Source organism: Dendrobates tinctorius, unplaced genomic scaffold (genome assembly GCF_039654945.1).
Source record: "Dendrobates tinctorius isolate UK_male_01 unplaced genomic scaffold, ASM3965494v1 ptg000064l, whole genome shotgun sequence".
Taxonomy (NCBI): domain Eukaryota; kingdom Metazoa; phylum Chordata; class Amphibia; order Anura; family Dendrobatidae; genus Dendrobates; species Dendrobates tinctorius.
This window is the reverse complement of record NW_027361732.1, coordinates 65777734-65921912: the sequence shown is the minus strand read 5'-3', so window position 1 is coordinate 65921912 and position 144179 is coordinate 65777734.

Below are 144179 nucleotides of genomic sequence, written 5' to 3'. Positions count from 1 at the left end.
TGTGTTGATGGCCATTGCAGATGCCCAATGCAAATTCATAGCTGTGGATATTGGTGCCTATGGCCGCTCAAATGATTCGCAGGTTTTTAAAATGTCAGCAATTGGGGGGTCGTTTATACGGAGACACATTCGAGTTTCCACCTCCAAGACCACTCCCTGGATCCGCTGGGCCATCAATGCCATTTGTGTGTGTTGGAGATGAAGCCTTATATATGCATATATATTGTCTACACTCCTTTACATTCCATCAGTCATTTTTTTTCCTAGCAGGAAAGGTCCCATTTATATACAACTCTGTATATAGACCCCTATGGTATGTTTATAAGTTTGTTCATCTGTGTCACGGTTCATACTGATTCATATATGGACTCTACTTATTTCAGGGATGTGATTGTGTTGTTTCGCATTGTTTTGAAATATTTTTAATCATCTTGGATGTTTTTTGTCTGTCCTTAATAAAGTATTTTGATATTTTTTCTCATCCAGGAGTGCGCTATGTTCATGCATTGACTTTTTCTCCCCGTTTTTGATGCATTTCTTACCTGTGTATGTTGCAGCACCCGCACTTATGCCATTTATGCCCATTTATGTAGTGCTCCCTATTTCTTAGTTGCATATGTTTTATTAACCATGAGAATGTCAAATAATGTAGTGTTGTAAATTTGGGTAGGTGCATTGTTGCCTTGTGTTTATGGTGTTTTTCAAAACCTAAATGATAGAAAACTGTTGTTTTAGGTCTTACTGAGCGATATAGGTGAACATAGGTTTTATGTGAAGTCTTAGCTCCCACATGAATACAGTGGCTTGCAAAAATATTCAGTCCCTTGGCTTTTTACCTATTTTGTTACATTACAATCTGTGTTTAAATATTTTTGTAATCTGATTAGTGTGTGATGCATCAGCACTAAATAGTCTAAATTAGTGAAGTGAGAAACATTATAGGCACAAATTTAATTTATGGGATCAAATAACTAAAATTGTCATTATTTTTTAGTATTTAAATTCCTCACTTATATAGCACCATTCATTCCATAGCGCTTTATAGACATTATGGGTATTGCCTCCATTGGGGCTCACAATTCAAATTCCCTATCAGTTTGTCTTTTGGAATGTGGGAGGAAACCTATGAAAACACTGGGTTAACATGGCAAGTGCATATGTATTCATATGAAGCCCCGAAAATATTCTGGTGTAAGTAATTACTTTCATAGGTCACATGCTTAGTGAGAGGAAGTTCACTTGTATGTAATCTATGGGTCACATGGTCTGTCAGTATATACACACCTTTTCTGAAAGGCCACAGAGGCTGCAACACCATTACGTAAGGGTACCGTTACACTAAGCGATGCACCAGCGATCCCGACAACTATATGGATCGCTAAGTGGTCGCTAGTGAGCTGCCACACAGGCAGATCTCACCAACGACATAGCAGCGGTCAGGGGTCGCTACTTATCTGTCAGATGCAGTGATCCTGACGTCCTCCTGCCCGCGTCCACGCGTCGCTCGTCGGTGCCACAGGAAGCCCAGCAGGAAGCGCTCGATGAGAAATGGTCCAGGACGTTCTCGCGTGATCAGCGATAGCCAGCGGGGGAGCTGGTCGGAGGTAAGTATCACACGTAGCGATATCGCTAGCAATATCGCTGCTACGTCACAAAACCAGTGACGTTACAGCGATATTGCTAGCGATATCGCTATGTATAACGGGCCCTTAAGAGGCACCACTAACCAAACAACACCTTGAGGATCAAGGAGATCTCCAAACAAGTCAGGGACAAAGTTGTTGAGAAATAGTCAGGGTTGGGTTATAAGAAGAAAAATATGCCAATATCTGATCCCCTGGGCTACCATCAAATCCATTATCATCAAATGGAAAGAACATGGTGCCACAACAAATCTGACGAAAGGGCCACTTATCAAAACCCTCAGCCCGAGCAAGGATGAGGTCATTAATCAGACAGCCTTCACAGAGGCAATAAGGTAACTTTGAATGAGCTGCAGAGTTCCCAAGCAGAGACTGGTGTATCAGTCCAATCGGCCACTATAAGCCGTACACTCCATAGAGGTGGCCTTTATGGAAGGGTGGGCAGAAAAAAGCCTTTACTTACAGACAAAAATTGTAAGGCTCGAATTGAGTTTGACAAAAGACATGTTTTAGACTCCTCACATGTATGGAGATAGGTGCTGTTGTTAGAAGACACAAAAATTGAACCTTTTGACCAAAGTTAATGCCATGTCTGGCGCCAAAATAACACAGCTGATCACCCCAAGAACACCATCCCCACAGTGAAATGTGGTGGCAGCCTCATGCTGTGGGGATGTTTTTCAGCTGCAGGAACAGGGAAGATGGTCTGAGTCGAGGGGAATATGGATGGTACAAAATACAGGGATATTCTTAAACAATACGTGTTTCTGTCCATCAGTGATTTGAGACTGGGATGGAGGTTCACCTTCCAACAAGACAATAACCCAAAGCATGCTGCTAAAGCAACACTCAAATGGTTTAATGGGAAGCGTATAAATATTTTGACATGGCCTAGTCAAAACCCAGACCTTAATCTCATTGAGAATATGTGGTTAGAATTGAAGATTGCTATTCAATAGAGGAAACAATGTAACTTGAAGGAGTTGGAGCAGTTTTGTCTTGAGGAATGGACAAAAATCTGAGGGACAAGATGTGGAAAGCTCATAGAGACTAATCCAAAGCGACAACTGTAAATAGTTATTAGTTATGTACACTGAAGTTTTCAGTTATTTTGTCCTATTTTTGTTTGCTTCACAATAAAAAGAAAACCAGGCATGTTCTTTACATGAATTGATGCAAACCCTCAAAGAAAAAAAAAAATCAGTGAAATTCCAGGTTGTGAGGTAGCAAAACACGAAAAATGCCAGGAGGGTGAGGGTGAAGATTTTCTCAATTCTGCAATAGTGGTTAAAGGGTTTTACCTATCGTAGATTGGGGACTTACAAGGCATGATTATGCTAGCTAAACTACACTCACTGGCCACTTTATTAGGTACACCTGTCCAACTGTGTGTTAAGACTTAATTTCTAATCAGCCAATCACATGGCGGCAACTCAGTGCATTTAGGCATGTAGACATGGTCAAGACAATCTCCTGCAGTTCAAACCGAGCATCAGTATGGGGAAGAAAGGTGATTTGAGTGCCTTTGAACGTGGCATGATTGTTGGTGCCAGAAGGGCTGGTCTGAGTATTTCAGAAACTGCTGATCTACTGGGATTTTCACGCACAACCATCTCTAGGGTTTACAGAGAATGGTCCGAAAAAGAAAAAAAATCCAGTGAGCGGCAGTTCTGTGGCCGGAAATGCCTTGTTGATGCCAGAGGTCAGAGGAGAATGGGCATACTGGTTCGAGCTGATAGAAAGGCAACAGTGACTCAAATTGCCACCCGTTACAACCAAGGTAGGCAGAAGAGCATCTCTGAATGCACAGTGCGTCGAACTTTGAGGCAGATGGGCTACAGCAGCAGAAGACCACACTGGGTACCACTCCTCTCAGCTAAGAACAGGCATCTGATGGCTACTTTCAGCAGGATAATGCGCCATGTCATAAAGCTCGATTCATCTCAGATTGGTTTCTTGAACATGACAATGAGTTCACTGTACTCAAATGGCCTCCTCAGTCACCAGATCTCAATCCAATAGAGCATCTTTGGGATGTGGTGGAACGGGAGATTCGCATCAGGGATGTGCAGCCGACAAATCTGCGCCAACTGTGTGATGCCATCATGTCAATATGGTCCAAAATCTCTGAGGAATGCTTCCAGCACCTTGTTGAATCTCTGCCACGAAGAATTGAGGCAGTTCTGAAGGCAAAAGGGGGTCCAACCCGTTACTAGCATGGTGTACCTAATAAAGTGGCCAGTGAGTGTAGATGAGCAACTACAATAAGGCCCATCAACAGTGTTTAACCCTTTAGCACAAAAATTATGTATATGTACATTAACCCCTTTCTGCCATTAGATGGACTGTTCCATCCATATGCCCTTTGACTTAACTCCCATGAACGGAATAGTACGTCATATGCAATCAGCCGCGCTCACGGCCCGAGTGTTAGCTGATTCTTACTGCTGACACCCGGCACTAAGTGCCAGGAGCGGTCATGGACCACTCCCAACACTTTAACCCCAAACATGAGCGCAGCGTTCCAGAAGCAGGCAGAGGGGCTGTCAGCTGTGACAGCCCCTCTGCCTTTGAATCGTCATACCTTGGGGTCCCAATCGCTGACATAGAGACCCGATGTCGACATCCGGGTCTCCAGGCCTGAGAGACTTCCTGTCATGCGCAGTGATGACAAGGAAGTCTCTCAGGTCAGTGTATTGAAGCTGCAGCGCTAACAGCTTCTATAGCATTCATATCTGAATGTCATATAAGCGATCAGCCTGCACAAAATGAGTGTCCCATAGTGGGACAAAGTGTAAAAGTAAGAATTCAATTAAAAAAGTTTTTAAAATGATTATAAAAATATTTAAAAAATAATAATGAAAAAAATCAATATTTATTCCAGCAATAAATATTTAAATTACCGTAAAAAAAATCTAAACAATAAAATTACAATTATTTGGTATCATCGCGTCTGTAACGACTGGACCTATAAAACTAGTTAACCCCTTTAGTGAAAACCATTAAAAAAAACAAGCCAAAAAAAATGCTTTATCATCATAACGCCAAACAAAATGTGGAATAACACGTGATCAAAATGACGGATATAAATAAACATGGTACCACTGAAAAAGTCATCTTGTCCCGCAAAAAACAAGCCCCCATACAGCTCCATCACCAGAAAAATAAAGAAGTTATAACTCTCAGAATAAAGCGATGCAAAAATAATTATTTTTATATAAAATATTTTTTATTGTATTAAAGCGACAAAACATAAAAAATGACATAAATGAGGTATCACTGTAATCGTACTGACCCGAATAATAAAACTGCTTTACCAATTTTATCACACACGGAAAGGTGTAAAGGCCCCCCCCAAAGAAATTCATGAATTGCTGGTTTTTGTTCATTCTGTCTCCCAAAAATCAGAATAAAAAGCGATCAAAAAATGTCATGTGTCCGTAAATGGTACCATTAAAAACGTCAACTCGTGCCGCAAAAAACAAGACCTCACATGACAAATGTGGTGATGCAAAAACTATTTTTTTAAATAAAAATCGTCTTTTAGTGTGTGACAGCTGCCAAACATAAAAACCCGCTATAAAAACCCGCTTTAAATAGTAAATCAAACACGCCTTCATCACCTCTTAGCTAGGGAAAAACAATAAAATTAAATAAATTATTTCCATTTTCCCATTAGGGTTTGGGTTGGGGCTGGGGTTAGGGTTGGGATTAGGGTTGGGATTAGGGTTAGGGGTGTGTTAGGGTTAGGTTTGTGGCTAGGGTTATGGATAGAGTTGGCATTAGGGTTAGGGGTGTGTTGGTGTTTGGTTTGGAGTTAGAATTGGGGGTTTCCACTGTTTAGGCACATCAGGGGCTCTCCAAACGCGACATGGCGTCTGATCTCAATTCCAGCCAATTCTGCGTTGAAAAAGTCAAACGGTGCTCCTTTCCTTCTGAGATCTGCCATGCGCCAAAACAGTGGTTCCCCTCACATATTGGGTGCCAGCATACTCAGGACAAATTGCACAACAACTTTTGGGGTCCATTTTCTCCTGCTACCCTTGGGAAAATAAAAAATTTGGGGCGAAAAGATAATTTTAGTGAAAAAATATGATTTTTTATTTTTATTGCTCTACATTATAAACTTCTGTGAAGAACTTGGGGGTTCAAAGTGCTCACCACACATCTAGATAAGTTCCTTAGGGGGTCTACTTTCCAAAATGGTGTCACTTGTGGGGGGTTTCCACTGTTTAGGCACATCAGCGGCTCTCGAAACACAATATGGTGTCCGACCTCAATTCCAGCCAACTTGGCATTCTGCCATGCACCCAAACAGTGGTTTACCTGCATATATGGGGTATCAGTGCACTCAGGACAAATTGTACAACAAGTTTTGGGGTCCAATTTAGCCTGTTACCTTTGATAAAATAAAACAAATTAGATCTGAAGTAAATTTTTTGTGAAAAAAAGTTGAATGTTCATTTTTTTAAACACTCCAAAAGTTCCTGTGAAGCACCTGAAGGGTTAATAAACTTCTTGAATGTGGTTTTGAGTACCTTGAGGGGTGCAGTTTTTAGAATTGATTAACTTTTGACTTCAAATGTGATGTGGTCCCTAAAAAAATGGTGTTGTAAAAATGAGAAATCACTGGTCAAATTTTAACCCTTATAACTTCCTAACAAAAATACATTTTGGATCCAAAATTGTGCTAATGTAAAGCAGACATGTGGAAAATGTTACTTATTAAGTATTTTGTGTAACATATCTCTGTGATTTAAAGGCATGAAATTTCAAAGTTGGAAAATTGCAAAATTTTCAAACTTTTAGCCAAATTTCCATTATTTTCACAAATAAACGCAAGTAATATCAAATAAATTTAATGACTATCATGAAGTACAATATATCATGAGAAAGCAATGTCAGAATCACCAGGATCCATGGAAGCGTTCCAGAGCGTTCTCATAAAGGGACAATGGTCAGAATTGTAAAAATTGGCCTGGTCATTAACATGCAAACCATTAAGGGGTTAATGCTGAGTACACTGTATGTACATTGGTCTAAAGAACTAAGCTTTCTCCATACATGATAGATGCTAGGTATGTCAAATAAACAACATCTTTCTCAACAGAAATGACCATTTAGATGACTGATGAAGACCCCTTGTCGGGAACACTGCACTGCACTTGCTCACTGAACCAGTGTGCGTGTCCTGAGTAGAACAACCTGTGCTCAGAGATACCTGTGGAGCAGGCAGCAACAGAGAAGATGCGTGCTTCAGACCCACAGGACCTGAAGCATGTGACTGCTGGGGGCGTGGCCTAAACTCCCAAGAGTTAGGAGCTGCAGAAAAACTCCTAGAATGGTAACTACGGAATAAAGTTACTAATAGGCATAGACAGGGAAATAAACCAGATCAGGCCGGTGTCAAAGCACGAGATAGCACGACAATTACCAAAGGGCAAGGCAGAACGGATAGTCAAGACGTAGCCAAGAAGTCAGAAACCAGAGAAGCAGATATACAGTACAGAATCAACAGGCAAACTCACAAGGGGGACAGAACCAGATCAGAACCATATAAGCAAGCTATAAGACAACGAACAGGCACACAGGGGTCACAACACTCGGCCAAAGGCAAAAGTATAACTGACAGGGATTGGAGTATCTCAGGGTAATACAAAGCTCTGCCTGAACCAAAGAGAGGCCACAATAATTAACCCCAGGTGTGCAAGTCAAAGCCTGCACTGAGCTCAAGGCTCAAGACATTAACCCCTGACGTGCAGGTCAAAACCTGCACTGGGATCATGACAGTACCCCCCTCTCAACGGGGGGCCTCTTGACCCCCTGGCTTCCCCGGGTACTTAGCATGGAAAGCCCGAACCAGGCGATCTGCAGGAACAGAGTGAGCAGGGACCCACGAGCGATCCTCCGGTCCATATCCCTTCCAGTGGACCAGATACTGCAAAGAGCAGCGCACCCGCCGAGAGTCCACAATATGTCCAACCTCATACTCCAAGTGACCCTCCACCAACACTGGAGGAACCACAGACTCGGAGTCCTCCTTGACAGACCCCACGGGTTTCAACAGAGATTTATGGAACACATTGGATATCTTTAAGGAGGCGGGGAGACGCAACCTATATGCTACCGGGTTGACTATCTCCATAACCTCGTATGGACCAATGAACTTTGGTCCCAATTTAGCTGACGGTACCTTCAAGTTGATGTTACGTGTGGAAAGCCAAACCTTCTCCCCCACCTGAAACATGTGTCCCGGGGCACTCTTTTTGTCAGCAAAATATTTGTACCTCCCCTGGGCCCGAGAGATATTACGCTGGACTTCAGCCCAGAGGTTTTTTTACCGTTGGACAGACCCCTCTGCCCCTGGACAACCAGAATCCACCCGTGAAAACTCCTCAAAATTAGGATTAAACCCATAATTGATTAGGAATGGGGACATGTTAGTGGACTGACTCACCCGGTTGTTAAAAGTGAATTCTGTCAACGGTAACGCATCACACCAATCCTCCTGTCTGGCGGAGGTCAGACACCTGAGAATTTGTTCCAGGGATTGATTGGTGCGTTCCGTCTGACCATTACTCTCCGGGTGATATGCCAACGAGAAGGAGAGTGAGATGCCCAATTTCATACAGAATGCCCTCCAAAATTTGGCCACAAACTGCACACCTCTGTCAGATGCAACATTCAGGGGTACCCCATGCAATCGGACCACATGCTGCACGAACAACCTTGACAATGTTTCTGCTGAGGATAGTGCTGCCAAGGGAATGAAATGGGCCTGTTTTGAAAACCTATCCACCACCACCCAGATCATGGTATTGCCCCTGGAAGGTGGAAGACCGGTAATAATATCCATGGAGAGATTAGTCCATGGCCTATCAGGAACCGGTAAAGGTATGAGTTCCCCAGCCAACCGGTTATGCGAGCTTTTGGAAAGGGCACAAACTTCACAAGCAGCAACGAATTTCTTGACATCGGACCCCAGTGAGGGCCACCAAAAAATCCTGGCTACTGCCTCTCTAGTGGCCATGATTCCGGGATGAGCACTAAGCCTAGACTCATGAAACTCCTGCAGTCTCAAAATTTCTTGTTCAAACTCTGATGAGACCCCTGCCACTACCACCCCTGGGGGAAGAATGGAGGACGGCGGCTCGGGGGGAGACACCGGGTCAAAACTTCTGGACAGGGCATCTGCTTTAACATTTTTTGACCCTGGTCGAAAAGTAATGGAGAATTGAAAGCGTGAAAAAAAAAATGACCAACGGGCTTGTCTAGGAGTAAGCCTCTTAGCAGATTCAAGGTATGCCAAATTTTTGTGATCCATGATAACAGTGATAGGGTGAGCCACCCCTTCCAAAAAGTGCCTCCATTCTTCGAATAAGAGTCAGTGATAAGCGGTCATAGAGGAGCGCTTAGGAAACAACCCAGGGGCAGACAAAAATGTCAGGTCTCCACCACAGCTCCAGCCGAAAACCTCCAATGGAGGATAGGAGCAATGAGAAAATGGAAACGGTCTTAGGAGTGCAGGAAAGAGACTCAGACAAGTGATGGGGTTAAACCACAACGCATTTCGACGGAGAATCCGTCTTCATCAGGTGGAAGTTTATTAATGACATAGGGGATGGGGTATTTAAATGGGAGGCAGCCAATCACAACAGTCAAAACAGTCACATGTTATGATAGACACATGCTACGACAAGATGACATCATATATTATAAAAAAAAAATAAAATAAAAACAACTTACATAAAACGTGAGATAAAACAGCATTAGGTAAACAAGTTTTAAATGTATAAAATGTGCAAAAAGGAGCAATAAAATAATATAGATAAAAATGAATAAAATTATTAACAGGTTAGTAGACCAGTAAAAAGACCAATAAAAAAGCGAGAACCCATATTAATAATAAAAGCATGTAAACAATAGCATCTAGGTAAAACGCACTGATGCTAAAAAGGCAAATAAAGTTATCTGGTCACTTTATCTATAGTTAAATTCAGGCCTTCAGGGGCAAGTGTGCCAAGCTTGAATATCCAGAAGCTTTCTCTATTGATTAAACTGTTGAAGCGATCAGCCACGGTATCAGGTATGTGGTCAATAATCATTAGTTTCAAAGTTTTTGGATTTTTTTGATGCACAGGTAAAAAATGTTTAGAAAGGCTGTGCAGGAGAAAGCCATTTCAGATATTCTGTCGATGCTTGTTCAATCTAGTATGCATCGTTTGTATGGTTCGACATACGTACTGTAGGCCGCAACCACATTCAATCAAGTATACCACAAAAATAGATTGACAGTTAACATGAAAATTAATTTTATATGAGGTACCTGTAGTGTTGGATTTAAATTCATGTACCCCATTTAAAATGGAGGTGCAGCAAAGACATTTGGGGGCTCTACATGCATAGCAACCAGGGTTGAGAGAAATTGGGAGAGAGGATAGGGAGCCTGAACTCAAGGTGGTGTTGCTTGGTGCAACAAGGTTCCGTAACGTGCGGTTTCTGAGGAATAGCGTTCTAGGTCGGGGGGGAATATGCTTGGTCAAAACTGGGTCCCCTTTCAGGATGAACCAGTACTTGGTAAGGAGCTTCTTAATCAACCCATAGGATTGGTTGAAAGTGGTAACGAAACGCCATCTACCCAGCTCTGTACCAGAAGAACAAGCAGTTTTATTACACAAAATCTTGCTTATACAGTCTTTCTGTGTGAAAGTTTTGGCTCTCAGGAATGCATCCTGGACCAATTTTTTAGGGTACCCTTTCTGCTGAAACCGCTGTTTCAGATCTTTTGCTTCCTCAATGAAGTCATTATCCTCTGTACAATTTTTTTCGTATATGCCAATATTGCCCTTATGGAATGTTCTGAATCCACTTGGGTAGATGACCACTGCTGAAACTAAGGTAGCTGTTCACTTCTACTTCTTTAAAATGTGTGGTGGTGAAAAACCGTCCCAATTTATCAACATGTACCAACAGGTCCAGGAATTTGATGGACGTAGTGGAGGTATTAGCTGTGAAGCGGAGGCCCCAGGCATTCAAATTTAGATTGCGGATGAATTCAAGTGCTTCCTCCTCTGTGCCAGTCCAGATGATGAACAGATCATCTATAAAGCGTCTATAAAAGGCTATTTTGCCCAATGCCAGGTCGGACTGCGCGATGAAGAGAGATTCAAATGCCCCCATGAAGAGATTTGCACACTGAAGGCCTGAATTTAACTATAGATAAAGTGACCAGATAACTTTATTTGCCTTTTTAGCATTAGTGCGTTTTACCTAGATGCTTTTGTTTACATGCTTTTATTATTAATATGGGTTCTCGCTTTTTTTTTGGTCTTTTTACTGGTCTACTAATCTGTTAATAATTTTATTCATTTTTATCTATATTATTTTATTGCTCCTTTTTGCACATTTTATACATTTAAAACTTGTTTACCTAATGCTGTTTTATCTCACGTTTTATGTAAGTTGTTTTTATTTCATTTTTTTTATATAATATATGATGTCATCTTGTCGTAGCATGTGACTATCATAACATGTGACTGTTTTGACTGTTGTGATTGGCTGCCTCCCATTTAAATACCCCATCCCCTATGTCATTAATAAACTTCCACCTGATGAAGACGGATTCTCCGTCGAAACGCGTTGTGGTTTAACCCCATCTCTTGTCTGAGTCTCTTTCCTGCGCTCCTAAGACCGTTTCCATTTTCTCATCATTCCATTCTTCGAATGCCAGCTTGACCGCAAGAAGTTCTCTATTGCCTACATCATAATTTCTCTCGGCGGATGAGAACTTCTTGTAGAAGAAGGGACAGGGTTTGAGATTAGTAAGGGTGGCCGGACCTTGGGACAACACTGCCCCCATCCCTACTTCAGAAGCATCCACCTCCACAATAAATGGTTTGGACGGGTCTGGCTGGACCAACACCGGGGCGGACATGAAACATTTCTTAAGAGCTGAGATGGACTCCTTAGCGAGTTGCGACCAATTTTTTACATCAGCCCCCTTCTGGGTAAGATCTGTGAGTGGTTTAACCACTTGAAAGAAACCTTTAATGAATCTCCGGTAATAGTTTGCAAATCCCAAGAAGCGCTGGAGCCCCTTGAGATCATGAGGCTGAACCCAGTCTGCGATCGCCAGCACTTTCTTAGGGTCCATACGAAACCCCTCACAAGATAAAATCAGCCCCAAAAAAGACAGTTCCTGTACAAAAAACGAACATTTTTCCAATTTAGCAAACAGGTGGTTCTCCCTGAGTCTCTGGAGAACTGTCTGTAGATGTTGCAAGTGAGACTGACTGTCCGGGGAATACACCAAAATGTCATCCAAATAAATGACAACAAAATGGCCTATCAGAAAACACAACATTGATAAAGTTCTGGAAAATAGCGGGGGCATTAATTAACCCAAAGGGCATAATCAGGTTTTCAAAGAGTCCCTCAGATGTGAGGAATGCAGTTTTCCACTCGTCCCCTTCCCGAACCCTTATCAGGTTGTAGGTCCCCCGGAGATCTAATTTGGAGAACCATTGGGCCCCAGATAACTGGATACATAAGTCTGGGATGAGGGGAAGTGGATAAGTGTTCCTAACCGTTATCTTGTTAAGTTCCTGAAAGTCGAGGCACGGCTGCAAACCACCATCTTTCTTCTTCACAAAGAAGAATCCTGCTGCCACGGGTGACACAGAAGGCCTGAAATGCCCTTTGCGGAGACTCTCAGCTATGTACTCCTTCATGGCTTGGCGCTCAGGCCTGGACAAATTGAACAATCGAGCCTTAGGTAACTTGGCTCCGGGTACTAAATCAATGGCACAATCATAGGGTCTATGTGGTGGCAGCGCCTCAGCCTCACTTTCGGAAAATACGTCTTCGAAATCCTTCAGGTACTCTGGAATTCCTTCCAGACCGACAGATGGCACAGATACGGTTTTAACAGAGTTAACAAAAGGCCCCAGGTTACAACACTTATCTTTACATCCCCATTGAGTGATCTCCCCCGTCACCCAATCAATGGTAGGATTATGGCATTGTAGCCAAGGCATCCCCAGTACCAGTCCTGCAGGCAAGTTATCTAACACAAGACAAGTTAATTTTTCCACATGAGTGGAACCCACTTTCAGAGAAAAAAGTTCAGACCTGAAACAGATACCGTCCTGGGTAAGAGAGGACAAGTTAATTGCCACAAGTTTAACAGGATACTGAAGCCTGACTGTCCCTATCTTATTAAGAGTCAAAATCCGGGCATCAATCAAGTTAACAGCAGAGCCACAGTCAACAAATGCGGAAGTCTGAACAGGACCATCACCAAGTTCCAGTTCCACCCGAAGCACAATTTGTGCAAGTGAGGAAAAAGGTACCTGAAGGTCTGGGTAGCCTCCTCGACTACTACCCAGACCTAGTCGTTTCCCGCCACCTTGGAGGATGATGGACAGGAGGGGCAGTCCTTCTTCCAATGTCCAGATTCCCCACAAAAGAAGCACAACTGCTTCTCCGGGCGGCATCTTCTTTCCTTCTCATCACAGGTGACAGCGCTCAGCTCCATAGCCACAGGAGGAGTCTGGGTGTCAACTCCACTGGAGAATAAAGTTGTTTCAAGTTGCATAACACCTCTTGCCCGCAGTCTGCGAACCATGCGAACTGCTTGGGTCATGGCATCCTCCAGGGAGTCAGGTGGAGGATGGAGTGCCAGGGCATCCTTCAGACGTTCACACAGGCCTCTACGGAACAGCCCCCAAAGGGCGGCATCACTTCAAGAAACCTCAGCTGCCCAACGCCTAAATTCAGAACAGAACCACTCGGCCGAGTGTTTCCTGTTATGAATGAGTCACGGTAGGAGGCAAAAACAGAAATACTAGCTAAGTCCAGAAAACCAGAGAAGTTGGCAGCTATCAGATTGCAGACCCCTGAACCTATCAACAACAACTAGCAGTAGCCGTGGGGGGTTCCTATGGTGCCCTAGACCCCTCGATCACAGCTGGAGAACTAAATAGCCTAAAGACAGAAAGGGAAATCTAAACTGCCCCAGAGCAGACCGCAAAGCAATAGGCAGCCCCCAACATATAATGACGGTGAAGCAAGATGAAAAAACACTCACACAGATAGAAAGAGGCTGAGCAAATGATGGGGCCCAAGCTAACTAAATAGGACAGGATAGAAAAGCTGCTGTCTGCAATCCGCCAAAACCCTATCAAAACAAGGGCCAACAGGCTGATAGGGAAAAAAGCCCTGAAGATGCTAGGCTTCAAAAAGACTATATAAGTACTCAGGTATTTTCTGAAGACAGAGCAAAAAGGAATTCAGCACACCCCAGCAGGGAATGGCAGAAATCCAGAAAAACAAGGCAAAACAAAACCAAAACACAAATGCAAAAAGCAGAGCAGAAAACTTAGCTTTTGAGGAGCTGAAATCAGACTGGTCTCCTAGAATCCCTCAGAGAGATCACCAGCAAGGCAGAAGGGCGTCGGCTGCCTTATATCCAGTCAGCAATTCCCGTCACCCAGTCATCATCATCCAGCTCAGGTGCTTGGTAATCAGCCTCACTACCTTCCTTCACCAGAAGAGGGAGTTCATCAGACCTCAATGGTGAAGGGGAAAATGAACTCACAACAGTTTCTCCTGACAGACACTCATCACCTTGTCCTCAGCCAAACACACTCTATCTGGCTCATCGTAAGTAAGCCCTAAGGCCTCAAAAAACGCATCCATAGTCATTCTCTCTGGGGTAGAAGAGGAAAGAGAAAATGCCCAGGCTTGTGGGGACCCCCTAAGGAGGGACATACACTGTGTTCCAAATTATTATGCAAAACTTATTTCCTCATATTTTCTCTAAATTACCTATATGAATTGCAGTCATTGTTATTTTCCAGTCATCTAATATTCTAGTATAATTGCAATGTTTTTGAACAAACTGCCTATGAAAACAGTATATTTTTAAAAATAAGAAACACTCAAAATGCATGTTCCAAATTATTATGCACAGCAGAGTTTTCAACCTTTTTATTTTTATTTTGAACAAAAAAATGGTCAATTGTGAAATTATAAGCATTATCAGCTTATTACAAAATGAAATCAGTTTTCAAGTCAAAACTTTATTCTAGGTGATGTTACATTTGCACATAGGACCCCTTGTTCGAAAGAAGCTTTTGAACTCTCTCGTCCATTGAATTTGTCAGTTTTTGGATGGTTTGTGCTTCAATTGTTTTGCATGTGGACAGAATACCCTCCCAGAGCTATTGCTTAGATGTGAACTGCCTCCCACCATCATAGACACTCCTTTTGATGATGCTCCAGAGGTTCTCAATGGGGTTGAAGTCAGGGGAAGATGGTGGCCACATCATAAGTTTGTCCTCTTTTATGCCCATAGCAGCCAGAGATGCAGATGTGTTATTTGCAGCATGAGACGGTGCATTATCATGCATGAAAATGATCTTGCTGTGGAAAGCACGGTTCTTCCTCATGAACCATGGCAGGAAGTGCTGTTTTAGAAACTCCACATAGATTATGGAGTTCATCTTTACCCCTTCAGGGATCCTAAAGGGGCCGACAATCTCTCTCCCCATGATTCCAGCCCAAAACATAACTCCACCTCCTCCTTGTTGGCGCCTTAGCTGTGTTTTCATGGGGTGTCCATCAACCAGCCATCCTCCACTCCATCCATCTGGAGCATCGAGCATTGTACGGCACTCATCGGTGATCAAAACAGTTTGGAAGTCAGTCTTCATGTATCGTTTGGCCCACTGGAGCCGTTTCTGCTTGTGTGCAGTGGATAGAGGTGGTCGACAGGATGGCTTACGCACAGCTGCAAACCTCTGAAGGACCCTGCATCTTGTTGTTCGGGGGACGTAGGAGGCACCAGCAGCTTCAAAAACTTGTCTGCTGCTATGACAAGGCATTTTTGCAGCTGCTTTTTTAACCTGACGCAATTGCCTGTTGGAAAGAGTCCTCAATTTTTCCTTATCAGCACGCACACGTGTGTGCTGGGAATCAGCTACATACTTCTTGATTGTGCGATGATCACGATGAAGTGTCTTGGCAATGTTGATTGTAGTCATGCCTTGACCTAAATACTCCACAATTTGTTGCTTCTCAGCAGCCGACACATCCTTTTTCTTTCCCATTTTGGCAAAAAATGTAGGCTGCTTAATAATGTGGAACAGCCTTCTTAAGTAGTCTTGTCTTTATTTGGACACACCTGCCAAACTAATTTGCACAGGTATCTGCAATTGCTTTCAGTGATATAAAGAGCCTTGACACACATCACCATCAATGAGTTTAAATGACAAACAAAAAAATTCTAACCTTATCACTCCTAAACTCTTTTTGCATAATAATTTGGGACACAGTGTAACTACCCCCACCCTCTGTTTCTCATCCCCTGAGGAGTGGGGTCTCAAGGAGAAAAAGAGCTTACAGCCCTCTTTAAAGGCTCTAAATTCATTTTTGTCACCAGCAAACACATCTGGTAACTTAACCGGGGATTCGGGTGGGACTAAAATGACATCTCCCTCTGAACCGAGTCCGCAACCTGCCATTGGGACTGGGCCAGAGCTTGGTGTTCCAAACTTAGCTTATGCAGCGACTGAGTGAAGCATTTCACCTGCTCAGATAAGGCATGCATTGGGTCCATGCTGCCGAAGTGAGGAGAAAAAAAAACGTTCACGGTCAGTTATAATGTCGGGAACACCGCACTGCACTTGCTCACTGAGCCAGTGCGCGTGTCCTGAGTAAGACAACCTGTGCTCAGAGATACCTGTGGAGCTGGCAGTAGCAGAGAAGATGCCTGATTCAGACCCACAGGACCTGAAGCATGTGACTGCTGGGGGCGTGGCCTAAACTCCCGAGAGTTAGGAGCTGCAGGAAAACTCCTAGAATGGTAACTACGGAACAAAGTTACTAATAGGCATAGACAGGGAAATTAACCAGATCAGGCCAGGGTCAAACCACGAGATAGCACGACAATTACCAAAGGGCAAGACAGAACGGATAGTCAAGACGTAGCCAAGAAGTCAGAAACCAGAGAAGCAGATAAACAGTACAGAATCAACAGGCAAACTCACAACAGGGGACAGAACCGGATCAGAACCATATAAGCAAGCTATAAGACAACGAACAGGCACACAGGGGTCACAACACTCAGCCAAAGGCAAAAGTATAACTGACAGGGATTGAAGTATCTCAGAGCAATAAAAAGCTCTGCCTGAACCAAAGAGAGGCCACAATAATTAACCCCAGGTGTGCAAGTCAAAGCCTGCACTGAGCTCAAGACATTAACCCCTGACGTACAGGCCAAAACCTGCACTGGGATCATGACACCCCTGTTGTTGCCAATCTGGCACTCCTATGAAACTCGGGCTATGGCTTTTCACATGAGACCTCAATATTCACTATACATTGTTATTACTGGCGAACTGCATTATATACAGTCATGGCCGAATGTGTTGGCACCATTGAAATTGTTTCAGAATATGGATTATTTCTCCCAGAAAATGATTGCAATTACAGGTTTTGTTATGCAGTAGATGTTTATTTCCTTTATGAGTGTTGGAACAATACAAAACAAAGAGTAAAAAAGTCAAATTGGACATAATTTCACAAAAAGACCCCGAAATTAGCCTTGACAAAATTGTTGGCACCCTTAACTTAATATTTGGTTGCACACTCTTTGGAATAAATAACTTCAATCAATTGCTTCCTTAAGGCCTCTTTCACACATCAGGTTTTCGCCGTCAGGCGCGATCCGGCGGTTTTGACAGAAACCGGATCCGGCGAAATGCAATGCCGGATCCGGTTTCCCCCCCATTGACTTGCATTTGCGCCGGATAGCGCCGGATGGCCATGCGTTTCATCCGGTTTTCACCGGATCCGGCAATGTGTCGCAATGTGTCGCGATCCGGCGTCTGGAAAAAACGTCTACTGTAACGTTTTTTGTCTCCGGCCAAAAAGCCGGACACGCCGGATCCGGCGCGTCCGGCTTTTTCACACAATGAAAGCCTATGAGCGCCGCAATGCGCCGGATCCGGCGAAAGCTTGATCCGGCGGCCGGATCCGGTTTTTTGGTCTGAGCATGCTCAGTAGCTCTGCCCACAAGACATATATAAAAGCAAGACAGTGGGACCCACAGCCACACCCAACATGCCACCCAAGACAGCAACCAGGCGCAGGAGAAGGCAGGAGACATCTGCAGCAGCACCATCACCACCACCCCAATTGGAGCAGCATGCTGAACAACGGGAGGGGAGTCCAGCAGCAGATGAGAGACGGTAATTATCAAATCACCCATTCCTCCAAACTAGGGCTATTGAATATCAAGATATTCATTGGCCCTTTGTTTCTCTTTATTCAACAGCCGCCCAATAGATGCAGCAGCAGCAGCAGCAGCAATGGCAGCAGCTGGAACACCACCCACAGGCATGGAGTGTGGCCACCAGGAAGACAGCACATCATCTTCTGGGAGCCCTCCCTCGCATCGTCAGCGTTTGACGGTAAGTTTTTATTTCCAAAATCCATCTTCTCTGTAATATATGTCTATTCATGGCCTTTTATTTCAAAACAGGAATCACAAGATGAAGAGGAGCTCCCAGAAGAAGAAGGAAGGGGTGGACAGACACCTGGAGTGGGCTCACAATTGGTAAGTTTTTTGCATCAAACGCAGAAACACAACATCATACTACACACAACACATAGAAAACAATGTTCTGCAGACCACACACAGCAAACAAATGCCTACATCCAAAGACATAACTTTTTTTGTTTTCTTCTCTAGTCTTCCCAATCTGGTGCTTGGCCAAGAGGTCCTCGCAGTGCCTCCCAGGGTCGTCGGTGACAGCAACGCGGCGGTCACCAGCGTGTAAGTATAAATATTTTTGCTTTGTTTTTTTGCACTTTTTATTTCATTTCTTTTGTGGAGGCTAATTATGTTATTTTTGTCTTTTTCTTTAACAGCCTTCACAGTGTGCTCCCGACTCTGACGTTGAGGATGGAGGGATTGATGTGGACCGCCTCATCGATCTCGTCAGAGAAAGGGAGCCGCTCTGGAATATGGCTGACCGCCGCCACGCTGACCTGATCGTTACCCGACGACTCTGGGAGGAAATCTGTTCGCTCCTTGTGGGCCGCTGGGAGGACCTCGATGTTCGGGCCCAGATTACAGAGCGTAAGTATATACAGTACCGGTTGCTTGATTTAAACCAGTGTTTCCCGAACTCCAGTCCTCGTGGTCCCCACGGATCATGTGTTCAGGATTTCTATTTACTATGGAAATCCTGAAAACATGACCCCTGGGGACCATGAGGACTGGAGTTTGGGAAACACTGATGTTGTATACTAACCACTCCTTTCTCGTTTCAGGGAACAGAATTGTGAATCGGTGGCGGTCTGTGAGGGATCGTTTCAAGAAGGAGTTCAATAAAGAGATGCGGGCCCCGAGTGGATCTGGAGGACGCAGGAGCAAGTACAAGTACGCAGAAGCCCTGTCGTTCCTCCGGGAAACAATGGTCACCAGAAGGTAAATATTACACACCACATGTGAAAAAAAATGTTAGATGTAAATTTTTTTTTCAGCCAGGGCCATACCATGTCAGTATTTTAATTGTTTTTTTTTCTCTTTATTCCACAGCACGGTGAGCAGCACTCGGGAGCCGGCACGATTGGACCCTTCTGAGGCGATCCCTGAGGAGACCGGCACCGAGGGACACTTCGACCGCCCCGGTACATCTGCACCTTCCCAGCCTTCCCACACATTCGACCCATCTGTCCCATCCACCAGCACAGGAGCATCGTGGCCGCCTACATTACATGAAGCTGCTGGTGAGGAGATCGCTTTCCCTTTACCCCACCCTTCTGCCCCTGCCACCTCTAGTACACCTGCGGGTACTGGGCGGCAGCGGCAGAGGGGTCAGGAAAAGACTTATGCGCCAGAGTTCTTGCATCTGAATGCATCTTTCCAGAACTGTCTAAAAGTCTTGTCAGAGCAAATCTCCGCAGGCTATCAGCAGATCAACTCCAGCATTCTGGAGGTGAAGACACTTCTGCAAACCATGCATTCAGAAGCAAGATCTTCGCCAAACCACACCTTTTTCAGGTCTGTTGTGGAGCGCATGGAAACGCTCTCTCCTGCCCAGCAGATGCATGTAATGCATTCATGCCACGCTGCTCTCCAGCAAGTTACCTCCCAACCTCCTCCTCCTCCCACCACAGTAGTTCCTCCACCTGCACCCCCTCCAGCCACTTTCCATCCTCCCCCTCCTATTACATCTACACCCCCTCCAGCCACTTTCCATCCTCCCCCTCCTATTACATCTACACCCCCTCCAGCCACTTTCCATCCTCCCCCTCCTATTACATCTACACCCCCTCCAGCCACTTTCCATCCTCCCCCTCCTATTACATACCATCCACCTCCAGCCACTTTCCATCCTCCCCCTCCTATTACATACCATCCACCTCCCCAGCACCATCCACCTCCCCAGCACCATCCACCTCCCCAGCACCATCCACCTCCCCAGCACCATCCACCTCCCCAGCACCAGCAACCTCCCCAGCACCAGCAACCTCACCAGTACCAGCAACCTCCACAGTACCTGCAAACTCCCCAGTACCAGCAACCTCCCCAGTACCAGACATCTCCCCACTTCCAGCAACCTGCCCCGTACCAGACATCTCCCCACTTCCAGCAACCTGCCCCGTACCAGACATCTCCCCACTTCCAGCAACCTGCCCCGTACCAGACATCTCCCCACTTCCAGCAACCTGCCCCGTACCAAACTCCTTCCCCATACAACTTGCCATCAACATCATCTGCTCCTACAGTCCCTGCCCAACCCTCCACTCCACCACACACCACCTCTTCTGCTTCCCACATGTCCACCCATTCTGTAGTTTTTTCCACACCTTCACCTCTAACTGTTCCTTCCCCACCACGATCCCAGTCCTCTCTCCACACTCCCAGTGTCGAAGTGTCCCGCAGCCCCTACAGCAGTATTTCCACCACACACTACACCGAATTATAATGTGTGTATTTAAATAAAAATGACCAGTTTTATGGTTTCAGTTTTATAGTTTCAAATTTTTATTAAACATGTTTATTAAAATTTTAAAAAAGTTTACTAAAAAAAACATTTTTCAATAAAAGTTAAATTATTTTACACTGGTTGTCTGTCATTTCTTTCTGCGGCGAAAAAGGTTAAATACAGGGTATTTAAAAGGTGAAATGGTATTCAAAACTAGGTATATAACTGTGGGTAAATTTTAGCTTTTTGCCACAGTTGTGTTCCTGGTTGTGTTTGAAGCAAAGTATTTCACCTAAAAAGTTGTGTTTATTGTTGGTGATTTCCTAACAATGTACACAACTTTTGTTAAAAGGTGAAATACTTTGCATAAAACACAACCAGGTACACACCTGTGGCCTAAAGCTAAAAATAGAGACCATGACAAGATAGCCAACTTTGGTTGGCAAAGGTATATACTGTTGGTACAGAAGGTACACAAGTTTGGTTAGGGCACAAATCTTTCACACTCTGTCATCCTGCCAGTGTACTCTGCCTTGAGGTGACATAAAGTATAGTGCAAAATTGTCCCTCATTACTGAAACCGTCACAGAACTTCTAGTGGTAATGTCATGGTAATCTTGCAAGGTGGTTTCTTCAGAGGTGTCCTCAATGGAAATGGGTTCCTTGCAGATAACAAAATTGTGGAGTACCACGCACGCTTTGATCACCTCGTCCACAGTTTCTGTCTTGAGGTTGATCGCAGTCAATAGGACCCGCCATTTGGCTGTCAGAATACCAAAGGTACATTCAACCATTCTTCTTGCTGTTGTGAGGCGGTAATTGAAAATGCGTTTTGGTCTTGTCAATCCTCTGCTAGAGTACGGTTTCAAAAGGTGTTCTGACAGCTGGAAGGCTTCATCCCCTACACGGATAAATGGCATAGGTGGACCAGATGTTTGCGGCAGCGGTCTAGGTGGTGGGAACTGGAAGGTGTTTCCATACAGTTTACGCCCCATGGCAGACAGTTTGAAAACTTGAGAGTCATTGGAGCGGCCATAGGCCCCAATATCAACCGCAATAAATTTGTATTCCGCGTCAGCGATGGCCATGAGGACAATTGAAAAATATTTCTTGTAATTGAAATATTCCGATCCCGATCCAGCTGGCTTTACAATGCGGATATGTTTCCCGTCCACAGCGCCCAAGCAGTTGGGAAACTGACATATCTGTTGAAACTTGTCAGCAATTTCAATCCACCTCTCTGTTGTGGGCTCTGGTAAAAACTCTTCAGCTAAGGAGTCCCACAGTGCACGGCATGTGTACTTCACTATTCCAGATATGGTGGAAATCCCGAGTCTGTACTGGAAATGCAGGGACGAAAGGGATTCTCCAGTTGCAAGAAATCTGTGGGGAATTAAAAAACAATCAATTAGTTTTAAATCACAGCATTACATACCAAAACTGACCTATAACACTTGGAGATACAAATTACCACCAACAAGATTGCAGTGAAAGTGTGCTCTGATGCGATCATATCCAATAAATGTGGCTTACCTTAAAGTCACCATCAGACGCTCTGCGGGTGAAACTGAGAAGCGGCAATAGGTGTCCGCTTTTCTTATGAGGTGTGCAATGCGCTCCACCAAGTAATCAAAATTCTCCATTTTCATCCTAACATATCCAAAAAATTTATCCGGGTTTCGTCGAAGGTCCATGCATAGTGTAGAATAGACCCCACGCGTCATTCTCTTGGCTGTGATGGGGTGGATCCACAAACGTCGTCTACGATGCCTGATGCGCTGCTGTCTCGCTCTCTCCTTCTCCAGAACAATCACCCTCAAACGATTTGCCTCCGCTGTAAAATCCGCCAAATTCTTCAAAATATTTCCAATGACAACATCCATCTTCGCCAATACTTGCTCTTCTCTCCAACCTGCACTTTCTCCTCTACAACCTGTCAAAGAAAGGCTGTAGGAACATGCTATATATAGTTTTCCAGTAGCCAATCCCGTTCGGAAGGCCACAAGGGTCAATTTTAAAAACCGGATCCGGTGTAATCCGTCGAAAAACGGATAGAAAAACGGATGAACCGGATGAGACGGATCCGGTTTTGTCTGTCAAGAAAAAGACGGATCCGGCAGAAAACCGGATCCGTCACATCAGGTTTTACTAAACATTTGCCGGATCCGGCGTTCCGGCACGACGCCGAATCGCGCCTGATGCCGAAAACCTGATGTGTGAAAGTAGCCTAAGCCATCAACAAGCTTCTTACACCTCTCAACTGGAGTTTTGGACCACTCTCCTTTTGCAAACTGCTCCAGGTCTCTCGTATTTGGGTGCTTTCTCCTAAGAGCATTTTTAAGATTTCTCCACAAGTGTTCATTGGAATTTAGATCCGGACTTATTGAAGAACTCTCCAGCGCTTTGCTACCATCCATTTCTGCGTGCTTCTTGAAGTTTGTTTGGAGTCATTGACCTGCTGGAAGACATGTCTTAGTACGCAAACCCCGATTTCTGACACTGGACACTACATTGCGACCAAAAATCCTTTATTAATCTTCAGATGTCATGATGTCTTGCACACAGTCAATATAGAAACTTGGCACACACTATATATATAATTTCCAGTGAAAAGGTAGTTTTTAATGTACAGTACATGCAGTATAGACGTTTCGGTCACATTGACCTTCATCACAGTACTATGTATTGTACTGCTGTCATTTGCATTATGCTCAAAAGAAGGAGAGCCAAAAAAAGTAAGTGGTCCCCCCGGGAGTAGGGACAAAAGGCACAATTATGCAGAGTCGGTCCGGTCAGTGTGCAGCATATGGGGCAATGACATGGCGTCCACTGCTTCTTTTGAGTATAATGCAAATGACTGCAGTACAATACATAGTACTGTGATGAAGGTCAATGTGACCGAAACGTCTATACTGTATGTACTGTACATTAAAAACTACCTTTTCACTGGAAATTATATTTAGTGTGTGCCAAGTTTCTATATTCATATGATTACGGACTGGGATCCTACTTGCTGCACCACCACTTATATAGCTGTGCTAAACGGTTTTTGTATTGCACACAGTCAAGACATCAATTGCCAGAGGCAGCAAAACAACTCCAAAACATATTTTAACCGCCATAAAAAATATAAAAAAATCTTTTAAAAAATTCACACATTTATTTTTTATAATTCTAATTGTATAATTTAGATGTCAATAGTTTGTATTTTTCCTGATGAACTTTAACTAGTGTTGAGCGATACCGTTCGATACCCAAAAATATCGTATCGGATGGTATCGCCCGATACGAAAAAAATATCGGGTATCGCCAATTCCGATACCGGAAGTCCCATTCAAGTCAATGGGACTTCCGGTATCAGAATTTAAAAAAGCCCTTTATTTCCTTGTTGGCTAATTCTACGTAATTGAAAACAAATAAGAGTCATGTAGAATATATTGTGGGAGGTGGAGGAGACATTAAAGGCATAGTGGTTTATTCAAATCACATGGCATAGCATTAATTCCAATTTTTTTTCAAGACGTTCGGAGTTAAAAAGATATTGACTATGTTAACTTTGTTATATTATGTCAGATATGTATGTTTCACAACTTCCATGCTCTTCACCTTCTTTTGTACTTCTCCCACACTTTCTCCTTCATGATCCGCAGCAGTAGCATTTTTTTCATCAACTTTTTCTTCACCTTATTCATCTTCTTCACCTTCTTCCCATTAATTTTTTTTTTCCATTCTTCATATTCTTCTTATTCAGCTATTATTAATTTTCATATGCTATTTCTTCATCTTCTTCCTATTCTTCTTTTTCTTCATTTTCTTATGGTGACAGGCATTCCTGTAGTACTTATCTATGAAAGTTATAAGATTACACCTTACGTTCTGCCTGTCACAAAAGATTTACAACAGGATTTGTCCGCGTTCAGTTTGGCCTGCAGCAGCAGGCATTTTCCAGTGGCACCACGAGGAGGAACGGACTCACCCCCATTTACTGCTTAGTCTTCTTCTGCTTATAATTTTGATTTCTTCTATGCTGATTTTTAGTCTTATGCTTAATGTTCTTCTGCTTTCTGTTCTTCTGCTTTTGCTTCTTCTGCTTCTTGTTCTTCTGTCTTTTGTTCTGTATCTTGGTGGTTGTCTTCATGTTCTTTGTTTTCTTGGTCTTATTATTTAGGGTCATATTTCTGGTCTTTTTTGGTGTGGTCTTGAGGGTCGTCGTCATCAGGGTCGTCGTCATGGAGATCAATAAGGATTACCAAAGACAATTTCAAAAAGCTTGATCTTGGAAATGTAGCAGAAGGTAAAAGAAGGCTGAGAAACTGGCGAGAACCAGCTGACAGTACTGGAACCCCTAGTGGCAGCAGAAGGAACAATAGCCAATGGCACTACTGAGGAACAGCTGACGGTGCTGGACCCCGGGTACTATCCAGGAGGTACCTGTGCTAGAAACCACTACCAAGGACCAGCTGACGTTGCTGGACCTCGGATACCGAGATGGAGGCACCTAGGCCAAAGGCTCTGGCGAGAGCCAGCAGACAGTGCTGGCACCCGGATGGGAAGCAGAAGGAACAAGAGCCAATGGCACTACTGAGGACCAACTGACGGTGCTGGACCACGGTTACTAAGCAGAAGGTACCTGTGCTAAAAAGCACTACCAAGGACCAGCTGACGGTGCTGGACCTCGGATACCGAGATGGAGGCACCTAGGTCAAAGGCTCTGGCGAGAACCAGCTGACAGTGCTGGCACCCGGATGGGTAGCAGAAGGAACAAGAGCCAATGGCACTACCGAGGACCAACTGACGGTGCTGGACCACGGTTACTAAGCAGAAGGTACCTGTGCTAAAAAGCACTACCAAGGACCAGCTGACGGTGCTGGACCTCGGATACCAAGATGGAGGCACCTAGGCCAAAGGCTCTGGCGAGAACCAGCTGACAGTGCTGGAACCCGGGTGGGTAGCAGAAGGTACCCATCCAAAGCAAAGTAGCCAGGCCGCAAGCCGGCCGCAGTTACCGAAACCCACAGTCCTACAGGGGGTCCATGTCGCATTGGCACTACGGATCCAGCCTTCAGTGCCAGTTCCCGCAGCCCACATAGGAGTCACCTAAACTGCAGGCACCGTAGAGTCGGCTAACCCGGCCGCAAGATGACAGGACAACGGATTGGTGGCATAGTGACCTTGACACTACCCGGAAACAGCTGGCATGCTGGAACCAGGCTGGGCAACAGGGAGTACCCGTGCCAAAGACACTGCCGAGCACCAACTGGCGTTGTTGGAACCCAGGGACAATCATGGTGCAGGCCGAGGCCTACTAGGAGCCAGGTGTAAATCGGAGGTATTTTGACTTTGGAGGGAGCAGGACACTTTGCCCTCCACACAGCAGGGGATCAGCAGACGTTACCGACCCCCACTTTCACATGAACGAGTGTTTTTTTCTGTGTGGACAGCACTTCCGAGCACCAACTGGCGTTGTAGGAGCCCAGGGACAATCATGGTGCAGGCCGAGGCCTACTAGGAGCCACGTGTAAATCGGAGGTATTTTGACTTTGGAGGGAGCAGGACACTTTGCCCTCCACACAGCAGGGGATCAGCAGACGTTACCGAACCCCACTTTCACATGAACAAGTGTATTTTTCTGTGTGGACAGCACTTCCGAGCACCAACTGGCGTTGTTGGAGCCCAGGGACAATTATGGTGTAGGCCGAGGCCTACTTGGTGGCAGTTTCAGATTGTTTGTAGGCTACAACAGACTGTCAACGTGCTCCAAATAGGCATCTGTCTCCACTCTGTTTCCAGGATTTCACGTGACCACCAACACCGCCAGTTTATGCGTACAGCAGCCGTCTGCCCAATCCACACGTGTTCCTGTGTTACTGGGGTTCTGTAATGTCAGCAGATCCCCTGATGTGTGTCTGCCAATGTCTCCTGCTCTGTCCACATTCCCACCACTTGCAGTGGGAAGGTGGACAGCGCAGGAGACAGTGCCGGACACACATTGGGGGATCTGCTCACGTAACAGAACACCAGGAACACAGGAACAAGGGTGGAATGCGTGGACGGCAACTGTGAGCAGGAACTGGCGGTGTTGGAGGTCAGGGGAAATACTAGAGACAGAGTGGAGACAGAGGCCAAATCAGAGAATGTTTAAATCTGAAGTAGTTACAATTTGGAGGCAGCAGCAGTTTGCCCTCCACACAGCAGGGGGTCAGCTGACGTTACCGAACCCCACTTACACAAGAGCGAGTGTTTTGTCTGTGTGGACAGCACTTCTGAGCACCAACTGGCGGTGTCGGAGCCCAGGGAAAATCAGGTAGTAGGCCAAGGCCTACTTCGAGCCAGGTGTAAATATGAGGTTGTTTGACTGTGGAGGGAGCAGGACACTTTGCCATACACACAGCAGGGGATCAGCTGACGTTACCGAACCCCACTTACACAAGAGCGAGTGTTTTGTCTGTGCGGACAGCACTTCTGAGCACCAACTGGCGGTGTCAGAGCCCAGGGAAAATCAGGTAGTAGGCCGAGGCCTACTTGGAGCCAGGTGTAAATCTGATGTTGTTTGACTGTGGAGGGAGCAGGACAGTTTGCCATACACACAGCAGGGGATCAGCTGACGTTACCGAACCCCACTTACACATGAGCGAGTATTTGTCTGTGCGGACAGCACTTCTGAGCACCAACTGGCGGTGTCGGAGCCCAGGGAAAATCAGGTAGTAGGCTGAGGCCTACTTGGTGGCAGTTTTCGATTGTTTCTAGACTACTACTAACTGTCAACGTACTCCAATTAGGCCTCTGTGTTCACTCTGTCTCGAGTATTTCCTCTGGCTTCCAACCACGCCAGTTGCTGCTCTGAAATGCCGTCTGCACAACCCACACTTGTTCCTGTGTTACTGGGGTTCTGTAACAGCAGCTTCTCCCTAGAGGTGAGTCAGGCAATGTCTCCTGCTCTGTCCACTTTTCCACTACAAGTAGTGGGAATGTAGACAAAGCAGGAGACATTGCCGGACTCACCTCTGGAGATGAGCAGATGTTACAGGACCCAGGTAACACAGGAACAAGTGTTGATTGTGCAGACGGCACTTGAGAGCAGAAACAGGCGGTGTTGTAGGCCGGAGGAAATACTCAAAACAGAGTGGAGACAGAGGGCAAATCAGAGAACATATTAAATCAAATCAGAGGTAGTCAGAAGTTGTAGGCAGCAGGAGAGTTTGCCGTACACACAGCAGGGGATCAGCTGACGTTACCGAACCCCACTTACACATGAGCGAGTGTTTTGTCTGTGTGGACAGCACTTCTGAGCAACAACGGGCGTTGCTGTAGCCCAGGAAATAAAGTTCAGGTCATAGAAACATGAACACAACAGGAGACCTGGATCCTGTTGCCAGCCAATTATTTATTCTGGAAGAGGACTGGCAAATTCAGGTGAGATCCAGGCCTTGTTCATTTTCAGAAAAGTAAGCCGGTCAACATTATCGGCGGATAGTCGCGTGCGACGGTCTGTTACCACACCACCTGCAGCACTAAAGACACGTTCCGATAATACACTGGCAGCAGGGCATGCCAGCACCTCCAATGCATACTGGCTAAGCTCTGGCCATGTATCCAGCTTAGAGACCCAATACTTGAACGGGGAAGAGCCGTCTGGGAGTACACTGACAGGGCAAGACAAGTAGTCTGTCACCATCTGACGGAAATGTTGCCTCCTGCTGACTGGAGCCGTCTGTGATGGTGTAGCCGTTTGTGGCGGTCCCACAAAACTTTTCCACATTTGGGCCATACTGGCCTTGCCTTGTCCTGCGGCACTGCCTCTGCTACCTCTTTGTGCAGAGCTTCCTCCACTGCCTCTACCCACGTGGCTGCTTTGAAAAGCACTACCAGCAACACTTGCGGGGGAAATGGAGAACATGATGGCCTGCACAAGTGTTTCTTGGTACTCCCGCATTTTACGCTCCCGGTTCAACTGTGGTATGAGGCTTTGTAAGTTGTCCTGGTAGCGAGGATCTAGGAGGGTGTACACCCAATAATCAGCCGTGTGGAGAATGTTGGCGATGCGGCGGTCATTTAACAAGCACTGCAGCATGAAATCAACCATGTGCTGCAGACTGCCAACTGGACCGGAAACGCTGTCTCCAGCTTGAGGCAGCATCTCAGCCTGCTCAGCATCACCCCACCCTCGCTGTACACACTGACTACTAGAGCCTTGTGTACCTCCCTCCTCTGGAGAGATGTGTTCCTCCTCCTCCATTGACTCCTCGTCATCCTCCTCACTAAGTGTCCCCTGCCTGGGCCTTTGTGTGGAAGCACGTTGCACAGACTTGCCAGAAGCAGATTGCATTTCTGACTCCTCATCCTCGACCTCTTCAAAAATCTCCTCACTTAGTGCTTGTAAGGTTTTTTGAAGCAGACAGATAAGGGGGACAGTCATGCTGACTAGTGCATCATCTGCACTGGCCATCCGCGTGGAGTCATCGAAGGCACGCAAAACTTGGCAGATGTCCCTCATAGTGGCCCACTCAGTGGTGGTGAAGTGTGTCCGGTGCACAGTGCGACTTGTTTGCGCCTGATGCAGCTGGTACTCCATTACTGCTGCCTGCTGCTCACACAACCGCTCCAACATATGTAAAGTTGAATTCCACCTGGTGGGGAGGTCACATATGATGCGATGTTCTGGCAGGCGGAATCGGCGTTGCAGAGATGCAATGCGCGATCTTGCCATGCTGGAACGCCGCAAGTGAGCACACTCTAGGCGAACCTTGTGCAGCAGTGCATCAAGATCCAGATAGTCCCTCAGAAAGCTCTGCATGACCAAATTCAGCCGTGTGCCAGACATGGTATGTGAGTGAGGTTGCCTAGGCCCAGAGCTGCCACTAGATTTCGGCCATTGTCACTCACTACCAAACCTGGCTGGAGATTCGCTGGCACAAACCACACATCGCTCTCCTGCTTGATGGCATTCCAGAGCTCCTGTGCTGTGTGGCTCCGATTCCCCAAAGAAATTAATTTAAGGATGGCCTGTTGACGTTTGGCCACACCTGTGCTCATATCTGGCCTAACAGGCTCATGCAGTGCTGATTCCGAGGAACTAGAGTAGGAGGAGGACTCAATATGTACAGACTGCATTCCTGCAATCCTTGGAGTTGGCAGAATACGTACAGAGCCACTCTCCAGATCTGTACCCGGCTCCACAACATTGACCCAATGGGCTGTGAGGGAGAGGTATCATCCCTGTCCATGGCTACTGGTCCACGCATTGGTGGTCAGGTGGACCTTGCTACTGAAGGCGTTTAGTAGCGCATTTTTAATTTTTCCCTCCACATGCTTTTGCAGGGCAGGGACGGCTTGCCTGCTGAAATAAAAGCGGCTGGGCACATTGTATTGTGGAACTGCCAATGACACCAAGCTCTGGAAGGTGTCAGTTTCCACCAGCCTGAATGACAGCATCTCAAGGGCCAGTAGTTTGGCAATGCCGGCATTCAGAGCCAGTGCTCGGGGATGGTTTGCCGAGTATGGCCGCTTTTTCTCCCATGCCTGTGCTACCGATTGCTGGTGAGTGGCCTGGGAGTGTGCTGATGACTGAGATCGTGGTTCAGTGGGTGGAATTTCACTGGTTCTCTGGACAACAGTGGCAGAGGTTCTTCCATGGCGTTCCAGTGAGGAAACCGAAGCAGCTGTGTGTGAGCTGGACGAAGAGGCCCCAACACGAGCTGAAGAGGTGGTAGGTGCTGCTGAAGGTTGGCCTACATCTTCAGTGTGTCTGTGTAACTCCACCTCGTGCTTGGTACACACATGTTTCCACATATTTGTGGTATTGAGGTTGCTCACATTTTTCCCTCGTTTCACTTTCTGATGACACAGCTTGCATTTGACAAAGCAAATGTCATCTGCAACTGTGTCAAAAAAAGACCACGCACTGCAAGTCCTGGGAGCGCCCGTTTTCTGTTTTGGAAGAGGATTGCTCCTCACGGGTGCCAAAGTGGAGGCTACAGGCAACCAAGTCTGCCCCCGCCCTCTCCCTCCTCTTTTGGCCGTTCGGGGAATCTCTTCCTCAGAGCTTCTCCCACCACCTTCCTGTGGCTGACGCCATAATGGGTCAAGGACCTCATAATCTCCACTCCCCTCTTCAAGCATCGGCTGGTCCTGGGTTGTCTCGCCAGCACCGTACGCACCAGAAATTGGCAACTGAGTCTCATCATCATCAGATGAGTACTGAGGTGTGCTGACAATAGGCACTGGCCCACCCGCCTCTTCAGATTCAGAGGGACAAAGCAGTTGCGCATCACTTCATACTCCCTCTTCTTCACGCTCTAGAATGCTGCTGGGCTGGCCACCTCTTTCCAAGCCAACAGATTCTGAGAACAGAAGTAAAGATTGAGATGGCTCCTGTCCAGGGCTCTCAGACTGCCTGGACAATTTGGCAGGTGGTGAAGAGACAGATGGTTGCTCTTCAGTGCTCTGGCCCTGGGAGGATGCGGAAGTCATTGAAGTGGATGCGTTAGCTGCCATCCATCCGACAACGGCTTCAATTTGTTCGTCACGCAGCAGTGGGGTACGGCGAGGTCCTACAAAGCTGCGCATGAAGGACTGTTGCCTGGTAAAAGTGGGGGATGCCGGGTCACTGGTGGCCACAGCAGACACCGAATCCCCACGTCGTTTCCCTGCTGAATCCCCCCGTCCTCTCCCTGCTGAAACTCCACGGCCACGACCACGTGCCTTACTCCCTGCCTTCTTCATCTTGGTAGACTGATAAAGATAGGCAGAAAAGTAAAAAAGGGGGGCTTAGTGTTCTTATTCCTGAACACCTGCTAACCAGTATAAGAAACACTAATTTTGCTAAGAGTGTGTGTACTACACTTTAATATGATCTAATGTGGCCTACACAACTCTAAAGTGGAGTGTTTGGTGAACTTTATTTCCTTTTTTTTTGGGGGGGAAAAATAAAAGGATGTGACCAAAGTTTGAAAGCTATAGTATCACAAACTTTTTGGAGCGACTACAATGCAGGAAGCTAACCTACAATGCAATTGATGAGGCTCCAAAAAATAGGGTGATACTAGTCTGGTTGGCCCTGAAGGGCACAAGCCAGCAAAAAGGCTCCTCTATCTAATCCTATATAGTGTTTGCAACCAACCAATGACAATGGATGCGGATGGAAGCACACTAATAATATGGTAGCAAAAATCTGGACAAATTAGCTGCAAAAAAAGGACTATGTATGAGGCAGTGATGCACGCTGAGCGGACTACAACCAGCGGTGGCTGTAGAACACACTGCAACGTGAGCTGCACTCACACACAGAGAGACCTATCAGACAGCCAACAACAGTGCAGAGAAATGGGCTATAGCACTGAAAGGCTGCTGAAAGGCTCCGCTGTCCACTCCTTTAGTGTTTGCAACCAACGTATATGGATACGTATGGAAGCACACTATACAGGAGAAAAAAAAGCAGCAATAAAAGTAAAATGTGTATGAGGCAGAGACACACGCTGGGCGGCCTACAAGCAGACGTGCCTGCAGGACACAATACACAGCGTGGGTCTGCGCTCACACAGCCCTTGCAGACAGCTATTAAAACAGCACTGCTGGGCTACAAAAATGCTACAGTGGTGGATTATGTAGCCTGGGTAGAGCAATAGATATGTTTGATGATCGCTATTTCTAACTGTACCTCACAGTCTTCAACAGCAGCCTGTCCCTAACTGAATTCACAGCAGAGTGAACCCAAAATGGCGGCTGCTGCAGTTTTTATAGTGCATCATGACATCATTTCAGCAGCCAATCACAGCCATGCCAGTTGTTAACATGCCTACATGCCTAACAGGATGTGCCCACACTTCTGAGGATCCCCATTGGCTGAATCAAATCGAGCGGGCTCCTAGCATTATGGGAACTTCCGATTCCGGTATTCGATATGAAAAAAGTATCGGAACTAAGTATCGGAATTCCGATACAGCGAATATCAGCCGATACCCGATACCTGCGGTATCGGAATGCTCAACACTAGTCATTAGCCATTCAGGTTGATCGGCGTTTACGTGAACGCAGGACTGCACGAGAGGTGTTGCCACCTGTTGAACAAGTGTCTGAACCTATGCAATGTGATAGAGTTTTGTCCAGGGAGCAACGTCAGGAGTTCAGGAGGCGTAATAAGCTGTGTTTTTTTTGTGGAGATGCCTCGCATATTATTTCTGTCTGTCCTAAACGAGAGAAACGTTTTTCACACACGTTTTCTGTGGGTGGTGTTCAACCTAAGTTTCTTCTGGCAATTACTCTGATCTGCTCCCTGTCCACATTTTCCGCCAAGGCTTTTGTGGATTCGGGAGCAGCCCTGAACCTAATGGACTTGTATTTTGCTAAACGTTGTGGATTTCCTATGACACCTCTGCGGACGCCTATCCCTTTGAGGCGGATTGATGCTACTCCTTTGGCGAAAAATAAACCTCAGTTTTGGACCCCGGTGGTAATGCGGGTCGCCCCAGACCATCAAGAAAATTGCAGATTTTTGGTGTTGCATAATTTGCATGATACCATTGTTCTGGGGTTTCCCTGGTTGCAAATTCATAATCCAGTTTTGGATTGGAAATCTGTGTCTGTGGTGAGTTGGGGTTGTCGGTGTGACCTTAGTGAGGCTTCGGTTTTTTCCACCTCACCTCAGTCGCATGATGTTCCTGACTATTTGGCGGATTTTTATGATGTATTTAGTGAGAATGAGTCTGCGTCTTTGCCTCCTCATAGGAGTTATGACTGTGCAATTGAACTGAGCCCGGGGTGTAAATTTCCCAAGGGTCGGCTCTTCAATTTATCTGTACCCGAGCACGAGGCTATGCGATCCTATATTTAGGAGGCGTTGGAGTAGGGTCATATTAGACCATCCTCTTCACCCTTAGGTGCTGGGTTTTTTTTCGTGGCCAAAAAGGATGGTTCATTAAGGCCTTGTATTGATTATCGTGCCCTCAACAAAATTACTATTAAATATCAGTATCTGTTACCCCTGATTTCGGATCTATTCTCCAGAGTTAAAGGTGTGTGGGGATGTGACTCACTAAGGTGCAGCGGGAGACAATCAGGAGACCGGTTCTTCCAAAGTTCATGAGGTTTATTTCTGTCATAAACCATAAAACAGCGTATCACCAAAAATATCCTCTAGTTTAGGCAAACAAAACATAAACCTTCGTGGTTGCAGACTCAGACTGCGAGTCTTAGCACATGCTGGGAGGTGTAGTCCTCCCCACATACAGCTCCCTGGTTCAGGAGCAGGTCACATTATAAGGCTGTAGCCACACCCACGTTCCCAGCAGCTGACAGGTCACATGACTGTGACCTCACCACAGGTCCTTCAAACAAAAACAATAACAATATCTGGTATGCTTTACTTCTGCCTTACATTATGGAGATAAGCCATTTATGAGACACATATCTCCCATCAATTACACGACCCTTAGCCCTGCCACATACCTCCCCCCTCTGCCTAAAGCCGTGGGGCTTGGCACTTTCACCTACCAGGCAAGGGATTCTGGAGAGGGCATCGGCATTCCCATGTAGCTTCCCGGCCCTATGCTCTACATGGAAGCTGAAGTCTTGTAGGGCTAAGAACCAGCGGGTGACCCTAGCATTCTTGCCCTTGGTTTCCCTCATCCACCTGAGTGGGGCATGGTCGGATATTAACCTAAACTTCCGTCCCACCAGGTAGTACCGTAATGTGTCCACTGCCCATTTTATGGCCAAACACTCCTTCTCTACAACTGAGTAATTTCTCTCACAAGAAGTCAACTTCCTACTCAAGTAGAGAACAGGATGCTCCTCCCCACGTATCTCTTGGGAAAGGACAGCTCCTACCCCGACATCTGAGGCATCTGTCTGGAGGACAAATTCACTTTTAAAGTCTGGGGCCACCAAAACGGGCTGCTTACAAAGAGCTCCCTTCATTTCTTGGAAGGCTGACTCTGCTTCTTCGGACCAGCTGACCATCACTGACTTTGTCCCTTTAAGCAGATCAGTTAGAGGTGCAGCCATTGTGGCGAAGTTTGGGATAAACCTCCTGTAATATCCCACAATCCCCAGGAAGGCTTTAACTTGCTTCTTTGACAGAGGTCTCGGCCATGTTTGAATTGCCTCCACTTTATTGATTTGGGGTTTGATCTCGCCACGCCCCACTAAATATCCGAGGTATTTGGCTTCTTCTCTCCCCAAGGCACACTTCTTCGGGTTTATTGTAAACCCCGCCTCTCTTAGAGCGTCAAACACTGCTTGGACCTTTTCCAGGTGAGTCTCCCAGTCCGGGGTAAAGATGACGATATCTTCCAGGTATGCGGCAGCGTATAGCTTATGAGGTGCAAGGATTCTATCCATCGCCCTCTGGAAGGTTGCTGGAGCTCCCTGTAGGCCAAACGGCATCCGGACATACTGGAAGCACCCGTCTGGTGTGGAGAATGCCATCTTCTCCGTGGCTTCCTGTGCCATGGGGATCTGCCAATATCCCTTGGTTAGATCCAAAGTGGTTATGTACCTGGCAGGTCCAAGTCTCTCGATGAGCTCATCAACGCGTGGCATGGGATAAGCGTCGAACTTGGAGACCTCATTCAGCTTCCGGTAATCGTTGCAGAACCTCCATTCACCATCAGGCTTTGGGACCAGGACAATCGGGCTCGACCAGCCGCTCTTGGATTCCTCAATGACCCCGAGCTTCAACATACGCTGCACCTCCTTGGAGATTACCTCTCGCCGGGCCTCAGGAATACGATATGGTTTCAAGTTCACCCGCACATTTGGCTTGGTCAGAATTTCGTGCTCCACCACCTTCGTGCACCCCGGCAACTCTGAGAACAGGTCGCGGTTTTTCTGGAGTAACTCCCGGCACTGCTGCTTCTGGGCCTTCGATAGAGTCTCCGCTATGGTAACGGCTCCAACCTCCCCTTCTAGGTCGCCCAGCAAGCACGGAGTTACCGCTGGCTCTCTATCTTGCCACGGCTTGATAAGGTTAACATGGTAAACCTGGTATGGCTTCCGTCTTCCGGGTTGTTGAAACTTGTAGTTTACGTCTCCCAGTTTCTCCACCACCTCATATGGCCCTTGCCACTTGGCCAAGAACTTACTTTCCACCGTCGGGATTAGCACGAGAACTCGGTCTCCCGGATTGAACTGCCTCACTCTGGCTGACCGGTTGTAGACCCTGGCCTGAGCCTCTTGTGCCTGGTGGAGATGTTCTTTAACAATGGGCATCACCTTCGCAACCCTCTGCTGCATCAGTGCCACATGCTCAATGACGCTTCTGTGGGGCGTGACTTCGGCTTTCCAGGTTTCCTTGGCTATATCTAGGAGACCTCGCGGATGCCGGCCGTACAGAAGCTCGAAGGGGGAGAACCCCGTGGAGGCCTGGGGAACTTCACGGATAGAAAACAGTAAATACGGTAAGAGACAATCCCAGTCTCTACCATCTTCCTCTATGACTTTTCTCAGCATGCTCTTCAGGGTCTTGTTAAACCTCTCAACAAGGCCATCTGACTGCGGATGGTACACTGAAGTCCTCAGCTGGGAAATTTGCAAGACTCTGCACAATTCTCTCATCACCTTGCTCATAAAAGGTGTCCCCTGGTCGGTCAGGATCTCCTTCGGCAAACCCGTCCGGGAAAACACATGGACCAGCTCACGGGCTATACTCTTCGCATAGGAGTTTCTCAGGGGAATGGCCTCAGGATAGCGTGTGGCATAGTCCAGGATGACTAATATATACTGATGGCCCCGAGCTGATTTAACTAAGGGACCGACCAAGTCCATGGCAATTCTCTCAAATGGCACCTCAATAATGGGCAGTGGCACAAGAGGGTTCCGAAAATGAGATGTGGGGGCAGTTAACTGACATGTCGGGCAGGACCTGCAATAGTTTACTATTTCCCGGTGACACCCAGGCCAATAGAACCTCTGTACAATCCGTTCCTGGGTTTTTTCCACCCCCAGGTGTCCCCCCAAGATGTGTGAATGGGCCATGTCCAACACTTTTCGTCTATAGGGGCCTGGTACTATTAACTGCTCTGCCACCTCCTCCCTTATTTTCGTGACCTGGTACAACAATTCCCCACTCAACATAAAATGGGGAAACCTTGTGTCTGCTCCCGGCTCTTGTGCAACCCCATTAATGACGGTGACATTGTTAAAGGCTTCCCTCAGTGTGGGGTCCCTATGTTGGGCAGTCCCAAAATTCTCCCCGGCCACCCCTAACTCCGTGATGTCAGGTACAGGGGACCCTTCCTCTTCATCCCCAACAAGGACACATAAAGGAAACTCGTCTGCCTCTGGTGGTGGCGATACCTCAGTGGGGTGTATTGGTTCCCTGCTCTTGCTAGCACACTCAGAACCCATCCCCCACAGATCCCAAAACAGACAGAAATCCCGGCCAACAATTATGGGATGCAACAAGTCTCGAACAACGCCTACTTCATGCGACTCGGTGCCATGCGCCGTTTCAATCTTCACCCTAGCCATAGGGTAGTCCTTTGCATCGCCATGTATGCACCGAACACCAATCTTTTTACCCGGGAGTATGTTTAGAGGAAAACTGGCCCTCACAAGGGTCACCAAGCTCCCGGAGTCCAGAAGCGCCATTACTGCTCGACCGTTCACCTTCACGGGACACGCTTGTGGCCCCTTGTTAGGTAGCAAGTTCACACTGCAAGCTGGATATGCGTAGTATGAACTACGGCGTCCCATGCTGCAGTCCATCTGCTCGGTGGTCTGGGGACAACGGGCCGCTATATGTCCTGGCCCATGACACTTCCAGCAAATAACACCCGAGGGGACCTTGGGCACCGCCTCCCCCGCCCCTTTTGACCTTGGATGCACCACCCCTTTTTGTGACTCCGCCCCCTGCTGGGACCCCCAATATGGAATGGGCTGCTTCCCCAAGGAACCTTCCATCCCCTGGTATCTCTCGACCAGCCCAACCAGTTCATCAGCATTTTGGGGATCACCCTGGGCAACCCAAGTCTGTAGAGGTCTCGGCAGAGAATGCACAAACCGATCCATCACAACTCGCTCTACCACCTGTGCAGGGGAAGCCGACTCTGGCTGCAGCCATTTCTGGACCAGGTGCAACAGGTCAAACATTTGGGAGCGCGGGGGTTTGTCCCGGTGATAGGCCCAGCGCTGAACTCGCTGTGCCCTGGTAGTCATTGTTACCCCCAAGCGTGCGAGAATTTCCGCTTTTAATTTGGGATACTCTCTGGCATCTTGTACCGTCAGGTCAAAGTACGCCTTCTGGGGCTCCCCCGTTAGGTAAGGGGCCAGTACCTCCGCCCACCGCTCTGGCTGAAGTTTTTCCCTCTCAGCCACCCTCTCAAACACCGTCAGGAAGGCCTCCACATCATCCTCAGGGGTCATTTTTTGTAACGCGCGTCTTACCGCCTTCTTGACGTCGGTGGCATCAGCCCGACCTGGGGTTGGGGCGCTCGTCCTGCCCTCCTGGATGGCGGTTGCCAGAAGCTGCATCTGCTGCCGTTGTTCCTGCTGGCTCTGCTGGAACTGCTGCCGCTGCTCCTGCTGGCTTTGCTGGATCTGCTGTAACAACAGCTTGTTGGTTTCCTGCTGCAGTGCCTGGGACTGGACCAGGTGTTTCATGAGGTCCTCCATGATTCCAGGCAATGCTTGTTGCCCCGCTGCAAACTTCACCCAGGACATGCAGCAACTGTCTCAAGTCTCTGCTGGGACCGCTGCCCGCACGTGTACCACCAATTGTGGGGATGTGACTCACTAAGGTGCAGCGGGAGACAATCAGGAGACCGGTTCTTCCAAAGTTCATGAGGTTTATTTCTGTCATAAACCATAAAACAGCGTATCACCAAAAATAGCCTCTAGCTTAGGCAAACAAAACATAAACCTTCGTGGTTGCAGACTCAGACCGCAAGTCTTAGCACATGCTGGGAGGTGTAGTCCTCCCCACATACAGCTCCCTGGTTCAGGAGCAGGTCACATTATAAGGCTGTAGCCACACCCACGTTCCCAGCAGCTGACTGGTCACATGACTGTGACCTCACCACAGGTCCTTCAAACAAAAACAATAGCAATATCTGGTATGCTTTACTTCTGCCTTACATTATGGAGATAAGCCATTTATGAGACACATATCTCCCATCAATTACACGACCCTTAGCCCTGCCACAGGTGCTTGCTGGTTTACCAAGCTTGACCTCAGGGGGGTGTATAATCTTATCCGCATTAAGCATGGGGATGAATGGAAGACGGCGTTCAATACTCCGGAGGGACATTTTGAGTACCTGGTGATGCCTTTTGGGCTCACTAATGCCCCTTCTGTCTTCCAGTGCTTCATGAACGATATTTTCCGAGACTTTGTGGATAAATTTTTGATTATCTATCTGGATGATATTTTGATCTTCTCCAAGGATTGGGATTCTCATGTGGAACATGGTCGGACTGTGTTCCGGATCTTGAGGGAGAATTCCCTGTATGTCAAAGGATCGAAATGCCTTTTTGGGGTACAGAGGATTTCTTTTTAGGGATTTATTTTGTCTCCGTCAACTATTGAAATGGACCCGGCCAAGGTACAGGCCATTTATGATTGGGTTCAGCCCACTTCTTTGAAGGCCCTCCAGAAGTTTTTGGGTTTTGCTAATTTTTATCGGAAATTTATGGCAAAATTTTCTAGTATTGCCAAGCCATTGACTGATCTGACTAAGAAGGGTGCTGATGTGTTGAATTGGTCTCCCGAGGCTGTTTCTTCCTTTCAGGAGCTGAAGCAAAGATTCACTTCTACCCCGGTTTTGCGGCAACCTGATGTCTCACTCCCGTTCCAGGTAGAGGTGGACGCTTCTGAGATTGGTGCAGGAGCTGTTTTGTCCCAAAAGGATCCTGTAACATCTAAAATGAATCCCTGTGCTTTCTTTTCCCGAAAGTTCTCTCCATCTGAACGTAACTATGATGTGGGGAATCGGGAACTGTTAGCCATGAAATGGGCATTTGAGGAGTGGAGACATTGGTTGGAGGGAGCTAAACATCAAGTCGTGGTCCTCACTGACCACAAGAATTTGATTTACCTGGAGTCAGCCAAACGCTTGAACCCTAGACAGGCTAGGTGGGCCTTGTTTTTTACACGTTTTGATTTTGTGGTCTCTTTTCTTCTGGCACTAAGAATGTCAAGGCTGATGCTCTCTCTAGGAGCTTCTTTGCTGATTCTCCTGTGGTGGCCAAGCCTGCTACCATCTTAGGCGAAGGGGTAGTTCTTTCTGCCATCTCGTCCGATTTGAGACGTGCTCTGGAAGAGTTCCAGGAGGACAAACCTGAGCGTTGTCCCAGTGGAAAGTTGTATGTTCCTGACCAGTGGAAGAAGAGAGTGATGTCTGAAGTTCATTGCTCTGCATTGGCTGGTCATCCAGGTATTTTTGGTACTAGAGATCTGGTGAGTCGGTCTTTTTGGTGGCCCTCCTTGTCTCGTGATGTCAGGAATTTTGTGCAGTCCTGTGGGACTTGCTGCCGGTCTAAACCTTGTTCTCGCTCTAGTGGGTTATTGATGCCTTTGCCGGTCCCCAGGAGGCCATGGACCCATATTTCAATGGATTTCATCTCTGATATGCCTGTCTCTCAGAGAATGACTGTTATTTGGGTGATTTGTGATAAGTTCTCTAAGATGGTTCATCTTGTACCACTCCCTAAGTTGCCATCTTCCTCTGAGTTGGTGCCCCTGTTTTTGCAACAGGTGGTTCGCTTGCACGGGATTCCTGAGAACATTGTATCTGACAGAGGAGTTCAGTTTGTGTCTAGATTTTGGAGGACTTTCTGTTCCAAGCTGGGAATTCAGTTGTCCTTCTCCTCTGCTTTTCACCCTCAGACCAATGGGCAGACAGAGAGAACAAACCAAACCTTGGAGTCGTATTTGAGATGTTTTATTTCCACTGATCAGGATGATTGGGTTTCATTTTTGCTCTTGGCCGAATTTGCTTTAAATAATAGAGCTAGTTCTGCCACTTTGATGTCACCTTTTTTTGTAACTTTGGGTTTCATCCTCGATTTTCTTCAGGGCAGGTGGAGCCTTCTGCCTGCCCAGGTGTTGGCACTGTGGTGGAGAGAATGCACCAGATCTGGGACCAAGTGGTGGATAAGTTGTCTCTCTCCCAGGAAAAGGCCCAGCGGTTTTCCAACCGACATAGGACCATTGGTCCCCAGTTTAAGGTTGGTGATATGGTTTGGTTATCATCAAAAAATATCGCTACGAAGGTGGCTTCTCCTAAGTTTAAGCCTAGATTTATTGGACCTTACAAGATTTTGGAGATTATTAATCCGGTCTCTTTTCGTTTGGCTCTTCCTGTTATATTTAAAATCCATAATGTGTTTCATAAGTCCTCGTTGAAGAGGTTTGTTGAACCAGTAGTCCCTGGGGTAGCACCTCCGGACCCTGTATTGGTTGAAGGTAACTTGGAATATGAGGTAGAGAAGATACTGGATTCCCGTCTGGCTAGACGGAGACTCCAGTATTTGGTTAAGTGGAAGGGTTATGGTCAGGAGGATTATTCCTGGGTCTCTGCTTCTGATATTCATGCCAAAAGATTGGTGCATGCCTTTCATCGGGCTCATCCTGATCGCCCTGGTGGCGTGGATGAGGGTTCGGTGACCCCTCCTCAAGGGGGAGGTACTGTTGTGAGTTCATTTTCCCCTTCACCATTGAGGTCTGATGAACTCCCTCTTCTGGTGAAGGAAGGTAGTGAGGCTCATTACCAAGCATCTGGGCAGGATGATGATGACTGGGTGACGGGAATTGCTGACTGGATATAAGGCAGCCGACGCACTTCTGCCTTGCTGGTGATCTCTCTGAGGGATTCTAGGAGACCAGTCTGATTCCTGCTCCTCAAAAGCTAAGTTTTCTGCTCTGTTTTTTGCATTTGTGTTTTGTTTTTGTTTTTCCTTGTTTTTCTGGATTTCTGCCATTCCCTGCTGGGGTGTGCTGAATTCCTTTTTGCTCTGTCTTCAGAAAATACCTGAGTACTGATATAGTCTTTTGAAGCCTAGCATCTTCAGGGCTTTTTTTCCTATCAGCTGTTGGCCCTGGTTTTGATAGGGTTTTGGCGGATTACAGACAGCAGCTTTTCTATCCTGTCCTTTGTAGTTAGCTTGGGCCCCATCGTTTGCTCAGCCTATCTTTCTATCTGTGTGAGTGTTTTTTCATCTTGCTTCACCGTCATTATATGTTGGGGGCTGCCTATTGCTTTGGGGTCTGCTCTGGGGCAGTTTAGATTTCCCTTTCTGTCTTTAGGCTATGTAGTTCTCCGGCTGTGATCGAGGGGTCTAGGGCACCGTAGGAACCCCCCACGACTACTGCTAGTTGTTGTTGATAGGTTCAGGGGTCTGTAATCCGATAGCTGCCAACATCTCTGGTTTTCTGGACTTAGCTAGTATTTCTGTTTTTGCCTCCTACGGTGACTCATTCATAACAGCTCTAGTCAATATGTACAGCGAGGGTGGGGTGATACAGAGCAGGCAGAGATCACGCCTCAAGCAGGGGACAGCGGTTCTTTGGCAGTTTGGAGTCTGCAGCACATGGTTGACTTCATGCTGCAGTGCCTGAGAAATGACAGCCGCATCGCCCCCACATTCTCTACACGGCTGATTATTGGGTGTACACCCTCCTAGATCCTCGCTACCGGGACAACTTGCAAACCCTCATACCAACGTTGAACCGGAAGCGTAAACTGCGGGAGTACCAAGACACACTGGTGCAGTCCATCATGTTTTCCATACCACCCGACAGCAGTGGTGCTAGTGCTTTACAAAGCACCTCTGTGCGTCGAGTCAGTGGAGGAAACTCGGCACAAAGAGGGAGCAGAGGCAGCGCCTCAGCACAAGGCAAGACCACTATTGCCCAAATGTGGCAAAGTTTTGTGTGTCCGCCACAATTGTCTACATCATCACTGACGGCTCCAGTCAGCAGGAGGCAACGTTTCCGTCACATGGTGACAGACTACATGTCTTTCCCTGTGAGTGTACTCCCAGATGGCTCTTCCCCCTTCAAGTTTTGGGTCTCTAAGCTGGATACATGGCCAGAGCTTAGCCAGTATGCATTGGAGTGCCGCAGGTGGTGTACTAACAGACCGTCGCACGTGACTTTCTTCCGATAACGTCGACCGGCTTACTTTTCTGAAAATGAACAAGGCCTGGATCTCCCCAGAATTTGCCAGTCCTCTTCCCGACTAAATAAATGGTTGGCAACTGTATCCCGGTCTCCTGTTGTGTTCATGCTTCTACCACCTGAACTATAATCCCTGGGCTTCAAAACAGCCAGTTGTCACTCAGATGTGTCGTCTGCACAGAGAAAAACACTAGCTCCTGTGTTATTGGGGTTCAGTAATGCCAGCTGCTCCCCTGCTGTGTGGACGGCAACGTCTCCTGCTCCATCCACATTCAAACTACTACTGATTTTTAACCCTGCTCCCCTTAGGCCTCTGGCTCCACTGTTTCTAGTATTTCCCCTGGCCTCCAACCCCGCCAGTTGCTGCTCTGAAGTGGCATCTGCACAATCTACACTTGTTCCTGAGTTACTGGGGCTCAGTCACGTCAGTTGATCCTCTGATGTGTGTCCAGCAAGGTCTCCTGGTCTGTCCACATTCCCATTACTAGTAGTGTGAATGAGGACAGAGCAGGAGACCTTGCCGGACACACATCAGGGGATCAACTGACGGGACTGAGCCCAAGTAACACAGGAACAAGTGTGGATTGTGCTGATGCCACTTCAGAGCTGTCACTGGCAGGGTTGGAGGCCAGGGGAAATACTAGAGACAGTGGAGCCTGAGGCCATAGTGGAGCATGGTTACAATCAGTAGTAGTCTAGAACCTCTATAAAACGTGCTGCAAGTTGGCCTCAGCCTGCTCCATGCCTCATCCTGGGCTCCAACAATGCCAGTTGGTGTTCAGAAGTGCCGTCTTCGCAGAGAAAAACACACTCGCTACTGTGTCTGTGGGGTTCAGTAATGCCAGCTGTTCCCCTGCTGTGTAGACGGCAAAGTCTCCTGCTCCATCCACATGCCAACAACATCAGACCTCAGCCTGCTCCATGCCTCAACCTGGGCTCCAACAACGCTAGTTGGTGTTCAGAAGTGCCGTCTTCACAGAGCAAAACACACTAGCTCCTGTGTCTGTGGGGTTCAGTAACGTCAGCTGTTCCTCTGCTGTGTGGACGGCAATGTCTCCTGCTGCCTCCACATGCCAACAACATCAGGCCTCAGCCTTCTCCATGCTTCATCCTGGGCTCCAACAACGCCAGTTGGTGTTCAGAAGTGCCGTCTTCACAGAGCAAAACACACTAGCTCCTGTGTTAGTGGGGTTCAGTAATGCCACCTGTTCCCCTGCTGTGTAGACGGCAAAGTCTCCTGCTCCATCCACATGCCAACAACATCAGACCTCGGCCTGCTCCATGCCTCAACCAGGGGTCCAACAATGCTAGCTGGTGTTCAGAAGTGCCGTCTTCACAGAGCAAAACACACTAGCTCCTGTGTTAGTGGGGTTCAGTAACGTCAGCTGTTCCCCTGCTGTGTTGACGGCAATGTCTCCTGCTGCCTCCACATGCCAAAACAATCAGGCCTCAGTGTGCTCCATGCTTCATCCTGGGCTGTAACAACGCCAGTTGGTGTTCAGAAGTGCCATCTTCACAGAGCAAAACACACTAGCTCCTGTGTCTGTGGTGTTCAGTAACGTCAGCTGTTCCCCTGCTGTGTGGACGGCAATGTCTCCTGCTGCCTCCACATGCCAAAACAATCAGGCCTCAGCCTGCTCCATGCTTCATCCTGTGATCCAACAACGCCAGTTGGTGTTCAGAATTGCCGTCTTCACAGAGCAAAACACACTAGCTCCTGTGTTAGTGGGGTTCAGTAATGCCAGCTGTTCCCCTGCTGTGTAGACGGCAAAGTCTCCTGCTGCGTCCACATGCTAAAACAATCAGGCCTCAGCCTGCTCCATGCTTCATCCTGTGATCCAACAACGCCAGTTGATGTTTAGAAGTGCCGTCTTCACAGAGCAAAACACACTAGCTCCTGTGTCTGTGGGGTACAGTAACATCAGCTGTTCCCCTGTTGTGTGGACGGCAATGTCTCCTGCTGCCTCCACATGCCAACACCATCAGGCCTCAGCCTACTCCATGCTTCATCCTGGGCTCCAACACCGCCAGTTGGTGTTCAGAAGTGCTGTCTTCACAGAGCAAAACACACTAGCTCCTTTGTTGGTGGGTTCAGTAACATCAGCTGTTCCCCTGCTGTGTGGACGGCAAAGTCTCCTGCTTCATCCACATGCCAACAGCATCAGGCCTCAGCCTGCTCCATGCCTCAACCTGGGCTCCAACAACGCTATTTGGTGTTCAGAAGTGCCGTCTTCTCAGAGCAAAACACACTAGCTCCTGTGTTAGTGGGGTTCAGTAACGTCAGCTGTTCCTCTGCTGAGTGGACAGCAATGTCTCCTGCTGCCTCCACATGCCAACACCATCAGGCCCCAGCCTGCTCCATGCCTCAACCTGGGCTCCAACAATGCTAGTTGGTGTTCAGAAGTGCCGTCTTCACAGAGCAAAAGACACTATCTCCTGTGTTAGTGGGGTTCAGTAACGTCAGCTGTTCCCCTGCTGTGTGGACGGCAATGTCTCCTGCTGCCTCCACATGCCAACACCATCAGGCCTCAGCCTGCTCCATGCTTCATCCTGGGCTCCAACAACGCCAGTTGGTTTTCAGAAGTGCCGTCTTCACAGAGCAAAACACACTAGATCCTGTGTTAGTGGGGTTCAGTAATGCCAGCTGTTCCCTTGCTGTGTAGACGGCAAAGTCTCCTGCTCCATCCACATGCCAACAACATCAGCCCTCAGCCTGCTCCATGCCTCAACCTGGGCTCCAACAACGCTAGTTGGTGTTCAGAAGTGCCGTCTTCACAGAGCAAAACACACTAGCTCCTGTGTTAGTTGGGTTCAGTAATGCCAGCTGTTCCCCTGCTGTGTAGAAAGCAAAGTCTCCTGCTCCATCCACATGCCAACAACATCAGACCTCAGCCTGCTCCATGCCTCAACCTGGGCTCCAACAACGCTAGTTGGTGTTCAGAAGTGCCGTCTTCACAGAGCAAAACACACTAGCTCCTGTGTTAGTGGGGTTCTGTAACGTCAGCTGTTACACAATGTTACACAATGTCTCCTGCTGCCTCCACATGCCAACACCATCAGGCCTCAGCCTGCTCCATGCCTCATCCTGGGCTCCAACAATGCCAGTTGGTGTTCAGAAGTGCCGTCTTCACAGAGCAAAACACACTAGCTCCTGTGTTAGTGGGGTTCAGTAATACCAGCTGTTCCCTTGCTGTGTAGACGGCAAAGTCTCCTGCTCCATCCACATGCCAACACCATCAGGCCTCAGCCTGCTCCATGCCTCATTCTGGGCTCCAACAACGCCAGTTGGTGTTCAGAAGTGCCGTCTTCACAGAGCAAAACACACTAGCTCCTGTGTTAGTGTGGTTCAGTAACATCAGCTGTTCCCCTGCTGTGTGGATGGCAAAGTCTCCTGCTTCATCCACATGCCAACAGCATCAGGCCTCATCAAAATAGCAAAAGGAAGCCAGATCCAAATAATGAATAAAATATAAATTTTATTGAGATATGATTAAAATAATCACATGAAGATCGCTAAAAATATTAAAATGAGGGTACTACACAAAAAAACACCACAACAAAAGGTAAGTGTGCAAAAAGTACTGCTAGTGCAAACAACGTAATGCAGTTAAATGCAAAAGAGAATAAAGTACAAGCTCATTAGAACCATTGTTGCCATTTACTTAAATGGAGGTAATAGTAACCAGGTAAAGGAGCGTAAACAAAGGACATCAGTAAACCGATATAGGCCTGTGCAACAAGTGGCTTAAGATGTCCTTTGAAAACGGAAAGGTAGAAGGAGAAAATGAGCCGACTTAGATTACCTCAAGTGGTGGGCAGGAGGTCCCCGACGCGCGTTTCGCCGCTGCTTTCTCAAGGGGCGCATGAAGAGACTGCTGAAGCGTCCTTTTATAATGAAATCAACTAGAACTAAAGGTGTGTGGCGCTGCTTCCCGTGGGCGGTTCAGAGTAGAGACGTCACTGGTCGGCGTCATGCCTGACCGCGCCTCCCGCCCGCCCGACGCGTCGGAGCGGGGGAGAGGAAGCGGGGGCATAGAGACGCGTCACCATAGCGACGCTCCGATCCGGCCGTCACTGCAGCGCATGGTGTAGCTTGTGCAGGGTAAAAGAACATGGCAAACCCGGGAAAAACCATATATACCACTAATACATGACAGCAGAGACATCAAATATGGTGCAAGTGCAGAATATATAGATATAATGGTATCAATTAGAGTGCGAAATACAACATTATATATTAGTATAAAGAAAAAGGAATATATATTTATTTTACATTAGACCACTAAAGGGTTTATACTGAACTATACTATATAAGTGTTAGGGACAAGCCCCAGTTATAATATTTTGAGGTAATTATAAAAAAGTGAGACAGATACATAAAAAAATTCATAAAAAGAGCACATCATTTGCAAGATAAAACCATGTGAAGTCATATGGCATCATGGGTGCAAGGACGTTGAAGGACGACATCAAACAGCATCGAATATCGAAAATAGATAGCCAACTATGAGAAAAAGGAATAAAAACACAATTAACTACAAGGAACATTAAAATAGGATGATGAACAAGATTAAAATAAAATAAAATTAAGACTGAGTTACAAGAAAGAGGCGAAGCTAATAACCTCATTGAGCCCATTAGGCTGTAAAGATTTAATTTTCGAGATCCAACGTGCTTCTAATTGCGCAAGCGCCCTTCTCCAATTGCCACCTCTGGCATCGATGTGTATTTTATCAATGCCAAAGGCTTTCAATAGATTGGCATTGCAATTATGCACTTGCTTAAAATGTCGCGCTATAGGTTTAAGAGAAGGAGTGTCCTGATTGTCCATGGCATTAGAGATATCACGAAAATGCTCCCTAATCCTAGTTTTTAAAGGTCTAGATGTTAGGCCTATGTAGATTTTAGGACAAGGGCAATATGCATAGTAGATTACTCCTATGGAGTTACAGGTAATGTGCTGCGTAATAGAAAAATTCTTACCATCACTAGAGCAAAAGGAGGAAGTCCGTACCATATTGGGGCAGGCAATGCAATCCCCGCAGGGGAAAAAACCCCAAGTGGGGCCTTGGGATCCAAACGCCTTTTCAGGGAGAGGCCCAGGGTAGTAGCTATGGACAATGCGATCTTTGAGATTAGGTGATTTCCTAAATGTGATGGAGGGATAGTCAAGCAAGTGTTTAGCCAAACATGCATCCTCCCGCAAGATAGGCCAAAATTTCTTTAAAATACTTTGCATACCAAGGGAGCTGGCATTGTACGTGGTGATAAATCTTACCTTTGCTTCTTGCCTGTGCTTGGGTTGTGGTTTCAACAGCTGACTGCGATCAATTTTATTAACTGCCTTCAAATTCTTGCGGATGCATCTTCGCGAGTATCCTCTTTCCAAAAACCTGTTAGATAGCTCATTTGCTTGCTCTTTAAAGTTGACTTCGTTAGAACAAATCCGTTTGGCCCTAAGAAATTGTCCTTTGGGTATGATCTTGATGAGCGATTGAGGATGCGAAGAAGATGCATGCAGTAGTGAGTTAACGGCAGTTTCCTTGCGAAAGATGTTGGTCTCCAAAAATCCACCTGGCGGGATGGAAATTTTTATGTCGAGAAAGTCAACAGAGGTTTGACTGTACTTGCACGTGAGACGTATATTCAAATTATTACTGTTGAGGATCTCAACAAAGTCGAGGAGATCCTGCTCTGAGCCCTGCCATACCATGAAAATATCATCGATATAGCGGGCCCAGAACAGGACCCCCTCGATATGCGCCACGGGTTTGGTAAAGAAGATCTCCCGCTCCCACATTCCCATGAAAAGGTTTGCATAGGCAGATGCAAAAGCCGCACCCATGGCGGTGCCCTGCTGTTGCAAATAGATACTCTGCTTGAAGATGAAGAAATTATGCTCCAGAGCAAATTTCAGCAGGGATAACAAGAATTTTGCAAAATCTGGGCTGTGTTCAGATGCAAAAAGAAAGGTTTTTACTGCCAATAAACCATCTCAATGTTGGATTGAAGTGTATAAAGCTTCTACATCCATGGTGACCAGCCAGCCACATATCATCGTCAAGGGGCATACCATCTATTTTTCTCAAGATATCTCCTGAGTCCTTTATGTAAGAAGGAAGGTCACGTACTAAAGGTTTTAGGTGAAAATCCAAAAATTTTGAAATGGTTTCAGTTAAATTCCCATTGCCCGAGACAATGGGACGCCCGGGGGGTGAAGAGGCATTCTTATGTATTTTGGGTATAAAATAGATACATGCCATCCTCAGATAGAGTGGTATTAAGTAATCCCTGAATTTTTTTGGGATAAGTCCCTCCTCAAAGGCCTGATCAAGAATATCCTGTAGTTCTCCTTTAAATTTTATAGTGGGATTAAAAGTTAACTTTTTATAGCAGGCTGCATTTCTGAGTTGCCGGAAGGCCTCTTTCTCATACATGTGGACTGGCCACACCACTACATTGCCCCCTTTGTCAGCTTGTTTTATAACAATTCCCTTCATATTTCTTAATTCCCGTAAGGCCTTCCTTTGCTCAAAAGTTAGATTATCTCTGGAGCCCAAAGGGTTCAGTTTTTCAAATTCCTTAGTAACAAGCTTGACAAAAAGCTCAATGTGGGGATACAAATTAAGAGGGGGAAATTTTTTAGGGATAGGAAGCTGAAAATTATCATTACCTGAGACAGTAGTGGTGTGCTCATTATCCTCTAATTCCTCAAGAATAGAAATGGCACGCATTTCATCCTCGGTCCATGTTTCTCCAGCTCCAGGTTTATCATGCAATTTCTTGAGAATTAGTTTGCGGGCAAAGAGCTGGAGGTCTTTGGTTGCTAAAAAGGGGTCAAAAGGAGAGGAAGGTGAAAAAGAAAGACCCAGACTGAGTATATCCAATTGAGAAGGCGTAAAGTTGATGGAAGATAGGTTAATCACCTGCATTTTACCAGAAGAGTGAGAAGGACGTTCATACGATTTCTGCGGTGTACGTCCTTTTTTGTTGGTAACATCATTTTTCCTCAAATTATAGGTTCGCTGCTGCGTCCCACTACTTTCTCTTGAAGATATAGAGGATATAGAAGAAGACCGAGAAGAAAACCGCTCATGTGCTCCGCCAGATTGCCATCTATAGATGGTGCCATTATTAAAATCCTTAAGATCCCGTTGGTATTTTTTGGCCTTTAGCTCTTTTACTTCTTTCTCCCAAATCAGAAATTGATTATCCAAATCCTTATTAAAGGCTTCAATTTCAGATGGAGTTGAATTCTCCATAAGTTTTTGCCGTGCACAATTAATGTCCATGTCCATTTTTTCTATAGTTTTTTTGTTGTTGCCAATGAGAAGCTCCATTAATGATTTGGAACAAATGGTGCATGCTTCCTCCCATCTGGTCCTAAATAGGGGATCATCAGTTGTGAAGGACGGCATAATGCGGACACGAAGTCCTCTCGGAATCAAATCTTTCGCCAAATAGGCCTCCAAAGAGGCCTTATTCCACCATGTCCTGGTTCTCTTTTTGAGACAAAATCTCAATGTACTCTTGAGCTCAGTTTTTTGGCTATTTTCGTTAAATCCTACATGTGCAGTATCCCCACAGAAGACAGTTTCAACACAAGAGAGCCAATTTTTATCTCTTGCCTTATAGTCCATACTGGCAATTTAACTGTAAACAAAGTACAGCATAATAATTATAAATCTTAATTAGGAACGCCTAGATATAGGAAAGCTTCAAAAAATAATTCATCAAAATAGCAAAAGGAAGCCAGATCCAAATAATGAATAAAATATAAATTTTATTGAGATATGATTAAAATAATCACATGAAGATCGCTAAAAATATTAAAATGAGGGTACTACACAAAAAAACACCACAACAAAAGGTAAGTGTGCAAAAAGTACTGCTAGTGCAAACAACGTAATGCAGTTAAATGCAAAAGAGAATAAAGTACAAGCTCATTAGAACCATTGTTGCCATTTACTTAAATGGAGGTAATAGTAACCAGGTAAAGGAGCGTAAACAAAGGACATCAGTAAACCGATATAGGCCTGTGCAACAAGTGGCTTAAGATGTCCTTTGAAAACAGAAAGGTAGAAGGAGAAAATGAGCAGACTTAGATTACCTCAAGTGGTGGGCAGGAGGTCCCCGACGCGCGTTTCGCCACTGCTTTCTCGAGGGGCGCATGGACAGACTGCTGAAGCGTCCTTTTATAATGAAATCAACTAGAACTAAAGGTGTGTGGCGCTGCTTCCTGTGGGCGGTTCAGAGTAGAGACGTCACTGGTCGGCGTCATGCCTGACCGCGCCTCCCGCCCGCCCGACGCGTCAGAGCGGGGGAGAGGAAGCGGGGGCATAGAGACGCGTCACCATAGCGACGCTCCGATCCGGCCGTCACTGCAGCGCATGGTGTAGCTTGTGCAGGGTAAAAGAACATGGCAAACCCGGGAAAAACCATATATACCACTAATACATGACAGCAGAGACATCAAATATGGTGCAAGTGCAGAATATATATGTATATATAATGGTATCAATTAGAGTGCGAAATACAACATTATATATTAGTATAAAGAAAAAGGAATATATATTTATTTTACATTAGACCACTAAAGGGTTTATACTGAACTATAATATATAAGTGTTAGGGACAAGCCCCAGTTATAATATTTTGAGGTAATTATAAAAAAGTGAGACAGATACATAAAAAAATTCATAAAAAGAGCACATCATTTGCAAGATAAAACCATGTGAAGTCATATGGCATCATGGGTGCAAGGACGTAGAAGGACGACATCAAACAGCATCGAATATCGAAAATAGATAGCCAACTATGAGAAAAAAAACACAATTAACTACAAGGAACATTAAAATAGGATGATGAACAAGATTAAAATAAAATAAAATTAAGACTGAGTTACAAGAAAGAGGCGAAGCTAATAACCTCATTGAGCCCATTAGGCTGTAAAGATTTAATTTTCGAGATCCAACGTGCTTCTAATTGCGCAAGCGCCCTTCTCCAATTGCCACCTCTGGCATCGATGTGTATTTTATCAATGCCAAAGGCTTTCAATAGATTGGCATTGCAATTATGCACTTGCTTAAAATGTCGCGCTATAGGTTTAAGAGAAGGAGTGTCCTGATTGTCTATGGCATTAGAGATATCACGAAAATGCTCCCTAATCCTAGTTTTTAAAGGTCTAGATGTTAGCCCTATGTAGATTTTAGGACAAGGGCAATATGCATAGTAGATTACTCCTATGGAGTTACAGGTAATGTGCTGCGTAATAGAAAAATTCTTACCATCACTAGAGCAAAAGGAGGAAGTCCGTACCATATTGGGGCAGGCAATGCAATCCCCGCAGGGGAAAAAACCCCAAGTGGGGCCTTGGGATCCAAACGCCTTTTCAGGGAGAGGCCCAGGGTAGTAGCTATGGACAATGCGATCTTTGAGATTAGGTGATTTCCTAAATGTGATGGAGGGATAGTCAAGCAAGTGTTTAGCCAAACATGCATCCTCCCGCAAGATAGGCCAAAATTTCTTTAAAATACTTTGCATACCAAGGGAGCTGGCATTGTACGTGGTGATAAATCTTACCTTTGCTTCTTGCCTGTGCTTGGGTTGTGGTTTCAACAGCTGACTGCGATCAATTTAATAAAACTGATCGCAGTCAGCTGTTGAAACCACAACCCATACTTTGGTATGCAAAGTATTTTAAAGAAATTTTGGCCTATCTTGCGGGAGGATGCATGTTTGGCTAAACACTTGCTTGACTATCCCTCCATCACATTTAGGAAATCACCTAATCTCAAAGATCGCATTGTCCATAGCTACTACCCTGGGCCTCTCCCTGAAAAGGCGTTTGGATCCCAAGGCCCCACTTGGGGTTTTTTCCCCTGCGGGGATTGCATTGCCTGCCCCAATATGGTACGGACTTCCTCCTTTTGCTCTAGTGATGGTAAGAATTTTTCTATTACGCAGCACATTACCTGTAACTCCATAGGAGTAATCTACTATGCATATTGCCCTTGTCCTAAAATCTACATAGGCCTAACATCTAGACCTTTAAAAACTAGGATTAGGGAGCATTTTCGTGATATCTCTAATGCCATGGACAATCAGGACACTCCTTCTCTTAAACCTATAGCGCGACATTTTAAGCAAGTGCATAATTGCAATGCCAATCTATTGAAAGCCTTTGGCATTGATAAAATACACATCGATGCCAGAGGTGGCAATTGGAGAAGGGCGCTTGCGCAATTAGAAGCACGTTGGATCTCGAAAATTAAATCTTTACAGCCTAATGGGCTCAATGAGGTTATTAGCTTCGCCTCTTTCTTGTAACTCAGTCTTAATTTTATTTTATTTATAGTGGTTTGAAAAAACCACTATATTGTAATCCGAACGCTGCTAACTTATTCTTCTTCTTATTATTATTATTAAGTTGACTTCCGCAATTAATGCGGCCCGAACCGCTACACGCACAGACTCCGTTGAGGTGTCGTTTCGAAGCCAGCGTCCATGAGAGGTGTGCTAAGTATTTTTCGTGTCGATCGGATTTGTAGTTTTTGCGCAATTTGCGTTTGAAAATTTTTTTTCCCGTCATTGGAATGCACTGTCTCCAATGCTTTTCAATAGGAAATGGCAAAACGTGCCCTGAGGCGATTGAAATAGCAGTTGAGCTCATTGATATGCGCAGGCAGACCCAGTTACTATGCCAACGCCTACGAACTTCACTTGAACCCCAGCACAGAGCCTCTGCCACATAATATCAGCTCTTAAAGCGAAACCCACAGCACAAATGCAAATCTAGCTTCATCACATGACACATGCCCCTGAGAGAGAATGTGTGCGCCAAAGTGGATTTAAAAGAAGCCCAGTCAGCCAAACTAGCTCTTAAAGGGCCAACGCGCCAAAGTGATTGTTAAAGGGCCAGCGCACCCAAATGAGTCTTAAAGGGCCGACACACCAAATCGGAGACTGAGCCACCCCGGCCTCCAAATCGGAGGCTGAGCCACCCCGGCCTCCAAATCGGACAATGAGCCACCCCGGCCTCCAAATGGGAGGCTGATCCACCCCGGCCTCCAAATCGGAGCCTGATCCACCCCGGCCTCCAAATCGGAGCCTGATCCACCCCGGCCTCCAAATCAGAGGCTGAGCCACCCCAGCCTCCAAATAGGAGGCTGAGCCACCCCGGCCTCCAAATCGGAGGCTGATCGACCCCGGCCTCCAAATCGGAGGCTGATCCACCCCGGCCTCCAAATCGGAGGCTGATCCACCCCGGCCTCCAAATCGGAGGCTGAGCCACCCCGGCCTCCAAATCGGAGGCTGATCGACCCCGGCCTCCAAATCGGAGGCTGATCCACCCCGGCCTCCAAATCGGAGGCTGATCGACCCCGGCCTCCAAATCGGAGGCTGATCCACCCCGGCCTCCAAATCGGAGGCTGATCCACCCCGGCCTCCAAATCGGAGGCTGAGCCACCCCGGCCTCCAAATCGGAGGCTGATCGACCCCGGCCTCCAAATCGGAGGCTGATCCACCCCGGCCTCCAAATCGGAGGCTGATCCACCCCGGCCTCCAAATCGGAGGCTGATCCACCCCGGCCTCCAAATCGGAGGCTGAGCCACCCCGGCCTCCAAATCGGAGGCTGATCCACCCCGGCCTCCAAATCGGAGGCTGATCCACCCCGGCCTCCAAATCGGAGGCTGATCCACCCCGGCCTCCAAATCGGAGGCTGATCCACCCCGGCCTCCAAATCGGAGGCTGATTCACCCCGGCCTCCAAATCGGAGGCTGATCGACCCAGGCCTTCAAATCGGAGGCTGAGCCACCCCGGCCTCCAAATAGGAGGCTGATCCACCCCGGCCTCCAAATCGGAGGCTGATCCACCCCGGCCTCCAAATAGGAGGCTGAGCCACCCCGGCCTCCAAATCGGAGGCTGAGCCACCCCGGCCTCCAAATCGGAGGCTGATCGACCCCGGCCTCCAAATCGGAGGCTGAGCCACCCCGGCCTCCAAATCGGAGGCTGAGTCACCCCGGTCTCCAAATCGGAGGCTGAGCCACCCCGGCCTCCAAATCGGAGGCTTATCGACCCCGGCCTCCAAATCGGAGGCTGAGCCACCCCGGCCTCCAAATCGGAGGCTGAGCCACCCCGGCCTCCAAATCGGAGGCTGATCCACCCCGGCCTCCAAATCGGAGGCTGAGCCACCCCGGCCTCCAAATAGGAGGCTGAGCCACCCCGGCCTCCAAATCGGAGGCTGAGCCACCCCGGCCTCCAAATAGGAGGCTGAGCCACCCCGGCCTCCAAATCGGAGGCTGAGCCACCCCGGCCTCCAAATCGGAGGCTGATCGACCCCGGCCTCCAAATCGGAGGCTGAGCCACCCCAGCCTCCAAATCGGAGGCTGAGCCACCCCGGTCTCCAAATCGGAGGCTGAGCCACCCCGGCCTCCAAATCGGAGGCTGATCGACCCCGGCCTCCAAATCGGAGGCTGAGCCACCCCGGCCTCCAAATCGGAGGCTGATCCACTCCGGCCTCCAAATCGGAGGCTGATCCACCCCGGCTGATCCACCCCGGCCTCCAAATCGGAGGCTGATCCACCCCGGCCTCCAAATCGGAGGCTGAGCCACCCCGGCCTCCAAATCAGAGGCTGAGCCACCCCGGCCTCCAAATCGGAGTCTCATCGACCCCGGCCTCCAAATCAGAGGCTTTTTGACCTCGGCCTCCAAATCGGAAGCTCAACGACCCCGGCCTCCAAATCTTACCCAGAGTGGCCCCGCCCACCAAATCGGACCCTGTGGGGCCCCGCCCACCAATTCGGACCCTGAGAGGCCCCGCCCACCAAATCGGAGCCAGAGTGGTCCCGCCCACCAAATTGGACCCAGAGTGGTCCCACCCACCAAATTGGACACAGAGGGGCTCCGCCTCAAAATCAGACCCAGAGGGGCCCCTGCCACAAAATCAGACCCTGAGGGGCCGCGGTCACAAAATCGGACCCTGATGGGCCCCAGTCACAAAATTGGACCCTGATAGGCCCCGGCCACAAAATCGGACCCTGAGGGGCCCCAACCACAAAATCGGACCCTGAGGGGACCCAACCACAAAATCGGACCCTGAGAGGCCCCGCCCACCAAATTGGACCCAGAGTGGTCCCGCCCACCAAATTGGACCCAGAGGGGCCCCACCCACAAAATCGGACCCAGAGGGGCCCCTGCCACAAAATCGGACCCTGAGGGGCCGCGGCCACAAAATCAGACCCTGAGGGGCCGCGGCCACAAAATCGGACCCTGAGGGGCCCCAATCACAAAATCGGACCCTGAGGGGACCCAACCACAAAATCGGACCCTGAGGGGCCCCTGACACAAAATCGGACCCTGAGGGGCCCCGGCCACAAAATCGGACCCTGAGGGGCCCAACCCACAAAATCGGACCCTGAGGGGACCTGCCCACCAAATTGGACCCTGAGGGGCCCCGCCCACCAAATCGGACCCTGAGAGGTCCCACCCACAAAATCGGACCCTGACGGGCCCCGGCCACAAAATCGGACCCTGAGGGGCCCCACCTGCAAAATTGGACCCTGAGGGGTTCCGGCCACAAAAATCGGATCCTGATTGGCCCCGGCCACAAAATCGGACCTTGAGGGGCCCCAGCCACAAAATCGGACCTTGAGGGGCCCCACCCACCAAATCAGACCCTGAGGGGCCCCACCCAAAAAAATCGGACCCTGAGGGGCCCCACCCACAAAATCAGGCCCTGAGGGGCCCCACCCACAAAATCAGACCATGAGGCCAAAGTGGCCCCTGAGAGGCACCCACAGTTAAATCGTATCCTGAGTTGAAAGTCTTGCAGGGGCAGCAGGCAAGTCTCTCTTAAAGGGGCAGCCCGGGCACCATTTCAAACCACTATCTGTACTTCCTTCAGGAAATACACATCTAGTTCTTCTTCTTCTGATTTCCGCAATTAATACAGCCTGAACCGCTACACGCACAGACTCCGTTGAGGTGGCGTTTCAAAGCCAGCGTCCATGAGAGGTGTGCTAAGTATTTTTCGTGTCGATCAGATTTGTAGTTTTTGCGCAATTTGCGTTAGAAATTTTTTTTCCCGTCATTGGAATGAATTGTCTCCAATGCATTTGAATGGGGAAATGGCAAAATGTGCCCTGAGGCGATTGAAATGGCAGTTGAGCTCATTGATATGCGCAGGCAGAACCAGTTACTATGCCAACGCCTACGAACGTCACATGACATCTCCAGAACAGAGCTCTTAAATCAGCTCTTAAAGCGAAACCCACAGCACAAATGCAAATCTAGCTTCATCACATGACACATGCCCCTGAGAGAGAATGTGCGCCAAAGTGTATTTAGAAGCCCAGTGAGCCAAACTGGCTCTTAAAGGGCCGAAGCGCCAAAGTGATTCTTAAAGGGCCGCCGCACCGAAATGAGTCTTAAAGGGCCGACGCGCCAAATCGAAAGCTGAGTGACCCCAGGCTCCAAATCGGAGGCTGAGCCACCCCGGCCTTAAAATCGGAGGCTGAGCCACCCTGGCCTCCAAATCGGACCCAGAGTGGCCCCGCCCACCAAAAACGGACCCAGAGTGGCACAGCCCACCAAATCGGACACTGTGGGCCCCCGCCCACCAAATCAGACTCAAAGTGGCCCCACCCACCAAATCGGACCCTGAAGTGCCCCGCCCACCAAATCGGACCCAGAGGGGCCCTGCCCACCAAATCAGACCCTGAGGAGCTCCGTCCACCAAATCGGACCCAGAGTGACCCCGCCCACCAAATCGGACCATGAAGGGCCCCGCCCACCAAATCGGAAGCAGAGGGGCCCCGCCCACCAAATCGGACCCTGAGGGGCACTGCCCACTAAATCGGACCGAGAGAGGCCACGCCCACCAAATTGGACCCTGAGGAGCCCTGCCCACCAAATCAGACCCCGAGGGGCCCCGCCCACCAAATCAGACCCTGAGGGGCCCCGCCCACCAAATCAGATCCAGAGTGGCCCCACCCACCAAAATGGACCCAGGGGGCTCCACCCACAAAATCAGACCCTAAGGGGCCCCACCCACAAAATCGGACCCTGAGTAGGCCCGGCCACAAAATCAGACCCTGAGGGGCCCCGGCCACAAAATTGGACCCTGAGGGGCCCCACCCACAAAATCGGACCCTGAGGGGCCCCGGCCACAAAATCGGAACCTGAAGGGCCCCGGCCACAAAATCGGACCCTGAGCGGCCCATCCACAAAATCGGACCCTGAGGGGCCCCAGCCACAAAATCGGACCCAGAGGGGCCCCGACCATGAAATCGGACCCTGAGGGGCCCCGGCCACGAAATCGGACACTGAGGGGCGCCGGCCACAAAATCGGACCCTGAGGGGCCCCAACCACGAAATCAGACCCTGAGGGGCCCCGGCCACAAAATCGGACCCTGAGGGCCCCCAACCACAAAACCGGACCCTGAGGGGCCCCAACCACAAAATCAGACCCTGAGGGGCCCCAACCACAAAATCGGACCCTGAGGGGCCCCGCCAACCAAATCAGACTCTGAGGGGCCCCACCCACAAAATCGGATCCTGAGGGCCCCCAATCACAAAATCGGACCCTGAGGGGCCCCAACCACAAAATCGGACACTGAGGGGCCCCGGCCACAAAATCGGACCCTGAGAGACCCAGGCCACAAAATCGAACCCAGAGGGACCCCACCCACAAAATTGGACCCTGGGGGCCCCGCTCACCAAATCAGACCCTGAGGGGCCCCGCCCTCAAAATCGGACCCTGAGTAGACCCGGCCACAAAATCAGACCCTGAGGGGCCCCAACCACAAAATCGGACCCTGAGGGGCCCCGGCCACAAATTTGAACCCTGAGGGGCCCAACCTACAAAATCGGACCTGAGGGGCCCCAGCCACAAAATCGGACCCTGAGGGGCCCCACCCACAAAATCGGACCCTGAGGGGCCTCGGCCACAATATCAGACCCTGAGGGGCCTCGGCCACAAAATCGGACCCTGAGCGGCCCAACCACAAAATCGGACCCTGAGGGGCCCCGGCCACAAAATCGGACCCTGAGGGGCCCCAGCCACAAAATCGGACCCTGAGGGGCCCCGTCCACGAAATCGGACCCTGAGGGGCTCCGGCCACAAAACCGGACCCTGAGGGGCCCCAACCACAAAACCGGACCCTGAGGGGCCCCAACCACAAAATCGGACCCTGAGGGGCCCCAACCACAAAATCGGACCCTGAGGGGCCCCGGCCACAAAATCGGACCCTGAGAGACCCGGCCACAAAATCGAACCCTGAGGGGCCCCGCCAACCAAATCGGACTCTGAGGGGCCCCACACACAAAATCGGACCTTGAGTGGCACCACCCTCAAAATCGGACCCTGAGGGGCCCAACCAACAAAATCAGACCCTGAGGGGCCCCAGCCACAAAATCGGGCTCTGAGGGGCCCTCGCCACAAAATCGGACCCTAAGGTGCCTCGGCCACAAAATCGGACCCTGAGGGGCCCCGGCCACAAAGTCGGACCCTGAGGGGTTCCGGCCACAAAATCGGACCCTGAGGGGCCCCACCCACAAAATCAGACCCTGAGGGGCCCCGGCCATAAAATCAGACCCTGAGGGGCCCCGGCCATAAAATCGTACCCTGAGGGGCCCTGGCCACAAAATCATACCCTGAGGGGCCCCACCCACAAAATCAGACCATGAGGGGCCCCACCCACAAAATCGGACCTTGAGGGGCCCCACCCATAAAATCGGACCTTGAGGGGCCCCACCCATAAAATTGGACCCTGAGGGGACCCACCCACAAAATTGGACCCTGAGGGGACCCACCCACAAAATCGGACCCTGAGGGGCCAAACCCACAAAATCGGACCCTGAGAGGCCACACCCACAAAATCAGACCCTGAGGGGCCCCACTCACAAAATTGGACCCTGAGGAATCCCGGCCACTAATTCAAATCCTGAGGAGCCCAGGCCACCGAATCGGATCCTGAGGGGCCCCACCCACTAAATCAGACCCTGAGGCCAAAGTGGCCCCTGAGAGGCACCCACATTTAAAACGGATCCTGAGTTGAAAGTCTTGCAGGGGCAGCAGCCAAGTCTCTCTTAAAGGGGCAGCCCAGGCACCATTTCAAACCACTATCTGTACTTCCTTCAGGAAATACACATCTAGTTATAGTGGTTTGAAAAAACCACTATATTGTAATCCGAACGCTGCTAACTTCTTCTTCTTCTTCTTCTTCTTCTTATTATTATTATTATTAAGTTGATTTCCGCAATTAATACAGCCCGAACCGCTACACGCACAGACGCCGTTGAGGTGTTGTTTCGAAGCCAGCGTCCACGAGAGGTGTGCTAAGTATTTTTCGTGTCGATCGGATTTGTAGTTTTTGCGCAATTTGCGTTTGAAATTTTTTTTTCCCGTCATTGGAATGCACTGTCTCCAATGCTTTTCAATGGGTAATGGCAAAACGTTCCCTGAGGCGATTGAAATGGCAGTTGAGCTCATTGATATGCGCAGGCACACCCAGTTACTATGCCAACGCCTACGAACGTCACATGACATCCCAAGGACAGAGCTTCTGCCACATAATATCAGCTCTTAAAGTGAAACCCACAGCACAAATGCAAATCTAGCTTCATCACATGACACATGCCCCTGAGATAGAATGTGCGACAAAGTGGATTTAGAAGCCCAGTGAGCCACCCTGGCTCTTAAAGGGCCGACGTGCCACAGTGATTCTTAAAGGGCCAGCGCACCGAAATGAGTCTTAAAGGGCCGGCGCGCCAAATCGAAAGCTGAGTGACCCCGGCCTCCAAATCGGAGGCTGAGCCACCCCGGCCTCCAAATCGGAGGCTGAACCACCCCGGCCTCCAAATCGGAGGCTGAGCCACGCTGGCCTCCAAATCGGACCCAGTGTGGCCCCGCTCAAAAAATCAGACCCAGAGTAGCACAGCCCACCAAATCGGATCCTGGGGGCCCCGCCCACCAAATCAGACTCCGAGTGGCCCCGCCCACCAAATCGGACCCTGAAGAGCCCCGTCCACCAAATCGGACCCTGAGGAGCCCCGCCCACCAAATCAGACCCTGAGAAGCCCCGCCCACCAAATCGGACCCAGAGTGACCCCGCCCACCAAATCGGACCCTGAAGGGCCCCGCCCATCAAATTGGACCCAGAGTGGCCCCGCCCATCAAATCGGACCCTGAGGGGCCCCGCCCACCAAATCGGAACCTGAGGATCCCCGCCCACCAAATCGGACCCAGATTGACCCCGCCCACCAAATCGGACCCCGAGGAGCCCCGCCCACCAAATCGGACCCAGATTGACCCCGCCCACCAAATCGGACCCTGAAGGGCCCCGCCCACTAAATCGGACCCAGAGGTGCCCCGCCCACCAAATAGAACCCTGAAGGGCCCCGCCCACCAAATCGGACCCAGAGGGGCCCCACCCACCAAATCGGACCCAGGGGCCCCGCCCACCAAATCAGACCATGAGGGTCCCCGCCCACCAAATCGGACCATGAGGGGCACCGCCCACTAAATCGGACCCAGAGTGGCCCCGCCCACCAAAATGGACCCAGGGGGCTCCACCCACAAAATCAGACCTTAAGGGGCCCCACCCACAAAATCGAACCCTGAGTGGGCTCGGCCACAAAATCAGACCCTGAGGGGCCCCAACCACAAAATCGGACTCTGAGAGACCCCGGCCACAAAATCGAACCTAGAGGGGCCCCAGTCACAAAATAGGACCCTCAGGGGCCCCAACCACAAAATCAGACCCTGAGGTGCCCCGGTCACAAAATCGGACCCTGAGGGGACCCACCCACAAAATCAGACCCTGAGGGGCCCCACCCACAAAACCAGACCCTGAGGGGCCCCAGCCGCAAAATAAGACCCTGAGGGGCCCCACCCACAAAATCGGACCCTGAGAGACCCCGGCCACAAAATCAGACCCTAAGGGGCCCAGGTCACGAAATCGGACCCTGAGGGGCCCCACCCACAAAATCAGACCCTGAGGGGCCCCTCCCACCAAATTAGACCCTGAGGGGCCCCACCCTCAAAATCAGACCCTGAGGGGCCCCAACCACAAAATCGGACCCTGAGAGGCACCGGCTACAAAATCGGACCCTGAGGGGCCCCGGACACAAAATCGGACCCTGAGCGGCCCCGGCCACAAAATCGGACCCTGAGGTCCCCCAACCACAAAACCGGACCCTGAGGGGCCCCAACCACAAAATCGGACCCTGAGGGGCCCCAACCACAAAATCAGACCCTGAGGGGCCCGGGCTACAAAATCGGACCCTGAGAGACCCCGGCCACAAAATCGAACCCAGAGGGGCCCCGCCCATCAAATCGGACCCTGAGGGGCCCCACCCACAAAATCAGACCCTGAGTGGCCCCGGCCATAAAATGATTTCCGCAATTAATACAGCCCGAACCGCTACACGCACAGAAGCCGTTGAGGTGTCGTTTTGAAGCCAGCGTCCACGAGAGGTGTGCTAAGTATTTTTCGTGTCGATCGGATTTCTAGTTTTTGCGCAATTTGCGTTTGAAACTTATTTTTCCCGTCATTGGAATGCACTGCAATGCTTTTCAATGGGAAATGGTAAAACGTGCCCTGAGGCGATTGAAATAGCAGTTAAGCTCATTGATATGCGCAGGCACAACCAGTTACTATGCCAACGCCTACGAACGTCACATGACATCTCCAGGACAGAGCTTCTGCCACATAAAATCAGCTCTTAAAGCGAAACCCACAGCACAAATGCAAATCTAGCTTCATCACATGACACATGCCCCTGAGAGAGAATGTGCTCCAAAGTGTATTTAGAAGCCCAGTGAGCCAAATTGGCGCTTAAAGGGCCGAAGCGCCAAAGTGATTCTTAAAGGGCCGCCGCACCGAAATGAGTCTTAAAGGGCCGACGCGCCAAATCGAAAGCTGAGTGACCCCAGGCTCCAAATCGGAGGCTGAGCCACCCCGGCCTTAAAATCGGAGGCTGAGCCACCCTGGCCTCCAAATCGGAAGCAGAGGGGCCCCGCTCACGAAATCGGACCCTGAGGGGCCCCGCCCACCAAATCGGACCATGAGGGCCCCCAACCACTAAATCGGACCGAGAGAGGCCACGCCCACTAAATTGGACCCTGAGGAGCCCTACCCACAAAATCAGACCCTGAGGGGCCCCGGCCACAAAATCGGACCCTGAGAGGCCCAACCACAAAATCGGACCCTGATGGGCCCCGGCCACAAAATCGGACCCTGAGGGGCCCCAGCCACAAAATCGCACCCTGAGGGGCCCCGCCACGAAATCGGACGCTGAGGGGCGCCGGCCACAAAATCGGACCCTGAGGGGCCCCAACCACAAAACCGGACCCTGAGGGGCCCCAACGACAAAATCAGACCCTGAGGGGCCCCAACCACAAAATCGGACCCTGAGGTGCCCCGGCCACAAAATCGGACCCTGAGAGACCCCGGCCACAAAATTAAACCCAGAGGGACCCCACCCACAAAATTGGACCCTGAGGGGCCCCGCCCACAAAATCGGACCCTGAGGGGCCTCGCCCACCAAATCGGACCCTGAGGGGCCCAGCCAACCAAATCGGACTCTAAGGGGCACCACCCACAAAATCGGACCCTGAGGGCCCCCAACCACAAAATTGAACCGAGAGAGGCCACGCCCACCAAATCGGACCCTGAGGAGCCCCGTCCACCAAATCAGACCCCGAGGGGCCCCGCCCACCAAATCAGACCCTGAGGGGCCCCGCCCACCAAATCGGACCCAGAGTGGCCCCGCCCACCAAAATGGACCCAGGGGGCTACACCCACAAAATCAGACCCTAAGGGGCCCCACCCACAAAATCGGACCCTGAGTAGACCCGGCCACAAAATCGAACCCAGAGGGACCCCACCCACAAAATTGGACCCTGAGGGGCCCCGCCCACCAAATCGGACCCTCAGGGGCCCCGCCCACAAAATCGGACCCTGAGGGGCCCCGCCCTCAAAATCGGACCCTGAGAGGCCCCGCCAACCAAATCGGACTCTGAGGGGCCCCACCCACAAAATCGGACCCTGAGGGCCCCCAATCACAAAATCGGACCCTGAGGGGCCCCAACCACAAAATCGGACCCTGAGGGGCCCCTGCCACAAAATCGGATCGAGAGACCCCAGCCACAAAATCGAACCCAGAGGGGCCCCACCCACAAAATTGGACCCTGGGGGACCCACCCACCAAATCGGACCCTGAGGGGCCCTGCCAACAAAATCGGACCCTGAGGGACCCCGCCCTCAAAATCAGACCCTGAGTAGACCCGGCCACAAAATCAGACCCTGAGGAGCCCAAACTACAAAATCGGACCCTGAGGGGCCCCGGCCACAAAATCGGACCCTGAGGGGCCCCACCCTCAAAATCGGATCCTGAGGGGCCCAACCAACAAAATCGGACCCTGAGGGGCCCCAGCCACAAAATCGGACCCTGAGGGGCCCCACCCACAAAATCGGACCCTGAGGGGCCCCGGCCACAAAATCGGACCCTGAGCGGCCCAACCACAAAATCGGACCCTGATGGGCCCCGGCCACAAAATCAGACCCTGAGGGGCCCCGGCCACGAAATCAGACGCTGAGGGGCGCTGGCCACAAAATCGGACCCTGAGGGGCCCCAACCACAAAACCGGACCCTGAGGGGCCCCAACCACAAAATCAGACCCTGAGGGGCCCCAACCACAAAATCGGACCCTGAGGGGCCCCGGCCACAAAATTGGACTTTGAGAGACCCCGGCCACAAAATCAAACCCGGAGGGGCCCACCCACAAAATTGGACCCTGAGGGGCCTGCCCACAAAATTGGACCCTGAGAGGCCCCGCCCTCAAAATCGGACACGGAGAGGCCCCTCCCACCAAATCGGACTCTGAGGGGCCCAGCCAACCAAATCGGACTCTGAGGGGCCCCACCCACAAAATCGAACCCTGAGAGACCCCGGCCAGAAAATCGAACCCAGAGGGGCCCCGCCCACCAAATCGGACCCTCAGGGGCCCCGCCCACAAAATCGGACCCTGAGGGGCCCTGCCCTCAAAAACGGACCCTGAGAGCCAACCAAATCGGACTCTGAGGGGCCCCACCTACAAAATCGGACCCTGAGGGCCCCCAACCACAAAATAGGACCCTAAGGGGCCCCACCCTCAAAATCGGACCCTGAGGGGCCCCAACCACAAAATCGGACCCTGAGGGGCCCTAACCACAAAATCGGACCCTGAGGGGCCCCGGCCACAAAATCGGACCCTGGGAGACCCCGGCCACAAAATCGAACCCAGAGGGGCCCCACCCACAAAATTGGACCCTGAGGGGCCCCGCCCAACAAATCGGACCCCCAGGGGCCCGCCCACAAAATTGGACCCTGAGGGGCCCCGCCCTCAAAATCGGACCCTGAGAGGCCCCGCCCGCCAAATCGGACCCTGAGGAGCCCCGCCAACCAAATCGGACTCTGAGGGGCCCCACCCACAAAATCGGACCCTGAGGGCCCCCAATCACAAAATCGGACCCTGAGGGGCCCCGCCCACCAAATCGGATCCTAAAGGGCCCCGCCCACAAAATCGGACCCTGAGGGGCTCCACCCTCAAAATCGGACCCTGAGGGGCCCCACCCACAAAATCGGAGCCTGAGGGATCCCCGCCAACAATTCCAGCCCTGAGGAGCCCAGGCCAAGGAATCAGATCCTGAGGCACCCCACCCACCAAATCAGACCCTGAGGCCAAAGTGGCCCCTGAGAGGCACTCACAGTTAAAACGGATCCTGAGTTGAAAGTCTTGTAGGGGCAGCAGGCAAGTCTCTCTTAAAGGGGCAGCCCGGGCACCATTTCAAACCACTATCTGTACTTCCTTCAGGAAATACACATCTAGTTCTTCTTCTTATTTTCCAGTTGATTTCCACAATTAATGCGGCCCGAACCGCTACACACACAGACTCCGTTGAGGTGTCGTTTCGAAGCCAGCATCCACGAGAGGTGTGCTAAGTATTTTTCGTGTCGATCGGATTTGTAGTTTTTGCGCAATTTGCGTTTGAAAATTTTTTTTCCCGTCATTGGAATGCACTGTCTCCAATGCTTTTCAATGGGAAGCTTAAAACGTGCCCTGAGGCGATTGAAATGGCAGTTGAGCTCATTGATATGCGCAGGCAGAACCAGTTACTATGCCAACGCCTACGAACGTCACATGACCTCTCCAAGACAGAGCTTCTGCCACATAATATCAGCTCTTAAAGCGAAACCAAGCACAAATGCAAATCTAGCTTCATCACATGACACATGCCCCTGAGAGAGAATGTGCGCCAAAGTGGATTTAGAAGCCCAGTGAGCCACCCTGGCTCTTAAAGGGCCGACGTGCCAAAGTGATTCTTAAAGGGCCGGCACACCGAAATGAGTCTTAAAGGGCCGGCGCGCCAAATCGAAAGCTGAGTGACCCCAGGCTCCAAATCGGAGGCTGAGCCACCCCGGCCTCCAAATCGGAGGCTGAGCTACCCTGGCCTCCAAATCGGACCCAGTGTGGCCCCGCTCAAAAAATCAGACCCAGAGTGGCACAGCCCACCAAATCGGATCCTGAGGGGCCCCGCCCACCAAATCAGACTCCGAGTGGCCCCGCCCACCAAATCGGACTCTGAGGAGCCCGCCCACCAAATCGGACCCTGAGGAGCCCCGCCCACCAAATTGGACCCAGAGTGACCCCGCCCACCAAATTGGACCCAGAGTGACCCCACCCACCAAATTGGACCCAGAGTGGCCCCGCCCACCAAATTGGACCCAGAGTGGCCCCGCCCACAAAATCGGACCCAGAGTGACCCCGCCCACCAAATCGGACCCAGAGTGACCCCGCCCACCAAATCGGACCCTGAAGGGCCCCGCCCACCAAATCGGACCCAGAGGGGCCCCGCCCACCAAATCGGACCATGAGGGGCCCCGCCCACTAAATCGGACCCAGAGTGGCCCCGCCCACCAAAATGAACCCAGGGGGCTCCACCGACAAAATTAGACCCTAAGGGGCCCCACCCACAAAATCAGACCCTGAGTGGGCCCAGCCACAAAATCAGACCCTGAGGGGCCCCAACCACAAAATCGGACCCTGAGAGACCCCGGCCACAAAATCGGACCCTGAGGGGCCCCAGCCACAAAATCAGACCCTGAGGGGCCCCGTCCACAAAATCGGACCCTGAGGGGCCCCGGCCACAAAATCGGACCCTGAGGGGCCCCGGCCACAAAATCGGACCCTGAGGGACCCGGCCACAAAATCGGACCCTGAGGGGCCCCACCCGCAAAATCGGACCCTGAGGGGCCCCACCCGCAAAATCGGACCCTGAGGGGCCCCACCCGCAAAATCGGACCCTGAGGGGCCCCGGCCACAAAATCGGACCCTGAGGGGCCCCGGCCACAAAATCGGACCCTGAGGGGCCCCACCCACAAAATCGGACTATAAGGGGCCCCACCCACAAAATCGGATCCTGAGGGGCCCCACCCACCACATCAGACCCTGAGGCCAAAGTGGCCCCTGAGAGGCACCCACACTTAAAACGGATCCTGAGTTGAAAGTCTTGCAGGGGCAGCAGGCAAGTCTCTCTTAAAGGGGCAGCCCGGGCACCATTTCAAACCACTATCTGTACTTCCTTCAGGAAATACACATCTAGTTCTTCTTATTAAGTTGATTTCCGCAATTAATACGGCCCGAACCGCTACACGCACAGACTCCGTTGAGGTGTCGTTTCAAAGCCAGCATCCATGAGAGGTGTGCTAAGTATTTTTCGTGTCGATCAAATTTGTAGTTTTTGCGCAATTTGCGTTAGAAAATTTTATTTCCCGTCATTGGAATGCACTGTCTCCAATGCATTTGAATGGGGAAATGGCAAAACGTGCCCTGAGGCGATTGAAATGGCAGTTGACCTCATTGATATGCGCAGGTACACCCAGTTACTATGCCAACGCCTACGAACGTCACACGACGCCTCAAGGAAAGAGCTTCTGCCACATAATATCAGCTCTTAAAGCAAAACCCACAGCACAAATGCAAATCTAGCTTCATCACATGACGCATGCCCCTGAGAGAGAATGTGCGCCAAAGTGGATTTAGAAGCCTAGTGAGCCAAACTGGCTCTTAATGGGCCGAAGCGCCAAAGTAATTCGTAAAGGGCCGGCGCACCGAAATGAGTCTTAAAGGGCCGACGCGCCAAAACGAAAGCTGAGTGACCCCAGGCTCCAAATCGGAGGCTGAGCCACCCTGGCCTCCAAATCGGACCCAGAGTGGCCCCGCCCACCAAAACCAGACCCAGAGTGGCACAGCCCACCAAATCGGACACTGAGGGGCCCCGCCCACCAAATTAGACTCAGAGTGGCCCCACCCACAAAATCGGACCCTGAGGGGCCCCACCCGCAAAATCGGACCCAGAGGGGCCCCACCCGCAAAATCGGACCCTGAGGGGCCCCACCTGCAAAATCAGACCCTGAGGGGCCCCACCCGCAAAATCGGACCCTGAGGGGCCCCGGCCACAAAATCGGACCCTGAGGGGCCCCGGCCACAAAATCGGACCCTGAGGGGCCCCACCCACAAAATCGGACTATAAGGGGCCCCACCCACAAAATCGGATCCTGAGGGGCCCCACCCACCACATCAGACCCTGAGGCTAAAGTGGCCCCTGAGAGGCACCCACACTTAAAACGGATCCTGAGTTGAAAGTCTTGCAGGGGCAGCAGGCAAGTCTCTCTTAAAGGGGCAGCCCGGGCACCATTTCAAACCACTATCTGTACTTCCTTCAGGAAATACACATCTAGTTCTTCTTATTAAGTTGATTTCCGCAATTAATACGGCCCGAACCGGTACACACACAGACTCCGTTGAGGTGTCGTTTCAAAGCAAGCTTCCATGAGAGGTGTGCTAAGTATTTTTCGTGTCGATCGAATTTGTAGTTTTTGCGCAATTTGCGTTAGAAAATTTTATTTCCCGTCATTGGAATGCACTGTCTCCAATGCATTTGAATGGGGAAATGGCAAAACGTGCCCTGAGGCGATTGAAATGGCAGTTGACCTCATTGATATGCGCAGGTACACCCAGTTACTATGCCAACGCCTACGAACGTCACACGACGCCTCAAGGAAAGAGCTTCTGCCACATAATATCAGCTCTTAAAGCAAAACCCACAGCACAAATGCAAATCTAGCTTCATCACATGACGTATGCCCCTGAGAGAGAATGTGCGCCAAAGTGGATTTAGAAGCCCAGTGAGCCAAACTGGCTCTTAATGGGCCGAAGCGCCAAAGTAATTCGTAAAGGGCCGGCGCACCGAAATGAGTCTTAAAGGGCCGACGCGCCAAAATGAAAGCTGAGTGACCCCAGGCTCCAAATCGGAGGCTGAGCCACCCTGGCCTCCAAATCGGACCCAGAGTGGCCCCGCCCACCAAAAACAGACCCAGAGTGGCACAGCCCACCAAATCAGACACTGAGGGGCCCCGCCCACCAAATTAGACTCAGAGTGGCCCCACCCACCAAATCGGGCCCTGAAGGGCCCCGCCCACCAAATCGGACCCAGAGGGGCCCTGCCCACCAAATCGGAGCCTGAGGAGCTCCGTCCACCAAATCGGACCCAGAGTGACTCCGCCCACCAAATCGGATCATGAAGGGCCCCGCCCACCAAATCGGACCCAGAGGGCCCCGCCCACCAATTTGGACCCTGAGGGGCCCCGCCCACCAAATCGGACCCTGAAGGGCACTGCCCACTAAATCGGACCGAGAGAGGCCACGCCCACCAAATCGGACCCTGAGGAGCCCCGCCCACCAAATCAGACCCTCAGGGGCCCCGCCCACCAAATCAGACCCTGAGGGGCCCCGCCCACCAAATCGGACCCAGAGTAGCCCCGCCCACCAAAATGGACCCAGGGGGCTCCACCCACAAAATCAGACCTTAAGGGGCCCCACCCACAAAATCGGACCCTGAGTGGACCCGGCCACAAAATCAGACACTGAGGGGCCCCAACCACAAAATTGAACCCTGAGGGGCCCCGGGCCACAAAATCGGACCCTGAGGGGCCCCACCCAAAAAATCGGATCCTGAGGGGCCCCGGCCACAAAATCGGACCCTGAGGGGTCCCGGCCACAAAATCGGACCCTGAGGGGCCCCGGCCTCAAAATCGGACCCTGAGGGGCCCCAGCCACAAAATCGGACCCTGAGGGGCGCTGGCCACAAAATCGGACCCTGAGGGTCCCCAACCACAAAATCAGACCCTGAGGGGCCCCGGCCACAAAACCGGACCCTGAGGTCCCCCAACCACAAAACCGGACCCTGAGGGGCCCCAACCACAAAATCGGACCCTGAGGGGCCCCAACCACAAAATCAGACCCTGAGGGGCCCGGGCTACAAAATCGGACCCTGAGAGACCCCGGCCACAAAATCGAACCCAGAGGGGCCCCGCCCATCAAATCGGACCCTGAGGGGCCCCACCCACAAAATCAGACCCTGAGTGGCCCCGGCCATAAAATGATTTCCGCAATTAATACAGCCCGAACCGCTACACGCACAGAAGCCGTTGAGGTGTCGTTTTGAAGCCAGCGTCCACGAGAGGTGTGCTAAGTATTTTTCGTGTCGATCGGATTTCTAGTTTTTGCGCAATTTGCGTTTGAAACTTATTTTTCCCGTCATTGGAATGCACTGCAATGCTTTTCAATGGGAAATGGTAAAACGTGCCCTGAGGCGATTGAAATAGCAGTTAAGCTCATTGATATGCGCAGGCACAACCAGTTACTATGCCAACGCCTACGAACGTCACATGACATCTCCAGGACAGAGCTTCTGCCACATAAAATCAGCTCTTAAAGCGAAACCCACAGCACAAATGCAAATCTAGCTTCATCACATGACACATGCCCCTGAGAGAGAATGTGCTCCAAAGTGTATTTAGAAGCCCAGTGAGCCAAATTGGCGCTTAAAGGGCCGAAGCGCCAAAGTGATTCTTAAAGGGCCGCCGCACCGAAATGAGTCTTAAAGGGCAGACGCGCCAAATCGAAAGCTGAGTGACCCCAGGCTCCAAATCGGAGGCTGAGCCACCCCGGCCTTAAAATCGGAGGCTGAGCCACCCTGGCCTCCAAATCGGAAGCAGAGGGGCCCCGCTCACGAAATCGGACCCTGAGGGGCCCCGCCCACCAAATCGGACCATGAGGGCCCCCAACCACTAAATCGGACCGAGAGAGGCCACGCCCACTAAATTGGACCCTGAGGAGCCCTACCCACAAAATCAGACCCTGAGGGGCCCCGGCCACAAAATCGGACCCTGAGAGGCCCAACCACAAAATCGGACCCTGATGGGCCCCGGCCACAAAATCGGACCCTGAGGGGCCCCAGCCACAAAATCGCACCCTGAGGGGCCCCGCCACGAAATCGGACGCTGAGGGGCGCCGGCCACAAAATCGGACCCTGAGGGGCCCCAACCACAAAACCGGACCCTGAGGGGCCCCAACGACAAAATCAGACCCTGAGGGGCCCCAACCACAAAATCGGACCCTGAGGTGCCCCGGCCACAAAATCGGACCCTGAGAGACCCCGGCCACAAAATTAAACCCAGAGGGACCCCACCCACAAAATTGGACCCTGAGGGGCCCCGCCCACAAAATCGGACCCTGAGGGGCCTCGCCCACCAAATCGGACCCTGAGGGGCCCAGCCAACCAAATCGGACTCTAAGGGGCACCACCCACAAAATCGGACCCTGAGGGCCCCCAACCACAAAATTGAACCGAGAGAGGCCACGCCCACCAAATCGGACCCTGAGGAGCCCCGTCCACCAAATCAGACCCCGAGGGGCCCCGCCCACCAAATCAGACCCTGAGGGGCCCCGCCCACCAAATCGGACCCAGAGTGGCCCCGCCCACCAAAATGGACCCAGGGGGCTACACCCACAAAATCAGACCCTAAGGGGCCCCACCCACAAAATCGGACCCTGAGTAGACCCGGCCACAAAATCAGACCCTGAGGGGCCCCAACCACAAAATCGAACCCTGAGAGACCCCGGCCACAAAATCGAACCCAGAGGGACCCCACCCACAAAATTGGACCCTGAGGGGCCCCGCCCACCAAATCGGACCCTCAGGGGCCCCGCCCACAAAATCGGACCCTGAGGGGCCCCGCCCTCAAAATCGGACCCTGAGAGGCCCCGCCAACCAAATCGGACTCTGAGGGGCCCCACCCACAAAATCGGACCCTGAGGGCCCCCAATCACAAAATCGGACCCTGAGGGGCCCCAACCACAAAATCGGACCCTGAGGGGCCCCTGCCACAAAATCGGATCGAGAGACCCCAGCCACAAAATCGAACCCAGAGGGGCCCCACCCACAAAATTGGACCCTGGGGGACCCACCCACCAAATCGGACCCTGAGGGGCCCTGCCAACAAAATCGGACCCTGAGGGACCCCGCCCTCAAAATCAGACCCTGAGTAGACCCGGCCACAAAATCAGACCCTGAGGAGCCCAAAGTACAAAATCGGACCCTGAGGGGCCCCGGCCACAAAATCGGACCCTGAGGGGCCCCACCCTCAAAATCGGATCCTGAGGGGCCCAACCAACAAAATCGGACCCTGAGGGGCCCCAGCCACAAAATCGGACCCTGAGGGGCCCCACCCACAAAATCGGACCCTGAGGGGCCCCGGCCACAAAATCGGACCCTGAGCGGCCCAACCACAAAATCGGACCCTGATGGGCCCCGGCCACAAAATCAGACCCTGAGGGGCCCCGGCCACGAAATCAGACGCTGAGGGGCGCTGGCCACAAAATCGGACCCTGAGGGGCCCCAACCACAAAACCGGACCCTGAGGGGCCCCAACCACAAAATCAGACCCTGAGGGGCCCCAACCACAAAATCGGACCCTGAGGGGCCCCGGCCACAAAATTGGACTTTGAGAGACCCCGGCCACAAAATCAAACCCGGAGGGGCCCACCCACAAAATTGGACCCTGAGGGGCCCGCCCACAAAATTGGACCCTGAGAGGCCCCGCCCTCAAAATCGGACACGGAGAGGCCCCTCCCACCAAATCGGACTCTGAGGGGCCCAGCCAACCAAATCGGACTCTGAGGGGCCCCACCCACAAAATCGAACCCTGAGAGACCCCGGCCAGAAAATCGAACCCAGAGGGGCCCCGCCCACCAAATCGGACCCTCAGGGGCCCCGCCCACAAAATCGGACCCTGAGGGGCCCTGCCCTCAAAAACGGACCCTGAGAGGCCCCGCCAACCAAATCGGACTCTGAGGGGCCCCACCTACAAAATCGGACCCTGAGGGCCCCCAACCACAAAATAGGACCCTAAGGGGCCCCACCCTCAAAATCGGACCCTGAGGGGCCCCAACCACAAAATCGGACCCTGAGGGGCCCTAACCACAAAATCGGACCCTGAGGGGCCCCGGCCACAAAATCGGACCCTGGGAGACCCCGGCCACAAAATCGAACCCAGAGGGGCCCCACCCACAAAATTGGACCCTGAGGGGCCCCGCCCAACAAATCGGACCCCCAGGGGCCCGCCCACAAAATTGGACCCTGAGGGGCCCCGCCCTCAAAATCGGACCCTGAGAGGCCCCGCCCGCCAAATCGGACCCTGAGGAGCCCCGCCAACCAAATCGGACTCTGAGGGGCCCCACCCACAAAATCGGACCCTGAGGGCCCCCAATCACAAAATCGGACCCTGAGGGGCCCCGCCCACCAAATCGGATCCTAAAGGGCCCCGCCCACAAAATCGGACCCTGAGGGGCCCCGCCCTCAAAATCGGACCCTGAGAGGCCCCGCCAACCAAATCGGACTCTGAGGGGCCCCACCCACAAAATCGGACCCTGAGGCCCCCAATCACAAAATCGGACCCTGAGGGGCCCCAACCACAAAATCGGACCCTGAGGGGCCCCTGCCACAAAATCGGATCGAGAGACCCCGGCCACAAAATCGAACCCAGAGGGGCCCCACCCACAAAATTGGACCCTGGGGGCCCCACCCACCAAATCGGTCCCTGAGGGGCCCCGCCCACAAAATCAGGCCCTAATGGGCCCCTCCCTCAAAATCGGACCCTGAGTAGACCCGGCCACAAAATCAGACCCTGAGGAGCCCCAAATACAAAATCGGACCCTGAGGGGCCCCGGCCACAAAATCGGACCCTAAGGGGCCCCACCCAAAAAATCGGATCCTGAGGGGCCCAACCAACAAAATCGGATCCTGATGGGCCCCGGCCACAAAATCGGACCCTGAGGGGCCCCAGCCACAAAATTGGACCCTGAGGGGCCACGGCCACGAAATCAGAGGCTGAGGGGCGCCGGCCACAAAATCAGACCCTGAGGGGCCCCAACCACAAAACCGGACCCTGAGGGGCCCCAACCACAAAATCGGACCCTGAGGGGCCCCAACCACAAAATCGGACCCTGAGGGGCCCCGGCCACAAAATCGGACTTTGAGAGACCCCGGCCACAAAATCAAACCCAGAGGGGCCCCACCCACAAAATTGGACCCTGAGGGGCCCCGCCCACAAAATCGGACCCTGAGAGGCCCCACCCTCAAAATCGGACACGGAGAGGCCCCGCCCACCAAATCGGACCCTGAGGGGCCCCGACCTCAATATCGGACCCTGAGGGGCCCCGCACACCAAATCGGACCCTAAGGGGCCCTGCCAGCCAAATCAGGCTCTGAGGGGCCCCACCCACAAAATCTGACCCTGAGGGGCCCCACCCTCAAAATCGGACCCTGAGGGGCCCAACCATCAAAATCGGACCCTGAGGGGCCCCAGCCACAAAATCGGGGCCACAAAATCGGACCCTGAGGGGCCCCGGCCACAAAATCGGACCTTGAGGGGCCCCGCCCACCAAATCGGACCCTGAGGGGCCCTGCCAGCCAAATCGGACTCTGAGGGGCCCCACCCACAAAATCGGACCCTGAGGGGCCCCACCCTCAAAATCGGACCCTGAGGGGCCCAACCAACAAAATCGGACCCTGAGGGGCCCCAGCCACAAAATCGGACCCTAAGGGGCCCCGGCCACAAAATCCGACCCTGAGGGGCCCCACCCTCAAAATCGGATCCTGAGGGGCCCAACCAACATAATCGGACCCTGAGGGGCCCCAGCCACAAAATCGGACCCTGAGGGGCCTCACCCAGAAAATCGGACCCTGAGGGGCCCCGGCCAAAAAATCGGATCCTGAGCTGCCCAACCACAAAATCGGACCCTGATGGGCCCCGGCCACAAAATCGGACCCTGAGGGGCCCCAGCCACAAAATCGGACCCTGAGGGGCCCCGGCCACGAAATCGGACGCTGAGGGGTGCCGGCCACAAAATCGGACCCTGAGGGGCCCCAACCACAAAACCGGACCCTGAGGGGCCCCAACCACAAAATCAGACCCTGAGGGACCCCAACCACAAAATCGGACCCTGAGGGGCCCCGGCCACAAAATCGGACCCTGAGAGACCCCGGCCACAAAATCAAACCCAGAGGGGCGCCACCCACAAAATTGGACCCTGAGGGGCCCCGCCCACAAAATCGGACCCTGAGGGGCCCCGGCCACAAAATCGGACCCTGAGAGACCCAGGCCACAAAATCAAACCCAGAGGGGCCCCACCCACAAAATTGGACCCTGAGGGGCCCCGCCCACAAAATCGGACCCTGAGGGGCCCCGCCCTCAAAATCGGACCCTGAGAGGCCCCGCCCACCAAATCGGACCCTGAGGGGCCCCGCCAACCAAATCGGACTCTGAAGGGCCCCACCCACAAAATCGGACCCTGAGGGCCCTCAACCACAAAATCGGACCCTAAGGGGCCCCGGCCACAAAATCGGACCCTGAGAGACCCCGGCCACAAAATCAAACCCAGAGGGGCCCCGCCCACCAAATTGGACCCTCAGGGGCCCTGCCCTCAAAATCGGACCCTGAGAGGCCCCGCCAACCAAATCGGACTCTGAGGGGCCCCACCCACAAAATCGGACCCTGAGTGCCCCCAACCACAAATAAGGACCCTAAGCGGCCCCACCCTCAAAATCGGACCCTGAGTAGACCCGGCCACAAAATCGGACTCTGAGGGGCCCCACCCTCAAAATCAGATCCTGAGGGGCACAACCAATAAAATCGGACCCTGAGGGGCCCCAGCCAAAAAATCGGAACCTGAGGGGCCCCGTCCACAAAATCGGACCCTGAGGGGCCCAACCACAAAATCGGACCCTGAGGGGCCCCGGCCACAAAATCGGACCCTGAGGGGCACCAGCCACAAAATCGTACCCTGAGGGGCCCCGGCCACGAAATCGGACCCTGAGGGGCGCCGGCCACGAAATCGGACCCTGAGGGGGGCCGGCCACAAAATCGGACCCTGAGGGGACCCAACCACAAAATCAGACCCTGAGGGGCCACTGCCACAAAATCGGACCATGAGGGCCCCCAACCACAAAACCAGACCCTGAGGGGCCCCAACCACAAAATCGGACCCTGAGGGGCCCCAACCACAAAATCGGTCCGTGAGGGGCCCCAACCACAAAATCGGACCCTGGGAGACCCCGGCCACAAAATCGCACCCAGAGGGGCCCCACCCACAAAATTGGACCCTCAGGGGCCCCGCCCAACAAATCGGACCCTCAGGGGCCCGCCCACAAAATCGGACCCTGAGGGGCCCCGCCCTCAATATCGGACCCTGAGAGGCCCCGCCCACCAAATAGGACCCTAAGGGGCCCCGCCAACCAAATCGGACTCTGAGGGGCCCCACCCACAAAATCGGACCCTGAGCGCCCCCAACCACAAAATCGGACCCTAAGGGGGACCAACCACAAAATCGGATACTGAGGGGCCCTGGCCACAAAATCAGACCCTGAGAGACCCCGGCCACAAAATCGAACCCAGAGGGGCCCCACCCACAAAATTGGACCCTGGGGGCCCGCCCACCAAATCGGACCCTGAGGGTCCCCGCCCACAAAATCGGACCCTGAGGGGCCCCGACCTCAATATCGGACCCTGAGGGGCCCCGCACACCAAATCGGACCCTAAGGGGCCCTGCCAGCCAAATCAGGCTCTGAGGGGCCCCACCCACAAAATCTGACCCTGAGGGGCCCCACCCTCAAAATCGGACCCTGAGGGGCCCAACCATCAAAATCGGACCCTGAGGGGCCCCAGCCACAAAATCGGGCCCTAAGGGGCCCTGGCCACAAAATCGGACCCTGAGGGGCCCCGGCCACAAAATCGGACCTTGAGGGGCCCCGCCCACCAAATCGGACCCTGAGGGGCCCTGCCATCCAAATCGGACTCTGAGGGGCCCCACCCACAAAATCGGACCCTGAGGGGCCCCACCCTCAAAATCGGACCCTGAGGGGCCCAACCAACAAAATCGGACCCTGAGGGGCCCCAGCCACAAAATCGGACCCTGAGGGGCCCCAGCCACAAAATCGGACCCTGAGGGGCCCCACCCACAAAATCGGACCCTGAGGGGCCCCAGCCACAAAATCGGAACCTGAGGGGCCCCAGCCACAAAATCGGACCCTGAGCGGCCCAACCACAAAATCGGACCCTGAGGGGCCCCGGCCACAAAATTGGACCCTGAGGGGCCCCGGCCACAAAATCGGACCCTGAGGGGCCCAGGTCACAAAATCGAACCCAGAGGGGCCCCACCCACAAAATTGGACCCTGGGGGCCCCACCCACCAAATCGGACCCTGAGGGGGCCCGCCCACAAAATCGGACCTTGAGGGGCCCCGCCCTCAAAATCGGACCCTGAGTAGACCCGGCCACAAAATCAGACCCTGAGGGGCCCCAACCACAAAATCGGACCCTGAGGGGCCCCAGCCACAAAATCGGACCCTGAGGGGCCCCATCCACAAAATCGGACCCTGAGGGGCCCCAGCCACAAAATCGGACCCTGAGCGGCCCAACCAACAAAATCGGACCCTGAGGGGCCCCAGCCACAAAATTGGACCCTGAGGGGCCCCAGCCACAAAATCGGACCCTGAGGGGCCCCAGCCACAAAATCGGACCCTGAGCGGCCCAACCACAAAATCGGACCCTGAGGGGCCCCGGCCACAAAATCGGACCCTGAGGGGCCCCAGCCACAAAATCGGACCCTGAGGGGCCCCAGCCACGATATCGGACCCTGAGGGGCCCCGGCCACAAAATCGGACCCTGAGGGGCCCCAACCACAAAACCGGACCCTGAGGGCCCCAACCACAAAATCGGACCCTGAGGGGCCCCAACCACAAAATCGGACCCTGAGGGGCCCCGGCCACAAAATCGGACCCTGAGAGACCCCGACAACAAAATCGAACCCAGAGGGGCCCCACCCACAAAATTGGACCCTGAGGGGCCCCGCCCACAAAATCGGACCATGAGGGGCCCCACCCTCAAAATCGGACCCTGAGAGGTCTCGCCAACCAAATCGGACTCTGAGGGGCCCAACCAACAAAACCGGACCCTGAGGGGCCCCAACCACAAAATCGGACCCTGAGGGGCCCCGGCCACAAAATCGGACCCTGAGAGACCCCGGCCACAAAATCGAACCCAGAGGTGCCCCACCCACAAAATCGGACCCTGAGGGGCCCCGCCCTCAAAATCGGACCCTGAGAGGCCCCACCCACCAAATCGGACCCTGAGGGGCCCCGCCAACCAAATCGGACTCTGAGGGGCCCCACCCACAAAATCGGACAATGAGGGCCCCCAACGACAAAATCGGACCCTAAGGGGCCCCAACCACAAAATCGGACCCTGAGGGGCCCCGGCCACAAAATCGGACCCTGAGAGACCCCAGCCACAAAATCGAACCCAGAGGGGCCCCACCCACAAAATTGGACCCTGGGGGCCCCACCCACCAAATCAGACACTGAGGGTCCCCGCCCACAAAATCGGACACTGAGGGGCCCCGCCCTCAAAATTGGATGCTGAGGGGCCCCGCCCTCAAAATAGGACCCTGAGGGGCACCGCCCACCAAATCGGACCCTGAGGGGCCCTGCCAGCCAAATCAGACTCTGAGGGGCCCCACCCACAAAATCGGATCCTGAGGGGCCCCACCCTCAAAATCAGAACCTGAGGGGCCCAACCAACAAAATCAGACCCTGAGGGGCCCCAGCCACAAAATCGGGCCCTGAGGGGCCCTGGCCACAAAATCGGACCCTGAGGGGCCCCGGCCACAAAATCGGACCCTGAGGGGTCCCAGCCACAAAATCGGACCCTGAGGGGCCCCACCCACAAAATCAGACCCTGAGTGGCCCCGGCCATAAAATCAGACCCTGAGGGGCCCTGGCCATAAAATCGGACCCTGAGGGGCCCCGGCCACAAAATCGTACCCTGAGGGGCCCCACTCACAAAATCAGACCATGAGGGGCCCCACCCATAAAATCGGACCCTGAGGGGACCCACCCACAAAATCGGACCCTGAGGGGCCACACCCACAAAATCGGACCCTGAGAGGCCACACCCACAAAATCAGACCCTGAGGGGCCCCACCCACAAAATTGGACCCTGAGGAATCCCAGCCACTAATTCAAATCCTGAGGAGCCCAGGCCACCGAATCGGATCCTGAGGGGCCCCACCCACCAAATCAGACCCTGAGGCCAAAGTGGCCCCTGAGAGGCACCCACATTTAAAACAGATCCTGAGTTGAAAGTCTTGCAGGGGCAGCAGCCAAGTCTCTCTTACAGGGGCAGCCCAGGCACCATTTCAAACCACTATCTGTACTTCCTTCAGGAAATACACATCTAGTTTAATCTTGTTCATCATCCTATTTTAATGTTCCTTGTAGTTAATTGTGTTTTTATTCCTTTTTCTCATAGTTGGCTATCTATTTTCGATATTCGATGCTGTTTGATGTCGTCCTTCAACGTCCTTGCACCCATGATGCCATATGACTTCACATGGTTTTATCTTGCAAATGATGTGCTCTTTTTATGAATTTTTCGATGTATCTGTCTCACTTTTTTATAATTACCTCAAAATATTATAACTGGGGCTTGTCCCTAACACTTATATATTATAGTTCAGTATAAACCCTTTAGTGGACTAATGTAAAATAAATATATATTCCTTTTTCTTTATACTAATATATAATGTTGTATTTCGCACTCTAATTGATACCATTATATCTATATATTCTGCACTTGCACCATATTTGATGTCTCTGCTGTCATGTATTAGTGGCATATATGGTTTTTCCCGGGTTTGCCATGTTCTTTTACCCTGCACAAGCTACACCATGCGCTGCAGTGACGGCCGGATCGGAGCGTCGCTATGGTGACACGTCTCTATGCCCCCGCTTCCTCTCCCCCGCTCTGACGCGTCGGGCGGGAGGCACGGTCAGGCATGACGCCGACCAGTGACGTCTCTACTCTGAACCGCCCACAGGAAGCAGCGCCACACACCTTTAGCTCTAGTTGATTTCATTATAAAAGGACGCTTCAGCAGTCTCTCCATGCGCCCCTTGAGAAAGCAGCGGCGAAACGCGCGTCGGGGACCTCCTGCCCACCACTTGAGGTAATCTAAGTCGGCTCATTTTCTCCTTCTACCTTTCCGTTTTCAAAGGACATCTTAAGCCACTTGTTGCACAGGCCTATATCGGTTTACTGATGTCCTTTGTTTACGCTCCTTTACCTGGTTACTATTACCTCCATTTAAGTAAATGGCAACAATGGTTCTAATGAGCTTGTACTTTATTCTCTTTTGCATTTAACTGCATTACATTGTTTGCACTAGCAGTACTTTTTGCACACTTACCTTTTGTTGTGGTGTTTTTTTGTGTAGTACCCTCATTTTAATATTTTTAGCGATCTTCATGTGATTATTTTAATCATATCTCAATAAAATTTATATTTTATTCATTATTTGGATCTGGCTTCCTTTTGCTATTTTGATGAATTATTTTTTGAAGCTTTCCTATATCTAGGCGTTCCTAATTAAGATTTATAATTATTATGCTGTACTTTGTTTACAGTTAAATTGCCAGTATGGACTATAAGGCAAGAGATAAAAATTGGCTCTCTTGTGTTGAAACTGTCTTCTGTGGGGATACTGCACATGTAGGATCTAACGAAAATAGCCAAAAAACTGAGCTCAAGAGTACATTGAGATTTTGTCTCAAAAAGAGAACCAGGACATGGTGGAATAAGGCCTCTTTGGAGGCCTATTTGGCGAAAGATTTGATTCCGAGAGGACTTCGTGTCCGCATTATGCCGTCCTTCACAACTGATGATCCCCTATTTAGGACCAGATGGGAGGAAGCATGCACCATTTGTTCCAAATCATTAATGGAGCTTCTCATTGGCAACAACAAAAAAACTATAGAAAAAATGGACATGGACATTGATTGTGCACGGCAAAAACTTATGGAGAATTCAACTCCATCTGAAATTGAAGCCTTTAATAAGGATTTGGATAATCAATTTCTGATTTGGGAGAAAGAAGTAAAAGAGCTAAAGGCCAAAAAATACCAACGGGATCTTAAGGATTTTAATAATGGCACCATCTATAGATGGCAATCTGGCGGAGCACATGAGCGGTTTTCTTCTCGGTCTTCTTCTATATCCTCTATATCTTCAAGAGAAAGTAGTGGGACGCAGCAGCGAACCTATAATTTGAGGAAAAATGATTTTACCAACAAAAAAGGACGTACACCGCAGAAATCGTATGAACGTCCTTCTCACTCTTCTGGTAAAATGCAGGTGATTAACCTATCTTCCATCAACTTTACGCCTTCTCAATTGGATATACTCAGTCTGGGTCTTTCTTTTTCACCTTCCTCTCCTTTTGACCCCTTTTTAGCAACCAAAGACCTCCAGCTCTTTGCCCGTAAACTAATTCTCAAGAAATTGCATGATAAACCTGGAGCTGGAGAAACATGGACTGAGGATGAAATGCGTGCCATTTCTATTCTTGAGGAATTAGAGGATAATGAGCACACCACTACTGTCTCAGGTAATGATAATTTTCAGCTTCCTATCCCTAAAAATTTCCCCCTCTTAATTTGTATCCCCACATTGAGCTTTTTGTCAAGCTTGTTACTAAGGAATTTGAAAAACTGAACCCTTTGTGCTCCAGAGATAATCTAACTTTTGAGCAAAGGAAGGCCTTACGGGAATTAAGAAATATGAAGGGAATTGTTATAAAACAAGCTGACAAAGGGGGCAATGTAGTGGTGTGGCCAGTCCACATGTATGAGAAAGAGGCCTTCCGGCAACTCAGAAATGCAGCCTGCTATAAAAAGTTAACTTTTAATCCCACTATAAAATTTAAAGGAGAACTACAGGATATTCTTGATCAGGCCTTTGAGGAGGGACTTATCCCAAAAAAATTCAGGGATTACTTAATACCACTCTATCCGAGGATGGCATGTATCTATTTTATACCCAAAATACATAAGAATGCCTCTTCACCCCCCGGGCGTCCCATTGTCTCGGGCAATGGGAATTTAACTGAAACCATTTCAAAATTTTTGGATTTTCACCTAAAACCTTTAGTACCTGACCTTCCTTCTTACATAAAGGACTCAGGAGATATCTTGAGAAAAATAGATGGTATGCCCCTTGACGATGATTTGTGGCTGGTCACCATGGATGTAGAAGCTTTATACACTTCAATCCAACATCGAGATGGTTTATTGGCAGTAAAAACCTTCCTTTTTGCATCTGAACACAGCCCAGATTTTGCAAAATTCTTGTTATCCCTGCTGAAATTTGCTCTGGAGCATAATTTCTTCATCTTCAAGCAGAGTATCTATTTGCAACAGCAGGGCACCGCCATGGGTGCGGCTTTTGCATCTGCCTATGCAAACCTTTTCATGGGAATGTGGGAGCGGGAGATCTTCTTTACCAAACCCGTGGCGCATATCGAGGGGGTCCTGTTCTGGGCCCGCTATATCGATGATATTTTCATGGTATGGCAGGGCTCAGAGCAGGATCTCCTCGACTTTGTTGAGATCCTCAACAGTAATAATTTGAATATACGTCTCACGTGCAAGTACAGTCAAACCTCTGTTGACTTTCTCGACATAAAAATTTCCATCCCGCCAGGTGGATTTTTGGAGACCAACATCTTTCGCAAGGAAACTGCCGTTAACTCACTACTGCATGCATCTTCTTTGCATCCTCAATCGCTCATCAAGAGCATACCCAAAGGACAATTTCTTAGGGCCAAACGGATTTGTTCTAACGAAGTCAACTTTAAAGAGCAAGCAAATGAGCTATCTAACAGGTTTTTGGAAAGAGGATACTCGCGAAGATGCATCCGCAAGAATTTGAAGGCAGTTAATAAAATTGATCGCAGTCAGCTGTTGAAACCACAACCCAAGCACAGGCAAGAAGCAAAGGTAAGATTTATCACCACGTACAATGCCAGCTCCCTTGATATGCAAAGTATTTTAAAGAAATTTTGGCCTATCTTGCGGGAGGATGCATGTTTGGCTAAACACTTGCTTGACTATCCCTCCATCACATTTAGGAAATCACCTAATCTCAAAGATCGCATTGTCCATAGCTACTACCCTGGGCCTCTCCCTGAAAAGGCGTTTGGATCCCAAGGCCCCACTTGGGTTTTTTCCCCTGCGGGGATTGCATTGCCTGCCCCAATATGGTACGGACTTCCTCCTTTTGCTCTAGTGATGGTAAGAATTTTTCTTTTACGCAGCACATTACCTGTAACTCCATAGGAGTAATCTACTATGCATATTGCCCTTGTCCTAAAATCTACATAGGCCTAACATCTAGACCTTTAAAAACTAGGATTAGGGAGCATTTTCGTGATATCTCTAATGCCATGGACAATCAGGACACTCCTTCTCTTAAACCTATAGCGCGACATTTTAAGCAAGTGCATAATTGCAATGCCAATCTATTGAAAGCCTTTGGCATTGATAAAATACACATCGATGCCAGAGGTGGCAATTGGAGAAGGGCGCTTGCGCAATTAGAAGCACGTTGGATCTCGAAAATTAAATCTTTACAGCCTAATGGGCTCAATGAGGTTATTAGCTTCGCCTCTTTCTTGTAACTCAGTCTTAATTTTATTTTATTTTAATCTTGTTCATCATCCTATTTTAATGTTCCTTGTAGTTAATTGTGTTTTTATTCCTTTTTCTCATAGTTGGCTATCTATTTTCGATATTCGATGCTGTTTGATGTCGTCCTTCTACGTCCTTGCACCCATGATGCCATATGACTTCACATGGTTTTATCTTGCAAATGATGTGCTCTTTTTATGAATTTTTTGATGTATATGTCTCACTTTTTTATAATTACCTCAAAATATTATAACTGGGGCTTGTCCCTAACACTTATACATTATAGTTCAGTATAAACCCTTTAGTGGTCTAATGTAAAATAAATATATATTCCGTTTTCTTTATACTAATATATAATGTTGTATTTCGCACTCTAATTGATACCATTATATCTATATATTCTGCACTTGCACCATATTTGATGTCTCTGCTGTCATGTATTAGTGGTATATATGGTTTTTCCCGGGTTTGCCATGTTCTTTTACCCTGCACAAGCTACACCATGCGCTGCAGTGACGGCCGGATCGGAGCGTCGCTATGGTGACGCGTCTCTATGCCCCCGCTTCCTCTCCCCCGCTCTGACGCGTCGGGCAGGCGGGAGGCGCGGTCAGGCATGACGCCGACCAGTGACGTCTCTACTCTGAACCGCCCACAGGAAGCAGCGCCACACACCTTTAGCTCTAGTTGATTTCATTATAAAAGGACGCTTCAGCAGTCTCTCCATGTGCCCCTTGAGAAAGCAGCGGCGAAACGTGCGTCGGGGACCTCCTGCCCACCACTTGAGGTAATCTAATTCGGCTCATTTTCTCCTTCTACCTTTCCGTTTTCAAAGGACATCTTAAGCCACTTGTTGCACAGGCCTATATCGGTTTACTGATGTCCTTTGTTTACGCTCCTTTACCTGGTTACTGTTACCTCCATTTAAGTAAATGGCAACAATGGTTCTAATGAGCTTGTACTTTATTCTCTTTTGCATTAAACTGCATTACGTTGTTTGCACTAGCAGTACTTTTTGCACACTTACCTTTTGTTGTGGTGTTTTTTTGTGTAGTACCCTCATTTTAATATTTTTAGCGATCTTCATGTGATTATTTTAATCATATCTCAATAAAATTTATATTTTATTCATTATTTGGATCTGGCTTCCTTTTGCTATTTTGATGAATTATTTTTTGAAGCTTTCCTATATCTAGGCGTTCCTAATTAAGATTTAGCATCAGGCCTCAGCCTGCTCCATGCCTCAACCTGGGCTCCAACAACACTAGTTGGTGTTCAGAAGTGCCGTCTTCACAGAGCAAAACACACTAGCTCCTGTGTTAGTGGGTTTCAGTAACGTCAGCTGTTCCTCTGCTGAGTGGACGGCAATGTCTCCGGCTGCCTCCACATGCCAACACCATGAGGCCCCAGCTTGCTCCATGCCTCAACCTGGGCTCCAACAACGCTAGTTGGTGTTCAGAAGTGCCGTCTTCACAGAGCAAAACACACTAGCTCCTGTGTCTGTGGGGTTCAGTAACGTCAGCTGTTCCCCTGCTGTGTGGACGGCAATGTCTCCTGCTGCCTCCACATGCCAACACCATCAGGCCTCAGCCTGCTCCATGCTTCATCCTGGGCTCCAACAACGCCAGATGGTTTTCAGAAGTGCCGTCTTCACAGAGCAAAACACACTAGCTCCTGTGTTAGTGGGGTTCAGTAACATCAGCTGTTCCCCTGCTGTGTAGACGGCAAAGTCTCCTGCTTCATCCACATGCCAGCAGCATCAGACCTCAGCCTGCTCCATGCCTCAACCTGGGCTCCAACAACGCTAGTTGGTGTTCAGAAGTGCCGTCTTCACAGAGCAAAACACACTAGCTCCTGTGTTAGTGGGGTTCAGTAATGCCAGCTGTTCCCCTGCTGTGTAGACGGCAAAGTCTCCTGCTCCATCCACATGCCAACACCATCAGGCCTCAGCCTGCTCCATGCCTCATCCTGGGCTCCAGCAATGCCAGTTGGTGTTCAGAAGTGCCGTCTTCACAGAGCAAAACACACTAGCTCCAGTGTTAGTGGGGTTCAGTAACGTCAGCTGTTCCCCTGCTGTGTGGACGGCAATGTCTCCTGCTGCGTCCACATGCCAACACCATGAGGCCTCAGCTTGCTCCATGCTTCATCCTGGGCTCCAACAACGCAAGTTAGTGTTCAGAAGTGCCGTCTTCACAGAGCAAAACACACTAGCTCCTGTGTTAGTGGGGTTCAGTAATGCCAGCTATTCCCCTGCTGTGTTGATGGCAAAGTCTCCTGCTCCATCCACATGCCAACACCATCAGGCCTCAGCCTGCTCCATGCCTCATCCTGGGCTCCAATAACGCCAGTTGGTGTTCAGAAGTGCCGTCTTCACAGAGCAAAACACACTAGCTCCTGTGTTAGTGGAGTTCAGTAACGTCAGCTGTTCCTCTGCTGAGTGGACGGCAATGTCTCCTGCTGCCTCCACATGCCAACACCATCAGGCCTCAGCCTGCTTCATGCTTCATCCTGGGCTCCAACAACGCCAGTTGGTGTTCAGAAGTGCCGTCTTCACAGAGCAAAACACACTAGCTCCTGTGTTAGTGGGGTTCAGTAATGCCAGCTGTTCCCCTGCTGTGTAGACGGCAAAGTCTCCTGCTGCCTCCACATGCCAACACCATCAGGCCTCAGCCTGCTCCATGCCTCATCCTGGGCTCCAACAACGCCAGTTGGTGTTCAGAAGTGCCGTCTTCGCAGAGAAAAACACACTCGCTACTGTGTCTGTGGGGTTCAGTAATGCCAGCTGTTCCCCTGCTGTGTAGACTGCAATGTCTCCTGCTCCATCCACATGCCAACACCATCAGGCTTCAGCCTGCTCCATGCCTCATCCTGGGCTCCAACAACGCCAGTTGGTGTTCAGAAGTGCCGTCTTCACAGAGCAAAACACACTAGCTCCTGTGTTAGTGAGGTTCAGTAACGTCAGCTGTACCCCTGCTGAGTGGACGGCAATGTCTCCTGCTGCCTCCACACGCCAACACCATCAGGCTTCAGCCTGCTCCATGCCTCATCCTGGGCTCCAACAACGCCAGTTGGTGTTCAGAAGTGCCGTCTTCACAGAGCAAAACACACTAGCTCCTGTGTTAGTGGGGTTCAGTAATGCCAGCTGTTCCCCTGCTGTGTAGACGGCAAAGTCTCCTGCTCCATCCACATGCCAACACCATCAGGCCTCAGCTTGCTCCATGCCTCATCCTGGGCTCCAACAATGCCAGTTGGTGTTCTGAAGTGCCGTCTTTGCAGAGAAAAACACACTCGCTATTGTGTCTGTGGGGTTCAGTAATGCCAGCTGTTCCCCTGCTGTGTAGATGGCAAAGTCTCCTGCTCCATCCACATGCAAACTACTACAGATTTGTAACTGTGCTCCACTTAGACCTCTGGCTCCACTGTCTCTAGTTTTTCCCGTGGCCTCCAACCCCGCCAGTTCCTGCTCTGAAGTGGCGTCTGCACAATCCACACTTGTTCCTGAGTTACTGTGGCTCAGTCACGTCCGTTGATTCCCTGATGTGTGTCCGGCAAGGTCTCCTGCTCTGTCCACAATCCCATTACAAGTAGTGTGAATGAGGACTGAGCAGGAGACCTTGCCAGACACACATCAGGGGATCAACTGACGTGAATGAGCCACAGTTACACAGGAACAAGTGTGGATTGTGCAGACGCCACTTCAGAGCAGGAACTGGTGGGGTGGGAGGCCAGGGGAAATACTAGAGACAGTGGAGCCGGAGGCCATAGTGGAGCACGGTTACAATCAGTAGTAGTCTACAACCTCTATAAAACCAGCTGCAAGTTGGCCTCCGCCTGCTGCATGCTTCATCCTGGGCTACAACACAGCCAGTTGTAGCCTGGAAGTGCCGTCCACACAGATTGAAACACTCGCTCCTGTGTCTGTGGGGTTCAGTAACGCCAGCTGTTCCCCTGCTGTGTGGATGGCAAAGTCTCCTGCTGCCTCCAAACTCACACTACATCGTATTTTCTCCTCGCTCCAAGTAGGCCTCAGCCTGTCGGAGCGTTGATCCTGGGCTACAACACAGCCAGTTGTAGCCTGGAAGTGCCGTCCGCACAGATTGAAACAATCGCTCTGGTGTCTGTGGGGTTCAGTAACGCCAGCTGTTCCCCTGCTGTGTGGATGGCAAAGTCTCCTGTTGCCTCCAAACTCACACTACTACTGATTTTTAACCTTGCTCCACTTAGGCCTCTGGCTCTACTGTCTCTAGTATTTCCCCTGGCCTCCAACCCCGCCAGTCGCTGCTCTGAAGTGGTGTCTGCACAATCCACTCTTGTTCCTGTGTTACTGTGGCTCAGGCACGTCAGTTGATCCATTGATGTGTGTCCGGCAATGTCTCCCACTCTGTCCCCATTCACATTACTAGTAGTGGGAATGTGGACAGAGCAAGAGACCTTGCTGGACACACATCAGTGGATCAGCTGACGTAAATGAGCCCCAGTCACACAGGAACAAGTGTGGATTGTGCACACGCCACTTCAGAGCAGCGACTGGCGGGGTTGGAGGCCAGGGGAAATACAAGAGACAGTAGAGCCAGAGGCCTAAGTGGAGCCCAGTTAAAATCAGTAGTTGTGTACAACCAATATAAATCTCGCTCCAAGTAGGCCTCAGTCTGCTGCATGATTGACCCCTGGGCTCCAACATCGCCAGTTGCAGCTCAGAAGTGTCTTTTGCATGGGCACTCCCTCCTGCCCAGCCTGGTTCCAGCACTCCTGCTGTTTCCGGGTAGTGTCAACGTCACTTTGCCACCGATACGTTGTCCTGTCGTGTTGCGGTCGGGTTAGCCGAGTCTATGGTGCCTGCAGTTTTGGTGCTTCCTATGTGGGCTGCGGGTTCTGGTAATAAAGGCTGGTTCCGTAGTGCCAATAGGACAAGCACCCCCTGTTGGACTGTGGGTTTCGGAAACTGCATCCTGCTCACGGCCTTGCAACTTTGTTGATCATGGGTACCTTCAGCTACCCATCCGGGTTCCAGCACCGTCAGCTGGTTCTTGGAAGTGTCTTTGGCACTGGCACTCCCTCCTGCCTAGCCTGGTTCCAGCACGCCTGCTGTTTCCGGGTAGTCTCAACGTCACTTTGCCACCGATACGTTGTCCTATCGTTTTGTGGTCGGGTTAGCCGAGTCTATGGTGCCTGCAGTTTTGGTGCTTCCTATGTGGGCTGCGGGTTCTGGTAATAAAGGCTTGTTCCGTAGTGCCAATAGGACAAGCACCCCCTGTTGGACAGTGGGTTTCGGTAACTGCGGCCGGCTCACGGCCTTGCAACTTAGTTTTTTTCCTGGGTACCTTCTGCTACCCATCCGGGTTCCAGCACCGTCAGCTGGTTCTCGGCAGAGCCTTTGGCCTAGGTGCCCCCTTCTTGGTATCCAAGTTCCAGCAACGTCTGCTGGTCCTTGGTAGTGCTTTGTAGCACACGTACCTCCTGCTTAGTAACTGTGTTCCAGCACCGTCAGCTGGTCCACGGTTGTGCCATTGGCTGTTGTTCCTTCTGTTGCCACTCTGGGTTCCAGCACTGTCAGCTGGTTCTCGGTAATTCCATTGACTCTTGTAGCTAATGTTACCCTTCCTGGTTCCAGCACCGCCAGCTGGTTCTCGGAAGTGTCTTTGGCACGGGCATTCCCTCCTGCCCAGCCTGGTTCCAGCACGCCTGCTGTTTCCGGGTAGTGTCAACGTCACTTTGCCACCAATACGTTGTCCTGTCGTGTTGCGGTCGGGTTAGCCAAGTCTATGGTGCCTGCAGTTTTGGTGCTTCCTATGTGGGCTGCGGGTTCTGGTAATAAAGGCTGGTTCCGTAGTGCCAATAGGACAAGCACCACCTGTAGGACAGTGGGTTCTGGAAACTGCGTCCTGCTCGCGGCCTTGCAACTTTGTTGATCATGGGTACCTTCTGCTACCCATCCGGGTTCCAGCACCGTCAGCTGGTTCTCAGCAGAGCCTTTGGCCTAGGTGCCTCCTTCTCGGTATCCAAGTTCCAGCAACGTCTGATGGTCCTTGGTAGTGCTTTTTAGCACAGGTACCTTCTGCTTAGAAACCGTGTTACAGCACCGTCAGCTGGTCCACGGTTGTCCCATTGTCTCTTGTTCCTTCTGCTGCCCCTCTGGGTTCCAGCACTGTCAGCTGGTCCTCGCTAGTGTCATTTACTCTTGCAGCTTCTGCTACCCATCCGGGTTCCAGCACCGTCAGCTGGTTTTCGGCAGTGCCTTTGGCCTAGGTGCCTCCTTCTTGGTATCCGAGTTCCAGCAATGTCTGCTGGTCCTTGGTAGTGCTTTGGAGCACAGGCACCTCCTGCTTAGTAACCGTGTTCCAGCAACGTCAGCTGGTCCACGGTTGTGCCATTGGCTCTTGTTCATTCTGCTGCCCCTCTGGGTTCCAGTACCGTCAGCTGGTTCTCGGCAGTTCCTTAGCCTTCTTGTAATTTCTGCTACTTTTCAAAGTTCAAGCTTGTGGAAATGGTTTTTGATTCTCACTCTGGATCTCCCTGACAATGACCCTGAAGACGACGACCTTGAAGACCACACAGAAGAATACCTAAAAGATGACCCTGAAGAAGATGACCAAGAGGACAAAGAACAGGAAGACAACCACCAAGATGCAGAACAACAAGAGACAGAAGACCAAGAAGCATAAAAACCAAAAGCAGAAGAACATTAAGCATAAGACTAAAAATCAGAGCAAATTATATTATCTAATTTATAAGCAGAAGAAGACTAAGCAGTGTATGGAGGTGAGTCCGTTCCTCCTCGTGGTGCCCCTGGAAAAGTACTGCTGCTGCAGGCCAAACTGAACGTGGACAAATCATGTTGTAAATCTGTTGTCACAGGCTGAATGGAAGGTGTAATCTTCAAACTTTTATAGATAACAACTACAGGAATGCCTGACACAAATAAGAATATGATGAAGAAGAATAGGAAGAAGCTGAAGAAGTTGAATATGAAGAAGAATAATAGTTGAATAAGAAGAATATGAAGAATGTAAAAAAAAAAAAAATAGGAAGAAGGTGAAGAAGAAGATGAATAAGGTGAAGAAGAAGTTGATGAAAAACATGCTGCTGAGGATGATGAAGGAGAAAGTGTGGGAGAAGTAAAAAAGGTGAAGAGAATGGAAGTAGTTAAACATACATATCTGACAAAATATAAAAGAGGTTAACATAGTAAATATCTTTGTAACTCCAAACGACTTTAAAAAAATTTTTTTAATTCTTGCTATTCCATTTGATTGGGCTAAAACTCTATGGCTTTAATGTCTCCTACACCTCTCACAATACATTCTACATTATTATTAGTTGTGGTTCTTCATGTAGAATTAACCTACAGGGAAAGAAAGGGTTTTTTTTAATTCCGATATTTCAGTTCCATTGACTTGAATGGGACTTCCGGGATCGGAATCGGCGATACCCGATACTTTTTTTAGATCGGCCGATCCATTCCGATCCGATATTTTTCAGTATCGGGTGGTATCGCTCAACACTAATTAGTGATATACAAGTGCTTCTCACTAAATTAGAATATAGAGTCATTACAAACAAAGTGCTTTAATTCAAGTGTTTATTTCTGTTAATGTTGATTATGGTTTACAGCCAATGAAAACACAAAAGCCATTATCATAGTAAATTAGAATAATTAGCAAAAAACCCCTGCAAAGGCTTCCTAAGCATTTAAAAAGGTCTCGTAGCCTGTCTCAGTAGCCTCCGAAATCATGGAGAAGACTGCTGACTTGACAGATGTCCAGAAGGCAGTCATTGACACACTCCACAAGGAGGGTAAGCCACAAATGGTTATTGCTAAAGAAACTGGCTGTTCAGAGTGCTGTATACAAGCAGAGTAATGGAAAATTGAGTGGAAGGAAAAAGTGTGGAAGAAAAAGGTGCACAAGCAACCCTGAAAGAATTGTTAAGAAAAGGCCATTCAAAAATTTTGGGGAGATTCAGGAGTGGACTGCTGCTGGGGTCATTGCTTCAAGAGCCACCACACACACAGACATATCCAGGACATTGGCTACAAGTGTCACATTCTTTGTGTCATGCCATCCATGACCAATTGACAATGCCAGAAATGTCTTACCTGAGCCAAGGAGGAAAAGAACTAGACTATTGCTCAGTGGTCCAAGATGTTGTTTTCAGATGAAAATAATTGTTTTCATTTCATTTGGAAATCAAGGTCCCAGAGTCTAGAGGAGAGGCACACAATTCAAGCTGCTTGAGGTCTAGTGTGAAGTTTCCACAATCAGTGATGGTTTGGGGAGCCATGTCATCTGCTGTTGTGGGTTCACTGTGTTTTATCAAGACCAAAGTCAGCGCAGTCTTCCAACAGGAAATTTTAGAGCACTTCATGCTTCCCTCTGCCGACAAGCTTTTGGTGATGGAAATTTCATTCTCCAGCAGGAACTGGCACCTGTCCACACTGCCAAAAGTACCAATACCTGGATTGAAAACAACAGTATCACTGTGCTTAATTGGCCAGCAAACTCGCCTGACCTTAACCCCATAAAGAACCTATGGGGTATTGTCAAGAGGAAGATGCAATCAATGAAACCGGGAAAAAAAGAAAGTGCAGTAGGGTCTCAGCTGGTAACAAAAAGATGGCAAGGAAAGGGATCCACTCACCTTATATAGTTGCTACAGAGCAACATGTAACTGGCATGACATGGATATCAACTGCTGCAAGGACATCGGTCACTGAAAGGACCAAACATTGTGAAATGACTGAAAACCTGTACTGATGAAGAGGTCCTGTGCAGCCTCAAAACTTGTTAATCCTGTAAACCTGTTTTATAAATAAATAATAAATTTTATCCGTTGGAAACCATTGTGGATTCATCATCATCATCAGCAGCAGCAGCAGCAGCAGCAGCGCGGGAGTGACATCTTCCTCTTAATTGTTTCATCAAGAGGAAGATGACAGACATCAGACCCAAGTGCAGACAAGCTGAAGGCTGCTATCAAAGCAACCTGTGCTTTTATAACACCTTAGCAGTACCACAGGCTGATGCAAAAGGAGCCACGACCAAGTACTGAGTGCATTTACTGAACATACATTTCAGTAGGCCAACATTTCTGATTTTTAAATCATTTTTCAAACTGGTGTTATAAAGTATTCTAATTTACTAACAGTCGGGATTCCGTTGCCTCCACGGGGGGTTTACCCCGCCAAAGGACTCTCCTAGGGCCTGTTGTGCCCCCAGTTTGCCTGGGCGTAGGAACGCCCAAAGCCTCCGCCAGATCGTCAGCGGCTGGGCCCAGCGGCTGTGCCGCTGAAGCATCATTGGACAGCACGCCGTGCGAGGATAATTGTTGTTATCTTGTTCGGTTGCTCAGGATAGCCCCATCGGCATCCATATATATAAAAGCCACCACCAACAGTTACAACAGTCTCGTGTCTCGTCACTGCATCCCGCGTACCTGCTGTACCTACAGCTGTAAGCCATAGTCATCAACATTAACAGAAATAAACACTTGAAATAGATCACTCTTTTTGTATTGACTCTATATAAGTTTCACTTTTTGTATTTAACCCCTTCACCCCCAAGGGTGGTTTGCACGTTCATGACCGGGCCAATTTTTACAATTCTGACCACTGTACCTTTATGAGGTTATAACTCTGGAACGCTTCAACGGATCTAGGCGATTCTGAGATTGTTTTCTCGTGACATATTGTACTTCACTTTAGTGGTAAAAAATTTTCGCTATAACTTGCGTTTATTTATGATAAAAACAGAAATATGGCAAAAATTTTGAAAATTTTGCAATTTTCAAACTTTGAATTTGTATGCCCTTAAAACAGAGAAATATGTGACACAAAATAGTTACTAAATAACATTTCCCACATGTCTACTTTACATCAGCACAATTTGGGAAACAACATTTTTTTTTGTTAGGAAGTTATGGTTAAAATTTGACAAGCGATTTCTAATTTTTACAACAAAACTTACAAAACCATTTTTTCTAGGGACCACCTCACATTTGAAGTCACTTTGAGGGGTCTATATGGCAGAAAATACCCAAAAGTGACACCATTCTAAAAACTGCACCCCTGAAGCTACTCAAAACTACATTCAAGAAGATTATTAACCCTTCAGGTGCTTCACAGGAGCAGAAGCAACGTGGAAGGAAAAAATGAACATTTAACTTTTTAGTCACAAAAATAATATTTTATCAACAATTTTTTTATTTTCCCAAGGGTAACAGGAGAAATTGGACCACAAAAGTTGTTGTCAAATTTGTCCTGAGTACGCTGATACCCAATATATGGGGGGGAACCACTGTTTGGGCACAAGGCAGGGCTCAGAAGGGAAGGAGCCCCATTTGACTTTTTCAACCTAAAATTCGCTGGAATTGAGATCGGACGCCATGTCGCGTTTGACGAGTGTCTGATGTGCCTAAACAGTGGAAACCCCCCACAAGTGACCCCATTTTGGAAACTAGACCCCCTAAGGAACTTATCTAGATGTGTGGTGACCACTTTGAACCCCCAAGGGCTTCACAGAAGTTTATAACACCCTGGTGTGAAAATAAAAAATCATATTTTTTCCACAAACATGATCATTTAGTCCCCAATATTTTGTTTTCCCAAGGGTAACAGGAGAAATTGGACCCCAAAGGTTGTTTTCAAATTTGTCCTGAGTACGCTGATACCCAATATGTGGGGGGGAACCACTGTTTAGGCACATGGCAGGGCTCAGAAGGGAAGGAGCCCCGTTTGACTTTTTCAACCTAAAATTGGCTGGAATTGAGATCGGACGCCATGTCACGTTTGACGAGCGTCTGATGTGCCTAAACAGTGGAAACCCCCCACAAGTGACCCCATTTTGGAAACTAGACCCCCTAAGGAACTTATCTAGATGTGTGGTGACCACTTTGAACCCCCAAGGGCTTCACAGAAGTTTATAACACCCGGGCGTGAAAATAAAAAATCATATTTTTTCCACAAACATGATCATTTAGCCCCCAATATTTTGTTTTCCCAAGGGTAACAGGAGAAATTGGACCCCAAAGGTTGTTGTCAAATTTGTCCTGAGTACGCTGATACCCAATATTTGGGGGGGAACCACTGTTTAGGCACATGGCAGGGCTCAGAAGGGAAGGAGCCCCGTTTGACTTTTTCAACCTAAAATTGGCTGGAATTGAGATCGGACGCCATGTCACGTTTGACGAGCGTCTGATGTGCCTAAACAGTGGAAACCCCCCACAAGTGACCCCATTTTGGAAACTAGACCCCCTAAGGAACTTATCTAGATGTGTGGTGACCACTTTGAACCCCCAAGGGCTTCACAGAAGTTTATAACACCCGGGCGTGAAAACAAAAATCATATTTTTTCCACAAACCTGATCATTTAGTCCCCAATATTTTGTTTTCCCAAGGGTAACAGGAGAAATTGGACACCAAAGGTTGTTTCCAAATTTGTCCTGAGTACGCTGATACCCAATATGTGGGGGGAACCACTGTTTAGGCACATGGCAGGGCTCAGAAGGGAAGGAGCCCCGTTTGACTTTTTCAACCTAAAATTGGCAGGAATTGAGATCGGACGCCATGTCACGTTTGACGAGCGTCTGATGTGCCTAAACAGTGGAAACCCCCCACAAGTGACCCCATTTGGGAAACTAGACCCCCTAAGGAACTTATCTAGATGTGTGGTGACCACTTTGAACCCCCAAGGGCTTCACAGAAGTTTATAACACCCGGGCGTGAAAATAAAAAATCATATTTTTTCCACAAACATGATAATTTAGTCCCCAATATTTTGTTTTCCCAAGGGTAACAGGAGAAATTGGACCCCAAAGGTTCTTGTCAAATTTGTCCTGAGTACGCTGATACCCAATATGTGGGGGGGAACCACTGTTTGGGCACATGGCAGGGCTCAGAAGGGAAGGCGCCCCATTTGACTTTTTCAACCTAAAATTTGCTGGAATTGAGATCGGACGCCATGTCGCGTTTGACGAGCATCTGATGTGCCTAAACAGTGGAAACCCCCCACAAGTGACCCCATTTTGGAAACTAGACCCCCTAAGGAACTTATCTAGATGTGTGGTGACCACTTTGAGCCCCCAAGGGCTTCACAGAAGTTTATAACACCCGGGCGTGAAAATAAAAAATCATATTTTTTCCACAAATATGATCATTTTGTCCCAATATTTTGTTTTCCCAAGGGTAACAGGAGAAATTGGACCCCAAAGGTTGTTGTCAAATTTGTCCTGAGTACGCTGATACCCAATATTTGGGGGGGAACCACTGTTTAGGCACATGGCAGGGCTCAGAAGGGAAGGAGCTCCGTTTGACTTTTTCAACCTAAAATTGGATGGAATTGAGATCGGACGCCATGTCACGTTTGACAAGCGTCTGATGTGCCTAAACAGTGGAAACGCCCCACAAGTGACCCCATTTTGGAAACTAGACCCCCTAAGGAACTTATCTAGATGTGTGGTGACCACTTTGAACCCCCAAGGGCTTCACAGAAGTTTATAACACCCGGGCGTGAAAATAAAAAATCATATTTTTTCCACAAACATGATCATTTAGTCCCCAATATTTTGTTTTCCCAAGGGTAACAGGAGAAATTGGACCCCAAAGGTTGTTTTCAAATTTGTCCTGAGTACGCTGATACCCAATATGTGGGGGGAACCACTGTTTAGGCACATGGCAGGGCTCAGAAGGGAAGGAGCCCCGTTTGACTTTTTCAACCTAAAATTGGCTGGAATTGAGATCGGACGCCATGTCACGTTTGACGAGCGTCTGATGTGCCTAAACAGTGGAAACCCCCCACAAGTGACCCCATTTTGGAAACTAGACCCCCTAAGGAACTTATCTAGATGTGTGGTGACCACTTTGAACCCCCAAGGGCTTCACAGAAGTTTATAACACCCGGGCGTGAAAATAAAAAATCATATTTTTTCCACAAACATGATAATTTAGTCCCCAATATTTTGTTTTCCCAAGGGTAACAGGAGAAATTGGACCCAAAGGTTCTTGTCAAATTTGTCCTGAGTATGCTGATACCCAATATGTGGGGGGGAACCACTGTTTGAGCACATGGCAGGGCTCAGAAGGGAAGGAGCCCCGTTTGACTTTTTCAACCTAAAATTGGCTGGAATTGAGATCGGACGCCATGTCGCGTTTGACGAGCGTCTGATGTGCCTAAACAGTGGAAACCCCCCACAAGTGACCCCATTTTGGAAACTAGACCCCCTAAGGAACTTATCTAGATGTGTGGTGACCACTTTGAGCCCCCAAGGGCTTCACAGAAGTTTATAACACCCGGGCGTGAAAATAAAAAAATCATATTTTTTCCACAAATATGATCATTTAGTCCCAATATTTTGTTTTCCCAAGGGTAACAGGAGAAATTGAACCCCAAAGGTTGTTGTCAAATTTGTCCTGAGTACGCTGATACCCAATATTTGGGGGGGAACCACTGTTTAGGCACATGGCAGGGCTCAGAAGGGAAGGAGCCCTGTTTGACTTTTTCAACCTAAAATTGGCTGGAATTGAGATCGGACGCCATGTCACGTTTGACGAGCGCCTGATGTGCCTAAACAGTGGAAACCCCCCACAAGTGACCCCATTTTGGAAACTAGACCCCCTAAGGAACTTATCTAGATGTGTGGTGACCACTTTGAACCCCCAAGGGCTTCACAGAAGTTTATAACACCCGGGCGTGAAAATAGAAAATCATATTTTTTCCACAAACATGATCATTTAGTCCCCAATATTTTGTTTTCCCAAGGGTAACAGGAGAAATTGGACCCCAAAGGTTGTTGACAAATTTGTCCTGAGTACGCTGATACCCAATATTTGGGGGGGAACCACTGTTTAGGCACATGGCAGGGCTCAGAAGGGAAGGAGCCCCGTTTGACTTTTTCAACCTAAAATTGGCTGGAATTGAGATCGGACGCCATGTCACGTTTGACGAGCATCTGATGTGCCTAAACAGTGGAAACCCCCCACAAGTGACCCCATTTTGGAAACTAGACCCCCTAAGGAACTTATTTAGATGTGTGGTGACCACTTTGAACCCCCAAGGGCTTCACAGAAGTTTATAACACCCGGGCGTAAAAATAAAAAATCATATTTTTTCCACAAACATGATAATTTAGTCCCCAATATTTTGTTTTCCCAAGGGTAACAGGAGAAATTGGACCCCAAAGGTTGTTGTCAAATTTGTCCTGAGTATTCTGATACCCAATATGTGGGGGGGAACCACTGTTTGGGCACATGGCAGGGCTCAGAAGGGAAGGAGCCCCGTTTGACTTTTTCAACCTAAAATTGGCTGGAATTGAGATTGGACGCCATGTCACGTTTGACGAGCGTCTGATGTGCCTAAACAGTGGAAACCCCCCACAAGTGACCCCATTTTGGAAACTAGACACCCTAAGGAACTTATCTAGATGTGTGGTGAGCACTTTGAACCCCCAAGTGTTTCGCTAAAGATTATAATGCCCAGGCGTGAAAATATAAAATCCTGTTTTGTTCCCACATAAATGATCATTTAGTCCCCAATTTTTAATTTTCCCAAGAGTAACAGGAGAAATTGGACCCCAAAAGTTGTTGTCCAATTTGTCCTGAGTGCCCTGATACCCCACATGTGGGAGAAAACTACTGTTTGGGCACACGTCAGGGCTCGAAAGGGAAGTAATGACGTTTTGGAAAGCAGACTTTGATGGAATGGTCTGCGGGCGTCATGTTCCATTTGCAGAGCCCTTGATGTTCCTAAACAGTAGAAACCCCCCCATAAGTGACCCCATTTTGGAAACTAGACCCCCTAAGAAACTTATCTAGATGTGTGGTGAGCACTTTGAACCCCCAAGTGTTTCACTAAAGATTATAATGCCCAGGCGTGAAAATATAAAATCCTGTTTTGTTCCCATATAAATGATCATTTAGTCCCCAATTTTTAATTTTCCCAAGAGTAACAGGAGAAATTGGACCCCAAAATTCGTTGTCCAATTTGTCCTGGGTACTCTGGTACCCCACATGTGGGAAAAAACTGTTTAGGCACACGTTGGGGCTCGAAAGGGAAGTAGTGTTGTTTTGGAATGCAGACTTTGATGGTCTGCTGGCGTCATGTCCCATTTGTCCCTGATGTGCCTAAACAGGAAAAAACCCCCACATATGACATCATTTTGGATACTAGACCCCCAGTGAACAAATCTAGATGTGCCCCCAACTAATCTAATGTAAATTAGTAGTGCATGGAGGTGTGGTACAATTTGAAGCAATCTTTCATGCACAGGCCAGGATTTTCGGGGTAGGTGTCGCACTGGTAAATGGTGTCCCTGCGTATTCCTTTTTTGTAACACACTCGACACCTTTTTTGTGGCTTACCTTTTCTTGGGGTTGGCGGGACCACCCCCGGAAAATGCTGACCTGGGACAATACGAGCACCTTCAGTTCCTGAAGTACTGGGACCCGCTCCTTCCTGAGCGCCAAACATCATGGCCTTAACCACTACCTCCTGGAAATGAAGGTACGACGTATCGCTGGGGCATGCACATTGTGACAGCAGGAATGCGTTGAGCATTGCCATTTGGACGATGTGCACGGCCAGCTTTTTGTACCACACCTTGGCCTTCCTCAATGCATTGTACGGTTGGAGGAGTTGATCGGAGAGATCAACTCCCCCCATTTTTTTGTTGTACCCCACTACACATGTCGGTTTGAGGACCTGTGTAGAGGTACCCCGTACAGTGCAGAGGGTACTGCCATCACCGTGTATGGTGGTCAAGAGATGGACATCTCTCTTGTCCTTGTACTTGACCACCAGCAGGTGGTCGCTACATTGGGCTCTGCTCTCACCTTTTCGGAGCATCTGCCCAAGTAGCGTCTTCGGGAGGCCTCTCTGATTTTTGCGGACAGTACCGCAGGCTGCGGTACGTCGCTCAGAGAGGGATTTTTAGAGTGGGATGCTGGTGTAAAAGTTATCAGTGTAGAGGTGATAACCTTTATCCAGCAGTGGGTGCACCAAATCCCACACAATTTTCCCACTCACTCCCAGGAAAGGAGGACACTCAGGGGGTTCAATCCGGGTGTCCTTCCCTTCGTAAACTCTAAACTTGTGGGTGTACCCTGAGGTACTCTCACACAACTTATAGAGTTTGATTCCGTACCTGGCCCTCTTACTGGGCAGGTATTGACGGAATCGCAGCCTTCCCTTGAAGTGAACCAAGGACTCATCCACGCAGATGTCCCTTTGGGGCACGTACACTTCAGCAAACTTTTTGTTGAAGTGTTCGATGACCGGCCGAACTTTGAACAGACGGTCAAAGTTGGGGTCATCTTGTGCGGGACACTCTGCATTATCAGTATAATGCAGAAACTTGTGGATGGCCTCAAAACGCGTCCGGGCCATGACCATTCGGAACACTGGAGTGTTGTATAAAATATCAACACTCCAATATTGCTGAATTTCCGGCTTCTTCAGTATCCCCATATGGAGGACCAGGCCCCAAAACTTCGTCATTTCAACTGCGTCTACAGGAGACCAGTTTGAAAATGTTGAACGCGGGTTTTGCTCCAAAAATTGACGAGCGTACAAATTAGTTTGCTCCACCATGAGGTTAACAAAATCCTCAGAGAAAAAGACTTTGAAAAAGTCAATTTCTGTGAGGCCGGTGGTGTCAAACTTGATTCCTGATTCTGCCACAAAATCAGGAATCAGTGGCTCGTAATTTTCGGGGGGCGAGGTCCATACGGGGAGCACTGGGTCAGCTGGGCGCTCCCTCATCTTCTGTCCTGGAGCGTCTGCGTGGCGGTTCCGCAGGACCCGAGGAGGAAGATGAGGAGGGGGAAGAGGAAGAAGAAGAGGATGAAGAATCCGAAAAATAAAGAAAAGTCGGATCGTCATCCAAATCGCTATCAGTTTCGGAGGCAAGTAAAGCATATGCCTCCTCCACTGAATAGCGCTGTTGGGATGAATTTGATGACATTTTTGTGTAAATATGGTGCTTGGGTGTACACTTTATTGAAAAATGTATGTGTACGTGAGGGGGGGAGTGATTGGTGTAAACTTTCTGTAAAGAAAAAGCTGTGGAAAAAAGTCTAAAACAGCAGGCCCTAGCTGATAAGTGTCACTTATCAAAACTAGGCTGCTGGATGTGCGCACGGGGTGGCGCAAGGGGGGGTGGAAAAAAAAAGAAAGGAAAACGGCAAACTCTGATAAGTGAACTGTGTCACTTATCCAAGTTTCGCAGCTGCGGGATGTGTGTACGGAGGGGCTAAGGAAAAAAAAGCGAGCTCAAGTGTTGATCGGTGAACTGCATCACCAATCAATGCTCGGCGGCTGCGCACGGAGGTGGCGCAAAAGTGGGGTGAAGGGAGGTAAAAATAGGGGGAAGGGGGATGGGGGGATTGGGGTGGATGAAGAGAGATTGGGCAGGGATCAACAGTTAGGGTTGTAGTTAGGTGGCACAAAGGGGGGTGAAAAAAATGAAAAGCGGCAGGCACAAGCTTGGATAAGTGACGTGTGTCACTTATCCAACTTTTGCGGCTGCGGGATGTGTGTACGGAAGTGGCGCAAAGGGGGCTAAGGAAAAAAAAGCGAGCTCAAGTGTTGATCGGTGAACTGCGTCACCAATCAACGCTCGGCAGCTGCGCACGGAGGTGGCGCAAAAGTGGGGTGGAGGGGGGTAAAAATAGGGGGAAGGGGGATGGGGGGATTGGGGTGGATGAAGAGAGATTGGGCAGGGATCAATAGTTAGGGTTGTAGTTAGGTGGCACAAAGGGGGGTGAAAAAAATGAAAAACGGCAGGCACAAGCTTGGATAAGTGACGTGTGTCACTTATCCAACTTTTGCGGCTGCGGAATGTGTGAACGGAAGTGGCGCAAAGGGGGCTAAGGAAAAAAAAGCGAGCGCGAGTGTTGATCGGTGAACTGCGTCACCGATCAACGCTCGCCGGCTGCGCACGGAGGTGGCGCAAAAGTGGGGTGGAGGGGGGTAAAAGGGGGGTGAAGGGGGGTAAGAGGGGGGGTGGAGGGGGGATGGGGGGATGAAGATAGATTGGGGGGGTGAAGATAGATTGGGCAGGGGATCAGGGATCAATTAACACTTACAATTGTAGTTTTCTTTCTTCTTCTTCTTTCTTCTGCAGGGATTGTGATGCTACAAGCTGTGGCACCACAATACCCAGCACAGGAGCTCTTGCTGCGTCCGACCTCTCTGCAGGAATCCTCAGCTAGAGTGAGGACCCCTGCAGACAGGTCAGACAGGTCAGAGGCAGGTCAGGGGGCAGATCACAGAGCGGTCACATTGCTGCTGTGACTTGTCATTGGTGGGATCGAATGATTACATCGATCCCACCAATCCCTGATCTGCCTGGTGACCATGGCAACTGCCTAGAATCGGTGCTCACAGCTCTGATTACTAGGCAGGTCATGCCCAGGTCACCAGCAGGGCACAGAGCGGTCACATGGTGACCGCAGCTGTGCCCTGTGGTTGGCGCGATCGCCGATCTAATCGATCGCGCCAGCCAACTCCTGCAGGCCCTGATGGGCCTGCATCAGGCTCCAGCACGATCGGTGCTAATATAGCACCGATCCTGGCCGGTACTGGCAGGGCACAGCGGCGATATAGCGCCGCTGTGCACTGCGATTGGCGCGATTGCCAGGCACCGGCTCTAGGATCGAGTACATCGGTACTCGATCCCAGCCTAGGACACCATTGTTTCAGCCAAGCTGATTGGCTGAAACAATGAGAAACGCTGCGATTGGCTGTTCAGAATTGAACAGCCAATCACAGCGCTCTGGATGCCGGGGGGGCGGGATCGCAGCCCGGGATGCCGACGCCATCTTTTCTAAGGTGAGACGGCGTCGGAATTTTAATGCGATATCGCATTAAAGGGCCCGACGTACTATCCCGTCCACGGTCATACGGGCCCGGGTACCGTGGACGGGATAGTACGTCGGATGGCAGAAAGGGGTTAAAAACTGAAATAAATTAACTTTTTGATGATATTCTAATTTAGTGAGAAGGGTTGCCACTAGGAATTTCGGGGCCCCATGCTGGCAAAATTTTTGGGGCCCCCTTGATACTCCGTCCAGCCTCCACCCCAGCGCTGCCTCTACCCCTCGAACTGTCCACAGCCCCACCGCTCTCTCTTAGAAAAACTCCACTTCTCATCAATCACACTAACAGTTCCCATCACCAGATCACACATATAACCAGCAGCCTTTGTTTTGGCCAAAAGATTTTTTAATCCATAGCCACGACACGGTAGACTCTTTTGGCCGGGCCCTACTCTAACCTAATAAACATTTGTTAATAATAATTATAATAATAATAATCTTTATTTATATAGTGCCAACATATTCCGCAGCTTACAGTTTAACAGTTTCAAAACACCAGTCATAAGTAACAACGTTAACAATACAATAATTAAAGCAAAATAAGACGACCCTGCTCGTGAGAGCTTGCAATCTACATTGAGGTGGGGGAGATACAAAGTACAGGTGTGTATTTACAGTGATGGTCTAGCAATGCAATTTAGGTATATTTTTAAATTTTTAAAATGACCTATAATATCACACACAAGGGACAAATACCACCGTACCATGACAGACACCATACTACCACCACATAGTGACCTATAATACCACATACAAAGAACAAATACCACCACACCATGACCAGACCACATATTAAAACCACAGTGACCGACTAATGTGACACACAAGGGACAAATACCCCCACACCATGACCAGGCCACATATTACCACCACATGGTGACCAATAATACCACATACAAAGAACAAATACCACCACACCATGGTCGGACAACATATTACCACTACTTTGTGACTGAATACTACAATACTGATCAGTAATAAAAAAACACAATACTAATATCACCATATGTGCCATTATACACTGTACTTAATATGCAGTGTCAGTGTAAAGGTAATACAGTGATCACTGGTGATATTGTACACAGGAGCTCTGTATATAGTGTATAATGCAAAGGTAATGCAGTGATCACTGGTGACATTGTACACAGGACCACTGTATATAATATACAGTGTATAGTATCAGTGTATAGGTAACACTCTGACTCACCAGTGATGCCTCTAGGTGAAGTCTTTCATCTTCATCCAGCACAGATCAATGTCACTTCTTCCAGCCAGGGCTGGTCTCTGCAGGAAATAACACAGTTATCTAGAGCACAGCTGCAGAACACATTACTTATTTTTTTCCCAACTTCTACACTACACCAAATGAAGAAAAAAAGGCAACATAGTGTCACTCTGCACAGTAACAGGACCGCCCCCATTTAAAATAGTATACTAAAAAAATAAAATAAATACATCACTTCAGTAATAATATCCCTTAATTAGCCCCTATGGTAATAATATCCCCCATCCTGGCCCCCGTGTATCTCATTCCTGGCTCCAGCCATATGTTCTCCAATCCTGCCCTCATGAGTATCCATTCTGCCCCATATGATCTCCCCATCCTGTCCCATCTGTCCCATGATCCTGCCAGAACTGTCCCATGATCCTGCCCCATCTGTACCATGATCCTACCCCAAAAAACCCTGAGGAAGGAGTTCCGTGAAACTTTGAAACGCGTCAAATAAAGACCACTGTAATAATAATTGTTCATAGTGATTCGCAGTGCGTATTGTCTGACCACTTTTTTTCCTTTCCTGCATCTTCTATAGCTGAAAGCAAAACATAACAAATAAATTTTGGGCATGAAAGCTAATTTTTATCTATGATGTATTGTGATGCAGTGACCCCTGTGACAGCTAGCGGGCGCTGTATGGGTTGCCCAGGACATGCATGCAGGCGTTCCCTTTATTGCAATGGGGAAATATTGAGCGGCAGGATTGTAAATGGCCGATATGTTTCACAGGGGTGGGTGCCCTGTGATGGATGCTTTGATCAGCAGATGTACTGCTGATGGTTTTTGTTGTTACATTTGGAAGGCTTCCAGGTGACTTGGTAAGATGGGTGGAACCAGTCACCTACAACCCCACCCAGGGGCGTGTGTCTGAGGCTAGTTTCACACTTGCTTTTTTTTGCAGCGCGTTTTTCCCGCAAAAAAACGCATTGAAAAAACGCATACAAAAGCATACAACTGCTGCGTTTTTTTCAAGCATTTTTATGAGCATGCATGAAAAAAACGCAGCGTTTTTATGCGTTTGTATGCGTTTTTAGTGCGTTTTTACCGCGTTTGCGTTTTTTTCCAATATAAGGGTGGCCCCTCACACTAACCCAAACCATGACTTTACTAACCCTAACCCTGACCCTAACCCTAACCCTAACCCTTACCCTAACCCTAACCCTAACCCTGACCCTAACCCTTAACCAAATCATACTTAACCCTAACCCAAACCCTAAACCCTAACTAACCCTAACCCTAACCCTAACCCTGACCCTAACCCTAACCCTAACCCTGACCCTAACCCTAACCCTAACCCTAACCCTGACCCTAACCCTAACCCTAACCCTGACCCTAACCCTTAACAAAACCATACTTAACCCTAACCCTGACCCTAACCCTAACCCTAACCCTGACCCTAACCCTAACCCTAACCCTAACCCTGACCCTAACCCTTAACCAAACCATACTTAACCCTAATCCTGACCCTAACCCTGACCCTAACCCTTAACAAAACCATACTTAACCCTAACCCTGACCCTAACCCTAACCCTGACCCTAACCCTAACCCTAACCCTGACCCTAACCCTAACCCTAACCCTAACCCTGACCCTAACCCTTAACCAAACCATACTTAACCCTAACCCTGACCCAAACCCCAACCCTAACCCTGACCCTGACCCTAACCCTAACCCTAAACCCCCTTAAATAACCCTAACTCTAACCCAAACCCCTAAATTCCATGGTTAAAAAAAAGAAACGCTGGTGCAAAAAAACGCATACATAAGCATGCCAATGCGCACATATGCGCACCCATAGGCTATAATGGCCATTTTTAGCGCAAAACGTGCGCATATGTGCGCATGCGCTTTTTTGCAGGGCCAAAAAATGCAACATGCTGCGTCTGGAAAATACCAACGCATACCCCAAAAAAACGCAGCGCATGAAAATCGCATACATGCGCATGGCAGCGCGCAGGTATGCGCACCCATGTTAAATATAGGGGAAAAAACGCATGCGCAGGTTAGCGTTTTTTTCCAGCGCTAAAAAACGCAAATGTGAAACCAGCCTGAGCGCCCAAAGTTAAGCCTGTGTGTGTGTATGGCTGGGTGTGTTAAAAGGACCAGCAATGAGGTCCTGACCATGCGATCCATACCTCACCTGTATGTGTGGTTACGGACCATATAATGTGACCAAGGTTGGTCACATGGGGAGAGTGTGTGTACCTGACTAGTTCAAGCTGCAAGGTCCAGTTATGTCTGTGTTGGGAGATCCTGGGAGTAGGATCGGATCCCTGAATAGCACCCAGTGAGGCCTGTGTGTTGGACGGTCCCAGGAGGGGATGGACATCCTGAATAGCACTTAGACAGACCACGTGTGTTTGCAGAGTCATTGATGACATTGCATTGGGGGAGCTACCCTCCGGTTGTTGATCTGGACTGTCGGTATTGCACAGGGCACAAGGACAGGGATCGCAGTTCCGCAGCTTTCCCAGGAACCAGGACTGACAGGAGCTCCTAAGAGGTAACCCCGGACAGGGGGAATTTACTGTTGGTGCTTGTTAGGCTCCATGAACATTAAGGAACTGTTTGGCGTGTGGTTGCCCCGGTAACCAGAAAAGAGAGGTCTGGCGGGTTTAGGAGCTGCAAGTTTAAATGTTCAATAATGTTATGGACTATGTAATCATAGAATTATAGACTCGTAGAGTTGGAAGGGACCTCCAGGGCCATCTGGTCCAACCCCCTGCTCAAAGCAGTATTCGCTAAATCATCCCAGACAGATGTCTGTCCAGCCTCTGTTTGAAGACTTCCATTGAAGGAGAACTCACCACTTCTCATGGCAGCCTATTCCACTCATTGATCACTCTAACTGTCAAAAAGTTTTTTCTAATATCTAATCTGTGTCTCCTCCCATTCAGTTTCATCCCATTGCTTCTAGTCTTCCCTTGTGCAAATGAGACTAAAGATGATCCTTCTGCAACGTGACAGCCCTTGAGATATTTGTAGACAGCTATTAAGTCTCCTCTCAGTCTTCTCTTTTGCAAGCTACACATTCCCAAATCATGCAACCTTTCCTTATAAGACAGGGTTTGCAGACCGGTCACCATTCTGGTTGCTCTTTTCTGAACTTGCTCCAGTTTGTTGATGTCTTTTTTAAAATGTGGCGCCCAAAACTGAACACAGTATTCCAGATGAGGCCTGACCAAAGAGGAGTAGAGGGCAATAATGACTTCACGTGATCTAGACTGTATGCTTCTGTTAATACATCCTAGAATTGCGTTTGCCTTTTTGCTGCTGCATCAGACTGTTGACTCATATTCAGTCTGTGATCTATTAGTATACCCAAGTCTTTTTCACATGTGCATGTGTAATAAGCATGTGATGTGTAACATGTTCCTCAGCGGTTTATGACGGCATAATAAACCGTATGGATTGTATTTTTTAAAAATCCCATGCCTGACCATATTAATCCGCTGCCAAGTGAGTGTCCCCCAACACTAACAGTAGGCGCTGCCTTACAGTATACTATAAAATATACATTTTTAGACAAAAATGTCTTTAGCTTATTTTGTTTAATACAGCCACATCATACAGAAGGTTACTTCTCTCAGCCCCTCTAAGTAAGCCTCATCCTGCAGTATATCATACCTCTCAGTTCCTTTACAAGCAGACCCCTTTTGCTTTACTTTGTTCCTTAGCCTCTCTAGATACAGCACAATCCAGGAGAATACCACTAATCTCTACCCCTCTAGAAACAGCCCCATCCTGCAGTTTGTCATTCCTTAACTTCTCTAGATACCTCCCCACCACTCTGCTCAGGCTTGCACTCCACTCTGGCAGGTAGTGGTGTGTCATCAGACATCAAACACGGCATGTTGTTTCTTGGTCATATACTATAAATTTTGATGTGGCCACAAATTAAAAGATACAGCACCATTAAAACACATAGTAATCAGATGACTATAAAGAAATGCTATCCTAATAACTGTTTAGTATTGCTTGAATGCCTAGTGCCTTAGCGACACTGTACCATGCATCAATCACATTTGACCACATCACAATTTGTAAGATGCACCATGGCCTGAACATTTGCTAAGGGACTGGCCCAGCCCTCCACTGGTTAAGGGCTGCTCACAGGACAAGTGCCTACTGTCTGGATTTATGGGCTCTTTTTTATGACTCCCTAGGCTGAAATGGCTTGACATCTAAAAGAAAATAGATAAGCATGAACAACTGTAGTACATAAAACAGACAGCAGAGGGAGTCAAAAAAGCAGTACTGCAGCTTAAAAAAATATTCAGAATTGAGAGTCCTCAGTGGCTGATACCTTTTAATGGCTAACTGAAAAGATGGTAACTAGTTTTGAGCATTCTGATACTGCAAGTATCGGGTATCGGCCGATATTCTCTGTATCAGAATTCCAATACCGAGTACCGATATTTTTTCAATATCGGATACCGGAATCGGAAGTCCCCATAATGCAATGAGCCACTGTTGTGGCTGTGATTGGCTGCTGAAATGATGTCATCATGATGCGCGGGCTGTGCACATCATGATGCGCGGTCTGTGCCGACTGCGGGGGGTCTGTGCCGACTGTCGGGGGTCTGTACGGGCCTCTCGGGGGTCTGTACAGGCCTGTAGGGGGCCTGTGCCGGCTGTCGGTGGTCTGTACGGGCCTCTTGGGGGCCTGTGCCGGCTGCCGGTGGTCTGTACAGGCCTCTCGGGGGTCTGTACTGGCCTGTCGGGCGCCTGTGCCAGCTGCTGGTGGTCTGTACGGGCCTCTCGGGGGCCTGTGCCGGCTGCCGGCGGTCTGTACTGGGGTGTTGGGGGCCTGTGGTCTGTACGGGCCTCTCGGGGGGCCTGTGCCGGCTGTCGGGGGGCCGGCTGCCGGTGGTCTGTACGGGCCTCTCGGGAGCCTGTGCCGGCTGCCGGTGGTCTGTGCCGGCTGCTGGGGGCCTGTATGGGCCTCTTGGGGGCCTGTGCCAGGGGCCTGTGCCGGCTGCCGGTGGTCTGTGCGGGCCTGCCGGGGGTCTTGTGTGTGTGCAGGCATCGTCCGATGGGACTACAAGTCCCATCGGGCGATGCCTGCTACAATGACAGTGATTGACACATTAGCCAATGATGGGACAGTAGTAGTCCCATCATCCGGCTAATGTGTTGAATGTAAAAAAAAAACAAAAAAAGAACATACTACATATATACTACATTCATACAACATACATACATACTACATACATACTTCATATATACTACATTCATACACCATACATATATACTACATACTACATATATACTACATTCATACAGCATACATGCTACATACTACATACATGCTACATATATACTACATTCATACAACATACATACTTCATATATACTACATACATATATACTACATACTACATACATGCTACATATATACTACATTCATACAACATACATACATACATGCTACATATATACTACATTCATACAACATACATACACTCACTGGCCACTTTATTAGGTACACCATGCTAGTAACGGGTTGGACCCCCTTTTGCCTTCAGAACTGCCTCAATTCTTCGTGGCAGAGATTCAACAAGGTGCTGGAAGCATTCCTCAGAGATTTTGGACCATATTGACATGATGGCATCACACAGTTGGCGCAGATTTGTCGGCTGCACATCCCTGATGCGAATCTCCCGTTCCACCACATCCCAAAGATGCTCTATTGGATTGAGATCTGGTGACTGAGGAGGCCATTTGAGTACAGTGAACTCATTGTCATGTTCAAGAAACCAATCTGAGATGATTCGAGCTTTATGACATGGCGCATTATCCTGCTGAAAGTAGCCATCAGATGTTGGGTACATTGTGGTCATAAAGGGATGGACATGGTCAGCAACAATACTCAGGTAGGCTGTGGCGTTGCAACGATGCTCAATTGGTACCAAGGGGCCCAAAGAGTGCCAAGAAAAAAATTCCCCACACCATGACACCACCACCACCAGCCTGAACCGTTGATACAAGGCATGATGGATCCATGCTTTCATGTTGTTTACGCCAAATTCTGACCCTACCATCCGAATGTCGCAGCAGAAATCGAGACTCATCAGACCAGGCAAAGTTTTTCCAATCTTCTACTGTCCAATTTCGATGAGCTTGTGCAAATTGTAGCCTCAGTTTCCTGTTCTTAGCTGAGAGGAGTGGTACCCAGTGTGGTCTTCTGCTGCTGTAGCCCATCTGCCTCAAAGTTCGACGCACTGTGCGTTCAGAGATGCTCTTCTGCCTACCTTGGTTGTAACGGGTGGCAATTTGAGTCACTGTTGCCTTTCTATCAGCTCGAACCAGTCTGCCCATTCTCCTCTGACCTCTGGCATCAACAAGGCATTTCCGGCCACAGAACTGCCGCTCACTGGATTTTTTTTCTTTTTCGGACCATTCTCTGTAAACCCTAGAGATGGTTGTGCGTGAAAATCCCAGTAGATCAGCAGTTTATGAAATACTCAGACCAGCCCTTCTGGCACCAACAATCATGCCACGTTCAAAGGCACTCAAATCACCTTTCTTCCCCATACTGATGCTCGGTTTGAACTGCAGGAGATTGTCTTGACCATGTCTACATGCCTAAATGCACTGAGTTGCCGCCATGTGATTGGCTGATTAGAAATTAAGTCTTAACACACAGTTGGACAGGTGTACCTAATAAAGTGGCCAGTGAGTGTATATACTACATACTACATACATGCTACATATATACTACATTCATACAACATACATATATACTACATACTACATACATGCTACATATATACTACATTCATACAACATACATACATACTACATACATGCTACATATATACTACATTCATACAGCATACATATATACTACATACTACATACACGCTACATATATACTACATTCATACAACATACATACATACTACATAAATACTACATATATACTACATACATACAGCGTCGGACTGGAACACCTTGGGCCCACCAGAGAAAATCATTCTTGGGGCCCACTATGTAGCTGCATAGAGTTAAATACCAGACCACCAATTATGCGGTAAAACACGCTAATATCCGGGTATAATATAAGGTTGTACATGTCTTAATTATGTAGCAGGAGTTGGGGTAGCCCCCTCATAGAATATAAAGCAGCCCCCTCACATAGTATAATGCAGCCATCTCATAGAATATAATGCAGCCATCTCATAGAATATAATACTGCCCCCCTCATAGGGTATAATACTGCCCCCCTCATAGGGAATAATGCACCCCCTCATAGGGTATAATGCACCCCCTCATAGGGTATAATGCACCCCCTCATAGGGTATAATACTGCCCCCCTCATAGGGTATAATACTGCCCCCCTCATAGTGAATAATGCACCCCCTCATAGGGTGTAATGCACCCCCTCATAGGGAATAATGCTGCCCCCTCATAGGGTATAATACTGCCCCCCTCATAGGGTATAATACTGCCCCCCTCATAGGGTATAATACTGCCCCCCTCATAGGGAATAATGCACCCCCTTATAGGGTATAATGCTGCCTCCTCATAGGGTATAATGCTGCCTCCTCATAGGGTATAATGCTGCCTCCTCATAGGGTATAATGCTGCCCCCTCATAGGGAATAATGCACCCCCTCATAGGGTATAATGCACCCCCTCATAGGATATAATGCTGCCTCCTCATAGGGTATAATGCACCCCCTCATAGGGTATAATGCACCCCCTCATAGGGTATAATACTGCCCCCCTCATAGGGTATAATACTGCCCCCCTCATAGGGTATAATTCTATATAGATATATAGATATAGAGTTAGATAGAAATAGATAGAAAGATAGATGTAGAAATAGATAGATAGAGATAGATAGTAGATAATGGATAGAAAGTAGATAATGGATAGATATAGATAGAAAGATTCATAGAGATAGATAGAGATAGATAGAGATAGATAGAGATAGATATAAAGATAGATATAGAAAGATAGATAGATAGGTAGATAGATAGGTAGATAGATATAGAGATAGATAGAAAATAGATAATAGATAGATAGATAGATAGATATAGAGATAGATAGCTATAGATAGAAAGATATAGAGATAGATAGATATATAGATAGAGATAGATAATAGATAGAGATATACAGATATAATAATAATAATAATAATAATAATATAGACATATATAGATAGATATAGAGATAAATATATATAGATAGATGGCTATAAATAAAAATAGATATAGAAATATATAGAGATAGATATAGAGATAGATAGATAGATAGATAGATAGATAGATATAGAGATAGATATAGAGACAGATAGATATAGAAAGATAGATATAGAGATAGATATAGAGATAATAGCTAGATATAGAGATATGTATAGAGATAGATAGATATAGAGTTAGAAAGATAGATATAGAGAGATATAGAGATAGCTAGATAGATGGATAGATATAGATAATAGAGATAATAGATAGATATAATAGATAGATATAATAGATAGATATAGAGATAGATGGATAGATCAATAGATAGATAAAGAGAGAGATAGAGATTGATAGATAATGAGATATACACTCACTGGCCACTTTATTAGGTACACCATGCTAGTAAGGGGTTGGACCCCCTTTTGCCTTCAGAACTGCCTCAATTCTTCGTGGCAGAGATTCAACAAGGTGCTGGAAGCATTCCTCAGAGATTTTGGACCATATTGACATGATGGCATCACACAGTTGGCACAGATTTGTCGGCTGCACATCCCTGATGCGAATCTCCCGTTCCACCACATCCCAAAGATGCTCTATTGGATTGAGATCTGGTGACTGAGGAGGCCATTTGAGTACAGTGAACTCATTGTCATGTTCAAGAAACCAATCTGAGATGATTCGAGCTTTATGACATGGCGCATTATCCTGCTGAAAGTAGCCATCAGATGTTGGGTACATTGTGGTCATAAAGGGATGGACATGGTCAGCAACAATACTCAGGTAGGCTGTGGCGTTGCAACGATGCTCAATTGGTACCAAGGGGCCCAAAGAGTGCCCAGAAAAAATTCCCCACACCATGACACCACCACCACCAGCCTGAACCGTTGATACAAGGCAGGATGGATCCATGCTTTCATGTTGTTTACGCCAAATTCTGTCCCTACCATCCGAATGTCGCAGCAGAAATCGAGACTCATCAGACCAGGCAACGTTTTTCCAATCTTCTACTGTCCAATTTCGATGAGCTTGTGCAAATTGTAGCCTCAGTTTCCTGTTCTTAGCTGAGAGGAGTGGTACCCAGTGTGGTCTTCTGCTGCTGTAGCCCATCTGCCTCAAAGTTCGACGCACTGTGCGTTCAGAGATGCTCTTCTGCCTACCTTGGTTGTAACGGGTGGTAATTTGAGTCACTGTTGCCTTTCTATCAGCTCGAACCAGTATGCCCATTCTCCTCTGACCTCTGGCATCAACAAGGCATTTCCGGCCACAGAACTGCCGCTCACTGGATTTTTTTTCTTTTTCGGACCATTCTCTGTAAACCCTAGAGATGGTTGTGCGTGAAAATCCCAGTAGATCAGCAGTTTCTGAAATACTCAGACCAGCCCTTCTGGCACCAACAATCATGCCACGTTCAAAGGCACTCAAATCACCTTTCTTCCTCATACTGATGCTCGGTTTGAACTGCAGGAGATTGTCTTGACCATGTCTACATGCCTAAATGCACTGAGTTGCCGCCATGTGATTGGCTGATTAGAAATTAAGTCTTAACACACAGTTGGACAGGTGTACCTAATAAAGTGGCCAGTGAGTGTAGAGATAGATATAGAGATATAGTGTTAGATAGAAATATAGATATAGAGATAGATAGATATAGAGATAGATATGGATATAGAGATAGATATGGATATAGAGATAACAGATATAGAGATAGATAGATATAGAGATAGATAGATATAGAGATAATATATAGATAGATATAGAGATAATATATAGATAGCTATAGAGAGATATAGAGATAGATATAGAGAGAAACAGATATATATATATAGAGATAGATATAGAGATAGATAGGTAGATAGATATAGAGATAATAGATATAGAGATAGATAGATATAGATATAAAGATAGATAGAGATAGAGAGAGATAGATATAGAGAGAGATAGATACAGAGATCGATAGATAGAGAGATAGATATAGATATAGATAATAGATAGAGATAGATAGATAAAGATAGATAATAAATATAGAGATAACAGATAGATATAGAGATAGAGTAAGATAGAAAGATATAGAGATAGGTAGATATAGATAATAGAGATAGCTAGATAGACATAATAGATAGATATAGATATAGATAGATATAGATAGAAAGATAGATATAGAGATAGATGTAGAGATAGAAAGATAGATATAGAGATAGAGCGATAGATAGAGATAGATATAGATAATAGATAGAGATAGATAGATAGAGAAAGATAGATAGATATAGAGATAGATATAGAGATAGAAATATAGATGGATATACAGAGAGATAGATATAGAGATAGAGATAAATAGATAGATAGATATAGAGAGAGATATAGCGAGAAATAGATATAGATATAGAGATAATAGATATATATAGAGATAGATAGATATAGATATAGAGAGATAGATACAGAGAAAAGATATAGAGATAAATAGATAAAGATAGATAGATATATAGAGATAGAAAGATAGATATAGAGATATAGAGATAGATAGAGATATATAGCTATAGAGATAGATATAGAGAGAAATAGAGATAGATATAGAGATAGATATATAGATATAGATATAAAGATAGATATAGATATAGATATAGAGATAGAGCGATAGATAGCGAGAGATATAGATATAGAGATAGATAGATACAGAGAAAAGATATAGAGATAGATAACGGATAGATAAATAGATAGATAGGTATAGAGATAGATAGATATAGATATTAGATAGAGATATATATAAAGATAGATAGATATAGATGGTAGCTAGATAGATAATAAATATAGAGATAATAGATATAGAGATAGATAGAGTAAGATAGATAGATATAGAGATAGATAGATAGACATAATAGATAGATATAGAGATATATATAGATAGATATAGAGATAGATGTAGAGATAGAAAGATAGATATTAAGATAGATAGATAGAGATAGATATAGATAATAGATAGAGATAGATATAGAGATAGATAGATATAGATAATAGATAGAGATAGAAAGATAGATAGATATAAGAGAGATAGAGAGATATATAGAGATATATTGAGAAATAGAGATAGATAGATAGATAGATAGATAGAGACAGATAGAGAGAGCGAGAGAGATATAAAAAAACAAACAAAACACAATACTCACCTCCCCTCCTCGCTCCCACGCTGATCCCGGCTTCAGTGTCAGGAGCTGCTCCCTCTGCCAGACACACAGCGGGTGCGCGATGTAGTGACGTCATCGCGCACTGGCTGTGAGTCAGGAGCAGAGAGGACTGAGGGCGGCGCCGGCCCTGATTTACAGCTGTAGTCTGCAGAGCAGCTTACTGGGCTGGGGGCGGGGCCTCTGGGGGTGTGGAGACCTGAAATGAGATTCACTGCTTCGCAGTGAATATTCATTTCTCTTTAGCAGCGGGGACAGGGGCTCCTGCCTCCTGACACCCGCTGCTGCTCCGCTGGCAGGGGCCCCCATAGCAGCTGCATGGTGTGCGACACACCACTGACTGGGGGCCCCTGGAGCAGCGGGGGCCCTAGGCAACTGCTGGCCCTGTATGCCTGCAGGTGCCAGGGCCCACCAGATGCCAGGGCCCACCGGAGAATCCTCCGGTTCCCCGGTGGGCCAGTCCGACGCTGCATACATACAACATTCATACAACATACATACATACTACATACATACTACATATATACTACATTCATACAACATACATACATACTACATACTACATAAATACTACATATATACTACATTCATACAACATACATACATACTACATACATTCTACATATATGCTACATTCATACAACATACATACATACATACTACATACATACAACATGCTACAGACATACAACATACATACATACAGTTAGGTCCATACATATTTGGACAGAGACAACATTTTTCTAATTTTGGTTCTAGACATTACCACAATTAATTTTAAACAAAACAATTCAGATGCAGTTGAAGTTCAGACTTTCAGCTTTCATATGAGGGTATCCACATTAAAATTGGATGAAGGGTTTAGGAATTTCAGCTCCTAAACACCTGTTTTTGAAGGGACCAAAAGTAATTGGACAGATTAAATAATTGTAAATAAAATGTTCATTTCTAGTACTTGGTTGAAAACCCTTTGTTGGCAATGACTGCCTGAAGTCTTGAACTCATGGATACCAGACACTGTGTTTCCTCCTTTTTGATGCTTTGCCAGGCCTTCATTGTGGTGGTTTTCAGTTGCTGTTTGTGGGCCTTTCTGTCTGTAGTTCAGTCTTTAACAAGTGAAATGCATGCTCAACTGGGTTGAGATCAGGTGACTGACTTGGCCATTCAAGAATATTCCGCTTCTTTGCTTTAATAAACTCCTGGGTTGCTTTGGCTTTATGTTTTGGGTCATTGTCCATCTGTAGTATGAAATGACGACCAATCAGTTTGGCTGCATTTGGCTTAGAATCATAGAATCATAGAATCATAGAATCATAGAATCGTAGAGTTGGAAGGGACCTCCTGGGCCATCTGGTCCAACCCCCTGCTCAAAGCAGGATTCGCTAAATCATCCCAGTCAGATGCCTGTCCAGCCTCTGTTTGAAGACTTCCATTGAAGGAGAACTCACCACTTCTCGTGGCAGCCTGTTCCACTCATTGATCACTCTAACTGTCAAAAAGTTTTTTCTAATATCTAATCTGTGTCTCCTCCCATTCAGTTTCATCCCATTGCTTCTAGTCTTTCCTTGTGCAAATGAGAATAAAGTTGATCCTTCTACAATGTGACAGCCCTTTAGATATTTGTAGACAGCTATTAAGTCTCCTCTCAGTCTTCTCTTTTGCAAACTAAACAATCCCAAATCCTGCAACCTTTCCTCATAAGACAGGGTTTGCAGACTGGTCACCATTCTGGTCGCTCTTTTCTGAACTTGCTCCAGTTTGTTGATGTCTTTTTTAAAATGTGGTGCCCAAAACTGGACACAATATTCCAGATGAGGTCTGACCAAAGAGGAGTAGAGGGAAATAATGACTTCACGTGATCTAGACTGTATGCTTCTGTTAATACATCCTAGAATTGCATTTGCCTTTTTTGCTGCTGCATCACATTGTTGACTCATATTCAGTCTGTGATCTATTAGTATACCCAAGTCTTTTTCACATGTGCTGTCACTAAGCCCTATTCCTCCCATTCTGTATATGCTTTTTTCATTTTTATTGCCCAGATGTAGTATTTTGCATTTCTCCCTGTTAGCACACAGTATGGCTCTGAATACCTCAGAATTCATTCGGCTGCTTCTGTCCTGCGTCACATCATCAATAAACACTAGTGACCCAGTGCCACTGCCAGCCATGCATGCCCAAGCCAACACACTGCCTCCGCCGTGTTTTACAGATGATGTGGTATGCATTGGATCATGAGCTGTACCACGCCTTCGCCATACTTTTCTCTTTCCATCATTCTGGTAGAGGTTGATCTTGGTTTCATCTGTCCAAAGAATGTTCTTCCAGATCTGTGCTGACTTTTTTAGATGTTTTTAGCAAAGTCCAGTCTAGCCTTTTTATTCTTGATGCTTATGAGTGGCTTGCACTGTGCAGTGAACCCTCTGTATTTACTTTCAGGCAGTGTTCTCTTTATGGTAGATTTGGATATTGATACGCCTACCTCCGGGAGAGTGTTGTTCACTTGGTTGGCTGTTGTGAAGGGGTTTCTCTTCACCATGGAGATTATTCTGCGATCATCCACTACTGTTGTCTTCCATGGGCGCCCAGGGTCTTTTTGCATTGATGAGTTCACCAGTGCTTTCTTTCTTTCTCAGGATGTACCAAACTGTAGATTTTGCCACTCCTAATGTTGTAGCAATTTCTCGGATGGTTTTTTCTGTTTTTGCAGCTAAAGGATGGCTTGTTTCACCTGCATGGAGAGCTCCTTTGACCGCATGTTTCATTCACAGCAAAACCTTCCAAATGCAAGCACCACACCTCAAATCAACTCCAGGCCTTTTATCTGCTTAATTGAGAATGACATAATGAAGGGATTGCCCACACCTGTCCATAAAATAGCCTTGGAGTCAATTGTCCAATTACTTTTGGTCCCTTTAAAAACAGGGTGGCATATGTTAAGGAGCTGAAACTCCTAAACCCTTCATCCAATTTTAAGGTGGATACCCTCAAATGAAAGCTTAAAGTCTGAACTTCAACTGCATCTGAATTGTTTTGTTTATGTATGTATGTTGTACGAATGTAGTATATATGTAGCATGTATGTAGTATGTAGTATGTATGTTGTATGAATGTAGTATATATGTAGCATGTATGTAGTATGTATGTATGTTGTATGAATGTAGTATATATGTATCATGTATGTAGTATGTAGTATGTATGTATGTTGTATGAATGTAGTATATATGTAGCATGTATGTAATATGTATGTATGCTGTATGAATGTAGTATATATGTAGTATGTATGTATGCTGTATGAATGTAGTATATATGAAGTATGCATGTAGTATGTATGTATGCTGTATGAATGTAGTATGTATGTAGTATGTTTTTTTTTTTTTTACATTCAACACATTAGCCGGATGATGGGACTACTACTGTTCCATCATTGGCTAATGTGTCAATCACTGTCATTGAAGCAGGCATCGCCCGATGGGACTTGTAGTCCCATCGGACGATGCCTGCACACACACAAGACCCCCAGCAGGCCAACACAGACCACCGACATCCGGCACAGGCCCCCGGCAGCCGGCACAGACCACCAACAGCCGGCACAGGCCCCCGAGAGGCCCGCACAGATCACCGGCAGCCGGCACAGACCACCGACAGCGGGCACAGGCCGCCGAGAGGCCCGTACAGACCACCGGCAGCCGGCCCCCCGACAGCCGACACAGGCCCCCCGAGAGGCCCATACAGACCACCGGCAGCCAGCACAGGCCCCCGGCAGCCGGCACAGACCACCAACAGCCGGCACAGGCCCCCGAGAGGCCCGCACAGACCACCAGCAGCCGGCACAGGCCCCCTAGAGGCCCATACAGACCACCGGCAGCCGGCCACCCGACAGCTGGCACAGGCCCCCGAGAGGCCCGTACAGACCACCGGCAGCCGGTACAGGCCCCCGACAGGCCTGTACAGACCCCCGAGAGGCCCGTACAGACCACCAGCAGCCGGCAGAGGCCCCCGACAGTCGTCACAGACCCCGCCCGCACACACAGACACGCACAGTGTCCGCCGACGCACTGCCCACACTCTTCCCCCCTCCCGAACAGGATGTACAAGGCAAGAAAGAGGTTTTTTTAATTTCAATATTTCTGTCCCATTGACTTGAATGGGACTTCCGGGATCGGAATCGGCGATACCCGATACTTTTTTCATATCGGCCGATCCAATCCGATCCGATATTTTTCAATATCGGGTGGTATCGCTCAACACTAATGGTAACACATTGCAAGCTTTCGAGACTACTCAGGTCTCTTCATCAGGCATAGACTAATACAAAATCTGAAGAGTCACATATTTATGCACAATGCAGCACAGAAAAAATGCAATAGATGAGACAAGTGACGTGAAGCAGAATTATGATTATGGGAGAAACATAAATATTGGACAGTTCATAGATAAGGAGTCCGGATGTTTTATTGTCCTCTGATTGGGGTCTCCTAATGTGTTGTGATGCCCCCACAAGGTCTTAGGAGCAAATTCCTTAGTTGATGTAAAAAGACATAAATGAGGTAGAGCTTGGCTGTCAGGCACAAAAAAACACTGACTCAGGAGACCAGAGAGCCTGAAACAGTGGATGTAGTGTAATTATCTAGTGAGGAGATAGCAATGCTCCTGTGCAACACAAAAAAACAGGAAAATATCACTCATCTTTTCAGGTGTAGAAGCAATCAGGTGTGCATGATCACAGCAAACATGAAGTTATATGAACCTAGTAGAACTTCCTAGCCTCAGGTCATGTGCATCTTGGACATGTGAGCAGCATACATTGTGGAACACCTAATTTTTAGAGAGAAATGGTATTCTGGAAAATATCTTATCCAGAAATATAAAGCAGTGTTGACCTTGTAGAACATCCAGCAGATTGCAGGCGATATCTAATTTGGTGTGAAACACACCATATAGAGTAGCCAAAGCCTACTGTGTTAAAAACAACCATCAGGGACAATTCTCCTGAAAGCACATAGTCTGATGGTAAAGTTTGGCATACACCCCTGACACAAACCCAGAAGTGCAATCCATAATCCTTTCAATCAGGATACAGCAGGAATGATGGCATAAACGTGTGCATGCTACTTGGTAGTGGTTTTAAAGACACTCCTATTATGTCAATTTGGTGTTGAGCAGAGGTATGTAAAAGTTTGGGTACCCTTAATCAAAATCACTGTTATTGTGAACAGTTAAGTAAGTTGAAGATGAAATGATCTGTAAAAGGGCTAAAGTTACAGAGGACACATTTCCTTTGTAATTTAGTCAAAAGTTTATGTTACATTTTAAAAATTACAAAAGGGAATATGGGCTGATGCAAAAAGTTGAATACCCTTGGAGATTTGTGTGCTCAGATGACTTTGACTAAGGTTTCAGACTTTAATTAGCCATTTAGCCTATTAAGGTTATGGGTTGTTCTCTATCATTGTTATGGCTTATTCACGGTCACCGACAGGAAAGGCCAGGTGATGCTAATTTCCAAGCTTTATAAAAACTCAGCCTCCTCTAACCTTGTGCCAAAAAACAGCAGCCATGGTTACTTCTAAGCAGCTGCCTAGCACTCTGAAAATGAAAATGGTGGAGACTGACAAAGCAGGACAAAGCTATAAGAAGATAGCAATGCGTTTTCAAGTTGCCCTTTCCTCAGTTCAAAATGTAATTAGGAAATGGCAGATAACAGAAACCGTGGAGGTCAAGATAAGGTCTGGAAGACCAAGTCAAAATTCAGTGAGAGCTGCTATTCGGATTGACTGCAAATGACCTTCAGAAAGATTTGGCAAACTTTGGAGTTGTGGTACATTATTCTACTGTTTCTTGACCCTGGAACAAATATGGCTTTCATGGAAAATTCATTGGAAAACCTCTCCAGCATACTCACATGCAAAAGGAAAAAAAGGGCACAGAATTTCAGAAAAAGAACATATCACCAACCCTTTCCGACATCGGGCGTACATTTACGCCAATGGCGGACTCTCTCCCTTTGATGTGTGCTCCGGCGGTAAGTCCACATCTTTCCCTGTACATGTCAGCTGTTCTGACATGTGCCCGGGACAGCCACGGGTGGATTAGCAATCCACCAGTAGCTATTAACTCATTAAATGCTGCTGTCAAACTCATAGAGCCGCATTTAATTTGCGCTTCTGGCCATTGGGCCGGAAAATCTGCCCATAGGTGACCCAAGTCATATGATCGCGGGTCACCAATAGGTTGGCATGACAACCAGAGGTCTCTATCGTTTTCACTGCTGGATTGCTATGAGCACCACCCGGTGGTCGGTGCTCATAGCAAATCAGCAAATCTGCTACTTACTGTACATGTGATATGATCATCGCCTGTATGTAGCAGAGCCGATCGAGTTATGGTAGCTTCTAGTCTCCCATGGAGACTATTGAAGAATGCCAAAAGTAAAAGAAAAAAAGTTTTTGAAAATATAAAAAAATGCATAAAAGTTTAAATCACCCCCTTTTGCCCCAGTCAAAATAAAACAATAAAAAAACAAACATACACATATTTGGTATCGCAGAGTTCAGAATCGCCCAATCTATCAATAAAAAAAGATTAACCTGATCGCTAAACGGTGTAGCGATAAAATGCCAGAATTACGTTTTTTTGGTTGCCGCGACTTTGCATTAAAATGCAATAACGGGCGGTCAAAATATCATATCTGCACCAAAATGGTATCAGTAAAAACATCAGCTCGGCATGCAAAAAAATAAGCATTCACCCAACCCGAGATCACAAAATATGGAGACGCTACAGGTATTGGAAAATGGCACAATGTTTTTTTTTTTTAAATTTTGGAATTTTTTTCACCACTTAGATAAAAAAGAACCTAGATATGTTTGGTGTTTATGAACTCATAATGACATGGAGAATCCTCATGGCAGGTCAGTTTTAGCATTCAGTGAACATGGCAAACAAAAAAAACCCCACAAAAAACAAGTGTGGGATTTCACTTTTTTTTGCAATTTCACCGCACTTTGATTTTTTTTCCCCATTTTTCAGCAGACGATATGTTAAAACTAATGGTGTCGTTCAAAAGTACAGCTCGTCCCACAAAAACAAGCCCTCACATGGCCATTTTGACCAAATAATAAAAAAGTTATGGTTCTGGGAAGAAGGGGAGCAAAAAATGAAAATGCAAAACCAAAAATACCTCTGTCATTATGGGGTTAATCATTGAGGTGGATCAATTATGCTTTGGGGCTGTGTTGCAGCCAATGGCACAGGGAACATTTCACAGGTAGAATGAGAATAAATTCAATGAAATTTCAACAAACATAACACCATCTGATAAAAAGCTGAATTTGAAAAGAGGATGGCTTCTACAAATGGATAATGATCCTAAACACACCTCAAAATCCACAATAGACTACATATAGCTCTGGAGGATATTGTCCTCTCTCTGGATATAGGGAAAGGGTCTTCATTCAAGAGCTTACCCGTAGACTTCCTGTTTTCCAGTGGGTGGTGCACTCCTGATTGACTGACAGTTTGGGCATGGCTGCACTGCTGGCCTGAATTATGTGCCCTCTGATTCCCCAAGCAGTTCCACTGAACTTGGCCAGGCAGGGCTAATAGTGTGCTCCAGCAAGCTTCAAAGCAGTGATTACAAGTTCTATTGAAAAGAGCTTGTGAGCACTGCGGAAGTTCAACCAGCACTGCTACACTACAGAAAACAGTAAATAGACTAAAACATTGTCTGTTTATGATGATAACAGAAAGGAGTTTTAATAACAAGTACATTCCCAAGTTGCTTGGTTTTACAATAAATTTTTTACTCATTTAAAATAATGAAAATAACCCTTTCAGTTTAAGGAAATTTAATTCCCATAACTTTGCTGGAGACTCTTTTAACATCTTTGGTCATCAAAAAACACTGCAGGCCATTATGATAAACCTTGAGTAAAGTCACCAACTTTTTTTCTGTTAATCAGTCTACATTAAAATTTGTAGTTTGCACAGTCTTTTCATCAGTAGCTAAGATCCTGATGATTTTCTATTACTTCCATAGACTGTGCAATTTCAATTATCAAAGCTATTCAAGGCTCAGCGTAAGAAATTGAATTTTCTTGGCTTTCCTTGATCTAATTTTTGCTTTGACTGCAATGTTTCTTTTTTCAGTTTATTAGTATACGGTACGATGTTAGAGGAAAATAGAATTGCTTGTATAATATATAATAACACAGGTGATCTGGTCTTGATATACCAGCTGCTTTGCTCTGTGCTATCCCGACCAAGAGTTATAATGCACTGAAAACTACCAGACCTACTTTCCACGAACCCAACTAGAAAAAAATCAAAAGATTGGGCTCAGTTAAAACTCACAAATCTCTGTTCACTAAACAACTTTTCATATACTGTATGTAAGACTGATCTGATCTGGCACTTTACACATATATTTTGTTAACCTGTCATACATTTGACCTTCACAAACATTTAGTGTTTACAAGTACATAGCTCTCACTTAGAACACTGTAATGAATATAAGTAGACTCTAATAGTTTTGTCATCATCATATGATCACCAGAATGCCAGAAGTGACTTATTGGGTCTCACTAGACCTTGCAAGGCCCAAAAAGTAATATTAATACATATAACTTTGCTAGTTTTCCAGTAACTGCTTTAACATGTCTTAACACCATCATCGACATGCAGCTGCATGTCACGTCGTTTCCCTGCTTTCGATCCGGTCTTGTACGTTGAACCCACATTTTTCCCAGGAGATGATGTGCAGATGCATTGCTATATGTAGCACAAGCGAAGAGACAATTACAGCTTCAAGTCACCTAAGTGGACTATTAAATACAGTAAAAAGTTGCAAGATTTTTAAAAAATATGAAAAAAAAAAACCCCGCAAGTTCAAATCATCCACCTTTTGCCCCATTAACCCCTTAAGCCCCAAGGGTGGTTTGCACGTTCATGACCGGGCCAATTTTTGCAATTCTGACCACTGTCCCTTTATGCGGTAATAACTCTGAAACGCTTCCATGGATCCCGGTTAGTCTGTCAAATTTTTTTCTCGTGACATATTGTACTTCATGTTAGTGGTAAAATTTCATTTAAATAACTTGCGGTTATTTGTGAAAAAATGGAAATTTGGCAAAAATTTTGAAAATTTCCCTTATATACAACGGACTAAAGAATTTTGGGACTCTTCTAAGACAAATAACTTCAAAATAGTTCACCACATTACATGCAATACTGAAGCAGTAATATATCACGCCAGTTGCCCCTGTGAATACATTTATATCGAAATGACCACGAGACCCCTAAAAATTTGTATACAGGAATATATTAGGGACAATAAGAATGCGTTAGGATGTTCTGAACCACAGCTTTTAAAAACTATCCCTAAACATTTTTTTATGCATCATAAATGTAATCCTAGAGGATTTAAAGTATGTGGCATTGATCGCATATACAGTATATGAGGATCCGTGGAGGGAATGTCAGGCAGAGACTGCTTCAGAAAGAAACACGCTGGATCACAATTCTTGATACAATGGCCCCTAAAGGTCTTAATGAGACAATCAGCTTCAAGCCCTTTTTATAAAGTTTTTTATTTTGAGGCATCTGTATAATATGCTGTTTTTAATCACTTTTTGTCATTAACTATGTATTTTTCTACCACAATGTAGATCGGATTATTCGTTTTCATCTTTTCTCTTCATCACTTTTTCCTTTTCTTGGATCCTCTAAGCATCATCGGATTGCGAACTATTAATGAAGATACGCCTACCTAGATCATCAATGGACGTCGAACCAGTTCTTATAACAATGTATACTTATATTTATTATTATATACCTGTCTCACACATATAGTGTACTTACTTTTGAAGTGCATATTATGGGTCTATGTTACTGCTTCTTGATAATCAGGTGTGTTATCAAGGCTATTTAAAGCTATTGGAGATAGATGTTATAATGGGAACATGTAATTTTTTGTATTATGTATTCTCTGACATAGATATGCTCTTTAATATTATTATTATTATTATTATTTATATAGCACCATTGATTCCATGGTGCTGTACATGAGAAGGGGTTACATACAAATTACAGAGATCACTTACAGTAAACAAATTAACAATGACAGACTGATACAGAGTGGAGAGAGGACCCTGCCCTTTCGGGCTTACATGCTACAGGATGGTGGGGAAGGAGACAGTAGGTTGGTGGGTTGCAGCAGTTCCGGTGTTGGTTGAGGTGATATCACCGGTAGTGGTGAGAGAGAAGGAGGTAGCGGGGTCATTGCAGGCTGTAGGCTTTCTTGAAGAGGTGGGTTTTTAGGTTCCATCTGAAGGATCCAAATGTGGTTGATAGTCGGACTTGTTGGGGCAAAGAATTCCAGAGAATAGGGGCTATTCGGGAGAAGTCTTGGAGGCGGTTGGGTGAGGAGTGAGTAAGTGTGGAAGAGAGAAGGAGGTCTTGGGAGGACCGGAGATTACGTGAGGGTAGGTATCGGGAGATTAGTTCAGAGACATATGGGGGAGACAGGTTATAGATGGCCTTGTAGGTCAGAATTAGTAATTTGAACTGGATACGCTGAGGGAATGGGAGCCAGTGAAGAGATTTGCAGAGGGGAGAAGCGGAGGAGTAGTGAGGAGAGAGATGAATTAGTCGGGCGGCAGAGTTAAGGATGGACTGGAGAGGTGCGAGGGTGTTAGCAGGGAGACCACAGAAAAGGATGTTGCAGTAGTCGAGGCGGGAGATGGTGAGGGTATGCACAAGCATTTTAGTAGATTGAGGGTTGAGGAAAGGATGGATTCTGGAAATATTTTTGAGCTGGAGGCGATAGGAGGTAGAAAGAGCTTGGATGTGCGGTTTGAAGGACAGGGCAGAGTCAAAGGTTACTCCGAGGCAGCAGACTTCTGGTACTGGGGAAAGCGTGATGTCATTAATTGTTATAGCTAGGTGGGGTAAAAAAAATCTGTGAGATGGAGGAAAGATGATGAGTTCAGATTTGTCTACATTGAGTTTGAGGAAGCGAGAGGAGAAGAAGGAGGATATGGCTGATAGACACTCTGGGATTCTGGACAGCAGAGAGGTGACGTCTGGGCCAGAGAGGTAGATCTGAGTGTCATCAGCATAAAGGTGGTAGTGGAATCCGTGGGACTTTATGAGTTGCCCCAGACCAAGTGTATAGATTGAGAAGAGTAGGGGTCCTAAAACAGAGCCTTTGGGGACTCCAACAGAGAGAGGGTGGGATGAGGAGGTGGTGTGGGAGTGGGAGACGCTGAATGTGCAGTTGGAAAGGTATGAGGAGATCCAGGATAGGGCAAGGCCTTTGATGCCGAAAGAAGAGAGGATCTGTAGTAGGAGGCAGTGGTCAACTGTGTCAAATGCAGCGGACAGGTCTAGAAGCAGAAGTATAGAGTATTGTCCATTTGATTTGGCTGTAAGTAGGTCGTTAGTAATTTTGGTCAGGGCTGTCTCAGTGGAGTGATGGGGCGGAAACCAGATTGTAGATTGTCAAAGAGTGAGTTAGATGATAGGTGGGAGGAAAGTTCAGCGTGGACATGCTGTTCCAGGAGTTTGGAAGCGAATGGGAGCAACGATATTGGGCGATAGCTGGACATAGCGGTTGGATCGAGGTTTGGCTTTTTAAGTATATGCGTGATTGTGGCATGCTTGAAAGCAGAAGGGAAGGTACCGGACATTAGTGATAGTTTGAAGAGGTGGGTTAGGGATGGGATAAGTGTGGTGGTGAGGTTGGGGAGGAGGTGAGATGGGATGGGATCAAGTGCACGGGTTGTGAGGTGCGATTTGGAGAATGAGGTTATGGGGTTTGGGCATAGGTCTGGTATACAAAGGGGTTGTGGTGGTTGAGTGATGAAGACTTGCCTTGTTTGGTCAATCTTGTTTTTGAAGTGTGTGGCAAAGTCCTCATCAGAGATGAGGGAGGTTGGAGGAGGCAGTGGTGGGCGGAGGAGGGAGTTAAAAGTTTTGAATAACTGTTTTGGGTTGTAAGATAGGGAAGATACGAGGGTTGTGAAGTAGTCCTGTTTAGCAGAGGTGAGGGCAGATTTGAAATTGAGTGTTTCCTGTTTGAATGTGGTGAAGTCATCTTGCGAATTTGTTTTCTTCCAGCGCCGTTCTGCAATCCTGGACACTTGCCGGAGCTTTTTAGTGGTGTTATTGTGCCAGGGTTGTCTGTTGATACGTGGCATTCTGCCATGAACGAGAGGGGCAACCGTGTCAATAGCTGATGCGAGAGTGGCATTGTAGAAAGCAGTGGCACAGTCTGTGTCATGGAGTGAGGATATGGATGCCAGTGGTAGAGTAGAGTCAGAGAGCGTGTGGGTGTCTAGGTGTGCAAGGTTTCTGCGGGGGTGTGCATGTTGCTGGACATGGATGCCAGGTGAGGAGGACAGGGATGAGAAAGTGAGTAGATGATGGTCAGACAGAGGGAGAGGGGAGTTGGTGAAGTTAGAAAGAGAGCAGAGACGGGTGAAGACCAGGTCTAATGTGTGTCCATCTGTGTGGGTGGCTGAGGAGGACCACTGAGTAAGTCCAAAGGATGAAGTAAGGGACAGGAGTTTGGAGGGTGCTGACTGAAGGGTATCAGTGGGGATGTTGAAGTCACCCATGATGATAGTGGGGGTGTCAGTTGAAAGAAAATGAAGAAGCCAGGTAGAGAATTGGTCAATGAAGGCAGTGGTCGGGCCTGGAGGTCGATATATGATGGCCACTTGGAGGTTGGAGGGAGAGTAGATGCGGACAGAGTGGACTTCAAAAGAGGGGAGGATTAGGGAGTGAAGAGGTGGGATTGGGTTGAAGGTGCAGTTGGAAGAAAGGAGAAGACCCACTCCTCCACCGTGTCTGTTGCCAGGGCAAAGAGTGTGGGTAAAGTGGAGGCCGCCGTAACACAGCGCAGCAGGGAAGGCGGTGTCAGAGGTTGCCAGCCATGTTTCTGTGAGGCAGAGGAAGTCAAGATTGTGAGAGAGAAAGAGGTCATGAATCACATGGAGCTTATTGCATATGGAGCGGGCATTCCAAAGTGCTCCCGAGAGAGGGAGCAGGGGGTTGGGTGTCAATGGCACAGGTTTTAAGTTGGAAAGGTTGTGGTAGTTCTTATTAAAGAGGGAGCGGTAGGAAGGGGAAGTAGTGGGGGGTGAGAGCTGTGGGGGTCCAGGATTGGGAGATATGTCACCAGCAGTATGGAGAAGCAGAGAAAGGGAGAGCAGATGGGAGAAGGAGAGTGGGCAGCTTGTTTTATGTTTCATTCAGACAGATTTGAGGTTGAGGAGCAGTTCAGCAGAGGAGGTCAGGTGTGGAGGAAAGAGGGAAGGGGAGATGATTATTTGGTTAGAGGGTGCTGGGGTTAGGGGATAGCGAAGGAGAGTGAGGACTAAAGGAGCAAACACTGTGAGGGCATATGTAAACATGGTGAAGGCATAGGAGGGTTAATAGAAACGCTTGATCCAAGTAATAAGAAGTGCTTACTCAGCAGACATACCCAAAAGAGACAGGTACATAGTTTGGGGTCCTGACTCCTGCTGTGACTAACTGCCGTAGTAATAACTGTATTTTCGAGATACTTTTGCTGCCGTGATACTTATGCTGCAGGGAGACACACATGCCATATTAACACATGTTAATGATATTGTGACGACACAGCAATTAATCTTAATCATCCAGATGTAAGTTCAGTAATCCATGAGCCATAGACTGTTGTCTTTATGTTGACTTTTGAATTTATGATGAAAAAATGGTAAATTTTCTAAAAATCTGGTTTTATGCAGTATTAAGTTCCATGAGCAAAAATTAAGCTCAATGAACAAAAAAACATGCTCTAACATCATGGATTACTTTCAATGGTTGTCTGAGGGATGTTCTGAAACTTGGGCATGTAAATATTCAAGATCTGCTGCTGGCAGCTCCCTTTACAATTGTAAACCAATGACATGCTAGATGAGAGACAGGTCTGGAAATTCTGCAAGCCATGATAGCATGATTAGACCACACAGGCTATTCAAAGTACCATGAGCAACATGAAGCCTCGTGTTGTCATGATGATAAATGGATTATAGGGTACTTTCATATTTCCACTGGAAGGTCTCTTTATGGCACTGTCCACGTGATCCACAGACCAATCTCCAGCTATCATTGCAAAAAAAGACAAAATTGGGACTCTTTGCTGAAGAGAATAGACCTCCATTCCAGCTTGTATTACTTTCTTGCTCTGCACCATGATGCCCCTTGCAAGCTGTGTTGTGAGTTCAGTGGAATACTAGTGCCTGGATGGCTAGCTCATAGCGCGATATTATGCAAACATCTTTAGATGTTTTGTTTGGACCCTGTTTGACACTTTAAGCTTGGTATGTGATCTCTAATTTTACTTGCAGCATAGACTGAATCACTAAGCGCCTTTCCTCACATCTGATGAGATCACATGGGCAATACCTTGGAGATTGCTTGAAGACTACTTCATGACAGAACATCTCACTGGTTCTACTCTGGGATTATGGTGTTGGGTGACATAAAGCCAGAACCTTCTAGTCTTCATTCCAGGTATATTATCTACTTAGAGTTCCATGTTCATGGAACCAGTGGTAAAGCCATTTCTCCATTGTGTCCCAGGAGCCATTTTATTATATGACGACACAAGACTGCATGTTGCTTTTGCTACTGTTATCAGCCTGCTTGGCCTAAGTATGTTACCATGACCTGCAGCATCTCCGGACTGGTCTGCAATCAAGCACACAGGGATATCATGAGTAGGCAATTGTAAAGGGAGCTGCTAACAGGTAATTTTTGCTGATTTTGTTCTCCAAATACTTTCAAAGTGGCAAAACATTCATCAGACACCCAATTAAAACTCATTGCAAGCATGCCATGTGTAAGTGCATATGTTTCTGCTCATGATGTTCATAATTGATACTGAAGGAATTAGGATGTTTTGAAAATGTTATTCCCATTTTTTTCATTGACATGTCTATCCATCCTGAGAGTTTTATGATTTAATAACTTTTCCTTTGTGGTACAATTTTAATGTTGAGGAGTGTATAATAGACTATATCTTTCAAGATATGTGTGATTTTGCTCACTGAAAGTTTTGTGTGTAGAAAATAAATGATGGTAAACAAAGCTCTTAAACTAAATTTAGTTACTGAAGAGTTGTTGAGCATTTCATAGTGAGTTCTGAGATAAACATACCTTTTCTATCATTAACTGTAAAATATATGAAAAGGATTGTATATTGATTCCATGATAAAAAAAAGAACAAGACCACCATTATATTGTAAGATTCCTATCTTTAGCATTGCTGACATTACGTAAAATCTGTAAGAAATTGAAAACTCAGTTTCCTATGTAATATATTTTGCTATGGTATCAAAACTTTTTAAGGTGAGAAGTATGCATAACAATAGAGCAATTTGAAAGGCGAAATACATGTTATCACACCTCTTCATGTCAAGAAGCAGTTTAGCAAATATTCATCAATATATTAGTTTTTTAAATTATTTCCTCACAGTGATATCTACGCATTCTCATTTTCATTATAGAAACAGTCCAGCCCAGTTCTTAATGTGTTTACAGGAAGTCAGTCTTCCTTTGAACGATAAGATAACATCATCACCTATCTAATCCCTCCTGACAGCTCCCAAATTCCTCCCTTCCCCATTCAGCTCCATTTTCTCAGGCCCTTTCTAGAACTTCTTATGGAGCTAAAGATAGGGTTCAAGACTTGAAAACCCACTATCAAACAATAATAGAGAAGTTTTAGTTTTGCATTTGGCTTTATGTCACTGAGAAATCACTCTTGTCACTACATAGGAGCAAGAATGATATGATGAGACTCTGGCATCATTGTAAATGTAGTCTGTAATAGGTGTACCATGTTAGAGGGGAAGAAATTATCAAGAAGGCACAAAACTCTGAAATAATAAAACAGGTAAACAAAAAATACACACAAAAACCTTTACATTATTTATTAATAATAGCCTATAATGCTCTATGTAAGCAAAAAACGAAAAAACTTTAGTGCTTCTTAAGTTTATATACTATCTCAATTGACTCCTAGCCGAGGACTAAATAGCACTACCGCTAATGTTTCTGTAAAAAGTAAAACAAGATATCTAGAAAACACTAATTAATATGATCAGTATAAAAGGAATTAAACAGTGGGGAATAAAAATAATAAACCAAAATAGACAATTTATTAAAATAATTAAATATATAATAAAAAATATATATCAAAAAACCCCTCTGGAACAATTGGATGGCAAACCATCTGGTGAAGAGACCACTATATACTCTGGGTATGGTGGAAGATGAAACCGGCAGGGTGTAGAAATAAAAGAATATTAAATATTATGTGTGTAATATATAATAAAAAAGCACACAGAATAAAATAATCAAAAAATGGCCTTTATTAAGATATAGAACAACCATAGGTGTACACTTAAAATAATTCAAAAAGGCACCCCAAATGTATACATGGTATTATAAATACATAATAAGCTATATAATAAAACTTTCCTAATAACCATGCTAAACTGGCTCAATGATTGACAGGTAAATAAAATGCATACAATGACCCAAAACACAAAAATATAGTGCAATGTGCTGCAAAAAATGATGTTGGCAAGAGCCAACTTCAAGTAAAGTGCAATAGTGGTGTCACTCAAAAAGTGGCAGTGAATGACTATAAGTGATAAAAATGAAACGCCACACAATGAAAAAATGACACAAAGAAATAACAATTACCTGGTGAGCCAGCTAATGGTGCCAATATAACGTTCCCCGACACGCGTTTCGGAGTTGCTCTCCTTCGTCAGGGGGTGAGCCAGTTTAGCATGGTTATTAGGAAAGCTTTATTATATAGCTTATTATGTATTTATAATACCATGTATACATTTGGGGTGCCTTTTTGAATTATTTTAAGTGTACACCTATTGTTCTATATCTTAATAAAGGCCATTTTTTGATTATTTTATTCTGTGTGCTTTTTTATTATATATTACACACATAATATTTAATATTCTTTTATTTCTACACCCTGCCGGTTTCATCTTCTACCATACCCAGAGTATATAGTGGTCTCAGTATAAAAGGGAATATTGTAAATTTATTCTTTATTTTACATTTGATTTTAAGTTTATCATGATCATTTTGCATGGGTGACGAGAAAGAGGATGTTGTCTTTCCCTGTCTCCAGTTTGAACAGGAAGTGGTCATGCCAGCTGCCTCTTTAAAGAATTCCACAAGTTTCCTCGTTAGCAACACTTCCGATTCCTTATGGCCATTACCTTTTCTCTGAACACAGATGGTTTTATTTAATGACAGATAATTGAAAAATTTCTCCAACCACACAATTTACAGTTTTATTGCTGTTGAAAAAAGGTGTTATAGTGACTAAATATTGTGACATGCTTCTTGTAAATACATTTTTAGCACAAAGCAGTTTACATCCAATCCATATAAATATTGCTATAAATTTATGACTGTTGGCACTGCCATCTGTGCCTAAAATGGGATGCCTGGACCTCCATTCCCAAAGTATGGAGACCATATATGACTTCTTGCAAAGATACAAATGCTCACCTGGCTGGTTCTATATATCCAATAAGCTATAATAGTACTGACATACTTCATATAACATGAAACATGAATCAATATACCATAAATGTGTACCGTAGGGAACAAATAAATGTTTAAAAATATTCTACTGTATTGATTCTACAGCTCTAATGCAGTAGTTGGTAGTTTTGGGAGTAGAATACAGATACAAGACAAAGTAACTAGACATGACTGCACAGGATTTGTTTGTAAAATTGGAGATACTTTTGGGGGGTAAAATACAAAATGGTATGCTATTCTTGATTAAAACTCTATGTAAAGTTGTTGCCCCACAAAAAGAGGTTTCAAATTATGTATTCATGCAGAATATTTTGCAGTGTTTTTGCAGGCAGTAAGTGTACATATAAGTGTATATAGTTATCTATTTTTGCAATTTTTTTTAAATTTCTTTTAAATGTTGCAAAATGCAAATTGAAACCTAAATCACCTGTAAGAAAGCCATAAAAAGTTTGAAATGTTTTGCCTTATTACAATTGGTTCAAATCATATGGCTGTCAACGTACCCATTACAGAGTCTGAATAGAGAGGCACTGTAGTGGGCACAGTCCATCCATTCTATGCACAATTCATTCATTTGAATCTTCAAGACAAGAAAGGAAATTCATCTAATTTGTCGCAATTTATGCTGAAGGCATGAACTCCTTTGAATTTCACTTTAGTATGCTAATTTGTCATTATTATGAAGGTTCTCAACATTTACCCATTTTAATTGCCTGTAGATAAGGAGCAAAAAATGATTTTCAAACCGTCATTTTTTTTTTATTGAAATATGTCCTAAGCAGTGTTTTCGATCTCTTTTCTGGTCAAAGTAGCAGACACCTCGAAATGGAGGGCAGGAAGTGGGGCTATATTTCCTTTAAGCAACAGTGTCTCCTGTCTCATTACCCCATAGAGCCTGTGCTTCTTTTATCATCAACATCATAGCTGCAGAGCTTTATGTTAAGGCTCATTCAGAAGTCAATTTTTCTCTACCAAGTTCTATTTGTGGTTTCACTGATAGAACTCACACCTATTATAGCGCTCCTATTGTGAAGCTGTTCACATGTCTGTGTATTTTTGCAACCCAAGTGAATCATCACAAAGAAAATGGAGCCATGTCAGATTCTGATCTCAGTCTTGGATCAGACTTGCCAATGCAGGCCTGTGGGTCCGGGAAAAAAAATTTGACTGCGCTCGGATACCATGCATGCACTGTTAAATTATAACAGACTGTTAGGGCCTGCTCACACTTGCAATGTAATTGGACCAGTGCAATCCGATAAAAAATTGGATTGCACTTGGCCAAATATTAACCTATGAGGAAGCTCACAGCTGCAATTATTTTCTCATGCTGATTCATGTGATTGTCAAGCTATTTAACTGACCTGTTTCTCCCAGATCTCTGCCAGGCATACAGTGGGGGAAAAAAGTATTTAGTCAGTCACCAATTGTGCAAGTTCTCCCACTTAAAAAGATGAGAGAGGCCTGTAATTGACATCATAGGTAGACCACAACTATGAGAGTTAAAATCAGAAAATCACCTTGTCTGATTTGGCAAGATTTATTTTTCAAATTATGGTGGAAAACAAGTATTTGATCATTAACAAAAGTTCATCTCAATATTTTGTTATATATCCTTTATATATCCTTATTCTGACCCTTTGCTCAGACACTCATATTTAAGTCACATGCTGTCCATTTCCTTGTGATCCTCCTTGAGATAGTTCTACTCCTTCATTGGAGTCCAGCTATGTTTAATTAGACTGATAGGACTTGATTTGTAAAGGCACACACCTGTCTATATAAGACCTCACAGCTCACAGTGCATGTCAGACAAAATTAGAATCATGAGGACAAAAGAACTGTCCAAGGAGTTCAGAGACAGAATTGTGGCAAGGCACAGATCTGGCCAAGGTTACAAAAGAATTTCTGCAGTACTCAAGGTTCCTAAGAGCACAGTGGCCGCCATAATCCGTAAATAGAAGAAGTTTGGGACCACCAGAAGTCTTCCTAGACCTGGCTGTCCAGTAAAACTGAGTAATCTTTGGAAAAGAGCCTTGGTAAGAGAGGAAAAGAACCCAAAGATCACTGTGGCTAAGCTCCACAGATGAAGTAGGGAGATGGGAGAAAGTTCAACAAAGTGAACTATCACTGCAGCCCACCACCAGTTGGGCCTTTATGGCAGAGTGGCCCGCCGGAAGCCTCTCCTCAGTGGCAGGCATATAAAATCCCACATGGAGTTTGCTAAAAATCACATGAAGGACTCCCAGACTATGAGAAATAAGATTCTCTGGTCTGATGAGAAGAAGATAGAACTTCATGGTGATAATACTAAGCAGTATGTGTGGAGAAAACTAGGCACTGCTCATCACCTGCCCAATATAAACCCAACAGTGAAACATGGTGGTGGCAGCATCATGCTATGGGGGTGTTTTTCAGCTGCAGGGACAGAATGACTGATAGCAATTGAAGGAAACATGAATGCAGCCAAGTACAGAGATATCCTGGATAAATACCTGTTCCAGAGTGCTCTGGACCTCAGACTTGGCCGAAGGTTCACCTTCCAACAAGACAATGACACTAAGCACACAGCTAAAATAACAAAGGTGTGGCTTCAGAACAACTCTGTGACCATTCTTGACTGGCCCAGCCAGAGCCCTGATCTAAACCCAACTGAGCATCTCTGGAGGGACCTGAAAATGTCTGTCCACCAACGTTCACCATCCAAGCTGACAGAACTGGAAAGGATCTGCAAGGAAGAATGGCAGAGGATCCCCAAATCCAGGTGTGAAAAACTTGTTGCATCATTCCCAAGAAGACTCATGGCTGTTCTAGCTCAAAAGGGTGCTTCTACTCAATACTGGGCAAATGATCTGAATACTTCTGACCATGTGATATTTCAGTTTTTCTTTTTTAATAAATTTGCAAAAATTTCTACATTTCTGTTTTTTTTCAGTCAAGATGGAGTGCAGGCTGTACATTAATGAGAAAAAAATTAACTTTTTTGAATTTACCAAATGGCTGCACTGAAACAAAGAGTTAAAAAACTTAAAGGGTTCTGAATACTTTCTGTACCCACTGTACAATGTATTGAGACAACTCACTTCATTTTACAACAGTCTATAAATGTCTGAGAAGTGAGGAGACCAAATTACCTGAGTTGTGAGAGAGGAATGTTGTCCCATTCTTGTCTGATGTGGGATATTTGACCTAGGTCTTCATTGCCAGATTTTACATTTCATAATGCACTAAATGTTTTCAAATCATGAAAGATTTGGAGTGCAGGCAACACCTGACCATTTCTTCTGCAATACCATGCTGTTGTGATGAATGCAACATGTGGTTTAACATTATCTTGCTGAAATGTGCAAGGCTTTCCTAGAAATTAATGTTGTTTGTATGGGAGCATATGTTTTTCTTTTTGGGAGTGCATTTCAGAATGTGTAAGCTGCCCATGCCATAGGCACTAATGCTAAGTCCATACCATCAGAGATACATACTTTTTAACTGTTAGGTGTTTACAAGCTGGATGGTCTCACTGCTATTGAGTATGCAGGACATGATGAACATACAGTAGTTTCCATAAAGAATTTCACATTTTGATTCATCTGACCACGTAATAGTTTTTCATTTTGCCTTGATTCCATTTCAATTGTATTTCACCTAAATAAGCCGGCAGCATTTCTGAATTATGTTGAGATATGGCTTCTTTCTAGCATGATACAGATTTTCCTTGCATTTGTGGGTTATACTGCCAATTGTGTTCACAGACACTGATTTCTGGGAGAATTTCTTCACCTATGCAGTTATTTGCATAAACAAATGCCCAATGACCAGAAGATCATGACGATCCAAAATAGACCATAAGCCTTGACCCTTGTGCTCATGGATTTTTCAAGAATCTCAGAAATTTTGAATTATATTATGTGCTAAAAATGGTAGAATATTCAGTTTTTTGCAACCTTACACTGAGGAAACATTTTTTGAAATTGTTTCACAATTTATGCACTCAGTTCTTCGCAGATAGGTGAATCTCTTACAATATTTTCTTCTTTGATACAGTTGAAAAGTGACCCTCCAGCTAAATTTCATTAGCATAACTTTTCCAGCCTTTTGTTAACCATGTCCCAACTTTTTTTGAGATATGTTGCTGCCATCATTTTTTTAATGATTTAATATTTTCATACAAAAATGAAAAATGTCTAATAAAACGATGGTAGTATCACATTTGAGGCATTAGTGGATGGTGAGATATGGAGTCTGAAAGTCCAAAGTTCAAAACATTGCTACCCTTTTGCTGGTCAGTGCACCTGTGCACCCCGCCTCTTCCCTCCTCGGCACATTGCTTGCATCATATCTATACTGTATGCAGTAGTTAGCATTTTTTGACGTCCTCCAGTATATGCCACTCTTGTTCAGTCTCTTGCAGTATCCTGGTTATTTGTACTCACTTGTTATTATAGATATGCATTTATGATCTGTTTTACTATTTACAGACATTTGTCCCAACTTTTTGTGGTTGCAAATTTTCACAGCCACAAAAAGTTGGGACAAATGGCTATATATGGAAAAATAGATCCCAAATGTATATCTATAATAACATTTTTTTACAAATAAACAGGACATTTGTACTGCCTTCATTTGTGTTAACACGGTGTACTGTTACATGCAGCCTTTTGTGTAGATTTTTACACAGGTTATGAGTTCTCACATACGATTTGCTGCTACATATGTCCATTTAGTTTATTACTAGCCATTATGTATTTTATTATATGAACATATTTCTGCCAGCATTATTGTATTACATCTAGTTATGCGATAATTACATTATGTTTTGTTTCATGTCATTTATGAGTTACTATATAGGGGAGGTCTGTTTCCTCTTTACATCTTTTTTCCCTATGTTTATTTTTTAGACTGATTTGTCTCTACTACAATGTTATTTTGTATATAAGTGTATTTAAAAATAAACCTTATATACTTTACTAATTAGTTGCACTCATTATCCTTTTTTCTCTCCTGGGGATTTCTCTTTTGTTGTATGTTTCCAATTTGAGAAATTATTTTTTTTCCGATTTTATATAATTCTTTTAGGGAGGCCCTTTATCTATTTTTGGTGGAGACAATTATAGATTGACTTGTCATAAAGAGGTTGAATAATTTTGAGACTGCGTTAGTCATTAAAAGTGTCACTTTCAGTTGAAATTGGAAGAACAAATTGTTATATTAGTTGTGTTAAGCTATTTAAATTGCTCTTGCTTGATATGTGTATTGCAAACTGCTGACAGTTTGTACATTTTGCAAATAAATCTGTTTGGCAATGGGAGAAGAATATTTTTGATTGCAAGTGTATGTATGTTTAAGGTCTCCTTTTTAGCTTGTTTTTGGCAACATATACATTTCCTTACCTGTATATAATGTTACTTTGTACTTTAGTTTATTGTACCTGATGAAGATTCGCATCTGGAGGTAAAACTTGTGCATTTTTAGAATGTTTTTAATGTCAATAAAGCATACACAGCTTATGTACAACTGTTGGGACCTTCATTTTCTGTAGACATACTACATCCCTCCCACTTCTGCCCCAACTGACCCAAACTATTTTTGGTATTTTTGAAAGACTTATGGAAAAAAAGAATAACTATACCATATTTCTAAATGTTTCTTATAGAAAATAAAATCCAGCTCATGGATTTACATGCAACTTCTTCCAAGTTATGAGACATTAATATAAAAGCAAAGGAAAATTACTCAATTTGCTTTGGTTATTAAAGCCGAAAATGTATCTAAGGGGAATGGGCTAGATAGAGGAGCTCTGTAATAATCTGTACTGTTCTATGGCTCTTGCAAATCAGTGGGAAACTAGCCTGAGTTCCATAGTAATCACTGAATTATTAAACTTGCTTTGCATCTGTCCCACTGTTTAGCAATATTTATATTGCACAGTGAAAATAAAAAAAATAAAATGGTCAAAATAGCTGTTTTTTTTGTTCATCCTGGCTCTAAAACAGTGGAATTAAAATTTATCCAAAAGTTTGATGTGTCTCAAAATATCATAATGAAATCTACATCATTCCGAAAAGTGCAGCAATACAGGAAAACTAAAAGTTAAAAAAGGTTATGGCTTTTAAAATGAAGATCTCAAGATATCAAGGACCAAAATTGGACCATTTGTTTTTTAATAAAAGATTTAGAATGGGACAAAGTATAAAGAAGAAATATTCACCTCATAGATCCTCTATTGCTTCACTTATGACACAAAATGCCCTGACTGCAGAAAACAAAGTTTTGTTCTATGCATTTATTTCAGTGGGGTTGAGCAGTGTGGATGCAGAACTAAGTCTATTATGCATATATGCAAATCAGTGATGATGTTGATATTCTTTAGTCACGCTCACTGGGGCTGGATCTGACTTCACATGATGCATCTGGTGTCACATCCCCTGTGGTAATAGTTATAGAATTAGCTGAAATAACCATGCTTCACTTGCATTGTCACAGATATAATACCTGTGTCTAATCATACATGATTTAATGACTATTCTGAATGATACACAGGTTTACGTGTTTGTCATAACACCAGTATTCTGATGACAGAGGAGAAAACACTCACATTGGAGCAATATTAGGTACAGTTTATGTGGTATAGACTGCTTGATTTACAACAAATTGGCTTTGCCCTTCTCTATTGTTAGCATGAGACACATCTTTATTATTTAACCCCTTCACGATATTCGCCATACTAGTACTGCGCATATCGCGTCTCCCCCTTTTATGTGGGCTCCGGTGCTGAGCCCACATCTTTTCCAGCACATGTCAGCTGTTTTGAACCTTGTACTTCTGGGAACTCCAGGGAGGTTGCAGTTCAAGAATATGACTTTACTGAAGGATAATAGGTTCCTGTCTGCTTCTTGTTTGATTCTTCTCAAATCTTTGGCAGGTAATGTGCGCTTTTTTTCTCAACACATTTTTTGCTACCTAATTAATTTTTGGCAGCAAATATTTTGATGTTTCTGTGATCATGCCATGATATCTAAGAAATTTCAAGAGTGCTGAATCTCTGTAACTTTTTTTGACCATTCAAAGTTGATTTTTTTTTTATTGCCCATTTTGCCTGAGGAAAACAAGCTACCCAATTAATCTGAGCATCTAGGGTGTTGATATCCTTGGCCCACACCGTTCCTCATTACACAAATACACATCACCTGATCTGATTTTTCAATATGCATACAAATGGCTATATGGTCAAAATACTAATTTGCCTAATATATGTGACCACAGTGTATAAGGATGTCCCTGTTAGGGTTGGCAGAACGCACTAAATAAAATATAATAATAAAGTGTGTTCGCAACCCGGGGTCCACTGTACAGAGATGTAAAACTGCAACTAAATTCAATAATGGAAAACTAAAGACAGCAAGCAAACTCCTAAATAGGACTGCGTTAACTCCACGCAGTGTGAACAGAGCACACAACACTCAGCTCTGTTTGCTTCCCAAAGAGGTAGAACTAAAGGGTTGCGCTCATTCTGTGACTGACCCATGCCAATCGCACAAGTGGCCGAAACAAATGCTGAGTCACAAGAAAAATACAAAAATTGACGCTAACTCCAAACCCTGTTTGCTTCACAGAGGAGCACAACTCTATGGTTGGAACTTGCCCTTTACGTCCACTGTGCTACCCGCCCACATGTGAGAAACAGATGCTAAGCCAAGCGGGTACAAAAAGCCCTAACTGGCTAAAACTCAGGAGGAAACTAAATACACACACGTGCATACAGAGTGGTAGCGTATCCAATTACACACACGAACCATAAATGATACTAGCACATGGGCGTGAAAGCCTTTTATACCTTAAGCTCATGTCCAGACAGACAGGACCTTGCCTGTAGACCAATCTGAAGCTGCCACATCACCAGAGCACCTGACGTCTGAGCACAAATGGGAAGACACCATATAATGGACATGCTCATTAGGGTGAAATCTGGACTTAGGATCCAGAGTACAATGTTGCAGGTGTATACCAGTAGTCACCATAGGCTTAGCTGGAGAGCCAGCAGCAACTACACATGCAGCATTAGCTTGGGCAAGGCGCTGGGTCTGGCATCTGTCCTGAGCAGTCATCCCAGTGGCTGAGCCTGAATGAGAGACCACTGCACCAGACAAGGCTTTGGATCTATACCTTGCAGTGGGAGAATACCTGTGCCTACCGGTCCCTGTGTCACTTTTGCAAGGCCAATGTGTAAAAGATCATTAGAAAGATCTCTGCACTGTTCCTAGCTACAGTATTATTAGTATTATTATTTATTTATATAGCACCATTGATTCCATGGTGCTGTACATAAGAAGGGGTTACATACAAACTACAGATATCACTTACAGTAAGCAAACTTACAATGACAGGCTGATACAGAGGGGAGAGGACCCTGCCCTTTCGGGCATACATGCTACAGGATGGTGGGGAAGGAGACAGTAGGTTGGGTCATTTCAGGCTGTAGGTTTTCTTTAAGAGGTTGGTTTTCAGGTTCCGTCTGAAGGATCCAAATGTGGTTGATAGTCGGACATGTTGGGGCAAAGAATTCCAGAGGATTGGGGCTATTTGGGAGAAGTCTTGGAGGCGGTTGGGTGAGGAGCGAATAAGTGTGGAGGAGAGAAGGAGGTCTTGGGATGACTGTAGATTATGTGAGGGAAGGTTTTGGGAGATTAGTTCAGAGACATGTGGAGGAGATAGGTTATAGATGGCCTTGTAGGTCAGTATTAGTAATTTGAACTGGATACGCTGAGGGAATGGAAGCCAGTGAAGAGATTTGCAGAGGGGAGAAGTGGAGGAGTAGCGAGGAGAGAGATGAATTAGTCGGGCAGCAGAGTTAAGGATGGACTGGAGAGGTGCAAGGGTGTTAGCAGGGAGACCACAGAAAAGGATGTTGCAGTAGTCGAGGCGGGAGATGATGAGGACGTGCGCAAGCATTTTAGTAGATTGAGGGTTGAGGAAAGGACGGATTCTGGAAATATTTTTGAGCTGGAGGCGATAGGAGGTAGAAAGAGCTTGGATGTGCGGTTTGGAGGACAGGGCAGAACCAAGGGTTACTCCGAGGCAGCGGACTTCCGGTACTGGGGAAAGCGTGATGTCATTAATTATGATAGATAGGTCAGGTAAGGAAGATCTGTGAGATGGAGGAAAGATGATGAGTTCTGATTTGTCCACATTGAGCTTGAGGAAGCGAGAGGAGAAGAAGGAGGATATGGCTGATAGAAACTCTGGGATTCTGGACAGCAGAGAGGTGACGTCTGGGCCAGAGAGGTAGATCTGAGTGTCATCAGCATAAAGGTGGTACTGGAATCTATGGGACTTTATCAGTTGACCCAGGCCAAGGGTATAAATTGAGAAGAGTAGGGGTCCTAGAACAGAGCCTTGGGGGACTCCAACAGAGAGAGGGTGGGATGAAGAGGTAGTATGGGAGTGGGAGACGCTGAATGTGCGGTTTGAGTGGTATGAGGAAATCCAGGATAGAGTGAGGTCTTTGATGCCAAGGGAGGAGAGGATCTGTAGTAGGAGGCAGTGGTCAACTGTGTCGAACGCAGTGGACAGGTCTAGAAGGAAGAGTATAGAGTATTGTCCATTTGTTTTGGCTGTAAGTAGGTCATTAGTAATTTTAGTCATGGGTGTCCCAGTGGAATGATGGGGCAGAAACCAGATTGTAGATTGTCAAAGAGCAAGTTAGATGAGAGGTGGGAGGAAAGTACAGCGTGGACGTGCAGCTCCAGGAGTTTAGAAGCGAATGGGAGCAGTGATATTGGGAGATAGCTGGACATAGCCGTTGGGTTGAGGGTTGGCTTTTTAAGGATAGGCGTGATTGTGGCATGTTTTAAAGGAGAAGGGAAGGTACCGGACATTAGCAATAGGTTGAAGAGGTGGGTTAGGAATGGGATAAGTGTGGTGGTGAGGTTGGGGAGAAGGTGGGATAGGATGGGGTCAAGTGCACAGGTTGTGAGGTGCGATTTGGAGAAGAGGCGATTAAGGTCCTCATCAGTGATGTTGGAGAGGGAGGTTATGGGGTTTGGGCATTGGTCTGGTATACAAAGGGGTTGAACATTGAAGACTTGCCTTGTTTGGTCGATCTTATTTTTGAAGTGTGTGACAAAGTCCTCAGCAGAGATGAGGGAGGTTGGAGGGGGCAGTGGTGGGTGAAGGAGGGAGTTGAAAGTTTTGAATAACCGTTTGGGATTGTGGGATAGGGAAGATACGAGGGTTGTGAAGTAGGCCTGCTTAGAGGTGAGGGCAGATTTGAAAGCAAGTGTTGCCTGTTTGAATGGAGTGAAGTCATCTTGCGAATTTGTTTTCTTCCAACGTCGCTCTGCAGCCCTGGACACTTGCCGGAGCTTTTAGTGGTGTTATTGTGCCAGGGTTGTCTGTTGGTACATTGCATTCTGCCATGAATGAGAGGGGCGACCGTGTCAATAGCTGATGCGAGAGTGGCATTGTAGAAAGCAGTGGCACTGTCTGTGTCTTGGAGTGAGGATATGGATGCCAGTGGTAGAATAGAGTCAGAGAGCGCGTGGGTGTCTTGGTGTGCAAGGTTTCTGCGGGGGTGTGCATGTTGCTGGACATGGGTGCCAGGAGAGGAGGACAGGGATGAGAAAGTGAGTAGATATTGGTCAGAGAGAGGAGAGGGGGAGGTGGTGAAGTTAGAAAGAGAGCAGAGGCGGGTGAAGACCAGGTCTAATGTGTATTCGTCTGTGTGGGTGGCTGAGGAGGACCACTGAGTAAGTCCAAAGGATGAAGTAAGGCACTGCAGTTTGGAGGCTGCTGACTGAAGGGTATCAGTGGGAATGTTGAAGTCACTCATGATGATAGTGGGGATGTCAGTTGAAAGAAAGTGAAGAAGCCAGGTAGAGAATTGGTCGATGAAGGCACTGGTCGGGCCTGGAGGTCGGTATATGACGGCCACTTGGAGGTTGGAGGGAGAGTAGATGCGGACAGAGTGGACTTCAAAAGAGGGGAGGATTAGAGAGGGAAGAGGTGGGATTGAGTTAAAGGTGCAGTTGGAAGAAAGGAGAAGACCCACTCCTCCACCGTGTCTGTTGCCAGGGCGAGGAGTGTGGGTGAAGTGGAGGCCGCCGTAACACAGCGCAGCAGGGGAGGCGGTGTCAGAGGGTGTCAGCCAGGTTTCTATGAGGCCAAGAAAGGCAAGATTGCGAAAGAGAAAGAGGTCATGAATCACATGAAGCTTATTGCAGATGATGCGGGTATTCCAAAGTGCTCCAGAGAGAGGGAGCAGGGGGTTGGGTGTCAATGGCATGGGTTTTAAGCTGGAAAGATTGCGGTAGTTCTTATTAGACAGGGAGTGGTAGGAA